The sequence below is a fragment of the Rhineura floridana genome, chromosome 1, assembly GCF_030035675.1.
Source record: "Rhineura floridana isolate rRhiFlo1 chromosome 1, rRhiFlo1.hap2, whole genome shotgun sequence".
NCBI classification, from domain to species: Eukaryota; Metazoa; Chordata; class Lepidosauria; order Squamata; family Rhineuridae; genus Rhineura; species Rhineura floridana.
In genome coordinates, this window is record NC_084480.1 from 22,407,653 (window position 1) to 22,551,831 (window position 144,179).

At 42.0% G+C, this 144,179-nt stretch overlaps 1 protein-coding gene and 1 long non-coding RNA gene across 3 annotated transcripts; one reads left to right on the plus strand and one right to left on the minus strand.

The window, feature by feature from the left end:
- The first annotated feature begins 7,496 nt into the window (after positions 1 to 7,496).
- On the plus strand, positions 7,497 to 44,166 carry LOC133379689 (uncharacterized). Its single transcript, XR_009761241.1, has 6 exons — positions 7,497 to 7,647; positions 15,902 to 16,073; positions 17,650 to 17,785; positions 18,774 to 22,593; positions 39,630 to 39,780; positions 43,762 to 44,166. It is a non-coding gene; the product is annotated as an uncharacterized LOC133379689 (long non-coding RNA).
- ALPK2 (alpha kinase 2) lies at positions 39,574 to 117,568 on the minus strand. Of its 2 annotated transcripts, XM_061615428.1 has the most exons (11): positions 116,919 to 117,114; positions 112,641 to 112,680; positions 74,677 to 77,656; positions 68,482 to 68,629; positions 67,287 to 67,414; positions 66,602 to 66,637; positions 60,564 to 60,838; positions 60,348 to 60,436; positions 58,367 to 58,584; positions 54,797 to 54,845; positions 39,574 to 42,574 (listed from the first exon to the last, which is right to left on the minus strand). In XM_061615428.1, exons 1-11 carry the CDS (start codon positions 117,014 to 117,016, stop codon positions 42,355 to 42,357), a joined length of 4,281 nt encoding a protein of 1,426 aa, XP_061471412.1. In that variant the 5' UTR covers positions 117,017 to 117,114; the 3' UTR covers positions 39,574 to 42,354. The 2 variants fall into 2 exon arrangements, with proteins under 2 accessions (XP_061471412.1, XP_061471402.1); XM_061615418.1 differs by lacking the exon at positions 112,641 to 112,680 and having other exon boundaries at positions 116,919 to 117,568.
- Positions 117,569 to 144,179: the final 26,611 nt, after the last annotated feature.

Sequence of the window (144,179 nt, forward strand, 5' to 3'; positions counted from 1 at the left end):
AAAAGAAGCTTCTGAAGGATTTGTTAACTGTGGTACTACTGTAGTAATATATAAATTGTCCTGCACTGTCCCTCCCAGTGAAACTCTCAGCATGGTTTGTGATTATTATTCATTAAATTTATATCCTGCCTTTCTTCTCAAATATCATTAAAAAACATTGAAAACAAGTTAAGATAGTTGCATTACCAGAAGTGAAATGTGAAGGACAGACTGTCCTGATTTCATATAGCTCTTTTATTTTATTTATCTTTGGTATGGAGGAGCATTTAGTCATGCGAGTCCCCATCTATAGCATAACAACATGATTCATCTCATATCAATTTGGGCAAAGTCCAAGACTTTGGGCCATCCCTAATTTAAAGTTCTACAGCCATAATGCAAAGGCAAGAACAGACAGCGTCCATTCCAAGCCTTTTGGTGTTTGAAATGACAAAATAAATCCCTTCCTGTTGTTGAAAACATAAGGTTAACACATAGTAAATTACTTACTTTATCTAATTAGACAATTAGCCAAAACAAATATGTTTCAAGCAGGCACCAAAAAGAGTTCAGTGAATGTGCCTGCCTAGAGATGTGAAGATGGGGGAAAAAACCCGGGGGGGGGGGGATGGGGAAAAACCAGGGATTTTTTTCTTTTTTCCCCAAAGCCTTTTTTGTTTTTCAAAAAAAGGGGAGGAGAGACAGAGAAAGCACATTTCCCAAATTTTCCCAGTTCTTTCTCTGGGCCTTCACACCTCAGTGCCTGCCTGACATCAAAAGGTGTGGGTGCTGCCAAACTTTCTTACAAGTGCAGAACAAGTATTATGTTGTATCTGTTAACAGTGCCATTTCCACAGATTAAAGTGCTCAAATGAACACATACGGGTTCAGGCAATCCTGCAAGTAAGCTGGTCCCAAGCTGTTAATGGCTTTATATACCAACAGAGAGCCAGTGTGGTGTAATGGTTAAGGTGTTGGACTAGGACCTGGGAGACCAGGGTTCAAATCCCCACACAGCCATGAAGCTCACTGGGTGACCTTGGGCCAGTCAGTGCCTCTCAGCCTCAGAGGAAGGCAATGGTAAACCCCCTCTGAATGCCACTTACCATGAAAACCCTATTCATAGGGTTGCCATAAGTCGGGATCGACTTGAAGGCAGTCCATACCAACAGCAACACCTTGAACTTGGCCAGGTAACAAACCGGCAACCGCTGTAATCCCTGAGCAGAGGTGTTATATGCTGACAGGTCTCACTCCTGTCAGCAGCCATGCTGCAGCATTCTGCACTAACTGCAGCTTCTGGGTCAAGTGCAAGGGAAAACTCACAAAGAGTGCATTGCTATCATCCAGTCTTGAAGTCACCAATACCTGCACTACTGTGGTCAGGCTTTCCTGGTCCAGGGAAAGCTGATAAAAGGCACTTCTAGCCACTGAGGCTACCTAGGCCTTCAGTGACAAAGCTGAATCCAGAAGCGCGGTCAGACTGCTTACTTGCTCCTTCAAGGGGGAGCGCAATCCCATCCAGAGCAGGCAATTGCTCAGTTTCTCAGACACATGAACCACTCACCTACAGTGTCTCTGTCTTGCCAGGATGTAACCTCATTCAAGCTTATCTTCCCTCATTCATCCCACCACTGTGTCCAGCTACTGGTCCAGGGCCTGTATGGCCATTCCTGATTCAGATGTTATGGAGAAGTAGGGCTGAGTGTCATCAGCATACTGATGACACCTTGCCCCAAATCTCCTAAGGGCTGCTCCCAGCAGCTTCATATAGATATTGAATAGCATTGGGGATGAAATAGGGCCCTGTGGCACCCTATAACATAATAGCTAGGGGTCCAAAAAGCACTCTCCCAATGCTACTCTCTGGATTTGGTCCCACAGTTAGGACCAGAACCACTGTAACACAGTGCCCCCAATTCCCATTCTAGGAGGATACCATGGCCAGTGGTATCAAAAGATTCAGAGAGGCTTAGAATCAAGGGTAAGATCAAACTCTCTGCAAAGGTCATCCATCAGTGTGACCAAGGCCAACTCAGTCCTATGGCCAGACTCGAACCCAGATTGTAATGGAACTAGATAATCTGTGTCATCCAAGAATGCTTGTGGCTGCCCCACAACCCTCTCCGTCACTTTCCCTAAGAAAGGGGTATTGTGACTGATGGATAGTTATTCCAATCCAAGGGGTCCAGAGCTGGTTTCTTTTGGAATGGCTGTACCAGGCACCACCCCTTCACCCAATGAAGCATTAACTATGCCCTGGACCCAACCAGACACCCCCCCTCAACTAGATTTAATAAGCCAGGATGGGGTCAAGAGAGCACATGGTCAGATATACAGCACCTAGTCCACATCAGCTGACTGCATAAACTGAAGCTGAGCCCACAGCGCATCACTGACTCTGGCATTGGGTACTTCATTTGGAACTGCAACAACAGCAGAGTCAAGGTCACTCTAAAATCAAGCAACTCAAAGTGGGTAGCCAGCTGGCCACAGCAGTTCCTAAAATGCTTCAAAGGCCCCACCCACACTGTGGGAATCAGTAATCACCAGACCATCTGAAATAAATTTGCTACTAGAGGATGCAATGAAAGCTGCAAAATGAGCCTTCTTCGCAGCCAGCATTGCCACATGGTAGCCATGATTATGTGCACTAACCAGCGTTTGGTCAGCTGTGGAGAACGACTTGCATGACTTGTGCTCTAGTCTTCATCTGGCTTGCTGTATAGCCTAAAGCCCCTGAGAACACCAAGGAGCCACTTGGGCTCCACAATGCTAGAGAGGATGTTTTTCCAACCTTTGGATCCCTAGATGTTGCTGGACTACAACTCCCATCAGCCCCAGCCAGCATGGCCAATGGTCAGGAATTATGGGAACTGTAGTCCAGCAACATCTAGGGACCCAAAGGTTGGGAAAGGCTGCCCATTTCATCTCCTAAGCAAGACCAGGGATTCAACAGGATTGTCAGCTTTCTGCACTGAAAAATCCCACAGAGCTTTTGGGAACACACCCGTTTCCACCAGTCTCTGAGGGCAGGGCATCCAAACGGGCCCACAAACCTGACAGGGGGGAACTGCCTTACTAGTCCAAACTTCACTGGGTAATGATCCTACACTGACAAGGGAGTGCATTACACCCCCCTCACACACACACACACACTACTTTCAGAGACAAAGCTAATTTGTATTGGTGTAACTCAAAAACTTGCTCACTGTATTTCAAAAACCAGTTCATGCAGTGGAAGGCCCTGACTCACCTGCTTTATGTTTGTCGAAGGTAGTTTAAGGATAACCAGCTCTAGCTGTGCGAGGGATAGTGACTAAGCACAACTTTGGAAGATTCCTTTCACCCTTGAAATTCCATGATGAATCCTTATCACTCTGTGCGACCTTTCACTCGTGATTCATTCAATCTCACCAGAAACCCATTCGGCAGAGGTTTCGGCTTGGCTTAGTCACCAAGCTTTTATTTGTGGTGACCATTGATCCTCTCCCTTTCCTGAGCCCTGCATTATGTTTTATGTTATGTTATAACATAACAAAGGACTCCAAAGAGGTGAACAGCATATTAATACCAAAAGCAATACAATAAAAGCACAATACAACAAATCAATCAATGCAATATAAGATAGCAAAATCACAAAATACCCACCATTCATCTTAAACTACAATGCATTAATCATTACCACCCTCTGACATAAAAACTTCAAACTGGCTTCTTCTAGCTCCTAACATTTAGCAGGAAATGTGTTAACATTAAGGACCTTCCTTTTGCAACAATGAGTGCTAGATGCATGCTTTCTTTCCAGCAGAAATGCATGGCACTTGCGGAAGACAAGGTTGCTTGCCTTCTTCCATGGCTTCTACAGTTCCTGCTCTTCTCTCCACAAAGGAAAAGAACAATTATTTCCACCACCGCCACCACCATAAGGTGGGCTTTCCAGCAGTGTGTCCCTGCTTAAACCACTTCCTCCTTTCTTTAGTGGATAAAGCAGAAGAGGAAAGGAGGAGCAGTTTCCCTCCCATGCTAGGCCTTTGCTGCTGGCAGCAACGTCCTGCTGATGCTCCCAGCAAAAGCCCTATGCAAGGGAGAAAAATCTCCCTTCCTTTCCTCCAGTGAAAACTTGAGGGAAAGAGAGGATGCTCTCTAATAATTCTATGTTTCTATGATAATGTGCTGGGCTTGGTCAGCATGCACAGCACAGGGGCATCAACCAAAGGGCAAAGAGGTGGTGACCACTGGCAAGCAAGCAAGTCAATTTATGGAACCCAGGCTACTGTTTCAAAATGGCTTGGCATGTCCTTCCAAAGAAATGGGTCATTGTCACATACATGGCTTTTGCAATCCTAATGTTCTGGTCAGCAGCTGTGTGTGATATGCCCAATCTAAGCTCTTTACAGTTGCACAAGCCTTTGAAAGTCTCATCTGTAGCAACTAGATGGGCAGGCAACCAAATGTGAAATGCCATATCACCGTGAACTTGCACAGGAAAATGATTAATGCAGAAAATAAAGGGGACAGAACGAAAAGCATCACCAATGACAAATCACTCGATAGAAGGTAAAAGAGTTAGGAGTGCACCCATTCCAAATAACCCCTGAGTTCAATTCCACTTCAAAAGCAGCATATTCAGTGCAGATAGGGATGGGGAGAGATTCAATCCACATTTAATGAAAAACCTATCTCATTTGCACTTTCCAAAACAATACATGAATCAAAACACAGCCATCCTTCGAAATTCACGCTTCTCCAAATTTGCAATGTAGTTTTCCAGCCAATTAGTGGCATATATTAAGGAAATGCACATACTAGTGATATATGGGGGAAATTGCTTGGCAAAAATGTGTTTATTGCATTTAAAAATGGTTTAACAGAAGTTTACACTAAGATGCTGATATATCTTCATGAGGTCTTAAAAAGAAAAATTTGCAAACTGATGTGCAAAAATGTGAAAGTGAAATTTGACAGATGTGCCCATCCCTAGATGCAGGTGAACAAGTTACTGAGGGGAGATTGAATTGCTCATTGTCATATAACCATCCCACAAGCAAATCAGGATGAATGCTCAACAGGTCTGGAGGAGCCCTCTCCATCAGCAGCAGGGGAGGGCTCCTGGGAAGCTGCTTTCTATCTCTCTCCCAAGAAGATCATAGCATGGTAAAGGGTGAGCTGGATCCCTTCACTGGCCAGAAAAGGAGCAGCTTGCTCCTCCCCCCACTAGAAAGAATCCATCAGTTCCACGTGTGGTAGGTCTACAGAAGGCAAGGGGAAAGGGCTCTCTGGCCCATTCCATTGATCAGTGTAACATGAGCCACCAATTGCTATTCAGGCAAGAACACCCACAAGGAAAGATCAGTCTGGGCTGAACTGGATACAAATGCTTATAGGTGATCGCTAGGAGAGTGGAGGGAAAAGGCAGAGAAGGGAAATCCAATTCTTCAAGGTCAGAACAATCTCTTCTTCTACTTTTTCCTGTTACTTTCCATCCCTTGTGTGTCTTTGTAAGTCTTTTTTTTTTTACTTGATGTGAGCCACTTTGGAGACAATCATCATCATCATCATCATCATCTGGCTGGACACTGTGGGAAACTTTGTAAGCTTGATGTCAGTTCATGTCTCTTTTTAAAAAAAAATTATGTGAGCCACTTCAGAGACAATAACAGTCTGAAGTGGGATAAAATATAGAAGATCATCATCATCATCTGGTTGGATACTGTGGGACACTATGGCTCTTTGGGCCATAGTGTATTTATTATTATTATTATTATTATTATTATTATTATTACCCTTCACCCTAAGGTCCCAGAGCGGGTTACAACAGTTTAACATCATTAAAAACAGAAACATCTAAGGCCCTCCTCCGGGTGCCTACTCCGAGGGAAGCTCGGAGGGTGGCAACAAGGGAGAGGGCCTTCTCAGTGGTGGCCCCCAAATTATGGAATGATCTCCCTGATGAGGTGCACCTGGCGCCATCACTGTTATCTTTTTGGTGCCAGGTCAAGACTTTCCTCTTCTCCCAGGCATTTTAGCATGTGTTTTTAAAATTGTTTTAAATTTTTTAAATTGTGTTTTAAATTGTTTTTAAAAGATGTGTTTTAAACTTGTATATTTGTTTTTAATGTTTTTAGTTACTGTAAACCGCCCAGAGAGCTTCGGCTATGGGGCGGTATACAAATACAATAAATAAATAAATAATAAACAAGTAAAACCAACTTAAAATCACATCACATCACACACAAAATAAGGTGGGCTCTAAAATTTTACATCTCAGGTGTCAAACGCCAGGTAGAGTATCTTGTATTACTATAAAAATCAAAAACATTTCACAGAGAAAAGTTGTTCTGTGGCTTTGTTCTCCTTCCACTGTTGGAGGGAGCATGCCTCTGGATACAAGCTGCTGAGAATCTCAAGGGAGGAGATGGCTGGTGTGCTCAGGTCCTGCTTGGAGCTTCCCAGAGGCATCTAGTCAGCCACTGTGGGAGACAGGATGCTGGACTAGATGGGCCACTGGCCTGATCCAGTAGGGCTCTTCTGATGCTATGTTCACAAACAGTGAAGAAACAGCAACCTTTATTCAGACATTTGTTGACTTTATCATCTCTGCAAGAAGTTGAGATCTCACAGGGTTGTGTGACATGATTGATCTGTGGTGTTTTATAGGCAGTAGTATGTTTCTGTTTCCACTTGCGCAAGCCACTTGAGTTAAGGTTTTGAGGAGAAACAGTTTCATAGATATCAGCAAATTCTTTTCAATCCCAGTGTGCTTATTCCGCCATACCAACATTTATAGCAGCACATGAAGTCAGGCCAAAGACTTGTTTGCCAGATATAGTAAGAAAAAAGAAATAATAACCCCATTTTGTGTTTTTGCTTCCTACAGAATTGTAATGACAAGGGAGGGTAGAATAAGGAGCTAACAGAAGGGAACTGTTAGATTATCAGAGACCAACTGAAAGACTGCAGGTGAAGATTCACATGAGTGAATGCTCTTCCAGCATGAAGCTCCCTGCACAGAGCAATCCTAGCATGTTGGATAAACTAATCTAGATTACAATAGCCCTTTTCCCTACATACTAGTTTCTGTGGGAAGAGACTTTTTTTTATACGGAGAAGTATCCAGTCGTATTTGCCACTACCCGCAGTCTGACTAGTAACACAGGTTTAATATCTCTACTACGTTACAGAAGACTTCTGAGATTACTGCCATTTATACGATTGCATTGAGATAGTGTAGCCATCCCGTTTCAGTTGGTCTGGCATAATCGAACAATTCCATTCTGTTTATTCCTCATTCTACCCTCCCTCATTGTTAAAACTCTGTCCCAAGCAAAGAAATAAAGTGTGGTGTTTTTTTCTTTTTCTCACTATGTCTAGCAGACAGCCTGAGTCATGGAGTACTGAAAGCCATCCCACATGGATCAATATTTTAATGAGACATCAGATTGGCTTGTTTACTTAAAAACTCCGGATCCCATAAAGGCCAAGGGGGAGTCAGTTTTGGAAACAGATGCTCTGAATGTCTATCCTAGTACTGTAAATGGATAGAGAGAAAAATAAAAAAACTAAAATAACCAGAGACCAAGCCTCAGGTTCAGCATAGGCAACGGAACTTTAAAGCACCTCTAAGAACAAGACAAATATAAGGTCATGCTGCAGTCATGTGGGGTGGTAAGTGATTTCAATGCATATGTTTCATTAAAAAGGAATGAGAGATTACAACTGATTGATAGATAACTTGATCTGCAAGAGAAGTGTGCCATTAGTGGCAACTAATATCATAGCCTCAGATACTTTTCAAAGTTTCTCTGTAGGCCTTCTGTACATTGTGTGATTAGGCTGACTTGGGGGAAAACATGCTCATACCTGTGGTCCGCTTGTGTGAGCATCAGAGCTGTGAACTTACCCAAAATTACAGCTCTTCAGCTACCACCTAGAAAATCTCAAGTTGCGATTTTCCCGTTGACGGAAGAGAAGGCAAGAATGTGCATGAGTTCACTCCTCCTCCTATCTCAATCTGACTGCCAAATTTATCATTGGAACCTTCAATGCTTGGAACATTACTGCGGTTAGTTCCAGTGGATCCTGAGAACAAAACTAATTGCAAATTGACAAAATAATAATGATGATAATCAGCATGATTGGATTTTTATCAGGGAGTCTATTAGATGTATATAAATGACAACAGCTTTTTTCAGATGTTTTCCTCTGTGGAGCATAGTCAGCTATTCAATTGTTCTTCACTGAAATTTTCCTTTGCTGGATTCAGTAATCACTTCCACGTTGCTCCTACGCTATCCTTCAATCAAAACATCCACCCAAGGGAAAGCCAGGGCACAGGGGGCACTCATTGCCATGGGGTTACCCACAGTAATTTGCTGCCTTCCCTTTCCCCCTGCTAGCACGTAACCCTCTTGTCATCTCCACGTCTAATAATCATGCAGTTCTGAAAGAATGCCAAACCCTAAGGTAAAGGTAAAGGTGTCCCCCCACTTGTAGTGCGAGTCGTTTCCAACTCTTAGGGTGACATCTTGCAATGTTTACTAGGCAGACCGTATATATGGGGTGGGATTGCCAGTTCCTTCCCCGGCCTTTCTTTACCCCCCAGCATATGCTGGGTACTCATTTTACCGACCACGGATGGATGGAAGGCTGAGTGGACCTCGACCCCTTTTACCGGAGATTCGACTTCCTCCTTTTGTTGGAATCGAACTCCGGCTGTGAGCAGAGCTTCGGCTGCGTTACTGCTGCTTACTCTAGGAACCAATATTTCTCTGTAGTTCGTTTTTTGTTTCCCACTGAGCAATTACTATACCAAGTCTAATCCTCAACAAAAATGCGGGGGGGGGGGAGAGAGCTGAGCTCTCTCTCCTCCCCGCTAGCCTTGCCACATCGCTGGTCCATTCTGTCTCTCATTCACTTTTTCATTGAGGGCCAAACTAGATATCTGCTTAATATGTAACATGCAGCTATGTGCCTTCTTCCCCCTTCCTTAATTAAAGGCGTGGAGGGATGATTCTTACTATGAAGGTAGTGTGCAGGAAATGGAGACTTATCTATTCATTCCCCTACCATGAATAGAATAGAGATCAGTTCTCTTGCACACACATACAGAAAGAGAGAACACAGTTAGGAACTTGGCATGGGGAGTCTCCATAGGTGGCAATGGGAACTTTTTCTATATGTGCTGGCGAGGGGGGGGGAATTAGGTGGGGGAGTGAAAAATTAGCCTCCATGGCCTGCTTGCTGCATTCGCAGTAAGAATCACATCAGGTCTGTCAGCCACTTTGAGACGTATAGTGAAAAGCAGGGTTTACATTCCTTAAATAAACCAACACAACTAATTAAGGAAAAGCAAGATATGTATCCACATTCTATGTATTAAGTGAATGTTTCGTTTGGCCCTCAGATAGGGATAGCGGAGAAATTAAATTCAGTTTCCATTTGAAGGCGAATCTATCAAATTTGCACTTCCTAAAACAATATGAGAACCAAAACACAGTCATCCTTCGGAATTCACATTTATCTGAATTTTTGCAATGTGGTTCTCCAACCAAACAATGTTTACAGAAATGCACAGATTAGGGGAATGTGTGCATCAAAATGAATATATTAGTGAAAATAACACCAAAAAATGCATCGCATTAGGAGAAACTGCTTGCAAAAATGTATACATGAGTCAAAACTGCATACAAAAATGTGTTTATTAGGAGAAATGATAAAATGCTGAAGAATTTTAATGAGGATTCTTTTAAAAAAAGAAATTGCAAATTGATGCAGAAATGTGGAAAACTGAATTTACGACTGGAAAAATGAGAAACTGAGAGAACCACAACTGACAGATCTTTCCATCCCTGCCCTCAGATAACTGGATGCAATACAGCACTCTTACATACATACCCTCCACTTTAACCAGTTTAAAAGGGACTATATTTCTCACTGTGTGTGCAGATTACCATTTGGACCTGGCAACTTGCATTACCTGCTGTGCTGTGAAATTCTGAACGGTCTCTGTGCAATGGTTGCTCAACTTTCACCTCTTAGTATACAGTCACTTTCCACCTAGATTTGGCTGTCTAGGACTCCCTTCCAGAGAGCCCCCTAGCACTTGCAGAGGATTCTGAAGTACATTTTAGGCCACATAGGATATCTAGCAGACCTCACTGTTCCATATAAATTGAGCGTATAACCTAGTGTGTCTCTTGGGTGTCTTTCACATCTAGAGGGGGAGACCTGTGGCTAAATTCATGGTGCTCTACTTTTGATTCTGCTTCACTATATACCTTTTCCTTTTAGCTTAAATGTAATATTGTTCTTTCCCTTCAACTGTATTTATTTTCTAATCTCAATTTATCTTTCATCTCTGGTCTCACTATATTTCCCTTCTTGGCCTGTGTATTCCTCTAGTTCTTTGTTGCTAGTTAAAACCTTTTCGTCTATTTCATGTCCTTGAAATTTTATCTATTTTTTCTCTTTCTGTAGAACTCTCCATATTCAGTGATATCCAACTAATTATCTTCCACCTTTTTTTAAAAAAAATGCCTTATTTCAGCTTTCTGTGTGTGTGTGTGTGTGTGTGTGATTGTGTGTGTACTGCTTTTTTGGTAAAGAATGAGGCGCCGGTACTCATATCTTGATAAAAATGCCATGGGTGCCAGCACAAAATGGCTACTGTACCAGTAAGTACTATCACAAAAAAGTCCTGTGTGTGTATCTCCTGCTCCTCCAATTCTCAGTTTTTAAATTTTGTTTTTAATTTTATTTCTGTCTAAATTAAATTGTATTGGGCTGGGCCTGTATTTTTATATATTCTGAACAATACCTACTTTGTTTTTTAAAAAGGCATTCCAACAGTTGTTTCTTAATAAAGGTGAAGTTTGATTTACATAACAACAACTGTCCCTTAATAAAACTGAAGATTGATGTATATGAAAGTGTGGGTTGGGTGTGAGTTTAATTGACTAGCTAAACCAGCCTTTCCCAACTAGTGGGCCACCAGATGTTGTTGGACCACAATTCCTATCTTTCCTGACCATTCGCAATGCTGGCTGAGGCTGATGGGAGTTGTGGTCCAACAACATCTGGTGGCCCACTAGTTGGGAAAGGCTGAGCTAGACAAACAGCCAACATATGTTGAGGCCAGAACAGTGGAAAAGACCACACAAGGGCCAGGAACCTCCAGGCTACAACTGAATGGCCAAGAACAAGAGCAGAGGGAAGCGTTTCTTCTTCTGACCAAAAGCGGTCTAAAGAGGATTAGATGTTATATATAAGAACAGCCAATCAATGCATAATAGAAATTAAGACTTAATCAGTTGCTAACAGTTCAACAAAGGGAAAATTAAAGCAGTTGTAAGTAAGGAGACTAGGGGGCAATATAACAAGTAACACAATGCCTAGTTGGGGCAAGCTAATAATAAATAAACAAGTAGTTATTATAATTGTAGTAAAAAATAAACCTGTGCCTGGGTGCCATGATTGGTGCATTTACTTAATGGATTTTACCATGTTTCCACTACCACATCTCTCTCTCCTCCACATGTTAACAGTGTTTGCTCCTGGGACACATATTTAATCTTTTGCTTTAATATATCCAGGGAAAGAGATTTCAAAACTTCTCAAAAGAAGTTGCCCACCCACTGAGGATCTTCACTATGTACAAACCACGGGCAGGAGAATCAAACTTCCCGCCCCTTTGCTCAGCCTTTGGAAATAGATTAAGAACAGTTTCCATGATATAACTGCCCCTATTCCCCACCACCACCCATTTCCAGATGAGTGTGCTCTGCCTCCCCTTCTGCTCATTGGATACCCAGCATCTTCTCAAGTGTTCCGTCAAGGCCCTGTCTTGCGCTTCCCCTTCATCTCCAAACAGCTTATCCAAAAGTAACAAGAAGTGGGGGTGCATCATCCTGATGAAGCAGAGCCAAGTGGCATGGTAGTCACACCCCTTTGAGTGCCATGCTGTGCCTGTAGTGGAGACTAATGGCTCCAATGTCAGTGGGGCAGTGAATCCACTCCAGGTTTTAGTCCAAGCTTTCAGCACCTTGGACAACATCTTGAAAAGTTTGGACTAAAACCCAGAGTGCATTCACTGCCCCACTGACATTGGAGCCACCAGTCTCCACTGTGTGCCTGGCAATAAATCATCCTGCATATCCAAACTGTAGTCTAAACAAGGGCGGCAGAAGAAAACTTCTTGCACTCACAACCGGCAGAAGCTGAGCAACACCTTCTGATATTTTATTTCAGTCTCTGTTCCTTTGTGTGCTCCTTTTCATAGTGGGGCATCCACTTGGGGAAATGAAGGAGCTTTAACGCTAGGGTTGGATTATTATTAATAATAATAATTTTTATTATTAATTATTATTATTATAAATTCTATCCCACCCTTCCTTCCAAAGTATTCCTGGGCAGCAAACAACAATACAATACAATACAATTAATTATTAAAATAAACATAAAATAAATAAAAATTGTAAGCATTAAGAACATCTAAAAACATTTCATACAGTCACATACCCTCACAGCTAATAATTTCAAGGTTTCCAGGAACAATATCTTTTAGCCATCAAATGCCTGGGGAAGCAGGAATGTTTGAAAATTCCTCTTGAATGTTACTGAAGAGGGTGACAGATGCACCTTTTCAGGGTGGCATCCTGCAAATAGGGAACCATCACTGAGAAGACCCTGTCATGGGCAGAGCTTGGAAAAGTTACTTTTTTGAACTACAACTCCCATCAGCCCAATTCAGTGGCCATGCTGGTGGGGCTGCTGGGAGTTGTAGTTCAAAAAGTAACTTTTCCAAGCTCTGGTCATGGGTCAGATACATCCTTCTGACTGAACACCCAGTCTACCTCCCACAGCTATTTCTTACTTTTACCATGCATGATGTTCCAAACTTTCTTTTCTTCAAATTCACTTGCCACCCTTGTTCTTTTAATGATACATAAGTGTGAGAAATCCAGCAGTGTCTAAATGTGCAGCTGATATGCCACATCGATCTCCAAAGATGGAGATTACACAATAAGATATACAAACCCACATTGACAATTGAGTGTAACCTGACATGAAGCAGTCTTAGTTCTGCTGTTTACTTACATAAGTAAGTTTACCATCTGTTGTGTGATTGCTCTCATGGTAAGCTAGTGAAGTCAACAATGAGGCTAAAACTGGACGGCCAGGTTTACTGTTTGGATGACTGCCTCATTCATGTATAAGGCAGGGTCTGAGGGCCTGGCCTTCAAACCAGAAGGTGTTTATGAATGAGGGAGCTTCCCCCTTCCTTGTGCTCCATTACTGCAGCCACTTTCCTCTCAGCCTGGTTCCAATAACTAGGAGCAAGCCGGGCTGTGGGGAAAATGCCTGAAATGAGGTAGATTATGGCAAGGGGAAGCAGGGGAAGGGGTAGGATTCAGCTCCCAGGGCCAGCCCTACCATTAGGCAGAGTGAGGCGGCTGCCTCAGGTGGTAGATGTTGACAGTCTAGGGGAGCAACAGAGAGGTTTTGAAGGATAGAGCTGTGTGTGTGTCACGCAGCCTCCCTTGTGCCCTCTAAGCTAGCCTGCTGCTCTCAGGTGCTGCGGGGGATACTGACCCATCACCAGTGTTGAAGTAAGATTCCACTGCCAGTTTGGTCAGCTTCAGGAAATGGAATGAAGGTACCATCTTGTCCTTCACCTCAGGCATCAAAAAGACAACTCTGTCAGCTCCCCTCAGCTGTGTACACATTTTGTTGTTGTAATTAGACCCCAGCCTCCACTTTATATTTGAATGGGCATCCCCAGTCATGTCTAGTTAAGACCCGAGTCCCCGTTTCGTGTGTGATTCAGTGGCTCCATATCCACATCCACATGTTAGTTACATCCATCGCTATCAGTGTATATTGAGGGAAGATCATAGGAAGCCACCATAGCAGTTCAGATTATTCGTCCATTGAACTCAGTATTACCTTCTCTGACTGGCAGTGATTCTCCAGGGTCTCAGCCAGAGATCTTTAACATTTGCTATCTCAAGTTGCTGCCTTTTTACCTCAAGTTTCCAGGGATTTAACATGGGGCTTGGGTAGGGAGAGAACTTTGATTGAGTTTGCACTTAAAGCCAAACCTATTAAATTAGCACTTTCCAAAACATGAGAATTGAAAACCTTTGAAATTCGCATGCATCTGAGTTTTGCAATGCAGTTCTCCAACCAACCAATGTTTACAAAACTGCCTATGTATGGGGAAAGTATGCATAAAAATGAATATATCCGTGAAAATGTCATACAAAGATGCGTTCAGTTAGGATAAATAGCTTGCAAAAATTGGTACATTACTGTATTCAAAAATGTGTCTATTAGGAAAGATTCACACTAAAATGGTACAGAATTTTCGTGAGGATTTTTTTTACAAGAAATGCAGATTGCTGCAGAGCTATGGAGAACTGAATTTAAGATTCTTCGGTTGGTAGCTCAGCTACGTCCCTATCTGGGCAGCGACGACCTCGCTTCAGTTATCCATGCTCTGGTAACCTCAAGACTGGACTACTGCAATGCGCTCTACGTGGGACTACCTTTGAAGACGGTTCGGAAACTGCAGCTCGTGCAAAACGCTGCGGCCCGATTGTTGACTAGGACCAAACGATCCAAACATATAACACCTGTTCTGGCCCGTTTGCACTGGCTGCCTATATGTTTCCGGGCCAGATTCAAAGTGTTGGTCTTGACCTATAAAGCCTTACACGGCGCGGGTCCGCAATACCTGATGGAACGCCTCTCCCGATATGAACCTACCCGTACACTGCGTGCAACATCGAAGGCCCTCCTCCGGGTCCCGACTCATAGAGAGGCTCGGAGGATGACGACAAGTTCTAGGGCCTTCTCAGTGGTGGCCCCTGAACTATGGAACAGTTTTCCTGATGAGGTGCGCCTGGCGCCAACATTGCTTTCTTTTCGGCGCCGGGTTAAAACGTACCTCTTTTCCCAGGCATTTTAATATATTTTAGTATATTTATAACACTCTGGTATACTAAATTAATTGTGTAATATGTTTTTAGGTTTGAGAATTGTTATTATGTGTGTGGTAATTATTATGTGATTTTATCTTATTGTATTTTTATATTTATGTTGTTCACTGCCCAGAGAGCCGTTGGCTGTGGGAGGTATAGAAATGAATAAATAATAATAAATAATAATAAAATAATAATTTACGAGAACTGAAATTGATAGATCCTTCCATTCCTACATAAGGCCTTCTGCATGCATGTCCTCTACCAATGAGCGATGGACACTCCTCCAGACTTTTGACTCTGACCTTTTGCCAGACTGTGTTGGGTGTGTGTTGGCAAAAGTCACACACATACACACACACACACACAAATCTGTGGTTGTATTGGGACAACCACCATTCGGAGGTGTTTGTAATGCAAAGGTTGTCCAAACAGCATATCTTGATAATTTCATGCATCTGTTCGCAAGAGAAGGCATGTCCAATTACCTTTGTTGCAGCAGTATTCCAATGAAAACCAGAAAAAATACCCTTCTCCTGGCCCATATTGAATTCTGCAGGACAGACTTGCTGTATAAATGAGAAAAAATTGACTTTCACTTCCCCAGCAAGTTTCTCACCTTGACACGTTTTTCTATTTCATTTCTCAAAGGTTGACAAACATCTCTCTTTTTATTGCTTTCCTTCATTAAGGAAGGAATAAAAAGTGGGCACTTAGGAAAATGAAATGCCTGTTCCTACTGAAAACTAATCATTTTACATGGCCTGACACCCACAGTGCCGCTCTGATCAGGCTGGTTAAATCTCTCTCTCTCTCTCTCTCTCTCTCTCTCTCTCTCTTCAAAAGGGCTTTTGAAATTGAAATGAAAAGTGACAGTAGTGGGGGGGTGAAGGGATCTCCAACCTTTTGAATTCATTTCCTTTTCCTGTTTGCAACAGCATGTGCCAAGAAACAAGGCTTGATTTTTCCATGAAGTCATATCAAGAGCAGCCCCACAATGCACCTGCAATTTTACAGATCATACACACTTTGGTATTTGGGCTCAACACTTGACAAGCCAGCAGGTCCTGCTCTACTATCCTCAAGAAAAAAAAAAAGCTTTTCTTTCAGGTAAGTATGAAGCATGAAATTTCCATAAACGATGCCATATTTTGTCGCCCCCCCCCCCTTCTCCTCCCATCTCCAAAATGATGGTATGAGAATTAACAGGGTACTCCATCATGGAGCCAAACCTCATAGGGCTATTGTGAGGATAACACAGAGAGGGGGAGAGCCTTGTACGCCACCTAGAGCCCCTTGGAGGGATATACATTTATTATTTATTTATTTACTAGATTTATATCCTGCCCTTCCTTCCAGTAGGAGCCCAGGACAGCAATAAATAAGCAAATAAATAAATAATCCTAGGAGTTTGCGGCACCAGTTGAGTGGTTACAGTGTGATGCAACATCCAATGCTATATACCAATTCAATGCTACAGTCTATGGCAGAGCTAGCTATGGGTAATCCAGGCTTGAGTGAAAACTGTATTTCTGTCATGTTATCCTGAACTAAGGAAGACTTCAGACCAGACTGATGCCAGGTATATGAGTTTCCAATCAGTCAATAGTTTACTGGTCTGACTAGGTCAGCTGGCCAGTACTGGTGATCCAAATGACTGGTAGGTTCCATTAGGTACAAGTGAATCTGGCCATTTCAGTTTCTCACATTTTCTTTTTTTCCAGTCTTAAATTCAGTTTGCTGCATTTCCACATCAGTTTGTGGGGTTTTTTTTTTACAAAAAAGTCTCATGAAAATTCTTCCACATTTCTCCTAATAGATAGTTATATATACAATTTTCTGTAATATGCATATTTTTGCAAGCAATTTCCCCTAATATACTACACTTTCCCCCTTATACTGTCAGCTCTGCACTGAGACAGCAGTGCCGGTGGGGGCTGGAAATTCCTGGGTAGTTATCAGGGTGGGAAAGTCCTTAGCTGGCAGTCTGGTCGTAAATGTGCCAGGCTAACGAGGATGAAGCATGATAAGGGCAAGGCCCTTCCATAGCTTACGTGCCAAGCCAGAAGTCCAGAAGCGAGGTCAATAGAGGTCCGGGTTCAATTGCCAAGGGGTCAGTCCAAGTCAAGGTTCAAGGGCTAGGAAGACACACAGTGGTCATGCCTGACATTGCAGTCATCAACAAGCTGAACCCAAGGTTTGACTTTTAAGGAGCAGGTTTGTCAGCAGGTGTGAGCCCTCAGCGTTTTGGCCTTAAGTGGACAGGCCTGCCCCTCTTCTGCCTGACCTTCTGTTGTCTACGTTCTGCAGGTGAGGGGGGAGTATCCTGTTCCCTGTCTGCGTCTGGCTGAAGGGCTTCAGCTGTGTCTGGGGTGCTCTGCAGCTGAGGGGGAGAAGGAGCTGGGTTCTCAGGAGTTTCCTCCATTTCTCCTTCTGGGTCTGCTGCTTCTGGGTCTGCTGCTGTTACTCCTGAGTCATCCTCGTCTGATGAGTCCTCTGACGGGGCCATGACATATACTTGCATTTTTGCATACCTTATTTGGCTAGAGATCTGCATCACGCCATCTGGAGAAAGCTACATTCCAAAGGATAGCTGTGCTTCATTTTGCATATTGTTTCAGGAAGTACAAAGTTAGGAAGGTTTGCACTAAAATGTGAACTGACCTAAATTTCTCTCCTGTTGCAGCCCCTGACTCACCAGACGTTTATCCTGCTCAACCCCAGGCCTTCCAGGCTCCATTCTGGATCTGCTCCCATGACCTACCCAGTTGGGACAGTGTTTTGTTTCTTTCAATCAATATTTGGCATGCATACCATGTCAGGTTTGTGGCAAGTCCTAATCTTCCTAATCTTCACTCTGTAACCTACAGCTATTTGGGAGCCAGGAATTTAAGGATATTTTCTCCAAAGTGCTTTTAAGCATCATCAGAAGTAAACAAGATGCAGACAGAGTCACTGGGGTGAACCCACCACATCTCCTGTTAGGGAACAACCCATTAAAGACATGAGATAGGGCAGAGGTGAGTGTTGTATCAACTGGAGAATGAGCAAGATGTCAGATCTAGGTCAGGGAGGTAAGTTCTGGCTAACTACTTTGAGATCTAGAACAAAAGCAAGACACTACTGAACAGGACCACATGAACATAAAAAATGTAAGAAAAGCCTGCTGGATCAGGCCAGTGGCTCATCGAGTCCAGCATCCTCTTCTCATAGTGGCCAACCAATTGCCTCTGGGAAGCCTGTAAGCTCAATAGCACTCTCCCCTCCTGTGGTTTCTAGCAACTAATATTCAGAAGCATATAGTTTCCAACTATACTCCAGCATTTTCTTTCAGGACCCACTTGGCTATCTCCTTTTGTCCAACTGGAAAATTGTCTGTTTTGGTGATATAAAATTTTATAATTGGGTTGATACAACAGGAAATTATTGCACATTTTTTCTTTTCATTGTTCTATTGCTCTGGCTTCAGCAATAGCTGTATTTTAATGAGTAAGCTGTGATTATTCACAACTGGAAATGTTATTTAAAAATATCTGAGCAGAAGGGAATTAGCTAGGAAGCCTGTTAACTAGAGTCTCTTTCTGCTTCCTTCTGCAGGAGCTGCTGGGCTGGAGTCAGTGCAGCCCAAATGGTCCCAGCCAAACCTTATTTATAGGTTGTAGATATTTGGTTTATCAACTGTTGACAGTACTAGATCTTTAGTCTGGTTTGGTAAACAGCTGCTCTTTATAGTCACAACGGATGTCATTTCTACTACTGTAAGTTTCGTGTTTTCTTCTTTAAACTCATCGCATCTCTGTTTAATTGCAGGTATCTGTGGTTGTAATTCCTGAAATCTAGAGCTGTACATCGTTCACTTCCCCAGTGCCTCTTTCCTGCCGGAGCTGTGGAGTGTGACAATGGTGTTTGTATCCAAGCTATCAAACGCCATTATCACACTAAATAGCTACTGTTAGATAAGCCATCAGATTCAGAGAAGGAAGGGGGGAAAGGAAGAGAATTATTGGAGCAGTATATTTTTTTCCAACAAAGCTGAAGGAATACAACAGCAGCATGTCATGACAACTGTTTGCTTTCTGATGCCAAAATCTCGTGCAATAAATAATACACTCCACTTTCTTAAAAGTGCACATTGGGATCCCAGTTGCTTGTGTTGAGATGTGCATGACTCATGTTTGTGTTCATGGACTGCAGAGATATTTTAGTTATCAAGCACAAGTGATTATGCACATTCATTCCTACATTATAACAAACAGCCTACACAACTGTCTTTCTTTTTTACTCTCCAAAGCAACATTATAAGCATTTATTCCACTTATTAACAAGTTAATCATTATAGCTATTTTAGTCTGGAACAGGAGTTCCATTGTTGTATTGACTTTTGACGAATGAGCTTGAGAATGGAGGCATAATTCCATTTTTGGCTCTCAGCTGTGCACAGCTCAGCTGTGTATACATTCATCACTTAGCCAAATGCTGAGCAGAATTACTGCCAACTCGTCATGTTGTCTGGAGGTTTGGCAGAAAAGGAACCGAGATCCATTTCCATAATTGCTGTATAAATATTCCATAGGTGTATATCTCATTGAAATCCATGTGAAGTATGTGAAGCGGGATGCATGCATATACATACATTCTAACTTATGCCAAAAAGGGAGACAGAGGTTAATTATCTTTCCCTGCCATCCTTACTACATGATGACAGTAAAAATAAGTAAGAAAACCAAGATGTTTTACACATTATGCAGCAACAAAACCAGGTTTGCCACTGAGTGTAACCCCAACAGCGCTTTGTAGCCAATCTAGGCTCTCTGATTAATGTACCTGTATGATGAATGTACACATTGATAACATGTTGTCAGCCACACTTTTCATTTTTACATGCTTAAAACAGGGGTGGGGGACATGTGGTTTCCCAGATGTCATTGGACTACAGCTCCCATCAGCCCCAGCCAGCATGGCCAATGATCAGGGATGATAGGAGTTGCAGTGCAACAACATTTGGAGGATCACAGCTTTCCCACCCATGGCTTAAAACATCTTAAGTGTACACCTAGAATATTGTGTAAATTGGTTCTCAAGATAGTTATCTAAATATTTGCACTAATTCATTCTGACATTTTGCCAAAGCAAACATATTTCAACCCTTTATATTATCTTTTAAATTATCTACTATTCTGTCTTTCTTTTTAAGTTCTGAGCTAGGCAGCACATTTTATTTATTTATATTTATTTATTTATTTATTATTTTATTTATACCCCTTCCTTCCTTCCAGCAGGAGCCCAGGGCGGCAAACAGAAACACTAAAAACACTTTAAAACATCATAAAAAGACCTTAAAATACATTAAAAACAAAACAACATTAAAAACATTTTAAAAAACCTTTAAAACATCTTTTAAAAAAGGGTTAAAGATATTAAAAGACATATTAAAAGCAATTCTAACACAGACGCAGACTGGGATAGGCCTCAACTTAAAAAGCTTGTTGGAAGAGGAAAGTCTTCAAAAGGTGCCAAAAAGATAGCAGAGATGGTGCCTGCCTAATATTTAACGGGAGGGAATTCCACAGGGTAGGTGCCACCACACTTAAGGTCTGTTTCCTATATTGTGCAGAACAAACCTCCTGATAAGATGGTATCTGCAGGAGGCCCTCACCTGCAGAGCGCAATGATCAACTGGTATATAAGGGGTAGTAAGACGGTGTTTCAGGTATCCTGGTCCCAAGCTGTATAGGGCTTTGTACACCAGAACTAGAACCTTGAATTTGGCCTGGTAGCAAATGGGCAGCCAGTGCAATTCTTTCAGCAGCGGGTGACATGTTGGCAATACCCTGCCCCAGTGAGCAGTCTCGCAGCTGCATTTTGCACTAGCTGCAGCTTCCACACCAACCTCAAGGGCAGCCCCCCATTGAGCGTATTACAGTAATCCAGCCTAGAGGTTACCAGTGCATGGACAACAGTGGTCAGACTATCCCGGTCCAGAAATGGCCGCAGCTGCCTTACCAGCCAAAGCTGGTAAACAGTACCCCTAGCCACGGAGATCACCTGGAAACAAAACAAACTGGGAGATCAAGTTTCAAAGCAGGAGAAAGAACCAAGAGAAAGATGGAGTGTTTTTTTGGTAAGAAGTGGGATAGTTTGAAGGCCTCCCACTCTAGAAATAAATGAGGTTTCCAGACGTTCTGGACCAGGCTAAGCAGTGCAGTAAGATGGTCCTATACTCCTCTGGAAGATGATCTTTGTTATGAATTTGTGAAGCCCACAGATCATAGAATCATAGAGTTGGAAGGGGCACATAAGGTCATCAAGTCCAACCCCCTGCTCAATGCAGGAATCCAACTTAAAGCATACCCAACAGGTGGCTGTCCAGCTGCCTCTTGAATGCCTCCAGTGTCAGAGAGGCCACCAGCTCCCTAGGTCATTGGTTCCATTGTATCTCTCTAACTGTTAGGTTTTCCTGATGTTCAGCTGAAATCTGGCTTCCTGCAACTTGAGCCCATTATTCCTTGTCCTGTGCTCTGGGATGATAGAGAAGAGATCCTGGCCTTCCTCTGTGTGACAACCTTTTAAGCATTTGAACAGTGCTATCATATCTCCTCTCAGTTTTCTCTTCTCAAGGCTAAACATGCCCAGTTCTTTCAGTTTCTCCCCATTGGGCTTTGTTTCTAGTCCCTTGATTATCCCCATTGCCCTCCTCTGAACTCATTCCAGTTTTTCTGCATCCTTCTTAAAGTGTGGTGTCCACAACTGGACACAGTACTCAAGATGAAGCCTAACCAGTGCCAAATAGAGGGGAACCAATACTTCATGCAATCTGGAAACTATAATTCTGTTAATGCCACCTAGAATAGCATTTGCTTTTTTTGCAGCCACATCACACTATTGGCTCATATTCAGCTTGTGATCAACAACAATCTCAAGATCCTTCTCACATGTAGTATTGCTGAGCCAAATATGCAGTGCTTTCCCAATTGTGGGGAGGGAGGCCCTATTCAGGGATACCTCCTCCCACTGTAAACCCCTGCACTGTTATCTGTTCAAAAATGTTTGAGCGCCTCCAGAGCAGAATCAAGGGCTTGTGGGGATGGCTTCAGGGGGAGAAGCAGGCACCAAAAATTGCTTTCCTCCTTGTTCTGTTAATGCATAACTTCCACCAGTGGCTACCTGTTTCTAGGACCCTGCAGTGAGGGTGCTTGGAAGATACTCAAGGTTTCCTCTGGGTAATGCAAAGGCTGTTAATTGTAGTTTATGATAGCTTATGGTCTTTAATAATGAGCAGCTATAGGGAAATTAGAGGCAGTCATGGTGTGCATGGGGTATCAAGTAGGCTTAATAAAGCTGGAATGAGCTTGCCCTAGAATAAGCCCCAGAATCCTTTGCAATGCAGAGACATTCATGGGGAACTTAAGAGTTATGGGCCATATTCAACTCACTCCCCTAGCAGAAGCCAACACAAGGATTCCTGCTAGTGCAACAGGACTTCCTCCTCTCTTCTTCCACATATGCCCCTGCACCCTCCCCAAATCTGCTCTGGAACCCCCAGAACAGCATGCGGGGAGAAGAGAGGGGAGATCTGCTTAGCACTCTATGTTGAATGCAACCCTACGGCTGTAGCAAAAGTTCTTTAAAGGTAAAACGTTTGAGAACCTTTGAAATAATGCATGTGCCGTTTCTGATTTGTTGCTTTCCTTCACAAACAGCTATGGGGGGAAGGCGGGTAGAACAATCCAAAATCCCCATAGCCAGAAGGAGAAGAGATTCTGGCCTCTTCTGCATCATGTGGTGTTATTGCAAAACCTACCACATGTAATCATTCATTTTGTTTTAGTTGTTGCATCCATCCTGCGTTAATTTGTACTTGAGGCCAGATCCAGCCACCACAAATACCATTAACTAATGGCCAATCATATCATCAGCCCACACCCTCTCTTGCATGCAATTTCAGATGGGGGTTGTTGTTGTTGTTCTATTGGCCTCCCTCGGGTCCTTCCCGAACTGGAGATCCATAGAGCCAATGCTTCTTTCCCCCCCCCTTTAAAAAAAATAGATCTGGCTTTGAACCCGGATGAAAATTCGCACTGCCAGGAATGCCATCTGTCCTGCGCTTGCCTTAGCTACCCTTTGGGAGGCTCTGATCTTCTACCCTGGCACTAGGAGGGACTGTCTTAGAATGGTTTCTGTAAACCGCTCTGAGAGCCTTTGGGGCTAAACGGGCGGGTATAAATGCTGCAGATAAATAAATAAATAAATAAATAGGAGATGCATAATAACAAAGACTGAGAACTAGAATCTCAGAGACGTATTGCTCAAGTGATATAGATGCCCAGAATAGATTAAGGCTGCAATTCAATGCATGTCTACTCAGAAGTAAGCTCTATTGGGTTCAATGGGACTTACTCCCAGGTAAGTGTGTATTGGATTGCAGCCTAAGACACTCAGGAAATAGTGCTTATGGATGCTTATATCTAAAATAAGTGATACTGAAGTTCCAGCCTTCTTATCTTCGATGTGGGGGTGGTACATGCTGTGATTAATCAGTGGTGATTTTTAAAAAAATCCTCAGTCATCATGGTTGCTGGATTTAACACATGAAAGCAAGAAGCTGGTTGTAAATCAAGACATCGATTTAAATCTTGACTTAGTCCTAAGAGAGAATGCCAATTTTAAATCAAGTTTCCAATTTCCTAATTCTCGTATTTCCTAAATAAGCATGCATACTAATTGGTTGCTATAACAACTGAAAGATGTCAATTTGCCATTCAATACAGCCTGTATATATAACCAAGAAAAATAATTCAAAATCCCTGATCAAGGAGTCCACATACCTTTTTACACTACAGGAATAATATTTGCTTAGGGGAGCAGCTGTGAAATGAAGGGTTTCTGTTGGCTACCTATCCTCTCTCCTTCTGTCTCTCTCTCTCTCACACACACACACATACACACACACAAAACCACAAATGCATGCTAAGTGTGATCACTTGCTAGAAGGCTGAGGTGCTCAGACTTTTCCAGAAGCAAAGGTTGGTAGTCACTGGGCGTGACATGAAAAGTAAATAGCCCTGCTGCTTGGTTGACACTCTAAACAGTCATAATTTGCATAATAAATACAACTGCATGACCTATGATGTCATATTTATAATGCTTATCCTCATTTAAATATTTTGGCCCAGGTTCATTCTTGTACATAGAAAAGCAGCCTTTCACTCAGAGGTGGTGGACAAGTTACAGTGGACAGCTCAATGCCTCCTGAAGCTGCCCCAGTCTTCCATCCCATCAAATTTTCTTCCTATTTTTTTCCTTCTTGTGTTTTCTGCATTTTAAAACAATATTTTGCCCCCTTTTATGTAGCGTCAGATCAATTGGGAGGGACAGTATTTCATTTCATAAAAATGAATAGTTTTTATTACTTTTATTTGTCACACAGAGGAAGGCCAGGATCTCTTCTCAATTGTCCCAGAGTGCAGGGCATGGAATAATTGGCTCACGTTACAGGAAGCCAGATTTTGGCTGAACATCAGGGGGAAAAAATCCTAACTATTAGAGCAGTATGACTATGGAACCAATGACCTACGGAGATGGTGGGCTCTCCAACACTGGAGGCATTCAAAAGGCAGCTGGAGAGCCACCTGTCACGTGTGCTTTAACTTGGATTCCTGCATTGAGCAGGGGGTTGGTCTTATGGGCCCCTTCCAGCTCTACTTTGCAATTATTCTTTGATACCTCATTGTATGGCTATGGAAAAAGCAGCTCCCCCACCCCCAGCTGAGAATAAATTGGTAGTCTTCTGCCATGTGTGTGCGCGCACGCAGGAGCAGGGTAGGCGGTGGAAAGATCTGTCAGTTTCAGTTCTCTCAGTTTCTCATTTGTTCTAATATTATATTCAGTTATCTACATTTCTGCAGCAATTTGCATTTTTTTTTATAAAAAAAGAATCATCATGAAAAATCTCCAGAATTTTAGCTCACCTTTCTGCTAATAAGTACATTTTTGTTGACAGTTTTGAGTAATGTACACATTTTTGCCAGCAATGTCTCCTAATATAATGCATTTTGAGCCCATCGCTCAGTGTATACTTTTTTTTTTTGCAAGCAATTTCTTGTCATATAATGCATTTTTGTGTTATTTTCACTCATATATTCAACTTCATGCACCCTTTCCCCTAACATATACATTGTTGTAAACATTGTTTGGTTGGCAAACTGCTTTGCACAATTCAAATCAGTGAGAATTTCAGAGTGGTTGTATTTCAGTTCTCATATTGTTTCAGAAAGTGTGAATTTGAAAGCTTTGACTTGAAATGCGAACTGAATCAAATGACTCGCCCATCCCTAGCGCAGGATCAATCAGCGGGGGAGGGGACAGGAGGGCCGTTTGGTCTGGGCTGCAAGTTCAAAGGGAGCCTCAGATTTAGCCACTTGTTAATTTTTTTTGCACTTGATGAGTTTTGCAATTTGTTTTTATGCGGATTAGACAAATATCTGACATAAGCTCTTGTAGCTCAGAGGTGCACATTTAAGTAAATAATTGTGTCTCACCATTTTTGTTTGGTGCCTTATTTTGTTTTTGTGTGTTGTCACTTTTTATTTTTAGTATGGCTAGCAGCCTCAAAAACTGGAAGAGGCCTGGGCCTCCCTAGACCTCTGAAAGGGCTGGTGTGTGTGTGACAGAAAGGAATTACTTTCATTTGTTTTCCAGGACAGTAGCTGTATGATCTGTTATACTTAAACAAAAAACAAAAACTGCGCACTTATTTGAGAGTAACCCCATCAAACATTTGAGGCCCCTTGTTTAAGGTGTTGACAGTTGTTAGGAGACCCCTATTCCCCTCACAGAGCTATAATTCTCAGAGTTCTCTGAGACGAGGGATTAACAAGCCCACATGGAAAATGGGAAGAGGAGTCTCCTAATAACTCTCAGCAGCCTTAACAAACTACAGTACTGTGAGGAAAGCCTGCAGGGCTGGGGCCAGAGGATGGCCAGGTTGGGCCCTGGCAAAGGGCCCCTGCAGCCCAGAGGGGGCCCTCCTTAGGGTGGAAGAGTGGCACTCCCATTCTGTGATCCATAGCAGAGTTGGATCCTGCAACCCGACCCTATCCCAGGGAGGAAGCTCCCAGGCACTCCACCAATACAGACAGCACAGGCTTCAATAAGCCTGCCCACTTGACTCACCTACCTCTCCTGTCAATGTGAATGCCATGTGCTCTGTGCATGCATGCTTGCCATTACCCAAGATGGTGGGGGGGGCTTTCCTCTGGGACTAATGCCCCACCATCATCTTGGTTGATGGCAGGCATGCAAACTGCATGCGCACATCATTTACATAACACGAGAGGTAGATGGGGCATGTGGGCAGGCTTATTATCCTCATGCCGCCTGTATTGGGGGGGTGTTTCGCTACAGCGCCATGGGTCCATGGCAGGCTAGTGCCCAAGGGCCCAGTCACGCTTGGCACTGGCCTTGGAAGCCGGGACTCTTTAAAGTGGTATGATACTGCTTTGGGGACTGAGTAAACCTGCATAGGACTGAACACTCTAAATATAGGTAGCTGTAGTGATAATTTAAGAACGATACTCTTTCCAGATTAGTTGGGAGATGGCTGGAGAGAAGAGAAAGGTGAACTGTGTGCTTCACAACTGAAGTAATAGTAAACATGGCCATGGAAAGCTCCTTCCCTTTATGACCCTTCTGCCCAGAGTCTAAAATTACCTGGCTGAGTTACCTCCTGATGAGTTGCTAATAGGCCCAATAATAACTAAGTCTGGATTTGTAAAAGACTTGGCCTCGTCAGTGGATATGGAAATGATCATTCATCTCTTAACAGCCGCAGGTGTTACCATTTGGTCTAATTGGGGGGGAAAACTCAAACTCCCACTTTGGAAGAATGCATTCTGAGGATATGGGAGCTAGTAAATATGGTAAAATCAGCTAATATAGTTAGGGTGAAGGGAAGCCACGCAACCTAAAAACTCATTTATCAAAAAAATGGAATGTGTTCATTATCCGCAGTTATAAGACAGAAGAAAATACCCAACGGTAAATTGTAAAATATTGTATTGTAAATATTGTAAAATTGTAAAAAAATATTAGGGTGAGGATTTATAATGAATATCTAGGCACAAAGAGCAGATAAATATTCTCCCTCCTGTTCTTGTCTTCTTTGTGAATTTATTTATTTATGCTCTTTTGCGTATATCAGTGTTAATTCAACATAGCATATCAATGTTTTTTAGACTATATTCTTACTGAATTTTCTTTTCTCATACATATTCCTTCTTTAAACATATCTGTGTGGGTATTCATACATATTTCTTTATATTTTTATTTACACTGTTTTGTGTATCTCAGTGTATCGTATATCAGTGCCAACTACATTATCCTCTTGCTGAATTTCCTTTTGTTATATATATATTCTTTCCTTTTTTCTTTATACATATATGTTCATATGTATTTATGTAAATATATTTCCATTAGCCCTGCCTCACCCCAACTCAATTTTTAAAATTTTGAAATGTATTATTTACATGATAATAAGATGTTTGGATTAAAAAATAAGATAAAAAGTAAAGTTACCTAGCTTCACACTGCTCAGGGATACTCTTTATCATTCCTTTCTGTGTACTGAGGGTACATCCAAATACCAAAAACAGGTTTCATTCAATGATCTGTGGCTGACATTATACTGTGAATGCTTTTTGCTATGTTTTGCACTGGATTATTCAGAACTACCCAGGTTCCAGCTATTGTATACAAACCATTCTTAGTTGATTCACGCTGTAATTACTTTTGCATTCAGTAGCAACAAGCAGGTTGGAAGTGAGATTTGCAGAACCAGTGAATACTCACCTACTATCACCTCTTACGACTTTCCTAACTGCAATAAATTACACACCCACAACATTGTATGTACAAGGGAGAAATATCTAAAAGCTCTAATCACCATAGCTGCAGATAATTTAGGGTGTGTTTTTCAATAGACCCTTTTCACAAAAGCTATTGGGAGGTACATCAAGACTGTGCAACCGCAGCAATCCTTTAAAGCTTGGTGCATGAGCCAAAAGAGGAGAGAGAGGAATGGACTATTATCAGGTGGGTGTGCATTGCTGGATGTGTGGGGTGTAGCCAAACTTAAAAATTTCAATAGCAAAAGCGAAAAGCAAAAACAAAAAACCCTGGACTTTTTAAGTGGAAGTTAACATTGACATTGTAAATTCTCAAAGGGCGCTTCTAAATGTGGACCATTTAGCACTGTTGTTGCTGTTCTGCTCCAAGCTGGGAGGAGAAGAAGAAGAACTCTGCTACCAGACTTCTGCAATCCAATAGCATTCTGGAGCCAGGTAGCACGTCCCTCTTTCCCTAACCCAAAATGTGGGATGATGTTTTTCACTGGGACCTTTGGCTGTGGGGAAAACTGTTAAATGCTCCCTCCCCCACTCAGGGGTGTAGTTGTCCAGGGTCTCGGGGGTTCTTAGACCCCTTACCTTTTTGGGAGCAAGGTCCAGCAGAGTCCCAATGCCTCCAGCATGCTGCGAGCTAATCAGCATGAAAGGCGAGTGTGTTAGCCACCGAGAAGAGTCTTCTAACATGCTGCATTGTCCTTTCCTGCTGATTGGAGCCAATAAGAGTGAAAGGAGACGAGTCAGCCACTGAGAAGACTCTTCTCAGTAGCTAACACACTGTTCTTTGATGCTTATTGGCTCCTAGGGATGTCTGTTGTTGTGGGAGAAGGCATTAACAAGGATCTCATTCTCAACTCAGCAGCAAAAAAGGGGGAGGACTGGCTGTGACTAACATGAAGAGACCCTGCACTTCTGAACTTGCCACCACATCACTGCCACCACAATCATGATCTCCCCCGCCCCCGGCCCCCACTGTGATATAATGTGGGGAAGGGAAGAGAAGAAATAGATACAACAAACTTGGAGGTAATTTTCAGAGGCCCTTCTCTGGGTGCCTGTCCTCTCTAAGGGGAGGTGGACAGCAACTTTCTTGCTGTGCCTTTATTTGGAAGAGGCAGAGAGGCTCATAAATCTTTTCATCACCAGCAAAACTCTTTTCATTCTCCTATGTCTTTTAAATCTTGGATTATTTTGATTTCCAAAACAATCTGCAAGCAGAGGCAAGGGGTCGAGGTGGGGTTACAGCACTGCTGTTTTGTTTTTAATTTCTTGTTGCGATATGATCCTATTGTTTTATCTGAGTTCTGCGAGGAGCAGTGCTCCTGGGAACAGCAATACTGAAGTACATGCTATCTAAAAAGAAACAAAGATTCCTGGCACAGAGATCTCGGCTTCGGGCTCTTATTATAACTCCTCTGGACATTCAGTAGAAAAGCCTCAGCAAGGAAGGGCGGTAGATGAGTGGTGGGCAGGTAGGGGAAGTTCAGTCCCTGACACCTTTAGGAAAGGCTGGGAAAGTCTCCTTCCTAAAACCCTAGGGAGCCACTGCCTATCAGTGTAAACCAGGGATCAGGGATCTGTGGCCCTCCAGGGGCAGGAACACCAGGTGTAGTGGGGCACTGCTGCAGAGCCTTACCCTGGATGGTGCAAGGATGTGGCAAGGTGGCTGGAGTGTAGGGCTGGGCAGACATACCAGCAGAGCCAATCCAGCACTCTCGCTGATACACCAGGGCAGCCCCACCTTGTCGCCACACTCTTCCCAGCTCTGCACACTATTCAGGGAAGTGGCAGTGACACCGCTGTTGCGAGAGGCGCTCTACGATACTGTGCTACCACGCTGGCCGCTCCTGTCCTGACGTGCAGAGGCAAATCCTTGCAGCTTCTTATGGGCCAAAAGAAATGAATTTGCAAAGGTTCAGTGAATAACTGGTGAAGTTCTTTTTCCTGTTCACAGAAGGAAACAAAACATTAAATACAACACAATCTTATGAGTCTCAGCTCCCAAGTACTTAAAAAGATCATTGTCTGTGAGTCCTTTTTTTGGCAAAAATATATATACACTAAAGTTACCAGGTCTCTGGTTTTTGGCTGGAGTCTCTGGTTTTTTGGGGGGGCCTCCGGCTCTCTGGCTAGCACCCCTTAATCTCTGGACTCTCCGCTTCAATTTAAACATTTTTTTTACGTAAAACAGCCGGAACGGCGACTTCCCAGCAAGCCAGACCTTCGAAATTCACCAGTCCTACATGACTACATGGGATGCATGCAATAAGACACAAAACGTCCACAAAAACCACGTTCCGATACCTGTTCCGGGCTATAATACACTTTTACGTAAAACAGCCCGGAACGGTGACTTCCCAATGAGCCAAACCTCCCAAATTCACCAGTCCCACATGACTACATGGGATGCATGCAATAAGACACAAAACTTCCACAAAAGCCATGTTCCATGCAATAATACATCTTTCTGAACAGAGCGCAGAACAACATCTGAACCAGCCAAGTTAATCAAATGCACCAGTCATGCATAACTGTATGAGTCAATGCTCTGGGCCACAAGCTTTCACAGCAACCACTTTCACTTGCATACGCACAAGCAAAGATTTGTGCTATGCACTCCAATTGTTTTCAATGGTATATAGCCAAATATAACTTCAGTTAATTTAACAACAGAGACAAATTTCATTTGATGTCAAATTTAAATTGGTACTACTGAAAATTAAGGGCACACTTCTGTATATTTGTGAATACTTTGATTCTCTTATGTTACTGTAATATATATTAAAGATGACCTTTCATTCCAACGAGCGGTAGTGTTTATTTATAAATTATAGTCATCTACACAAAACATCCTGAATGAAATGCTGATAGTATGCAAATTTAACTGCAAAACAAATTGCTCCAATAAATATTATTACTCAGCCCATTTATTATGTGGTCCATGGAATTACAGGGATACACAACAAGTGTTCATAACTTTGGCACAAACTTGGATGTTGTGATGAAGGACATCTGGCTCATCCCCACCAATGTACACAGTTCTCACTGGGTACTAATGATTGTGTTCTTCCAGTGGAAAATCATTCTGTATCTTGATTCCAAACATGGCATCTCCACCAAGTACACCAACATGCTGCAAACATTTTTAGAGATGCAGTCAGCTTCAGCAATGAATTGGTCAGAGTGGATCATTCATGCACCTCTTGACATACCAGTTCAAAAGGACTCTTCCAACTGTGGGGTGTTTGTCTGTCTGTCTGCACATGTGTTGTGCAGTGGCTCTCCAATCCCCTTCCCAGTAGACAGTGGGATTGCCTGTACGGCAGTGGATTTCTACGGAACTGCTCAGCAAGAATGCATTACTTCCACAACCAAGTGCAACTCAGAGACAGCAGCAGAGAACAAAGAAACAAATAAATCAGAAAGTCATGAACAATTTCAACACTCCTGTCTCAAGAAATGTGCCTAAAGAATCATTGTCTACAATTGCATTCTTATCTTCAGCAGTACAACAGTATTATAATTCATCTTGGTCATTGTGTTTAATGGGTAATCTGTGCAAGAAACCCAAGGAGGACACAATGATTCTCTGCCAGGGAGTCTGTCAGGACTGGTACTATCTGTCCTGCCTTGAGAGAAATCAAGCTCCTCATGGCATATTCAAATGTCCAAAGTGTTGTGACAAATGAAGAATCCATGCCACAGGGAAAAAAGTTTTCCTCTATAACATGATCTTGTCTAATGTTATATCATTATTTTCAGTGTTGATAAATACTGTTCTATACTTGAGATGATCTTGCACGCCTACCTGCACAAAAGAGTACATTTGTGTTCTATTTATTTTGCAAAATGTTTACAAAAATATTGGTTCAGTTGCTGCTATTTATATTATGTTACATTTATATCCTAATGTTGTTTTAGAATATATATATATATATATATATATATATATATATATATATATATATCAGAGCTTGGAAGTAACTAGTTACAAGTAATGAATTACTTGTAATTCATTACTTTTTTTGAGTAACGAGTGGGTAATTCCTTTACATTTTGATTGTAATAGAACTAGGAGTAATTTTACTACTTTTGTGGAGTAATTGTAACGTTTCCAGAATTACTTTTGGGCATTACTTGGGGGGGAGCAGGGGAAGTCTTCTGCTCCTCTGATTTGTGGATGAAAACCATGTGTCTCAAACTGGGCTTCTGTGCAGCATCGCTCTTTCCTCATGCTCTGTGGATGGGTAGCAGGCAACGAGGGAGGAGGCAGAGAGTGAGATGGGGTGGAGTGGAGAAAACAATTATTTAAAAAAATGGATAGTGGTGGTGAAGAATGGAGTGGAGAAGAAAACGATCCAGAGGTCAAGAACATGGATAGAGGAGGAGAAGGAGACAGCAGCAGAATGGAGATAAAGAACTGTGGAGGTGAAAGATGACAATGTGTGTGTGTGTGTGTGTGTGTGTGTGTGTGTGTGTGTGTGTGTGTGTGTGTGTGTGTGTGTGTGTGTGAATACTGTGTTTGCACTTGGCACACAAAGTGGCCTCCACCACCCTCTCTGGCTACTGTGCTGCATTTGCAGTATTATAACTTTTTTGCATCTCAGGGGAAAATGTTTGCTTGAGTGAGTGTCCCTTAGTTGGTGGCAGGGCCGGGCCTGGGAGGTGGTTAAGTGAGAGAGATTATGCTGGCTGGCTGAGGGGGGGGGTTGCACTTGGTTTGACATGCAAAGATCTGAGTAGTGGCCTCTGCCTCCCTCCCCACCTCCCTTACCAGCGGAGAGACCACCATTGCTATCTTATGAATAAAAATAATTATTCTACTACCTCTGTATGTGTTTGTTTATTTTTAATGTTGTTTTAGGCTACTTAGATGTGCAGCAGCCAAGGCCAGCACCTTGTAGGCGTTTTTTTTAAAGTAACTGAAATGTAATTGTAGTGATTACTTTGGAGGAAAAGTAAAGTAATCGGTTACTTTCAGACCAATTGTAATTGTAACAGTAATTACTACTCTTTTGGCCATGTAACTGTAACTGTAATTTATTACTTTTAAAAAGTAATCTTCCAAGCTCTGATATATATACACATATTTGTATACATTGTTTTAGTTCTTGCTATGTGTGTTTATTTTTTACTGGATTCATATTTTTCCAAAGAATATAGCTAATGATGCTATATGTTAAAATATCTTTAGAAGAATGAAAAATCATTACAGTATTTCAGAACTACTCTTTATAGTTATATTTATTTATTTGTGTCATTGTAACCATACATAGAACAGGTGTGCTAAACCTTTTCTGGGTGGAGGAATGGATGCTTGCCCCACCACTTTGTAGACCAGATAATGTCAGAGGGACTGACCTCAACCCTGACATCTGATTGCTTTCTTTTGTGATTTTGTTGATATACACTGGTACAGTGGTGTGGCATTTTTGGCAAAGGAGGTGGTACAATTATTATTATTATTATTGTTGTTGTTGTTGTTGTTGTTATTATTATTCCCCAGTGTTAATAGCAGGTGCAGGGACTAAAGCCCCCATCTCAGGACCCCACTAGGGTTCAGCTGCCCTGCACCTTCAATTTAGTGCTGCAAAGCTCATCGTGCAATTGTTTATTGCATGACTGGTATCTCATCTAGTTTGGCCCTCAGACTGGCAGTGGCTGTCCAAGGTCCTGTTCTCCAGCCTTCTTGCCTGAGAGCCTTTTGACTGGAAAGTTCTTCTGCCTCCACCTCATGCGCTCTGCCCAATGAGTGGGAGTCCCTCCCACAGGTTCCAGACTTTACTAACCTTGATTTTGAAAGTAGTTGTGTCAGAAACTCATTTCACAGAAAGAAAACTGGTGAGGTTTGGCCCAGAACTTGAATACAAGGCAGAGGTGGAGTCTGAGCCCAAGCACACAAGAGCACTTCTTTGAACCCGGTTTTTTCCTGTGATAGCACATCTATTTCACAGAAGGCAAACTCAATTTCTCTCCCCCTTCTGCCAGCCGACTTGCTCCTCCAATCTCTCTTTCTCTCTCTCTCCCCAATTCACCAGCCATCCGCAACCTGGTAGCAGCACCAATAGTGCTGCTTAGTGGACCTACAAACAGCAAGAAAGGGTATTGCTGATCACCCCAGAGGTTCCTGGGTCATCCTGTGTTATCTCCCATTTCCCAACAAAAGGAGAGGCAGCAACATGCGTGGTTGGTGAATTTTGGTAGGTCTGGCTCATTGGGAAGTCGCCGCTCCAGGCTGTTGTACGTAAAAGCGTATTATAGCCCAGAACGGGTATCAGAACGTGGTTTTTGTGGATGTTTTGTGTCTTAATGCATGCATCCCATGTAGTCATGTGGGACTGGTGAATTTCGGAGGTCTGGCTCACTGGGAAGTCGCCCTTCCGGGCTGTTTTACATAAAAGTGTATTATAGCCTGGAACAGGTATCAGAACGTGGTTTTTGTGGATGTTTTGTGTCTTATTGCATGCATCCCATGTAGTCATGTGGGATTGGTGAATTTCAGAGGTCTGGCTCACTGGGAAGTCGCCGTTCCGGGCTGTTTTACATAAAAGTGTATTATAGCCCGGAACGGGTATCGGAACGTGGTTTTTGTGGATGTTTTGTGTCTTATTGCATGAATCCCATGTAGTCATGTGGGACTGGTGAATTTCGGAGGTCTGGCTCACTGGGAAGTCGCCGTTATGGGCTGTTTTACATAAAGAGCGTATTATACCCCAAAACGGGTATCGGAACGTGGTTTCCATGGAAGTTTTGTGTTTTATTGCATGCATACCATGTAGTCATGTGGGACTGGTGAATTTCGGAGGTCTGGCTCGCTGGGAAGTCACCGTTCCGGGCTGTTTCATTCCATTCTGGAGGGCATTTTGGTTGTTAAAGGGTTAATAAAAATCCTATCGGAATGGTTTTTGTTCCTAAATGTTGTTCTCAAGTGTCTCTAACACATTCCAATGTTTTTGGCATCAATTTCTTTTATAAAGGCCCCGTTCCGACCTGTTCCATTCCATTCCGGCTTTTACACCGTCCCTGGCTTAACGTTGTTTTTTCTCTTCTGTCCAAGAGTCAGACCCTGGGCTATGAAATATGAAAGTATTTAATCCAATATCTGCTTTTCTGGGAGTAAAGCAATTCTAATCCCATGTACCTGGAGTAAACCCCATTGAACTCCATTAGGACTTACTTTTGAGTAGACATGGTTAGGATTGTGCTGTAAATTAATGGGACTTTTGAGTAAACATAGCGCAGACTTGTGTTTGTGTTGTAAATCTTTCTCTCCCGCTCCAACCCTATTTTTAAAGAAATTAGGCAGGGTTTATCACAGTTTTTATTATGTAGGAAACTAATACTGATTTTTTTAAAAAATGTTCCTCAATGACCAACTGGTTTGACAATAAACTATTATATGGGGTGTATTTTTACACCTGCATATATATGTGTGTGTGTAGGGTTGGTGATTGGAAACCAAGGCAGCTCACAATAAGAAATAAATCACTTTAAAAACCAATAACCATAAAAAGTATAAACAGTTGCAAAACAGCTTAAAGTGGCATGATTCCAAATTTTGAGTTGGGTGAATGAAGTTTATTTATTTATTTATTTATTTTTATTATTTGATTCATATCCCGCCCTTCCTCCCAGTAGGAGCCCAGGGTGGCAAACAAAAGCACTAAAAACACTGTAAAAATAATAAAAACAGAATTTAAAATATATTAAAACAAAACATCTTTAAAAACATTTTTTAAAGCTTTAAAAACATTTTTTTTAAGGAAAAGGTTTAAAAACATATTAAAAAGCAATTCCAACACAGACTGGGATAAGGTCTCAACTTAAAAGACTTGCTAAAGGAACAAGTTCCTTATCACTTCAGGGTACAGTTTTCCCTGGTCGAGTAAGCCCCATTGAATACATTGGGACTTGCTTCTGAGTAAACAAACATAGGATTGCACTATAAATATCTTTACAGGTTGTATAAATAATAAACATATTTGATAGTCATGCTTATATAAATATTTTCATAGAATCATAGAATAGTAGAGTTGGAAGGGGCCTACAAGGCCATCAAGTCCAACCCCCTGCTCAATGCAGGAATCCAAATCAAAGCATTCCCGAGAGATGGCTGTCCAGCTGCCTCTTGAATGCCCCCAGTGTTGGAGAGCCCACTACCGCTCTAGGTAATTGGTACCATTGTCATATGGCTCTTTCCAGCAGCTGGTATTCAGAAGCATGCTGCCTCCAACAGTTGAGGTAGAACATATCCGTTAGACCTTCTCTAGTGCCATAGAAAGAGCAACTCTTCCCAATTATCTGAGTCAGTCTTCCCACTGCCACCTTCCAGAGATCCTCAGAGCAGTTCAGAGTAGCATGTGGGAATGTGGAGACTAGACAAAATAACCTTGAACAGTTAGGGTACTTTTTTTTTTTTTATGAAATTTCCATTCGCTTTGGAGGTTTGTTTGTCATTTGACTCCCTCCAATGCCAAGGAGTTCCAAAGCAGACTGATGAGCTCTCACAGCCCTTTGTATTGTTATTCTGCCTGAAAAACGGCTACAGTGCTGCCTGTTGTCATAGCAACTGATTGTAGCACTTGTCAATAATGACACTTGCTAAGATTTTGATTAATGAATCAAACTTAGGCCCTCATTCTGCAGTTGACTCTCTCACACACTGAGGCTTTCCTACTTCGAATTCTGTCCCAGGAAAGGGTTCCGAAGGGAACAGGGAACAACTGGAAGGGACAAGCAGTAAGTGGAAAGCCTTATTCATGTATATTTTAGCATATCTGGTAGTGATGTTTGGGGTACTACGGCGAAGCCTGCCTCAGAGCAGAGGGCTGGATTAGCACTGCAATCCTGTATACAGCTACATAAAGTTTTTTTTTAAAAGAAAATGTACAATAGGTCTATGTATAGGGTGCAAGCTCAATGATGCATTTGGAATTGTATGTGGAACAATATTCAGTTCAGCTGTGTCCAGTAGTGTAGTGGCAAATTCCGAAGTCCAGGATCCCTTCATGAAAGTCACACCACACCACACCCCATCACAACCACACACACACACCCTTTCCACTTTCCCTTGGCACCCTTGCTCTCCGTGTCGTCTCCAAGTCCACACTCCACTAAAACAGACGTCCCTAGGAGCCAATCATCATGAAAGGGGAGGCTGCATGTTAGCTACTGAGAAGAGTCTTCTCAGTGGCTGACTCACCTCTTTGACTATGATTGGCTCCAATTCTTCTGTGGCCAACACACTCTCCCCTTTCATGCTGATTGGCCCATAGACAGGGACCTGGCTGGGACCCTTCTCCCCCCAAAATAAGAGGTCTAGCACTCACCGCAACCATGTAGTAGAAAGTGTTTGAGTAAGAATAGACTATAGCCCTCAAGAGGTCAATGGATCCCAGTTCCCATCACCCCCCCCAGCCAAAATGGCCAATCAGGGCTGATGGGAGCTGGAATTCAACAAATCTGGAGGGCTACAGATTCCACACCCCTAAGGATGGTGAGGATTTCCATTCAGTTCGTATTTCAAGCAGAATGTATAAAACTGGCACTTTCTGAAACAAAAAGAGAACTGACATGCAGCCATCCTTCAAAATTCACGTTTCTCCGAATTTTTGCAGTGCAGTTCTCCCACCAAACAATGGTTATAGCAATGCCCACATTAGGGGAAAGTGTGCGTAAAAATGAACATACGAGTGACAATAACATGCAAAAATTCATTACATGACAAAAAATGGTTTACAAAAATGCGTACATCAGTCAAAACTGACTACGAAACTGTGTTTATGAGGAGAAATTTGCACTAAAATGCTGGAGAATTTTGATGAGGAGTTAAAAAAAAAATTCACAAATTGTTGCAGAAATGTAGAAGACTGCTTTTAAGACCAGAAAGATGAGAAACGGAGATCCTTCCTTCCCTACCCCTGGCTTAGAGTAATTTCAGTTAGAAATCTTGAGCAGACTTATATTTAGTAGTTCTATGGAGCTTTTAGTAGTCTATATACCTATGAAGGGGCCCAGTCCCAATAAAATGACTATTTGGGCTGTAACCCATGTGAGGCAAATAGATCTTGTACCGTATTGGTGTAGGAGCTGACTCTCTATCCTTGTCTGAAACACGGTCAGAAAGTATGTCACTCTGCAATTTCTTAGCTCTGTGACACATGCAGCTTTATCGGTGCTACTGATAATGGAAGAATGATTACTCACATGCTGAAGCTTTTCCTTGCCTGACACACTGAGACACCAAGATGGTGATGGTGCTAACAACACTATCTGCCTGCTAGAGCGGATCAATTAGTCTACCTCTGGTCAATGTCAACTTTGCATATACTCATAATGTCTGCTCCATCACGTTTCTGCATTAATCTGTGAATTTTTAAAATCCACATGATTGAGTTGATTTTACTAACTTTATTTCAGTGGGTGTACTCTAAACATGACTATGTCTGGATCCAACCCATAGAAAACTACCATGTCAAGGAACAGACGAGGCCTATAGATCTTTAAATCTAGTTCTCTGGGTGCAGAACCCTGTATATATAGCATTTAACCATGACAAGCCTCACTTGCAATCTGAAGAGGGATATACAGGTTCATCACATAATCCACTTGTTGAGGCGTAGATTGCAGATGCTCTGTTTTAAATATCTGAGTAACAAGGATTATGATCCAGTTAAAGCAAAGCTCCTTTAAATCCAATGGATTTCAAAAGGAAGGTTTAAATATATAAGTTTGCAATCCTAAATACAGCTAGGGAACAAACCCCGTAAGGCATTGGTTCCCAAACCTTTTCCCCCCATGGTCCACTTGAACTTTGCTGAGGGTCTCCCTGTTGTAGCAATTGCAATGCACTGTGCTAGATGCCTTATGATTTTTAATTGTATCTATTGCTGCTTTTATTTCTTTTATTGTATTACAGTGAACTCCATACAATTCTATGGAATTAATATTGTACGTATTCTTCACAGACACACCATGGACCACCTGAATGAAGTTCACAGATCACTTCTGAGTAGGGAATGGAAGGAACTGTCTAAAAGTCTTAAATTCAGTTCTCAACATATTTCTGCAGCAATTTGCCAATTTATTTTTTTAAAAATCCTCATTAAAATTCTTCAGGATTTTAGTGTGCAACCAATTTCTCCTAATATAATGCATTTTGTATATTATTTTCAGTAACATATTCATGCTTATGCACAGTTTTACCTAACTCATGATTTTATGTAAACATTGGTTGGTTGGAGAACTGCATTGCAAAATTCAGACAAGTGGAAACTTCAAAGGATGACTATTTTGTTTCTCAGATTGTTTTGGAAAGTGAAATTTTCTGTGCACATTCAAGGCAACTTGCTACATTACAAGTATGAGCCCTAGTCCTAGACCCTTGCCTGTTTCCAAGAGGGTGAAGAACGAGCAAGGACTCCTAAACTTTATATTAATATAATGTATGCATTCATGACATTTATATCCTTCCCCGCTTCCAAGGAGCTCAAGGTGGCATGCGTGGTTCCCATCTCCTCCCCATTTTATCCTCACAACAACCTTGTGAGGTAGGTTAGTCTGAGAAATAGTGACTGTTACAAGATCTCCCAGTGACCTTCATAGCAGAGTGGGGATTTCAACCCAGGTCTCTCACAATCCTCATCTTTCTCTCAAATCACTACATCACACTGTCTCACAATTGACAATGATTACTAATTCTATTTCATGAATCAATGTTCAAATTTCTTTAATGTATTTTGTATATTATATTTTCTATTTATTTTAGTACGTATGAAGATCCTCCATGGTGCAGAGTGGTAAGCGGCGGTAATACAGTCGAAGTTCTGCTCACGGCCGGAGTTCGATTCCAACGGAAGGAGGAAGTCGAATCTCCGGTAAAAGGGGTCGAGGTTCACTCTGCCTTCCATCCATCCGTGGTCAGTAAAATACGGCATATGCTGGGGGGTAAAGAAAGGCCGGGGAAGGAACTGGCAATCCCACCCCATATATACGGTCTGCCTAGTAAACGTCGCAAGACGTCACCCTAAGAGTCGGAAACGACTCACACTATAAGTGCGGGACACCTTTACCTTTATAGTAGGTATGAATGAATGCATTTATAACAGTTTTTTAAATGGAAGTATGCCAGCACTGGGATGGGATCCCATAGAAACAGATTGCACATACTGCTTACTTGCTATCTCATGAAGATGAGCTATTATTTCTCTTTTAAAGTGCCGCAACTTGCAGTGAGGCAGACAGCAGTTATTTCACAGAACTGAAGACCGTACAAAATAGAGTCGGTTCCCCATGGGGTACATCTCTAATTGTAAGTTCGCCAAAACTTAAAACCCGTTTGGGACAAAAGAGGTGAGAGTGTACTGCATGGGTAACAAAAATTGCCTCTGTGGGATGACCACTTTCAACTCCCTTAATACTACTGTCTGTCTCCAGACTTGTTTGGCATATATTCAGTAGTATGATATAATCACTGCTTTCAAGGGCTTTTAAAGCAGGGATGGGGAACTTTTTTGGCTTTGCAGGGCAGATCTTTATCAGATCCTAGCCTCACAGGCTAAATTTGATGGGTGGGTGGGGCTGTCTACCTGTCAATCACCAGGCGTCACAATGATGCTAGGTGAATGGGTGCTTTGAAATCTCAAAGTCAAGCCTTCAAGCACCACACAGGGCTTGCAAAGACCCCACATGGAGCTTTAAAGCGCCCGAGCCTTCAGCTTTCTGCAGTCATCAGCTGCACAAATGAGTTCCAGCTTACTTGTGCAGCTATGGGCGGTAGAGTCGAAGCCTGCTTTCCCTTGCAATGCACAATTGGGAATGCCCTTTAAGGCTCCATTTGGATCACAGATGACATCAGGTATGGGGCAAGTGGGTGTAGTTTGGGAAAAACAGCCTCACAGGCCAAATATGAACCCATGGTGGGCCAAGTTTGGCCCTTGGGCTAGAAGTTTTCCACTCCTAGACTTTAAAGTTTCCTATTAACAGAAGCCAGGCCTTCAAGAGAAAGAAACTGCAAAACATTTGAAAACAAATGAGGCTGCTGAATTGATTTTCATTGGGGCAGAGTGGTGGGGGGAGAACTAGAAATGGTTGGTACCCTCCTCAGCATCAGGGGTATTATTGACATACTCACAATGCTAAATCTTGTTTCAGTTGGAATTTAATTGGGGAAAAATGTATGGAGTATAATAAGGATTATTGTTAGTGTGCAAATAATTAGGAAACAAACCCATTATTCTAGTACAGTGGTATTGACCTGAAAACTGTCAGTGGGTGAGTGAAATATGGGAGATATCTTAATAAGGCTGCAGGTATAATGAAATGACTTCCTCCTGCAGATCAGTGTGCTTTGAAATGCAATGAAAGAACATGACGTCAGATTCCTAACACCCACATATTCTAACAGCTGCACACACACAAACACCAAGCCCTGTCTTGCAGGAAATCCCCACCCCTTTCTGCAAGATCCAAATGGAACTCCCATCATGTTTAGAGGTAATATGCCACAGAGTACAATTTGTTGAGGGTGGGGAACACTTAGGGAAAGCATTTCTTCTGTAATATGTCTCACAAATACAGTAGTCGCCCTCAATCCTGCCTAGCCAAAGCATCCTTTACCACTGAAGTCACACACCCACACTCATGCGCAACAACTCCTATACCCATCTCTTTGTCTCTCTCTCACACACACTTTTCCATACCAGCTACAGATCCGACAGAGAGCATTATCTAGGACCATGCAGGTCTCCTGACCTGAATTAGGGGTAAGGTTAGAGGGTAGTGGGTCACAAATAAAGGCACTGTGAGTTCCATGCAGTCCCCTGGGTCATCTGGTGAATACAACTGTATTGTTTTTTAAAAGCTATCATATCATATCCATAACTTTCAATATTGAAAACCAGTGCAGAAAAACCCCTCCCCTAAGGCCAGGTCCACAGGTGAATCCCTCATAAACTTGTTGCATCTGCCATCTGTTACGCAGTCTGAGAAGCCAACTTTCAGAAACATCTAGAAAAATGCACTGGATATAATTCTCCATTTGAGTAAAAAGATGCAAGTGGAGAAGACTCTGGCATGTATGCCTTTCACCTCATGTGGGTTGAAAACATCCTACATTTACTTATATACAATACTTATTTAGCAGCTGAATTACACTGAAGAAATCTACTAGATGCAAATTCCCCAAAGGCCTAAGTGCTGCACAGCCTCCAGAAACAAGAGGTTGTGCAAATAACCTTCAGCCCATTTATGCAATCTACACATATATGGCTAAGCTTATTTGGGGCACTGATCTTTTCAAACATTTGAGTGTCCTAATCCATCCACTCTTCCGCTTTCTTTGTGGCAGTTATAACTACTTGCACAATGCTGAATGCTCAGAGGGAGCCACGTTGCTGGAGTGTTTAGTTCCAGAAGATACAGTCTATATTTCTAGAGAGGTCCTATTGCAAAGATGAGGATGACAAATATTTATTTTGGAAGAAAACAAGTTCCTATGTTTTCTTGGTAGTCTGTGCACTGTTGACCACAGTTTTCTTTACAGTACTTGAGCTTGGCTGGGTCTTGATTTTTGAGACTGCTGCCTTCCTCTGTTTCTGATAGATGGGTTGAAGGGGTTTCAGTCCCAGCATCTCACAGTATTTATTACACTGGTGGAGGGCCTTAAATTGGTCAATAGATGAGATGGAGCAGTTGCCTTTGAAACCTTTGTACCTGCAGAAGAACAAAAAATACAGGACTGAAACCTTTTGTTTTCTAACACACACAATGTACATTTTATTTGTGGAAAAACACACACTGCTAAATAGATCCCCCACCCCACCCAAATAACTTGTGGATTAACTGCAGGAAATCTGAATGTCACAGAGAAACTGACCAGCTTAAGATCTAGGCTCAGAAAAATGTCATGGCGTGTAATAAAGGAGATTACAGTTGGCATCATTCTCTATAGCAGGGGTGGCTAACCTTTTTGGGGGGCAACGGCTAATGTCAGCGGGGCAGCGAATCCACTAAAACCCAGAGTGGATTCTGACATCGGAGCCTCAAGAATCCACTGCCAAGAGCCACACTGACCCATGGTCAACCGTACAGGGACTGCATGTCAAAGTGGATGTGGCTGAAGTAAATATTATTATTTTTTGAATTTTGGGAAGGGTCTTGAGAAGTATCACAAAAAACATGTTGGGGGGGTTGCATGTGGCCTGTAGGCCTTGGGTTTGTGTCCCCTGCTGTATAGGATATGTGTGCCACATAAGAAAATTATGGCAATCATATTAACAGAAATGTCAAGCGGGTAACCAGTGGCAGTATTACTAACCATTTTTTTCCATGTTATCTACATCTGTGGTTCAGGCTGATGTGATTTAAAAAAAAACTAGTTACAGAATAAGGAACTTCCTTGCAGAGGAGAGATGAGGTGCATTGATCAAATTAAAATGGCTGGTAAAAGATGTAAATTAAATTAGAAGGTTTTTTTTAAAAAAAAAATCCTGCGTTTCTATTCAATAGTTGCAAAAGTTTGCTGTTGATCAAACGATACTTCAAAGGGGTTAGAAACTGGGGGGGCAGAATATTGCCGAATGAAAAACACTTTAAAACTCCAACTGAAATCAGTGGGAGAGATTTAAACATGATCTTAATCTTTCCATTGAAATTCACAGGTTAAATGTGCTTACATTGCTTTGTCCTTGGTTTTTGAAATAAAGAAAAGAAGAGAAAGAATCTCAGGATTCCCCTCCCCCATACTTGTGCAAGATTGCACAGATAGCATAAGGGATTGTTGCTCACATAACCATAGAAAATAATCTGCCTTTCATTTAAAGAAGCACATATTTATTTATACTTATTAGCATTCATCCTTCACTTTAAATAACTAACTCCACAAGCATTTTTTTCAACAGCTATGAAATTACTCCAGGGTTTGGGATGTGAAAATATATTGGTGATGTCCCCAGTTCAAACTGAATCAGTGCTGAAAACCCGCAGTATCGCCGCCCCTCCATTTCCAGAGCTGACCCCAGGACAGAAAAATCTACATTTGTTGGAGATGAGACAAACCACTCTGCTATTCTTAATATGTCATGATTGTCTTCACCCTTAGTATCTCCTCCCTGCCCCCCCATACCTTTTTTTTGTGTGAAATACATTCACCATTTCCCCACAAATCAGCAGAAGCAGTACAAGAATATGAGGGGATCTGTACAAAAGACTATCCATTATCAGGAGTGAAGGTGCCATAGAACCATTACAAATTCTGTATGGTGTTAACAACTGCAAGGAATTCTCATCTCTATTCAACCTGCCTGCCTGCCTGCCTGCCTTGTTTTAATAAAAAATGCTGACAGCTTTTTTCCTAAAGACAAGTCTTATTTCCTTATGTAAGATAGGCCTGTCATTTTGAACAGTCTTTACTAAATGCAGTTCTCCCCAGGAGATGTCAGTGACATGGCATCTGAAAACACACATGTGTGCCCACGCATCCCCCACCCTCAGCCCCAATGATGATAACCAATCTTTTAAACTTGAAGTTTTAAAAGCAGTTTAATTATGGATTTATTCCACTCTCTTTGTGCTGAAAGGAGACAAACTGGAAAGGCTGCTATATCAAATGCAGCCAGTAACCCTGAATGATGAAAGGCCTCTTAGAAACATCCAATATGCCAGACCATGATGGAACATGTAATTCCACCTGGAATTGAAAGCAGCTCTTTGATGGATCACACAGAGCTTCATGTTTTTCAAACATACCTTTGATGCAATACATTTTGTAGGCTCTGCTGCTTTCTTCCACTCCCACACACTTTTGTGATTATATAGTGATAACGTTCATGCTGCTGTTGCTGATGCTGATGCTGATTGCAAACCTAGACCGTTTTGTGATGTTTCCAAACGGCACAGCCACAATCCTCAAAATGGGTATTGTAGAGATGGAAAGAGGCCAGGAAAGGGCAACCAAAATTATCAAGGAGCTTGAGCAACTCCTCTGTGAAAAATGGTTCCAGAGTTTGGGCATTTTAGCTTAGAGAAAGGGTGAGTGATAGGCGATATGATAGATGTGTATGAAATTATGCATGGTGTGGAGAAAGTGGATAGACAGATGTTCTCGTCTCTCTCACAATACTAGAACCCATCCAATGAATAATTATTCATCCGATGAATAATTGTATAATAATACTAGAGTCATCCAATGAATCTGAATGTTGGGAGATTCAGGACAGACCAAAGAAAGTATTTCTTCAAGCAACGCATAGTTAAACTATGGAATTTTCTCCCACAAGATCATAGAATAGCAGAGTTGGAAGGGGCCTATAAGGCCATTGAGGCTCAATGCAGGAATCCAAATCAAAGCATTCCCAACAGATGGCTGTCCAGCTGCCTCTTGAAGGCCTCCAGTGTCGGACAGCCCATTACCGCTCTAGGTAATTGGTTCCATTGTCGTATGGCTCTAACACTTAAGAGGTTTTTTCTGGTGTCCAGTCGAAATCTAGCTTCCTGCAACTTGAGCCCATTATTCCATGTCCTGCACTCTGGGACAATCGAGAAGAGATCCCGGCCCTCCTCTATGTGACAACCTTTCACGTACTGGAAGAGTGCTATCATATCTCCCCTCAGTCTTCTCGTCTCCAGGCTAAACATGCCCAGTTCTTTCAGTCTCTCCTCACAGGACTTTGTTTCCAGTCCCCTGATCATCCTTGTTGCCCTCCTCTGAACCTGTTCCAGTTTGTCTGCATCCTTCTTGAAGTGCGGAGACCAGAACTGGACACAGTATTCAAGATGAGGCCTAACCAGTGCTGAATAGAGGGGAACTAGTACTTCACGCAATTTGGAAACTATACGTCTGTTAATGCAGCCTAATATAGCATTTGCCTTTTTTGCAGCCACATCACACTGTTGGCTCATATTCAGCTTGTGATCAACAACAATTCCAAGATCCTTCTCACATGTCATATTGCTGAGCCAAGTATCCCCCATCTCATAACTGTGCATTTGGTTTCTTTTTCCTAAGTGTAGAACTTTGCATTTATCCCTGTTGAATTTCATTCTGTTGTTTTCAGCCCAATGCTCCTGCCTATCAAGGTCCCTTTGAATTTTGTTTCTGTCTTCCACGGTATGAGCTATGCTCCCCAACTTTGTATCATCTGCAAATTTGATAAGCATTTGTGATGGCTACCAACTTGGATGGCTTTAAAAGGGGATTACACAAATTCATAGAGGATAAGGCGATCAGTCATTCATCATGATGGTTGTGTATTATGTCCAGTATTGGAGGCAGCGTATGCCTCTTAGGGACAGAGGAGGAATCTGCAGAACTCAGACTCAGACCTGTGCAGATCATGACCAGAATCAGGTCACACAATTCAACTTCAGCCCACTTTAGAATCTGCAATCCTGCAGGTTCCATTATGGGGCAATCCAAGGGCTCCAGTACTGCTCTGTTCATTTTGAAAGTGGTTTCTCCCCCCCCCCTTTAAAAAGCTCCAGAAATCATCCAGCTGCTCACAGCTGATGTGGCTGGTATGAAGGTCTTCTTGCCATTGCATGCTTTGAATAGAATAAAACAAGTCCCCCTAGGAGGGATGGAACTTAATACTGTTCCATCCCTCTGAGAGGGAATTGTACAGGAAATAAACATGGCTTGCTACTAAATGTTTACATAGGGACAGCCATGTTTTGTCCCTTATAATAAATAATAGAAATATGATTTTTAAAAAAATAAACCCAAGTTTTTGCTAACGAGTTTGCTCAAACTGTTGCCAAGAGACCATTTCTCCTGACCCACTCTTCTCAGATGCAATGCTTGTTGTCCCCTCTTCTGCATGACTATTAAAAGTACTGGAGCCTTGCTTATGGTCACTCCATTTCTATCACTAATCAGTAGCCAGAACTTGACCCAACCCAAGCATGCACTTCCTCACATTCATATACATTTATAGCCCCAACTCCTATGACATCACAGCATGGAAGCCACGTGGTATCTTCCCACATGATGAAGCCAATCCCAGACCACGTGGGAGGAACCTCTTGCTGGTGTTAAACTAGTTTCCCAAAGGGGCAACATGGGTATAAAGAGAAGCTGCACAGATGGTTGCCCCATGTATCCCAGACTTCTGCCACTGACTTTCAGAGCAAGCCCTACCATTGAGAAACGGTTGTAGAGTTTGGGGCTTTTTAGAAATAATTGGGTGTTAGAACAAATTAAACCAGAACTGTCACTAGAAGCTAAAATGATGAAACTGAGGCTATCATACTTTAGACACATAATGAGAAGACACGATTCACCAGAAAAGACAATAATGCTGGGAAAAACAGAAGGGAGTAGAAAAAGAGGAAGTCCAAACAAGAGATGGATTGATTCCATAAAGGAAGCCACAGACCTGAACTTGCAAGATCTGAACAGGGTGGTTCACGACAGATGCTCTTGGAGGTTGCTGATTCATAGGGTCACCATAAGTCATAATTGACTTGAAGGCATATAACAACAACAGTTTAGAGAAAAGGCGAGTAAGAAGTGACATGATAGACTTGTATAAAATTATGCATGGAGAAAGTGGATAGAGAAAGGTTTTTCTCCCTCACTCATAACACTAGAAGTTGTGGACACCCAATGGAGCTGAATATTGGAGGATTCAGGACAGACAAAAGAAGAGTCGTTCTTCACACAGCACATAGTTAAACTACGGAATTTGCTCCCACAAGAGGCAGTGATGGCCACCAACTTGGAGGGCTTTAAAAGAGGATTAGACAAATTCATAGAGGACAAGGCTATCAGTGGCTAGTAGCCACGATGGCTATGCTCTGCCTCCACAGTCAAAGGCAGTATGTTTCAGAATACCAGTTGCTGGAAACCACAGGAGGGGAGAGTGCTCTTGTGCTCATGTCCTGGACGAAAGCTACCATGAGGCATCTGGTTGGCCACTGTGAGGACAGGATGCGGGCCTAGATGGGCCACTGACCTCATCCAGCAGGTTGTAATGTTCTTATTAGGAGGAGTGAGGCAGCTACCATAGATGGCAGATGCTGGGAGGCAGGAAGTGGTGCGAGATGTCGGAGGACAGGGTTGCGTGTGCACCCCTAAGCTAGCCTCAAATGCAGAAGAAAATGTTGGCCTGTTGCCAGAGTTGAAGAAAAAATCAGTTGCCGGTCCAATGAACGTGGTGTGGTGGAGGCAGTCTTGTCCTTTGTCTCAGGCAGAAAAACGTCCTGAGCTGGGCCCTATTGACTTTGTGTCATGAGATGGAGCCATTCTGTAATTGCTCTCACAATGTGACTGCAATGTGAGGAGAAGGGAGGCTTTTAAAGCCTTATCTGAAACTAACAGATCCACGTATTGATTTAGTCGCCAAGCCATTGTGATCATCTTAAAAAGTGGTGGCAAGCGTGTGCCTTTTGTTTTTGTTTCTCACAAAGAAAATGTTATTCAGTTCCGGTCTCCTTTCACGCTAGGCCAGTTGTAGTTTAGCACTTTGCAAAGCTGTCCATTGGCCCTGCTCTACCTTTCTGTTTAGGCCTTCCAGAGCAGGCTTGATTAAATATTTGATCAACAAAGGTTAATTTCCTGGCTTTGATTCTCACTTTCTCCAGAGGACTGACTATGACTTAAAAAAGAAGTAAAGTGTGCCCTCTACTGTGTGAAAGTATATTGCAGCCCTTTCTGTAAAGCTAGCTGTTGATGTTTTCCTGTTGTGTAGAGTAACGGACACTTTTTTCATTCTACTGTGAAAGCTAAAGGTAGGTTATAAGAGAAATATAAAAGCTCCAGACATTCACATAAGCGATACCAATTCCCAGAGGAACCAAGGGAGGCAACCATAGTGAAAGGATTAAAAGAGCAATCTTATACTCAAATTATGCTTTGGGCGGGGGGACAGATGCTGCTACCATATGGTCAGCAGGGCCGACCCAGGAAATGTCGCTGCCTGAGGCGAAGGACAAGATAGTGTCTCCTTTTCATTCCATGCGCAGAATCCAACTGGGCTTGCAGCTGAATCTTATGTCAACGCAAGCATTCTCCACCCCAGCTAGTTTAGGGGGCCAGGACATATGCAGGCAGCCCTCCAACAGAGGGAGGGCGCTTAGAAGCAACAGCTTGGGGGCAACCACTGCTGCCTTCCAGCATCTGGTGCTTGAGACAGTCATCTCGCTCTGCCTAACGGTAGGGCTAGGGTTGCCAGATTCAGGGCCTGAGACTAATCCTGTATCTTTAGGAGAAGAGAAAGTCAGGCAAGTGCAGGTGTTCTTGCAACCCTGTAATGAGAAAAACCACAAGGTAGAATTCTTTCTTCCCCCTGCACAACTTTTAAAGATACAGAAGACCTCATGGAGGCCGGGCCTGGCAACCAAGAGGTCTTCTGTATCTTTAAAAGTTGTGCAGGGGGAAGGGAGAATTCCACCTTGTGGTTTTTCCCATTACAGAGTTGCAAGAACACCTGCACTTGGCTGACTTTCTCTTCTCCTAAAGACACAGGATCAGTCTCAGGCTCTGAACCTGGCAACCCTAGGTAGGGCCAGCCCTGGCCAGTGGAATGGCCGCCATATCTCATATATGCTCAACCCAGGAGATGAGAGGAAAACCCACAACATAGAAAATGTGTTAAAAACAACAAAACTTCCATAATGACCGTGGAAACATTGATAGTCCCCACCAGTTCTGTGGAGGTTTGACAGGCACAGACTAACTGTACTTTCTGGACACAACTGAAGACATTTTTCATTTTCCAGCTAGATGAAAAGGTCCCTGCCTTAGCTGTTCATTTTGTCTTGGTTTTGAACGGGTGGTTTTTGGTACTGTTTTAAATTATTATTATTATTATTATTATTATTATTAGATTTATATCCCACCCTTCCTCCCAGCAGGAGCCCATAATTAAATAAAATAAACAAATAGAAATATACTTTTAGTTGTTTTATGGTATGGGTGTAAATTGCATGAAACATATGTAAAAGGCTATTCATTAATTAAACAACCACAATCAACTCTGCTGGCAACGATCCCCTCATGCTGCCCGCACAAGGAGGGAGCAAATAAGCTCAAGATGATGGGGGCAGACCCCAGCACATATCCACACACACATAGGGATAAGGTCTGAGGCCCAACCTCAGCTCAGAGTGGAACAGTTTGTATTTCTGGGATTGTGCCATAAACACACCGCATAATTGGGCTGTGAACCAACAGCATTCTTTCCTAGTCAGGTTCTGTCTTCCCAGAATTCTCTTCACTATCTTACGAAAAGATTAATGGGATTTGGCCACTGGAGGAAATACTGTGCAGAATATTAACCAGCATGATCTTCTGCGACACATATTGCATGCTCATTAAAAAGATATAACACCAGGAGGAAGAAAACAAATGGTCATGAATTATGCAAATAGTGTTGCCTCAGTGGCTTTTTGTAAGCCAGCGACTTACAGTAAGACATTAGAGCATCTTTTTTCCTCACTCAGATATACCAAGGTACAAAGTAAATATTATCATTAGGTTCATAGTGGTTTAGGCTACTGGCTAATTAGGTAGTGGCTACGAGGTTTATAAATATTCAATATCAAAAATATAGATTGCAACAGCAAATTAAGGTTTTAGAGAACTTTTAATGTTGCATACTGATTTGTATTTCTTTGTATATGTACTAATTAATTTTTTTAAATGTGTATCCTTCCCAATTTTCATAAGAAAGTCAAGATGGCTAACAAATTGAAATATCACAACAGTATTAAAATATATCGCAATCCCCAATTTGAACACCATCATACAGTCTGAATATTAACATTAAAAAACACCAAACCTCAATGATCACCGAAATGAAAACATAAGAATCAACTAGAAGAAGAAAAGAATCACAAAAATCACCTTTTTAAGCAGATCCGTCTTTACCAGCAGCCTAAAATAGTAGGAGCCAGACACACCTGTGTAATCGTTTAGGTGACTAGTAAAGATGTGGCTGTTTAAAAAGGCCTTTGGGTGATTATTAACAGCCAGCACATGCTTCATACGGTAAACAAAGGGTGCAAAGACTGTGATAATTGGAACCCAGCACAACAGCAACTCAAATAGTGCTCAAATGCTAGGAGCCAACCAGAACATAAGAAATGCCGTGATGGATCAGCCAATGGCTCCTCTGGTCCAACATCCTGCTCTCACAGTAACCAACCAGATGCCTGTGGGAAGAACAATAACCATCACTCCTGTGACGTTATCATTTTTTCAAAATCCTTGGTTGTAGAGATGTGTTACAGATGGCAGATTCTTTTTTCCAAAAAGCGGGCCGGGTGGAGGAGAGAGAGATTGACTCCTGAACAGTCTTCAAGCAAGTCCGGCTCTCAACTAATAGTATGAGAGGGTAGAATAGTGGTAGTAGGTACTGAAATGCTATGCAGGGCAAAGCTGTGTATGCCATTTGCTTAGTGGAAAAGCTGCCTGCTCATTTATGCATCAGTAAAGCAGAAGAATAGGGTTGGCTTTACTGGATGGACTGCATCCTTCAAGGCAGCTTTTAAGCATTTGGGCCGGGGATAGCTTAGTGGCAGTACCTCTCATCAGGGAGAGGTAACACTGGTGTCATAAGGGACCTCTTTACTCAGGCCTTTGGTTGTGTGGGTGGCTTCTGTTCTCCACTGCTGTGCACTGAAGTTCTGTGCTACTGTTGCTACTCTGATACAGCTTGTTTTTGTGGTTTTTATTTTATGATTTTAATTTGACATTGTTCTTATTTTAGTTGTTGTATTTTTGCACGCAAAGAAGTTTAGCTAATGCAGAATCAGAACACAAGGATAGACATAGGGATGGGGTAGAATTTCTATTCAGTTCACATTTCAAGGCAAATCTATCAAATTCGTACTTTCCAAAACAATATGAGAACTAAAACACAGCCACCCTCTGAAATTCAAATGTATCCAAATTTTGCAATGCAATTCTCCAACCTACCAATGTTTACCAAAATGCATATGTTAGGGGAAAGTGTGTATAAAAATATATGAGTGAAAATAACATACACAAATGCATTATGTGATGAGAGATGGCTTGCAAAAATGTGTACATTTACTCAAAACTGACTACAAAACTGTTTGTTAGGAGAAATTCACATTAAAATACTGAAGAATTTTGTTTATTCGTTTATTTTTTAAGTTTATATCCCGCCCTTCCTCAGAAGGAGCCTAGAGGATTTTCTTTTTTTTTAAAAAAATTGCAAATTGCTGCAGAAATGTGGAGAACTGGATTTAAGACTGGAACAATGAGAAACTGAGAGAACTGAAACTGAGACAGACCACAGGTGAAAGAGGGCCGTACCTACAGGCAAAATCAAGCTCTTGAGTCTGGTATTCCTGGGGATCTCTCAAAAAAGGGGTGAGACAGTTCAACAGATTAAACTTCATTCATGTATATTAACATACTTTGCAGGTAGAGGGGGAGTGAGAAGGAATGTCACTGCCATTCCCTTCCCCTGGACTGGCCAATGCTCTCTACCACTGCGGGGGAAATTGGCTGGTGCTATGGCCACTTCCCCCAAATGCCCCGCCTAGAAATGTTGCTGCTCCACCTAACAAGGAAGGCTGGCTACAGGGCTGCCCTGGGACCATTTGGCAATGGCCAGGGTTCCGTAAATAAGGAATCATGTTAGTCCTCCATTGCTCATTTGTTTTAGAGGCAGAAATACAAGCTGAAGGTAAGGAAACAGCATGATCCCCCTGTGGAATCATGTTATTTCACAGTTCAGGCTGCTCCAGTTTCTGAGTACTTGATGCAGCCTGTTGAATTTTTCTCATCCATCCACCTCCGCTTCCACTTGCAAATTGGCACCATAATTCTCACTGATTTGCATAATAGGATACTCTGGGCAATTTGTATTTACAGACAACAGGGGCCATTGTGAATAGGCTCCATTTATATCATTGTTTCAGTTTCCTTCCAACAATGTAAACATTTCTTACTCTCTCCCAGTACATTTTTTTACTCTTCCCTCCCTGCCAGCTTGTCTGAAAGAAAATACTCATCTGATCCCTTTAAAATGGCCTTCCTATCTCTTTCCTGCCCCAGAAGAATTTTTGTCTTCCTCCATCTTGCACCGTTTTCTTTTCTTTCATTCATTCCTTTTTATAGCTTGTATGAAAGTTGCTGAACCTAAACAGCCCCTCTCTGCAGTGTACAGAAAATGCCTAACCTTAGATGAAATCTTTTGTTTGTTGTTATGTGCCTTCAAGTCGATTACGACTTACGGTGACCCTATGAATCAGCGACCTCCAAGAGCATCTGTCATGAACCACTCTGTTCAGATCTTGTAAGTTCAGGTCTGTGGCTTCCTTGATGGAATCAATCCATCTCTTGTTTGGCCTTCCTCTTTTTCTACTCCCTTCTGTTTTTCCCAGCATTATTATCTTTTCTAATGAATCATGACTTCTCATGATGTGTCCAAAGTATGATAACTTCAGTTTCATCATTTTAGCTTCTAGTGATAGTTCTGGTTTAATTTGTTCTAACACCCAATTATTTGTCTTTTTCACAGTCCATGGTATGCGCAAAGCTCTCCTCCTGAAATCTTTTAGGGGTACCCAAAGCAATCTTAAAATCAGGGAAAGGATCAAATTAGTTTTCCTGTGAAACTGGAGCCCTGGATCTTGAGCATAACATACTAAGGAGTTTAAATTCATAAAAACGCAAAATAAAAAACCCCACATAATTTGCTTTCTTAGAATTCCAACGGATCATTTGTTGTAATATTTTGTTACCTTTGCCCATTGCTTCCCTCTTAATGCTTACCTTTTATCAGGGAAGCTTTTGCTTCACCCTATGCTGGCGAACCAGAAAGAAGGCAGCTAGGCTGACAATGACATCTTACAGGCAATGCTATACTTTTTTTAAAAAGCTATCTAAAGTGTATGTGTATTCTGTAAAGTAAAAAAAGGTAAAGGTGTCCCCGCACTTGTAGTGCGAGTTGTTTCCGACTCTTAGGGTGACGTCTTGCGACGTTTACTAGGCAGACCGTATATATGGGGTGGGGTTGCCAGTTCCTTCCCCGGCCTTTCTTTACCCCCCAGCGTATGCCGGGTACTCATTTTACCGACCAGGGATGGATGAAAGGCTGAGTGGACCTCGACCCCTTTTACCGGAGATTCAACTTCCTCCTTCCGTTGGAATCGAACTCTGGCCGTGAGCAGAACTTTGGCAGCGTTACTGCTGCTTACCACTCTGCGCCACGGAGGATCTTTTCTGTAAAGTAGCTGGGGTTAAATACGGTTCAGAGCGCCCCGGGTACTCAAGCACTTCTTTCCATCTTGCACTTGAATTCAATTCCATTTTCAGAACTAACCATGGTGCAGAGTTATGTCTGCATGGATATTAATGCTGTTCATGGTTACCTCGAAACTGGTTAGCTCTGAAAATGGAAGGTAGCCATGATTAGGTGATCAAAAACATAGTGTTTGCATCAGGCATCAGAGTATATGCCGACTATCTGTGTTTTAGCATACTTATCATTACATAGTTTTTTTACCCACTTTTCATGATGAGGTCCCTGGGTGGGTTGCAACAACTTAAAAATACAATATTAAAATCAGTTAAACCCAAAGATCAGTCCATGGGTTAGGATTTGAGCAAAATAATAATATGCATTTTGGGACTGCTTATCCCCACACCCCATCCTTTAGACAGAATTCCAATTTGTTTGTAAATAGGTTATGTGGAAGATAATTCTGTATGGCAGATACACAAGAGTGAGTGTCTGTAATGTGTTTATCACTCCCCTTCCAAAGAAACAAGCTAATGCTAACATTTTATCAACCAGAAGAAGAAAATATGAAAGCCCCATTGAAACTTGTTTTGCTTTTATGAGCTGTAGTAGAAAATAGATTTTGTGTGCTGCAACCTTCTCTATTAAGTTTGCACCATCCCAAGACTGATACACAATGCAAGAAACAGGTCATTGAGAAATGTGTTTCTTCACTCACCCTTTGGCCTGTGTTGCTATGCCAACGTCTGTTAGTTTCATTCCTACACCTACAAAACAAAACAGCAAGCCATCATTACACTGGGGGGGTATTTCAGGGAGTATAGAAAAAGGTTTATATATTAATGCAGTTTTTATTGGCTCACTGCTGATTGCAGATGCTACCCATCACATGCTCCGTATATGCTGTCACAATTATTTAATTCCTCTAAGGCAAGTTATTCATTCATCAGTGTTATTAAGGGCTTGTCTACCCTGGAGCATTCCTTGCTCTTAGTATGGTGCAAAAACAAAGAGGAAGAAAGCAGTACTTGGGGATGTGAGGTACCAGGAACCATATGTCTGAAGATTTCTTCATGCCCCGTGGACGGCCATGGGTCATGTAAGGGTGCCACATGATTGGTGATGACTGGATACCTTGAATGGTTACATGCATCAGTTTTTATCGTTCTAAAAGTTATCCCATGCATGGGATAGGCAAGATATCAGAAGGCTAGTGCTTAGATCTTGATTATTCTGTATCACCTCTCCTTGTGCCTACAGCTCCAAGGAACTGCTGAGTGCAGCGCCCACTCAGTTCGTGTGCTTTGTCCTTTGGGATCAAACCAATGTCTTTATGAGATCTAGGCAGGAGCTCTGCTCAACCAGCTACCTCTTCTGCCACAGCTTTTTTTGCATCTTAAGCCACTGAAGCCTCAACAGACACTTACTGTGTTCAGTTTTCCTCTATGCAGTTACAGCTGGTGGCTCTATGTCACTGGGTCAGAGTAATCCACTCTGGGTTTTAGTCTGAATTTTCAAGGACACCTTGGACAGGTCCCTGAAAGTTCAGACTAAAACCTGGAGCGGATTACATTGCCTCCCTGACATGGAACTACCAACCACCACTGCTTCTATGTGATTGGCCATACTACAACCTTGTCTCTGTACATCTTGCTTCCAGACTTTGCTCCGCCTTGCACACCTGTTACCAAACTTTCCTCTCCCATCTAGGGATGGAAGAGAAATTTGATTCAGTTCACATTTAAAACTTGTTGTTGTTATGTGCCTTCAAGTCAATTACGACTTATGGCAACCCTATGAATCAGCGACCTCCAATAGCATCTGTCATGAACCACCCTGTTCAGATCTTGTAAGTTCAGGTCTGTAGCTTCCTTTATGGAATCAATCCATCTCTTGTTTGGCCTTCCTCTTTTTCTACTCCCTTCTGTTTTTCCCAGCATTATTGTCTTTTCTAGTGAATCATGTCTTCTCATGCTGTGTCCAAAGTATGATAACCTCAGTTTCATCATTTTAGCTTCTAATGATAGCTCTGGTTTAATTTATTGTAACACCCAATTATTTGTCTTTTTCATGGTCCATGGTATCCTCAAAGCTCTCCTCCAACACCACATCATTTATAGCTAATCCTATTAAATTCACACTTTCTGAATAAATTTGGGAACTGAAACACAGCCTTCCTTTGAAATTCACACTTACCCGAATTTTGCAACACAGTTCTCCAACAAAACAGTGTTTACAAAAAAGTGATTAGGGAAAATGTACATTAAAATGAATATTTGAAAATAACATACACAAATGCATTATATTAGGATAAATTTCTTTCAAAAATCTGTACAAAAACTACATACAAAATTGTGTTTATCAGGAGAAATTTGCTGTTATATGCTCAAGAATTTTCATGACAACTTTTTAAAAACAAAACCTGCAAATTGTTGCAGAAATGTGGAGAACTGAATTTAAGGTTGGAAAAATGAGAAACTGAGAAATCCTTCCATCCCTAGCTCGGTGTGGTCCAAAACTGAATTGAATTTATTGTGTCCCAAAGTTTGGCCTTAACACCACCATTGCTTAGTGACCTTATGAGAAGCAGGAGCTGAAACAAACATTGCACTTTTTAAAAAAGGCATAATGGGATAATGCAGAAATGTCTTGCATTTGTTACATCAATCGAATATAGCACCCTTGTGGGAGCTGAATTCTTGCCACAGCAGGTAACTAATTCATTTCTTTCCTTTGACAGCAGGTTTAATACATTCTGAATGAATAGAGCTACAGGCTTGAGTGGGCTGGAGAAAAGGAAATATCCAGAAATCTTGCTGCAGGATTTCCATTTTAGACAGGGGTTTTCTGCACCTGCAGGCATCAAGGATGTAGTGATCTGATTGCTGGTTAGTCAGATTTTCAGCTTGCAAGACACCACCCAATTTGGGCCAAGGGACAGAGCCACAGAGAAACCAGCTGAGGAACCCTCTTTGCACCAAAAGGCTACAGCTGGTCACAGCATCTTTGACACCTGCAGGAGCTTCCAGGTTAAGCTTGGTTGCTGGTCTAAGTGCCAACATGCCCTCTTTTCTGCTACCTTGCATTGAGGGGGCTCTTCCCAATGCAGAATAGTAGAAATCAAATGGAACATGCTTTGCTTCTGTACTGTCCACAGTAACCATATGTGTAACCAGCACAGACATGTATCAGGCTGAGAGTAAAAGAATGCAGTGCTCCATCCCTTCGCTGTCATCCTGCTTGGATTTCTGGGGTTTGAGCAATATGCTGAAAGTAGAAAAGAATTTGTTTGCAAGGGTGGGATGCTTGTGTGTCCCTAGTGTTCTGTATTGTTTGCAATGTTACCTCATTAATCCTTACAACAGTCTTGCAAAGTAGGTCAGTGTATTCATTACATCACACAGCAGCAGCCTGTGTGGTGGGTAAGGATGGGGGAGAAATTCGATTCAATTTGTATTTAAAGCTGAATCTATCAAACTCTCATTTTCCAAAACAATATCAGAACCGAAACACAGCCATCCTTGGACATTTGCACTTAGCTGAATTTTGCAATACATTTCTCAAACCAATGTTGACAAAAATGCATATGTTAGGGGAAAGTGTGCACAAAAATGAATACATGATTGAAAATAACATATAGAAATCCATTATTTTAGGAGAAATTGCTTGCAAAAATGTGTATATCAGTCAAAACTGTCTACAAAAATGTGTTTATTAGGAGAAATCGGCACTATAATGCTGAAGAGTTTTCATGAAGTTTTTTTAAAAAGAAATGGGGAGAAACGAATTTAAGATTGGAAAAATGAGAAACTGAGAGAACTGAAATTGACAGATCCTTCCATCCCTACTTGGATGAAGCTGGGGCAAGGCAGGAGTGAGGTCTGGGCTGTGTGAGTGGCAGAGCAAGTCTATCATTGCTACCAGTGTGCCTGTGCTTCCTCCTTGGTGCCATACTGCAATGGGTTCAGCACCTCGGACAGCTTCTTGAGAGTTCAGGCCACAACCCGGAGCAGATCCCACTGCCCCACTGACATGGAGCCACCAACTGCCACTGCCACCCAGGGTCGCTAGAGTCAGGAGGGCATCTCTGCCCCACCACAAAGGCCACTACTGATATTACAGGTATGGGGATGGGGAGTAGCCTGTGTAATGAATGGCATGCCTAAGGTCACCCAGTGAGCTTCCGGCTGAAGCGAGGCTTGAACCAGGGAATTCATGGCTCACACGTCAGCTGCTATTCTTCATCTGCTTTACATAAGGCATTGCCATCTAGCCATCAGATGCTCACCTTGCATGTCTGTTACAAGTAAGCTGCCACTGGTCCTTTCATATACCCAGTGCTGAAAGGTGCAGCATTTCTGGCCAGCTTCAGAGTCTCTTCTTGTGAAGTTTATTTCTTTCCCATCCCTAATGGAGTATTTCACGAATTCACCGATTAGCTCCTCTTCCACTGTTGCATAAGGGATATTGTTCTTGGGCCGATGAATGAGGAAAATAGGAATGATTCTGAAATCAAGACCAATAAATGAGCCAAATGAAACCTTAGGATCCTAGGAGGCATTTAGGCATTTACTCTGAGTAGTCCGTGGCAGCAACCATGTTTTTTCGTACAGTCTCCCTGAGAGTGATGGCAAGTTATTAAATCCCATGACTCCCTTCCCATGGGGGGGCCGCTGCGGTAAGGTTTTCAGCTTGTGTATTGGGAGCACCACAGGCTAGCTGCTCACGGCAGCCATCATTTGTTTAAAAAAAGCAAGACAGAAAAAAGAAGGGTGACGGCCCTCGAACTGCCTCAGAAATGCTTAAACCTAAGTTTAGTTAAAACAAGCTACATTTGTGTGGGTTTTCCCTAAAAAATATCTGCACAGAGATGGGACAGAATGGAAGTACCCATTCAGTGCATGAAAAACAGGAAAATGACAGTTCTTTTTTCTCTGTAATATATAGTTCCAACCTCAAAAAAGAGAGTGAATTATGGCAGAGTATTTGGAGGGGACGAGGGGTATACTGTTTTAGAAATTGCTTGAACAGAATTCTTTAATAAATTTCCACAGTGATTGTGTGTTGGGTAGCTGTTTGAAAAAATCTTCATAGATATAAATACAGCTGCTGTGACTTGTAAATAAGACTCTTAAGGCTATTCCTTCATCACCTCCAGAGCTCAGACCCAGCACAGTGTACTCAGATGTGCTGTTTACACCTTCCCTTTACATTTTGCAGGGGTGAATTCTGCTTTTAGCTTTGCCCTTTCACCTTGTCTGAGTCAATATTTTTACTGCAGAACTACAAATAAATTAGCAACCCTGCTGAACAAAGAGTTGATGCACAGAAGTGCTATCCTAATCATAGCATCATAGCTGTGGAATGGATGCCACAGCAACAATGGCAGGTAACTATAAAAATTGTTTGGGGTTAACCAACATGGTGGGTTATGTGTATAAAGTAGGACTCCTCCACTCAAATACTTTAAATGATTCAGATTCAGCTGGAGCAAGTATCTTATATCATGTTGAAAGAGATGACAAGTTAGGCATCTCAGGGACATGTAAGACTTATTCTCGACATCATGCATGAGTAAGGAGGAATTTTCCGTGATTGTTTGAGGAGAAGCTGGCTATATATGGCTATCCTACACTAGAACACAAATCCTTTGAAAAAGATCTGAGGTCCTGCTGGTGCAGCCATCCATTACAACATTTGTACAGTGTTTCCTTACCAATGTGAAGTGTTCAAAATGAGCTGCTGCCCCACAACAAATAATAGTTATTATAGTTAGCACTAACTCAGCAATTTTGAGTCCTCAAAGCGCTTCAAATATATGTTTGTTTTTTTCACCATCTGTGTGTATGGTGAGAAAAGGGGAAAAGGATAGCCCCTGCCCTAATGAACTTACACAATCTAAAATTCAAGACACGGGAAACAACAGAGGAAAGAGAGGCTGATTCGTGCCCATAGAAAACACAGGAAGCTGCCTTTTACCAAGTTAGACCATTGGTCCATCTAGCTCAGTACTGTGTACACTGACTGGTGGTGGCTCTCCAGGTTTCAGGTAGGAAATCCCTCCCAGCCCTACCTGGAGATGCTGGGGATCGAACCAAGGGGTCTTCTGTATGCAAGGCAGATAGATGCTCTACCACTGAACCAAGGCGTCGTCTTCACCGTTTCCCTTCTTGGTCAATAGCATGGATGGGGCTAATTGTGGATGTCACCCACCACATTGTCCTTATAGCTGCAGCATAGAATTTTTTTTTTTTAAAAAAACTACTCACTCAGGCACCTCTCCAAAGCCTTCTAGAGGTTTTGTTTCAACGGCATATATCTTGGCATACTCTCTCGCTGTGTTCTGAACATAACATTCCTACATAAAAGATAGCCCAGTGGCATGGCGAGAAAGGAAACAATCAGCACGGTTACCATGTGCCCCCCTTTGAAAGCCCCGTCATCCCCTTGGGCCTTGATTACAGAGGGGTGCCGCAAGCATTTACCTGCAGTGCCAATTTGTAGTTCTTTTTCACAAGTTCATCTTTGTTCTTGGTCCTATAGGCAATGGCACTGTGCACTTTCAGAACGCAGGGGTGGCCAGGGCTGAACACAGGCACTAAGCCTTGCATGACTTTGCTTCGGAAAGCCTTTCGGTGCACCCCTTCTCCAAAATGTAACTCTTCTGTTGTAATCCTCCCATGCAGGCTGTTACTGAAATAACTATCGCAGATGAAATCTTCTCTGAACATCAGCTGCAAGAATTCAATTTCTTCCAAGCCTATACAAATATATACATATATAAATATATACATATAAAATCTCAAAAAAGAAACTTAGTTTTGCTGAGTAAAAAAAGTTTATGTATATGTGTCTTCAACTGCAAAGGGAAAGCAGCTGCGGGGTTTTTTTTTTAAAAAAGAAGCAATAAAACCAATTTGATAAATAAAACCAAAGAAGCAATAAAAAGAGGAGGAAAAAGAAAAGGCAGATGTTCTGGGCTTCTGGGATTTTTCATGTCTTTCTTCCTACTGCATCTTCTGATACTTTTTGAAAAGCATTTCTGGAGGTGATGGTTTCTGATGCGCCACAAGGTACTGCCAAAAGTTAATACTAATTCTAAGGCTGATTCACATGACTAGCTGATTCTTGCCTGCCACTTTTAGTCTTAATCCTGATGCAGCACCTTGCTCAAGGCCAGTGGGTGGAAACTGGATTTCTGCAAGAAGAAGAGGCCAACTGAGCACACCAGCCCAAATCCACATTGGGGTAGTGTGTAGCAGTGTATGAAACTGGCAGATTGTGTTCATGGTGAATCAGTCATAGGATCCACCCGAATCTATTTCAGAATTTTTATGGAGTAACCTGATTAACCAGCCAGATGTCTGTGGACTAGGCCTCTAGGCTCTGCTGAGCAATGTTGACATCATCAGTCCCTATATGGCAAGGCCCAGAGACTATAGTCCTTGCTGTGTGTTCCTGCAGCAAATGGGCTCTCTTCCATGTCTCCAACTTCATACTTGAGCAGAAGAGTAATACACACTATGATGTAGGCTGAAACAGAGCGTAAAACATTTGTGATGATGCATAGAAGCATCCAAGGCTTCAGGCTGTTTTGTGACCTGAAAATGGAAATGGACTGCCTTCAAGTTAATCCCAATTTATGGCTACCCTATGAATAGGGTGTTCATGGTAAGCGGTATTCAGAGGGAGTTTACCATTGCCTTCCTCTGAGGTTAGTCCTCCCCAGCTGGCTAGGGCTTGCTCAGCTTGCCACAGCTGCACAAGCCAGCCCCTTCCTTGTCCGCAACTGCCAGCCGGGGGGCAACAGGGCTCCTTGGGACTATGCAGCTTGCCCATGGCTGCACAGGTGGCAGGGCATGTAACCCCTGAACCACTCACTGTGGGGGTGATCTTTAGCTGGCCCTTGACGTCCAGGAGACACGAGCGGGGATTTGAACTCACAGACTCTGGACTCTCAACCAGGCTCTCCTCCCCACTGTGCTATACCAGCCATTTTGTGACCTTCATTGATGTAAATATAGCATTAAGCAGTGGGAAAGGTTGATGCCTCCAAAATCTGCCAATTTGGTGATGTACCTGCTGTGCATTAAGGGTTTAGAATAGGGATAGGAACCCATTGGTCTATAAGAGGTGTGAAGAACCTTTGGCCCTCCAGATGTTGCTGGTCTACTACTCCCATCAGCACCAGGAAGCAGGCTAGGGATGATAAGAGTTGGAGTCCAATAACATTTGGAGGGCCATAGGTTAACATAAGAACATAAGAAGAGCCTGCTGGATCAGGCCAGTGGCCCATCAAGTCCAGCATCCTGTTCTCACAGTGGCCAACCAGGTGCCTGGGGGAAGTCCGCAAGCAGGACCCGAGTGCAAGAACACTCTCCCCTCCTGAGGCTTCCGGCAACTGGTTTTCAGAAGCATGCTACCTCTGACTAGGGTGGCAGAGCACAGCCATCATGGCTAGTAGCCATTGATAGCCCTGTCCTTCATGAATTTGTCTAATCTTCTTTTAAAGCCATCCAAGCTGGTGGCCATTACTGCATCTTGTGGGAGCAAATTCCATAGTTTAACTATGCGCTGAGTAAAGAAGTACTTCCTTTTGTCTGTCCTGAATCTTCCAACATTCAGCTTCTTTCAACGTCCATGACTTCTAGTATTATGAGAGAGGGAGAAGAACTTTTCTCTATCCACTTCCTCAATGCCATGCATAATTTTATACCCTTCTATCATGTCTCCTCTGACCCGCCTTTTCTCTAAACTAAAAAGCCCCAAATGCTGCAACCTTTCCTCGTAAGGGAGTCGCTCCATCCCCTTGATCATTCTGGTTGCCCTCTTCTGAACCTTTTCCAACTCTATAATATCCTTTTTGAGATGAGGCGACCAGAACTGTGCACAGTATTCCAAATGCGGCCGCACCATAGATTTATACAACGGCATTATGATATCGGCTGTTTTATTTTCAATACCTTTCCTAATTATCGCTAGCATGGAATTTGCCTTTTTCACAGCTGCCGCACACTGGGTCGACATTTTCATTGTGCTGTCCACTACAACCCCGAGGTCTCTCTCCTGGTCGGTCACCGCCAGTTCAGTCCCCATGAGCGTATATGTGAAATTCAGATTTTTTGCTCCAATATGCATAATTTTACACTTGTTTATATTGAATTGCATTTGCCATTTTTCTGCCCATTCACTCAGTTTGGAGAGGTCTTTTTGGAGCTCTTCGCAATCCCTTTTTGTTTTAACAACCCTGAACAATTTAGTGTCGTCAGCAAACTTGGCCACTTCACTGCTCACTCCTAATTCTAGGTCATTAATGAACAAGTTGAAAAGTACAGGTCCCAATACCGATCCCTGAGGGACTCCACTTTCTACAGCCCTCCATTGGGAGAACTGTCCGTTGATTCCTACTCTCTGCTTTCTGCTTCTTAACCAATTTCTTATCCACAAGAGGACCTCTCCTCTTATTCCATGACTGCTAAGCTTCCTCAGAGGTCTTTGGTGAGGTACCTTGTCAAATGCTTTTTGAAAGTCTAAGTACACTATGTCCACTGGATCACCTCTATCTATATGCTTGTTGACACTCTCAAAGAATTCTAATAGGTTACTGAGACAGGACTTTCCCTTGCAGAAGCCATGCTGGCTCTGCTTCAGCAAGGCTTGTTCTTCTATGTGCTTAGTTAATCTAGCTTTAATCATACTTTCTACCAGTTTTCCAGGGACAGAAGTTACGCTAACTGGCCTGTAATTTCCGGGATCCCCTCTGGATCCCTTTTTGAATATTGGCGTTACATTTGCCACTTTCCAGTCCTCAGGCACGGAGGAGGACCCGAGGGACAAGTTACATATTTTAGTTAGCAGATCAGCAATTTCACATTTGAGTTCTTGGAGAACTCTCAGGTGGATGCCATCCGGGCCTGGTGATTTGTCAGTTTTTATATTATCCATTAAGCTTAGAACTTCCTCTCTCGTTACCACTATTTGTCTTAGTTCCTCAGAATCCCTTCCTGCAAATGTTAGTTCAGGTTCAGGGATCTGCCCTATATCTTCCACTGTGAAGACAGATGCAAAGAATTCCCTATCCCTGGTCTAGGAGCATTAAAAGACCTAACTTAGATATATTTGAGACTGTACCGAAACCATAGGCAATTTGAGTTTCTGATCTGAGATGGATCTGTGGGGGCAGACAGCTAAATTCCAGTATCCAAACCCCTTGGTTATGAAATTTGATGCTATATCAAGAACCTGTTGTTTTAATGTCAGCAGGCTCTTGGTCAGAGATGGAGTTACAAAATCCATCAAACATATTACAACAATTTTGGGTGGGGTTTTACATGGGCAGGAGGGCAGATTGGCTGATAAAAATGAAGAGCTCAATTACTCTTGGATACACAATTGTTTGTTATGATTATTTGAAGATGCCAAACACGTTTCATAAACAGAAGAGGAATAATGAGAGCTCCAATATTCAAGTAGGGAGTTTTAAGTAAGTCTTACAGATACTATGCAAAATAGAATTCAAGGAGAGTTTTTATTTGAAATGCTGGTTTTTTTGATCCATGAATTTTTTTATAGGTTGGCCTCAGTCTACCATGGAGGCCCCTACGTTTTAGCACCTCTTCTTTCCCTCTCTGTTTATTTTATGCTGCTAGATTACAATAGAACAGCCATCCAGCAAATTTTACAATTATTACAAACCATCTGTTAAAAGACACATCGAGCCCTTATCTCTTATTCCAGTAATTTAAAGCAGTAACAATAGCAGAAATATTTCCTCTCTTTCCTTTCCCTGTTTCTAACTATACATTTTGCCCCAAATAATGAATTCCATGGTCTCCTGATCCAGTTTTCACAGTGGGAGGCCTGTGGCCCTCCAGATGTTGTGGGACTACAGCTCCCGACAGTTCTGACTTTGGATCATGCTGGCTGGAGCTGATGGGAGCTATAGTCCAACAACATCAGGTAAACCACAGTTCCCACTTGCACTAGATGATGTTAGATTTCCACTCACATGCAGAGATAAACACAGTGGCCAACACCTCTTGATCTTGCTTCTAAACCACATCCTTCATGAGCTCTAAAAGTACAACTGAAAGATTCAGTGAAAGGTCACACACCTGCCATATCTTTTTCAATGCCCGTTACTTCTTCCTCTAAATCTGTAACATTGTTATATCCCCACTGTAAGTGAAAATCATCTGCCTGAGGGTCATCACATTTCCTAAAATTGCCTTGCTGTGACTGACAAAATGCATTTCTTCCGTTCTACCTGTGGCCTTTGCCATTCCTAAGACTAAATTTTATTTATTTATTATTATTATTATTATTATTATTATTATTTACATTTGTATACTGCACCATAGCTGAAGCTCTCTGGGAGGTTTACAACAGTTAAAAACATTAAAAACAAATATACAAATATTATATCCCACTTTTCCTCCAAGGAGCTCAAAATGGCATGCATGGTTCTTCCCCTCCTAATTTAATCCCCACAACAACCCTGTAGGGTAGTTTAGGCTGAGAAGTAGCTACTGGCCCAAGGTCACCCAGTGTGCTTCATGGCTGAATGGAGATTTGAACCCCGGCCTCCCATGTCCTAGTCCAACACTCTAATCACTACACCACGCTAGCTTCCTCTTTACAATACCATCCATACATCAAATCCAAACAGCAAAGGCATATAAAGAGGCATTCACAGAAAATAAATGAAAAGCCATGCAATTATTTCTAAAGGGAATGAAAATGATTAATCCTGCTTTTTGAGAAGTGAAACAAATAACTGAATGAGTTAAAGTTGACTAGCACAGTATGTCCTGCAAGGATAAAACCTGTTGGCAAAAGTGTTATCTATGTTTAGCATGGGCATAGCAAAACACATGCTGGCGTGATTAGAGAAATAGCAACATACGGGGAAAGTATTTCATATCTTAATGCCTTGCCTTTCTCCTGGGGTAGTGTTACATTGCACAAGACTTTGCAAAGGCCACATGCTCAAACACTAGGAACACTCCTATCAAAACAGCTCATTGTTATGGTTCCTTTCTTTCAGCAGAGTCCCTATGGGGCCACTTCAGCTGCTTCAGTGTAAATGGAACTTTTTGACCCCGCAAGCTAAAGCAGCAATTTGTGCCAAGTGAGTGAGGCAAAGCCATTTTATTGTATTACAATGTAATACAAAGCCACTGTGGGAAATCCTAGGTACATTGTTTCTCTTCACAGAAGATGTCAAGAACAGAATGTGGGCTAGGCTCAAGGAGTGGCTGATATAGTCAAAGTTTTGCGGCTCCCTCAGGTTATTCAGTGGTGATAGGAAGATACTTCACACATGCTCAGATAGACTTTCTGCGTCATGACTACTTCACATGTTCCAGGGAGGATATAACAATAAGTTCTGGAGCCAAGTCATGACAAGTCCTTGGGCAAATTGGTAGTAGGTATGCAAAATATACACAAATGCAAGTGTGACTTGGCACAATTTTCCAAAGGTATGTGCGCATACATATGGAAGAATTCCATATTACCTTACCTTCAACTTCCTGAAAACTGGAAAGATGTTCCAATACTGAAAAAGATTAAAAGCAGTGCAGTCAGGATTTAGACTGCAAAATGGTATGTGCAGTTGTGCTTTGTATTTAAGAGACAATATTGTTGCGTGCCTCCCCCAATCTCCGAGCGGTGAGATTTCGGGGGTCCCTGTGCTCATCCATGGTTTGGTTTCGTTTGGGAAGAAGGTCAGCGGAGACTGCGGTGTCTTTATGAAATATGGTTTATTTATTTACACACATTCCAACCTGAGCTCAAGGAGGGAGGGGTTCAATGCATCAGCAGTCCAATATCCAGCTTTTCCATCTGGGTTGCAGGAGGCACCCCAAATGCCATGATGCAGAGAGCCAGTCTCTCTCCTGCCTTCCAGTTCCCAGCAATTCTCTAGACACAGCAAAAACTACAAGCCTTCAGGAGGGGGGGATGCTCTCCTGAAGAGTTTCAATGACAAAAGGGTCTCCCTGGCCCATTCACTGTTGCTAGGCAACTGATAGGCCCATTATCTTACCTGGCCACTCTATTTGGTTAACAAAGGGAATTCATCTGGCCAGCAGAGCCGGCCCCAAGGCATGGGATTCCAAATCAGAGGCTGGGAAGGGGACCCACAGGAATCATCCATCCCAACTCCCATGCTCATAACATGCTCATAACAATATGTTAGAATTTACCTTCAGAGGTCAAGTTAAACTCTGCAGTTGCTTTTCCATACATATTCTTCAAGCAGCAGTGATACAGTCCTTGGTCTTTTTTACCAGCTTGTACTATTGCCAGAGATACTGGAAAGCCATCTCCTGCACTAGAAGAGATGTTAACATTTGAAGGTCTGGGTTTTCAATACTTTTTCTGATTAGGTTTTGAGGCTTGTGTCCATTGACTTTTAGATAGCGTAGTCCCTCTCTCTGTTCGTCCCCATCCCATGCCTATCACTGGAATTCAGGAAATACTGCGGCTGTTGTCATCATTGCTGCTGGGACAGTAACCAAGTAAGTGGCTGGGAGGGAGGAGTTCTTATCTGGCTCAGATTTAAATCCAAGCTGGGGAACAACAAGGGGGTCATATTACTTATATTGATTATAAGGCAAGCATTATGAGTTGCTGAGGCTTGTATTCTGAACCAAGGAGTTGTCCTCTTGGTGACATCTCTAGACATATAAACCAATGCAAATGAATGCTCCAATTCTATGGACATGTTTGAAGTGACTAGACTACTCCACCCACTCTGCCAGCATAAAGCATTTTTCATAAGAGCTGCAATCCATAGACTTTTATTTCAGAGATATTTACAGGATGCAGTAGTTATTGAATTTGATAATTCTGTGGTCATTGTTCTCATGTGCCCTGGCAATGCTTACAACTTGCCCTGGAATACAGGAGCCATTAAAAGTTCATTGAAGCCCTCCTTTCCCATTGTTTCTATTGACTAGCTGCTCTAAGATACAATAATATATTTTATCAACATATTTTGGGGACAATCGATTCCCCCAGTCCTCATCCTCCCCTTCTTATGGGTGTAGGAGCTCCCTACCAATAACTTCACATTCCTATGGGGAGGGGGTGAGCTCTTCGTCCTGATATGAATTTCTACTATGTAGACAATCTGAGGGTGGTTAAAGTCATCCATTATTACCATATTTTCTTCACTAGGTGCATCCTTTTTTCCCTCCAACCCAGGATACCACCAGAGCTTTGATCATCAGAATATATACTCTCTCCTGCTGTCCTCCAAAAGGTATTGCAAAGCACAAGGGCATGTTGTGTAGGTCTCCTTACCTTCTGTGCACCTGGGCAAGAATATATACTCTATCCTGCTGTCCTCCAAAAGGTATTGCAAAGCACAAGGGCATGTTGTGTAGGTCTCCTTACCTTCTGTGCACCTGGGCAAGGAGCCTAGAATCTTTAGTCCATGTAATGGTGGAGTCTTCATGAATTTCACCAAACTGGCAGCATAATTTGATATTTCCAGAGAAATCAGGGAACAGTTCAGCTTGGATTTTCTTCACCAGTTTGGGGGCTTGAAATAAAACACAATTCAGTAAGAGGGTTAATCACACAGTAGAACCTCAGGACCAATTTAGGTATTACATGTTTATTGCCCAGTGAGTCATTCTTGTTGGTTGATTATAAACATTAGATTTTTTAAAAAAGATAAATTATGCATATTCCTTGTCACTATCTTGAAGCATGTAGGGGGAGTGTTTAGAGCTGTGGGTTTTTTCTGATTTAAAAATCAATAAATCAATCAACCTTTTCACTTCATTCTGGTGGTCTGCAGTGTGTCTGTGGATGTGTGGTTGAAGACGGGTAACAGCACATCCATGTTATTAAATATTCATATTGATTTTAATTGCATCTTAATTGCAATAAATTAATTGCAATATTTCTTATATTGTATTTTGATATATTACAAGCTGAATTCTATGCAATTCACATTGTAATACAATAAAATGCAATATGCAAGAGCAATAGAAATATAATTAAAAACTATAGAGCATCTAGCACACTGCACTGCAATTGCTACAACGGGCAAAAAAGTCATTAAGTGGCCCACCAAGGCCTTCAGCAATTGTCAAGTGGTCTGTGAGCAAACAGAAAAAGAAAAAGCAGGGGAAGCACTGTCCTAGAGTGAAGAGACTGCTGTTCATCATATTCATATAGTTTATTTATATTTATTTTAGATTTATTATTTCTTTTATTTTTATTTTTATATTCATTTACATGTTCTAGATCAGTGGTAGGTAGAGATGGAAAGATCTGTCAATTTCAGTTCTCTCTGTTTCCCCTTTTTCCAATCTTAAGTGTAGTTCTCCACATTTCTGCAGCAATTTGCATTTTATTTAAAAAAAAATAATTTTCATGAACATTTTCCAGCATTGTAGTGTGAATTTCTCCTAATAAACAATTTTTTGTAGGCAGTTTTGACAAATGCACACATTTTTGCAAACAATTTCTTGCCACATTTCTCACACCAAAAGTGTGTGCATTTTTGTATGTTATTTTCACTCATATATTCATTTTTATGCCCACTTTCCCCTAATATATTTATTTATTTATTTATTATTTGATTTATATCCCACCCTTCCTCCCAGCAGGAGCCCAGGGCAGCAAACAAAAACACTAAAAACACTTTAAAACATCATAAAAAGAGACCTTAAAATACATTAACACAAAACAACTTTAAAAACTTTTTAAAAAAAGCTTAAAAAAATCTTTTTAAAAAGGGTTAATAAATATTGTTTAAAAAAACATATTAAAAAGCAATTCCAACACAGACGCAGACTGGGATAGGTCTCAACTTAAAAGGCTTGTTGCAATAATAATAATAATAATATGCATTTTTGTAAACATGTTTGGTTGGCAAACTGCATTGTAAAATTCAAATAAGTGCAAATTTTAAAGGATGGCTGTGTTTAGGTTCTCATATTGTTTCAGAAAGTGTGGATTTGATAGGATTGGCTTGAAATGCAAACTGAATAGAATTTCTTGCTCATCCTCAGAAGTGTGGAACCTCTGGTGCTCCAGATGTTTATTTATTTTTAAATAAAGGGCAGTCTAGGGATTCTGCTGGTGTACCGCCCACCCCGCTGCACGGCAAACTCCCTGACCAAGGTGCTCGAGATTGTCTCGGGCGTGTGGGTCCTTTCCCCCAGCCTATTGGTTTTGGGGGATTTTAACCTGCACGCCGAGGCAGCTCCCATAGGAGCTCCTCGGGATTTCATGGAAACCATGACTTCCTGGGAACTGCGCCTTAGTAATACTGAGCCCACCCATGTAGCCGGTCATGCTCTTGACCTTGTGTTCGTCTCGGAGGGGGGAGGAAGTGCTCTGAAAATGGGGGCTGTTTTTTCTAACCCCGTGTCATGGTCAGATCACTATCTGGTAAATATAGGCCTCTCAATGCCGCACACCCTCCGCAGGGGACAGGAACCTGTTAAGATGGTCCGTCCCAGGCGCCTGATGGAGCCTAAGGGATTCCTGAATGCGCTGGGAGATATGGAGCTGTCTGAAGGTCGCCCGGTCGAAACCCTGGTGATGGAGTGGAACAGGGAGATCACTGGGGCAATAGACCGGGTGGCTCTGAAACGTCCTCTCCCCCTGAATAGAACTCAGATTGCACCCTGGTATACACCACAGTTGCGGGGTCTGAGACAGGAGGTGAGACAACTAGAGTGCCGGTGGCGGAAATCTCGCTCTGATGATGATCGGACACTGATGAGAGCAGCAATAGCTGCCTACCAAATGGCAACAAGGGCAACAAAGAGGGATTTCTTTGCTGCCTCTATTGCATCCGCAGAGTGTTGTCCCAGGAGGTTGTTCCAAGTGGTCCGTAGCCTGGTCGGTCCAGTTGCACAGGAACCCTTGGAACAGTCTAAGGCCTCCTGCGACATATTTGCTAAACACTTTGCTGATAAAATTGAGCATCTGAAGAGCACGATTCCGTACACCGTGGATACAGGAAGTGGGCTAGAGTCAGCCAGTTGCATTCCGGTCCGGTGGGATCGGTTTCAGCCTCTTCCCTCTGAGGAAGTGGACAAGGTGCTCTTGACTGTGAAGCCGACCACTTATCTGCATGATCCTTGCCCCACGTGGCTCATTATGAGCTGCAAAGAGAGACTGGGAGAAGGGATCAAGGTAGTGGTGAATGCCTCCTTGGGAGAAGGTGTAATGCCTTCAGCTCTCAAGGAGGCGGTCATAAAGCCCATTCTGAAAAAGCCTTCCTTGGATCCCCAAGAATTGAACAACTTTCACCCAGTCTCTAATTTACCATTCTTGGGCAAGGTGATTGAGAGAGTTGTGGCCAAACAATTACAGACACACTTGGATGAAGCAGATTATCTAGATCCATTCCAATCGGGCTTCAGGACTGGACATGGAACTGAAGCAGCCTTGGTCGCTCTGGTGGATGATTTGAGGAGGACGTTGGATAGGGGAGAACATGCATTCCTCGTCCTCCTGGATCTCTCAGCGGCTTTCGATACCATCGACCACGGTATCTTGTTAGATCGCCTAGAGGGAATGGGAATAGGGGGGACAGTTTTACGGTGGTTCCGTTCCTATCTCTCAGACAGGCATCAACGGGTAGCATTGGGAGATGAGGTTTCAGACCCTTGGCCTCTCAATTGTGGTGTGCCACAGGGTTCTATCCTCTCCCCCATGCTATTTAACATCTATGTAAAGCCGCTGGGTGCCATCATCAGGAGATTTGGGCTGCAGTGTCACCAATATGTGGATGACACTCAGCTCTATCTCTCGTTTAAATCCTCACCAGAGTTGGCTGTGGATACCATTTCCAAGTGCCTGGAGTCCGTAAGTGAATGGATGGGAGGTAATAGGCTGAAACTAAACCCTGACAAGACCGAGGTGCTGCTCGCGGGAGACAAGAGAAGGTTAGGAGATATAGACCTGGTGTTTAATGGGGTAAGACTGCCCCTGAAGGACCAGGTCCGCAGCCTCGGGGTCATTCTTGACTCCCAGCTGTCCATGGAGGCTCAGATTTTGGCAGTGAGCCGGGCAGCTTGGTATCAATTACATCTAATACAGAGGCTGCGACCCTACCTTCCTGTCCATCTGCTCCCCCAGGTGGTACATGCCCTGGTCTCCTCTCGCTTAGACTACTGTAATGCGCTTCTACGTTGGGTTACCCTTGAAAACGGTCCGGAAATTACAGCTGGTACAGAACGCGGCGGCATGTTTGATTAAGAACAGCCGTCGCCGTGATCACATCACTCTGGTGTTAGAAGACCTACACTGGTTACCAGTTGTTTACCGGGCCCAATTCAAGGTGTTGGTATTAACCTTTAAAGCCCTTTACAGTTTCGGCCCAGTTTATCTGAAGGAGCGCCTCCAGCATCACCAAATATGCCGCCCGACGAGATCAGCCTCACAAGACCTTCTCTCGGTCCCACCAGTTAAAACAGCTAGGCTGGTGCGGACCAGAGAGAGGGCGTTTTCGATTGTGGCCCCCACCCTCTGGAACTCTTTGCCCTATGATCTTCGCCATGCCCCCTCCCTGCCAAGTTTCCGCCAAGCCTTGAAAACCTGGTTATTCAGATGGGCTTACAAGATTCTTGGGGCGGACTAGTTTTTATCTTGTTGCAGTTGTGGGTGGTTTTTAGATTAATTACAGTTGATGTTTTGCTTATATGTTGTATTTAATATTGTATTTATCCTATCCTTTTATGTACGCCGCCTAGAGTGGCCGTTAATTCGGCCAGATAGGTGGCTTAGAAATAAAATTTTATTGTTATTATTATTATTATTTATAAAATCTCATAAAATATCAGGGCAGTGTCCAACAATATGTATACCATGACCATTGGTCAAGGATGATGGCAGTCACAGTCCGGCAATATCTGGACAGTCACTGGTCCCCAACCCCTGTTCTAAGGGTAAACCCTGGCCCCGAACATGGGAGCCACAGCTTCACGGATGTGGTCCCAGAGCTTGGAAGTAACTAGTTACAAGCAACGAATTACTTGTAATTCATTACTTTTTTGAGTAACGAGTGGGTAATTCCTTTACATTTTGATTGTAATAGAACTAGGAGTAATTTTACTACTTTTGTGGAGTAATTGTAACATTTCCAGAATTACTTTTGGGCATTACTTGGGGGGTGGGAGCAGGAGAAGTCTTCTGCTCCTCTGATTTGTGGATGAAAATCATGTGCCTCAAACTGGGCTTCTGTGCAGCGTTGCTCTTTCCTCATGCACTGTGAATGGGGAGGAGGTGACGAGGGAGGAGGCGGAGAGTGAGACGGGGTGGAGTGGAGAAAACAATTATTTTAAAAAATGGATAGTGGTGGTGAAGAATGGAGTGGAGGGGAAAAGGATCCGGAGGTCAAGAACATGGATAAAGGAGAAGGAGGCAGCAGCAGAATGGAGATAAAGAACTGTGGAGGTGAAAGATGACAACGTGTGTGTGTGTGTGTGTGTGTGTGTGTGTGTGAGAGAGAGAGAGAGAGAGAGAGAGAGAGAGAGAGAGAGAGAGAGAATACTGTGTTTGCACTTGGCACACAAAGTGGCCTCCACCACCCTCTCTGGCTACTGTGCTGCATTTGCAGTATTTTAACGTTTTTTGCATCTCGGGGGAAAATGTTTGCTTGAGTGAGTGTCCCTTAGTTGGTGGCAGGGCAGGGTCTGGGAGGTGGTTAAGTGAGAGAGATTATGCTGGCTGGCTGAGTGGGGGGGTTGCACTTGGTTTGACATGCAAAGATCTGAGCTGTGGCCTCTGCCTTCCTCCCCACCACCCTTACCAGCAGAGACCACCATTGCTATCTTATGAATAAAAATAATTATTCTACTACCTCTGTATGTGTTTGTTTATTTTTTAATGTTGTTTTAGGCTACTTAGATGGGCAGCAGCCAAGGCCAGCACCTTGTAGGTGGTTTTTTTAAAAGAAACTGAAATGTAATTGTAGCGATTACTTGGAGGAAAAGTAAAGTAATCAGTTACTTTCAGAGCAATTGTAATTGTAACGGTAATTACTTTTTTAGGCCATGCAACTGTAACTGTAATTTATTACTTTTTAAAAGTAATCTTCCAAGCTCTGCGTGGTCCTGTGCCAAACTATCATCAGCCCTGACTCCAATTAAGCCTCACTATTCACAAACTAGTTAAGCCACAGTTTTAAAACAATCTATGTATCATTTAACTCTAAACCACATTGTGTATATTTTCTTTCATTTTTAAAAAAGGGCAAATGAGGCCATGTGACCAAATGAGATGGTAGTTACTAACCAATCAGCTGAGGATCCACTGTTTTGTGGAGATAACTAAGCCATGGAGATAACTAAGTAGCTAATCTGATGTAATGGCCCTTTTATAGAACTAAGAGATTGCATGATCACAGTAGTTATATTTTAATAAGCAATATTGAATTGGGGAGAGCCCATACTTCAATGTTTTACGTGCCTTAGATCCCAGATTCAATCCCTGGCATCTCCAAGTAGAAAGGACCTCAGAAAGCAAAATTAGGAAAGACCTTGGCCTGGAGCCTGGGAGAACTTCTGCCAAAGGACTGCTGATGTATAAGGACAATTGAAAATCAGTTTCTAAGCGTACCTTTGCTGTCTTTTTTGCAAGGCAGTTTCTGTTGTTCCCTCTTGTCTTCCTTGTGAGTTAGACTCCCCTCTGCTCTTGAGACTGTTTTAACACAGCTGGCGTTGTTCCAAACATTCTCCTTTGCTTCAAGGCGCGGTTTCTTACTTTGCACCTTTGGCACCATCTTCTTCTTTACTGCTTCTTGCTTACGCTTCACATCCTCAGTACCATTGTGATGTGAGGGTGCCATGCAGAGTTTTGAAGCCTCCTGCGACTTTGTCTTCTCTTCGTCTGCAGTTGCTCCTAAAGTGTGTGGCTGAGTTTTGACCTGCAGCAGCTGTTCCCCAGAGTGATGGCTGTTCTCAGCGGCACAAGGCAAGATGCTGACTAATGTCCCCATTGCATGCTCTGATGAATTTAGGCTTTGCCTCTCACCATCTGTGAATGCCCTGGCTTGACTTGTAGATGTAACTATACATCCTTCCACTAATCCCCCTACAGACATACCAGATTGTTCACTGGAAGGGTCCGTGGATGGATGCACATAGCCCATAATATCATGCCACGAATACATCTGTTCTGAATTAATGAGTGCCCTCATGTAAGGCTCTACCTCTTCTAGGTTACATTCAATGGGCTTTTGATTTTCTCTGGCACCGCTCTCACATGGGATTATTTTGGTCTGACTTTCTCTGTCTACATTTGGGTACTCATCCTGTTGTACTTCAGTGTTATCATGCCAAGTATGCATTTGTTCTGAATCAATGAGGGCCCTCATATAAGGTTCTACTTCAGCTTCTTCAAAATCATGTGAAATAGACAATTGCCTTTCATCCTTACACTGGACTATTTGGGTCTTATTTTTTCCATCCACCTTTTGACACTGATGCTGCCAGTGTCCATGAGTATTTGTATCCATATCTTTCTTAACTTTAATCTGCATGGACTCAGTTTGCATTATGCTTTCGACTGCATTTGTACCAGAGTTTCCTGGCACTAATGCATTTGTACTGCAACCTATGCATGCGTTTTCTTGTTGGATCCTATCCTGAGTACCAACTATTACATTGCCTACCATATTGCTAGCATTATGATTATCCTGACCTGCACTGTCACATTCATTTCTGGAAATACTTGATGGCTGAACAGTTTTTAAAGCTGATGACCTGGAAGGTGCCGATGGAATATTTATGGAATCCAATCCTAACCCTTTAGCACTTTCACAAAAATGGGTACCAGTGCTAGAATTCTTTTCTGATATTGTTTGTTGAGAATCTGATGGTGGTGGCATCTCTAAGACATGTTTGGGTTCTAGGGCGGTCTGTCCTATGCTTGTTCCAAAATCTTTACGTTCTTCACTCATACTATTTTCATCATTCTTGTTTATTTCTAACAATACTTCCGTGTAGAATCTAAAGGTGTATGATGCTGTGAACACTGGCTTCTCTTTGAGCCCCTCTGTTCTTTTATTGCCTTGGTCAGCTTTAGACTCAGTAGCTAGAACTGAATTATGTTCTTGCATGTGGTAGCTGTAATTATGTGCATCAGAAACAGCTTGAACATCTTTACTATTATTACCTCTCAAAACATGATAAATAACATAGTTACTGTCAATTTGTGTTTTCAGTTCTGACTCAGTTCCTTTCTTCTGAAATTTCTCTGCAGTTTCTTTATCGATTGCTGTAATTGAAGACTGTTCTTCAGTTGCAAACTGATCAGTATTTTTGCCAGAGAAATTACTGGATGAATCCTCTTTCAGTGAAAGTTCAGCAAGATTTGGACACTCTTTTATTCTTGAGTGACATGGTGTACCATGAGCATCTTTAGTAGGCATCTTGTCAGCCTGCTTTGGGTTGGGACTCTCTGTACAATGAACATCCTGTTCAATATAAGACAGTGGGCCAGGATAATTAGCCGGTAGATCTGATAAAATTTCTTGGCCACGTTCTAAAGGATTGTCTAGAGCTTCTGTAAGTTTGAATGGAGATTCTAGTCCGCAAGACTGGAAAGAGTTATCGGTCATAATAGCTTCTTCCTGACAAGTAGACATCTGAACACATCCATTATCTTCAGGCTTTTCCTTTTGGATATTGCTTCTTAAATTATGGACAGATGACTTTTCTGTTTCATGTCCAGAGGCAGAGCACAGACAAATGGCATCTACTCCTACAGGTAGCTTAAGGGAACAGTTGCCTCTGGTTGTATGGCTGCATGCTTCATCTGTTTTTAGCAGGCTGTAATAATCAGTGTGGACTTTCATTACCATTGCCAATTCTGTGACAAGCTGATTATCTTCTGTTAAATTTCCTGGCACATGCTGTGCGGCACTTATATCCCCAGTAATGTTCAGCCTTTCAACCTCCTTGGCAGAGTCAGTCCCAGCTGCTAAACTCTCGACCTCACTGCTTGCACAAGTGAAGTCATAGCCCCCGCCTTCTTCCTCATAAAGAGGTTTCTGTAACTGCTCATGCATTAATGATAAATCAGAGTCTCTAACCTCAGGTTCTGCAGATGCCAAGGCTCTCTGGAAATTTGCTTCAGATAGATATCCGGTGCATGGAGTGTCATGGGCTGTTTTTACCTCGTTGACTTCATGACGCTTTTCTCCACATGTCTTTGTTCTTTCCGTCTGTGTATCAGGCCCAGCCACAGTAGTCAGAGGGTCACATAAGCCTTCTTGCTTAGATGTGGCATTGGGGTGATGTCGTGCACCTGATAGTATATTGTGACTTGCCATTTTGTCCATGGTTGTGAGACAAAGGGTTTGATCCCAGCATTGCTCCTGCTCATTATTATTAGGTATGTAAAGGCCAGCAGAGTTTTCCAGCATTGCATTGCCTGTCTGATATCCATTTTTGCCAATGAGATTTTCCAAAGCTGACTTTTCAGCAGAAGTGCTTTTTACAGGAAAAGACATGCAAAAAATTCTCTCCGTTGTAAAATGTTTCAGGCCACTGCTGATATGTGCTGTGTTTTCAACGTCAGTTTTGTGGTGTTTTACCTAGTAAGAAATTGGGTGAGGGAAGAAATAAAGAAATAAGACATGTTAAGGAATTAAGAATTAGGCTAATCAGTTAGAAAGCTCAGGTGCTGGAGAAGACAAGAGTGCCGGGGGCCCAAATGATAATGCCCTAAAATACTGTGTGGGACTAAACCTGTGATGGTCTGTCACCAGCACCCAGATGATACCCAATATCCGTACAATTGCAAGTCAAAGCACTGAGGTCTGGTGTCTATGAACTCATTTAGGTTTAATAGGTTTTGCATGAGCACAGTACAATGCACAGGGCTGCAACAATAAGGCATTATCAAGCCAACATTTAGCCCTTTTAAATCCCATTGATTTCAATGGGAGAAATTCAAACACACATTTAACCTTTCCACTGAAATCAATGGGACCTAAACAGGCATAACTTTGGCTGGACCATGCTCCTTGCTTAATTTATTTTAGTCCAAGCTAATCAGGACTCAGAAGTCAACTACTGCTAGTAACCAGGGATGGATTAAGTAGTAATCTTCCCGTGCTTTGAAATGATGACCACATCTCATACAGTAACTCTTGGACAAGTCAATGAAGTCCTGATCTAGTGACGTCATCTGGGTACTGGGACTCTCCTACACAGAAGGAGAGGGGTCTAAGGGGTCTGCATCAGATGTGGGAAACCTTTGGCCCTACAGATGTTGCTGAACTACAACTCCCACCAGATCCAGCAAGCATGGCCAATGGCCAGGGATGATGGGAGTTGTAGTTCAGCAACATCTGCAGGTCAAAGATTCCCCACACCTGGTCTACATGCACAAAGTGAGGCTTGTGGAAGACAGTTTTGTCTATTGCAGTGACAGGGGAAGTCCTCTCACATGAAGCTACATTTCTGCAAATCCGAATCAACACAAGGCTGTGGATCAGAGGAATACTTAGGTATTTGTGTGAATTTATGAACCAAAGCATAGCACCTCCAACTCGTCTGCTCCTTTCCAATGTTGTGGAAGGTAAATGGCCTTGGGATTGCCAGAGATTTTTTTTTTAAGATCAAAGTAACATCCACAGAGCAGAGGTGGGGAACCTGTAGCCCTCTAGAGGTGGTTGTATTTCAACATAAAAAGACTATAATGTGATCAAAAATAAAGAGGATTTTGGAAACTTGTGAACTAGACTCTGATTTACTGCAGCAAGAGATGACCATATTCCTCTGGTTGCAAAGGACATCCCAAACCTCAGGGTTTGGGTCCAAGTTATCCATTCAAATATGTTTCACAAAATTACATCAGTTCCATTCCATGAATATAGGTTTATTTGAAAGTCTTTTAATTCAATGCAGTTTAACCCTAAGCACTCTTACCCAGGCTTACTTTCGAGCAGACATGCATTGCACTGTAAATCAGATGTTCCTCCAACACCATCTGTGTGTACAGTCATCATTTCCATTTTTAAATTAGCCCTCTGCAAAATGTCAGCTTCATTTCTTGTTGCTTGCTATAACCTCTGCCTAAATTTTGCCTAACCTTTTACTAAATACTTATTAGGATTTTACTAACATCATAGGATCAGTTCACTCATAGCACATGAGGTGGAAGTGTGAAAAATGAAAAGGGACAGCTATCTCCAAGTTAGCAGAACTGCTAAATTAAAAAGTGGGTTACTTATATGTTCTCTACTATATGCTGAGTTGTATGTTTCTGGTAATACGGTATCTATCTATATTATTTTTTCTGAATGCTAATTATCATGGTTTCAGTTAGCAAAGTTGCAAAATGGAGCCAATGTCTTCAGACGGCTGAGGCTTTGATGTCGTCATGCCTCAGCTGAAGCAAGAAGAGCAGTTCCTCATTAAGTAGAAAGGATGTGGTCAGCAGAAACCACCCATGCTAATCCTCCTGCCTGCTTCCTGTGGCACCAGAAACATGCTACTCTCTTGCCCTCAGTGCAGACAGCAGTCAGGTAGGTGCACAACAGTCAGCACTGGAATGTGGGCAGCTGGGAATGTAGCATGCTGGAAATACAAGTCAGGAGCTGCTGGGTCTACAGCGAGAAGACCCAAGCTTTGTGCACAGATTCCCCATGTTGTGATCCAACAGGGCTCCAGGTTGGAGCATCTCTATAGAGACAGTAAATGGTTCCTAAGCACTGGGCTCTCTCTGTACACCCAGGCTGGCCACTGGCTCTTCTAGAAAGAAAGGGCTGCAAGATTTATTTATTTTTTTTGCTGGTTGAAACTGTTTGGGCAATAGCAGTTGCCTTGGCTTTGGTGTGTTCTGACTTTTGGATTGTTTGGTGGCTATAACCCCAGCTTGAATCCTCTCTGTAAGGTATGGGGTAACTTTGGCTCTTCAGATGTTGCTGAACTACAACTCCCATTACCTGCTCTCTGACAACAGGGCCCAGGTGCTGAGAGGCCTGGGGGCAAAATGTATAAAACAACCAATCAAGGAAACAAGATCAGCAATTGAAACCAAATATAGAAACATAATCTGCCACATATCACAAAAACCTGCTAGAATAAAGCGGTTTTTAATAACTCGTGACAAGTAATGAAGGAGGAGACCAACTGAATATCGTGGGGCAAGGTGTTCCGTAATCTCAGTGCAGCCACTTGGAAGACCATCTCTCTTGTCCCACTCAAACTTCCACCCTAGGTGAGAAGGGTCTTGGTCCCAGGCTATGTCTGAAGGCACATGAGGCCAGCTCCCTGCTGAAGCTAAGCAGGGTCAGGTCTGGTCAGTGCCTGGATGGGAGGCTGCCTGGGAACCATACGTAAGCTGCCTTGGGTTTCAATCATGAAAAGAAAGGCTGGGTATAAATGTAATATATAAAAGAAATAATAAATGATCTTAGGAAGCAGGCAGGATGATATGGAAGAATGTGCTCCCTAAGGTAACCTGGACCTAAGCCATTTAGGGCTTTAAAGGTAATCACCAACACTCTGAATTGTGCCTGGAAATATACAAATGCTCCTTTAAATATACATATATCAAACATAGATATATTCATAATAAAAATGGTTGATGTTAAGATTTTGTTTCTCAAATTCAAAAACAACCATTATGCTGATACACTTGCAATGTGTTTTTTTCTTTGTAGCCTATTTATTTATTTATTACATTTCAAGAACTTAATATATAGTATAAAAGAAGAACAGTTAATTTGTTGGCTGCAGCAAGATTATTATATGCCAGCAAGTGGAGAACACAAATAATACCAAGAACAAATGAACGGATTGACAAATGGTGGGATTTTGCTTTAATCGTGAATTTCATTCACTTTATAAGGACAAAACAAAGAAGACAGACAGTTTTGGAGGGGTGGCATGGAAATCATTTATTGATTATTGCAAGGTAGACTCATTAATTCCATGATGTAATCTATTTTGTTATTTTAATTCATTCTCCATCTCTCAGCAAACTTGTTCCCTATTCCTTAGTTATCATTGTGGTCCTTTGTGATAATTCAACACATATAAGGATTGTCAGCAATGAAACTGACCTACATTAAACGCACGCACACAAACACAGAGCCAATTTGTATACCAGACACCTGCAGCAGCTCTCACCCAAGAGAGGCTGCATAAGAAGGATCAAGAGCATGAACAGTCTCCTGCTTTCCAAGGCAACTCAAGACTGTCAGTCACATTCCAAATGCACGTCAAGGACAGAGTATTTCTGCAATGTGATAAGAGTGAGGAGGCTGAGATAATGGTTTTGAATGAATAAAAGACACTATGGAGCCAGCTCCATGCTGTAACAGGTGTGCTGCATTTTATTTATTTATTTATTAAATTTATGAGCCGCCTATCTGGCTGGTTGTCCAGCCACTCTGGGCGACGCACAACATAAAAACATACAATTCACATTAGAACCTTAAAATTCCAACAATAATACTAACATCTAACCCACCCCAAAGGCCTGCCTGAAGAGCCAGGTTTTCAGGGTCCGGCGGAAGCTCCTCATGCAGGGGGCATGGCGGATGTCATTTGGGAGGGAATTCCATAGAGTGGGTGCCACGACTGAAAAAGCCCTCTCCCTAGTTCTCACCAGTCTAGCTGTTTTAACTGGTGGGACGGAGAGAAGGTCTTTTGAGGCTGATCTTGTTGGGCAGCAACATTGATGATGCTGGAGGCGCTGTTTCAGATAGACTGGGCCGAAACCATACAGAGTTTTAAAGGTCAAAACCAACACCTTGAATTGGGCTCGGAAAGCAACTGGTAACCAGCGCAACTCCTTCAGCACTGGAGTAATGTGGTCTCGACGGCGGCTACCCGTAATCAATCATTGCCAGCCAGAACATAATTGCTGTGAATGGGAATGTCCTGAGACAGTGGTAGGCAATGTTTTGGGTAGGCCATATCCAGTCAATCTGAGATTTACTGAAGTGTCCTTTAAGAGTCTCTTTCAAAAAATACTACAGGAATATGCAACCCTGAACTTCTGTTTTCAATTGAAAGCCTTCATTTGCATAGCAGGAGCATAATATTGTATGGATATGGAAGTCTATCCCTGTATTCTAAAGTGTTCTGCCGTATTTGATTGGCAATGGGTATCTCATACATTATGATGTTCAGTTTGTGACCACCCTAGAGAACAGGACTGATGTGTGTATTTGTTATCCATTTATCTCTATGAGGCAAATAGAGATACAAGATATAGTAGATCAGCTAGGCATAAAACTCTTCAGGGCAAATATGACTCACACTGCTTGAACACTCATAAATGGCTATATAATTCCAACTGTCATAATTATCAATCAATGTTATTGTCAAGACTGTATAAATAAGTAGTAAAATATTAAACCCTGTATTAGTGAATGCAGGTGGTGAATGCTGATAGGTGCCACTGAGAATCAAGAGGAAGGCTTCAGCATGCTTAAGGAAACCCCAAGGTTTGTAGAAGTGCCAAAAATGTTTAGGAAAAAGAGGAAAACACCACCACCCCAAATCAGGACTGAGCATGCTTAGCAGGCACAGAATATTTATTCTCATTTGGAAAAGAAAACTGGAAAACAGAGGGGGTGGAATGCATTGCTTGAACTCCTGGCTGGCAGTATCCCTGAACAAGAGCACGACGCACAGGGAGGTGAGGATACACTGCAACATTTTTTTTACAAGTCTCACTTTAATTAAATTTTTAAAAGGTAAGGGGGGGAGCCTTACAAAATAGCAGCATTTTTGGTCACCTGTATTATTTTCACATTTTCCTTCATGTCGTCTAGCTGCAGTATTTGCAAAAGTAAGCTGCTTTTACAGTTAGTTTCCACCATCTAACATAGGTGTGGAGAACCCTTGGCCATCCAGATGTTGCTAAACTGCAGCACTCATCATCCCTGGACATTGGTCATGCTTTCTGGTGCTGATGGGAGTTGTAGTTCAGCAACATCTGGAGGGCCAAAAGTTCCCCACCCAAATTTATACTAAATTGGCAAGAGTCTAAAGACTGAGGGTTAAATATTTAGCTCTGGTATATCTCTAATTGGGGCAGTCAAATAGTGGGGAAGATATTCCACCAGTTTATCACCACAAATACACTGTCTTAACTCATAAGTTTATTTTTTCTAAATTGGACACTGAAGGCATTTGTTGAATAACTGGAGACCTCATCTGATAAAAAAAAACATGGAAACTTCTGTTGAGAAGTTCTCAAACCTGTGATTTGGCCTAATCTTGAGATTAGGGGTAGAATTCTGCACAGTGACAGTTGTCTGAATAAAATGTTTCTAATTTTTTTTTGGAAATGCTATTATTGCTATTTGTATCTAGGATTGTAGGAACAAATAAGACTTCTGCCTAGTAAAGGAAAGATCTCCAAGGAAGATAAAATGGATCTTGTTATAGTGAGACTTTCTAGTTCAGATGAAACCAGAATTACAAAAATTCCATGTTTCTTGGCACAAAATTTGATTTGCCTTGGAGCAGAACTTCTTACAGTGGAGTGCCAGTTAGCATGTCAGACGGCGATCTGGGAGACCAGCATTCACACTCCTGCTTGGTCATGAAGCTCAGTGAGTGATCTTTAGGCTAGTCACTGTCTCTCAGCCTAAACTACCTCACAGAGTTGTTGTGAGGATAAAATTGGGACGGGAAGCATGTTTTTACCACACCTTTTCTTGGAGGAGAAGTGGAATATAAATGTAATAATAAATATGGGATTTACACATCCCTGCTTTTGGATAAAGCATGGATCTCTTCCACATATGGAAGTGGGGGCTCTGGATTGCTGCTAATGCATTTTGAGTTCCTAAAGTGCTAAATGAAGTTGATTTCAAAAGCAACTAACTACAACTTACACGGTGTGGGCCCGCAATATCTGATGGAACGCCTCTCCCGCTATGAACCTACCCGTACACTTCGTTCGACATCTAAGGCCCTCCTCCGAGTACCGTCTCACCGAGAGGCTTGGAGGGTAATGACAAGATCTAGGGCCTTTTCGGTGGTGGCCCCCGAATTGTGGAACAGTCTCCCCGAGGAGGTACGCCTGGCGCCTACTCTGCTATCCTTTCGGCGCCAGGCTAAAACCTTCCTATTCTCCCAGGCATTTTAATATATTTCTATGTATTTTACTGTTTTAATGTTTTAGCTATGCTAATATCATTTAGTGTTATTATGAATTTGTATTTTTATCTGTGATTTTGTTCATTTATTGTATTATTGTATGTTGTACACCGCCCAGGGAGCCATTGGCTATGGGCGGTTTATAAATGAAATTAAATAAATAAATAAATAAACTTGCTTCAAATTTCTCCTTGTCTTTTTCCCCATCAGAATGTCCATACTGCGGCATCTTCACATTCAGTAACTTAATAACCGTGTCAGTGTTACTCTTCCTAGACAGTTATATCACTAACCAATATCCTATGCTGAGAATGATTCGACAGCGATTTGTGCTTTTGCTCAGCCTATCCTGTTACACCTTAATTACACTGGAAATGTGCCCTCTGAATTGAACATGTTTGCAGTATGACTGTTTCCAACATTGCAGACAGCTTGTTGAGAAAACACTCTGATCCAGAGTTAATCTTAGAGACTGATTTATTGGGAAACTGAATTACTCATTCTAATAATGTCTTCATCTCAACAGAATAAGAAAAGGGGCATAAGAAGAGATGAAAGAATATTATGCCATGACTGTGAAATACAGCTCTCTAATGTTCAGGGTATGTGAACTAGCCTGTTTTCCTGCCCTTTAATTGCACTATGCTTTTGTCAATGATGTCACAATTTATCTCACAGATGTCCACAAAGGAAATCATGAGCCAAGAATAGTGAGGAGGTAAAGAACAAATTGGTGCCAAAAAGCTAAAGCCAGTGGCAAAAACTAAAAACAGTGCCAGACACCATTGAAAGAACATGAGGCGTCAGCAAGATCTTTTTTTTTTTAGTAATTAAAAAAAAATTTTTTTTTAGTAATATGACAAATGTGTTAATTTCAAAATAAATGTATGAGTTAGCAAACTATTACTGGTACTTTCTTTCTATGTTAGTTCCATAACTATAAAATGGAAATCTCACAGACCGGTTATTAAAATACTATATAAATGATTAATAACAAACAGCCTGGTAGGTAGGCTAGGATATGAAATCGGAGCTAGTCCAAACTCATTCGTCGAGGTGCATGTCTGAGAAGGCATTTGCACTTGGGTTTTCTCTATCCAAACACAAAACTCACATTTCCCCCCAAGGTGGATTAATTTAAATGGTGCAAATCTAGCCATTAAGAAAGCCCTGCTCAGAGTAGACCAATTGAAATGAATAAACCTAAGTTAGCAATGTCTATTAACTTCAGTTGGTCTACTGATGTAGGGCAAGGACTAAATACCACACTAAGCAATGCTAATTTATATCTAAACAATTGTGCCTACTTTGCAAAACTTTTAGATAACTTGATTTTTAATGAATTTTAGTACATAACACATTGCTTAATAGCTGTTGATTATTATTATTTATTTAATGGAAGAATTTCTTTACATTATTCTCATATAGGGTTTTTCTTATGACCAGTAGCTGTGACAGTTTGTGGAATATAGAAACCTGCACGCACCCTGGAACATTTTCCCTGACTGAAGGTGGATTTTTCATGATCACACTCACCCTATAATTACTTAAGTGATCCTGAAAAAAACATGTAATATTTCCCATAAAGAGTTAAAAATTAGAACTTTGTAGTATGGGTTAGAGTTAGACTCTGCCCTTCAGGGCTGTAGTTGTCCAGAGTCTCAGGGGGGTGTCTTAGTCCCCTTACTTGTTTGGGAGCCAGGTCCCAGCAGGGTCCTTATGTCTCCAGCATCCTATGAGCCAATCAGCATGAAAGGAAGGATGTTAGGCACTGAGAAGAGCCTTCTAAAGCAGTATTCAAGCTTGACCAGATTATTCTGTATTCTTAGAAGGTTGTATAATATCAGAAGGGAGGATGGCTGTGAGGGGGCATGGTTGTGACTATTATGAAAGGACCCTACATTTCTGAATTTGCCCCTACACCATTGCTGCCCCTTGGGTTTTCCTTTGCTCTGTTTTTCGGTTTTAGTTGTATTCTCTACCCAGCAAGCAATAAAGGGTGTTTGTTTGCCTGCAGTAATAAATAAAAGTTTGTTAATTCTGCAGTTATTATAATAAATAATATAATTCATTTATATAATGAATAGGGCAGGACTGGGTAATCTCATATAATGGGGTGAAATATAGAGATAACGTAACTTGATCGGAAAAATGGCTACCCTAAGTTACCCTTTATTCTTTTCAAGCACTCACAATCATAGTGAGTGTTTTTTCTTCTTTTATTTGAGTGATTGATAGCAAAAAATGAAAATAGCCCTAGAGAAACAGAAATATTGCTCATGTGTACACTACAGTTAGATGGCTGGCTACCTAGTCTGTAACTCAGGCCTAATTTCTGATTTTCCCAAAATGACCAGCTCAGCATGAGTACTATTCAGGGTTTCTGAACAGGGGGGGAAAATCAATCCAGCAACCACTAAAAATTCCAGTTGCTTTCCACAGATTCCAATTGTTTAGTTAGTCCTTTATATAGCAGCCAGTTAAAAAGTTTTCTCTTGATTGTCCAAAAGGAAGGAAAATATAAAGGTCAGAAACAAGACTAGAAGAAGGGACTCTCAAGAAGCAGTTAAAAACACACCCTAAAGTATTTACTTATAAAATTAATTTTATATCTTTATTTTCTATTGACAAGGGGTTTTTTCTGGGGGGGGTAGAATCTAAAACTGAGATACCTAATGCAGATCAAAGCCGAGCTCAGGAGCTCATTGTCATTCCCAAAGTAGTTCAGGAAGACGCAGAACAGGGAGAAACCACAGGTGAAAGAGCACTTTAGGTATACACCATGCTTTTGAGTTTGGTATTCCTGGGGAGCTCTCAAAAAAGTGTGAGACAATTCAACAGATTAAACTTCACTCTCTGGATGGAGGAGTGAGGGGGAAGGTCACTGCCTTCCCTTCCCCTAAACTGGCCCTCACATTTTATCCACCAGAGGAGCGGGGATTGGCTGGTGCTATGCACCTCTGCCCGCAATTGCCCCACCTAGCACTGTGGCTACCTCACCTAAAAAGGAAGACTGGCTACAGGGCTGGCATGGAAAGGTCAGCTCCATTGCTTTTCTAGCTGCCCAACACTGTGGGTCGCTGCTGCTGATTGACAGGGGAGGTGTGACGTGCAGAGAACTCAGTGCTGTGTGGCATGTGGTGGCAAGATTGGCTCCTCCGCCACACGCCACAGTGCACCAAGTTCCCCGCATCTCCCCCTCTCAATCTGTGGCAGTAACCTGCACTCAATCTGGACTGCCCCCCCCAGCCGTAGTGTTGGGAAGCTGGCAGAGCAACAGAGCCCCACCCGCACTGCCCCCCCAGCCGTTACTGGTAGCAAACAAAAATTAGATCAAAACAGGGTGTGAGAGTAACTGGGCAGAATACAATGGTTTATTGTCATCCGATGTTGGTAGGAAGAGTGCAATTATTCACATCTGAGGAATTATCAAATTGGCCGTTCATTTACAAAGAAGAGTCTCCTTTGTTTGCTGGTTTGTTTCCAGGCACAATGAAAAGTGCTTACATTGGTGTTTGGACATAGGCCCCAAATATCTGAAAGACTGGCAAGAGCTTTCTTGGTAGCCCTGCTACCCTCAGAAATACAGAGAATGGTAGCCCAAGAGAGAGATTTTTCTGTAGCAGCCCCTAAATTGTGGAATTCCCTCCCCACAGAAGTATGTCTATCATCATCATTATTCAGCTTTCCACCATATGCTGAAGACACACCTCTTTACTCTGGTCTTTGACACTTCACTTGCTGTTTTGGAATAGTTTTACTCAGTTTTATAAATGCAAAGAAATTGTTTCACTACTATTTTTTACTCATATGATTGTATTGCTGAAACCTACCCTCTTTACAAAAAAAGGCAAGTAAAGAAATCTTACACTTACATTAAATTTATTCATCTAGTAGAGGGTTTTGATTCAGTTTAGAGATCAGTCTAGTTTACATGTATTGTGAAACCACAGTTTAGCATAAACCATCAGCCTTGGGCTCAAGTGCTCCTCCCTTTGGCATGCTTTGATGAGAAGATCAACATCATTTGCTTCTGTTTTCAACTAATCACAGTCCATTGTTATGTCTGAACTGGGAACTACAGTTATGTTAAGTATGATTCATTCTAGACGTGGGGAAGCTTTTTAATCCTGAGGGTTGCATTCCCTTGTGGCCAGTGGTGGGCAAGGCTAAAACAAGAGTGGATAAAGCCAAACCTGAAGTGGGTGGGGCCACAGCTGGCAGTCAACAGGGCCACCCCTCAGTCTCTCTCTCTCTCACTCAAACACACATACATCTGCCACAAACACAGCACACATCATACACACAGTCATATGTAGACATGCACAGCTGGCACCAAAGGGCAGTCAGATGGGGCCCTGGCTAAGGGCCCCACAGCCCCCAGAGGCCCCTGAAGGGCCCCTCATTAGGATGGGAGAGTAGCACTCCCCTTCTGCGATCCCTAAGGACCTGATGCGTCTGCCACCATCTTGGTTGATGACAGGCATGGATGCATGTGCACATAGCACGCGTGCGTGCCATCAACCAAGATAGTGGCAGAGGCATCAGGTCCTTAGGGAAACCTCAGCTGCCATCTTGGTTGATGGCAGGCTTGCAACTGTAGCACAACAGGCCCCTGCATGCCTGGCGCTGGCCCCAGCATTTACCTCAAGGGAAGGGTAGGCAGAGCATGTTGCGGGCAGCAGTGGAGGGGTGCCTGGGAGCTCCCTCCCATTATCCGCACTGCGCATCATGAATGGGAGTGCTACCTACCTACCCTAAGGAGGGGCCCTTCAGGGAGAGGTAGGGGGTGCATGCTTGTACGTGTGGTGGGGTCCTGGGCAGGCTGGTGTCCAAGGGCCCCGGCATGCTTGGTGCTGGCCCTGCAGACATGTATACTTAAAATACAGAGCACTCACATACACACATCAAACACAAACATTTCACACATTTCGGTCATTTGCTTCCTTTTATGAGACAGAGCTATCTCCCCACAGTATTCAGGGAATTGGTTGGCTCACCTATTCACTCTTGACTGAATTTTCAGTGACCCACATTATTTTCTGCCAAAAGAACTACTTATTTAAAATCTGTAAGATTTATTTGAGGAAGGAACTCAGTCTTGCTAGGTTCTTATTAATGCCTTCTATGGTTCTTAATGGTAGATTAGCCTTCAAGATATCATACAACATACACCTCTGCTACTGTGGATTAGATGAGGTCAAGGATCTACTCATTATCAGTTTAATTGTTGACACATGATATTATAGATATTGCCAGCATGTTTTAAAAATGATACCAATTGTCAGTGTATCAAAAGATAGATTTTTTTTTGCTTTTTAATAAAGATATTCAGATAATGAGAAGAGGTGGTGCCTTCTGAATGGCACTAGCCAAGGAACAAGCCAAATTTCACAAGGCAAATGTCAAACACACACTGCTGGAGAAACTTGATTATTTGTTTCTAATTTTGTAGATTTTATCATGGTTAATACTTACAAAAGCTAAAATCGGAAATGTGATAGAATTTTAAATCTATCATCCTTACCACCTGGGCACCCTTCACCTTGAGGTCCCATGGTGCATGACAACAGTTTGAAATGCATAGTGGAATACATACATACATAGTTTGAAATACATAATGAAATAAAAGCTCCAGTGGAGCTTTTCCGTATTGTCAGGGGTCTGTTGACACCAACTCCAGGAAATGGAGTTTTAGACCCTTCAGAGGCCCACTGTGAACTGTTTGCAAGGCATTTTGAGCACAGAATTGCTCGCCTCCATAGCAATCTTGATGCCCCATCCACATCTACTGTAGTCCCTAATGAGGTGTCCAGTGCAACGTCTGCTGCAACTTCTTGGGAACAATTTCAGTTGATGTGGCCTGATGACGTGGACAAGGTGCTTGCGATGATGCAGCCAGCAATGTGTCCCCTCGACCCTTGCCCTTCTTGGTTTATTAAAGCTTGCCAAGGGGGTTTGACCAAGTGGATCCAGGGTGTGGTCAATGCATCATTGCAGGAAGGAGTGGTTCTAGCAACCCTGAAAGAGGCAGTGATCTGACCGCTCCTGAAAAAGGCCACCCTGGACCCATTGGCTTGCGACAATTACTGAGAGGTCGCAAATACTCCCTTCTTAGGGAAGGTGATTGAGAGGGTTGTGGCACAGCAATTGCAAGTACTCTTGGATTAAACAGATTATCTTGACCCATTCCATATTTGGGTTCAGGCCTGGTTATGGGCCTGAATCGGCCTTTGTTGCCCTGATGGATGACCTTTATCGGGAGAAGGACAGGGGGAGTGCAACCCTGTTACTCTTACTTGATCTCTCAGCAGCTTTTGATACTATTGACCATGGTATCTTTCTGGGCCGGCTTGGTGAGATGGGTATTGGAGGCACTGTTTTAAGTGGTTCCGATCCTATCTCCAAGGTTGATTTCAGAGAATAGCATTGGGTGATTGTCTTTTGGCCCCCTGGCAGTTGTGCTGTGGGATGCCGCAGGGTACCATCTTGTCCCCCATCCTGTTTAACATCTATATGAAGCCCTTGGGAATGGTCATCAGGAAATTTGGGGTGAGGTGTCAGCAGTACACTGACGATACCCAGCTCTATTTCTCTGTAACATCTGAATCAGGAGAGGCCGTGCAAGCCCTGGGCCACTGCCTAGACTCGGTGGTGGACTGGAAGAGGGTCAATAAACTGAGTCTGAATACTAGTAAGATGGAGGCGCTGTGGATTGGTAGTTCCCAAGTTCAGATAATTGGTCAGTTGCCTACTTTGGATGGGATTGTACTCCCTCTGAAACAGCAAGTCTGTAGTCTGGGGGTGCTCCTGGATCCATCTTTGTCGCTAGAGGACCAGGTGACCTCAGTGGCTAGGAGTGCTGTTTACCAGCTTTGGCTGGTAAGACAACTGTGGCCATTTCTGGACCAGGATAGCCTGACCACTGTTGTCCATGCACTGGTAACCTCCAGGCTGGATTACTGTAATGCGCTCTATGTGGGGCTGCCCTTGAGGTTGGTCCGGAAGCTGCAGCTAGTGCAAAATGTGGCGATGAGACTGCTCACTGGGGCAGGGTATCACCAACATGTCACCCCGCTGCTGAAAGAAATGCACTGGCTGCTCATTAGCTACCGGGCCAAGTTCAAGGTTCTAGTTTTGGTGTACAAAGCCCTATATAGCTTGGGCCAAGGTACCTGAAAGACGGTCTTATCCCTTATATACCCAGTTGATCACTGCACTCTGCAGGTGAGGGCCTCTTGCAGATACCATCTTATCAGGAAGTCCGTTCTACACAACATAGGAAATGGACTTTTAGTGTAAATAGTGGAATTCCCTCCCCTTAAATATTAGACAGGTGCCATCTCTGTTATCTTTTTGGTGCTTACTGAAGACCTTCCTCTTTCAACAAGCCTTTTAAGTTGAGACCTTATCCCAGTCTGCGTCTGTGCTGGAACCGCTTTTTAATATGTTTTTAAACCTTTTTTATTATTATTTAAATCTTTTTTTAAAAAAAGGATGTTTTTAAAGCTTTTTAAAAATGTTTTTAAAGATGTTTTGTTTTAATATATTTTAAAGTCTGTTTTTATGATTTTTAAAAGTGTTTTTAGTGCTTTTGTTTGCCGCCCTGATCTTCTACTGGGAGGAAGGGCGGGATATAAATCAAATCAAATAAATAAATAAATAAAAGACAGCCTAACATCAGAAACATCACCAAAAAAAAAAGGGTGGGTCCTTTAAATATACACCTCAGGTGTCAAAGGCTTCAGCATTCACTGAAAACCGTACAGTGAAATTGCCAGATGCGCATCTGTGGTTATCTAGCTACATAACTAGTTGAGCTGGACTTACTAATTATTCTTTTCGTTGGGGCAACTGTCAGGTGTTAATTAGCTTGCTTTTTATTGATTTATATTGATTCTGTTTCATTTCTCATCATATTTGTTCTGTCATGTCCATCTCCCCTGTGATGATGACCTATGGTTATAAGAAGTATCTTGTATAAGCAGTGAATGTGAACTGACTGGCATTATTTTCCTACAGTAGTTTGAAACATCATATGTAATATCCAAATATAAACAAGCACGTTGCACGACGGCCCAAATTCGGGAGTGACGTGAATAGCAGTATGTGATGCATGCTAGTAAGTTGATGTAAGTTGGTATAACTTACATATCAAGTGTGTGGAAGGACAGCAGGTTGCAGAAGGTGCATGAGCCCATGGGGCAAAAAGGTAAACAGAATGAACTTCTTATGACATAGACATATGGAAATTCTTGCTTCCATAGGTGGAAGGAGTTTGCCCTGGAGAGAACAGCAGGCTTTCCAGCTGCCCGAGAAAAAAGTCATGCAGAGGGGGGTGGGGAAACGAAGCAGGATTCATGGTTCATTAAACAGCACAGATAAAAATGAGAATTAAAATGCCTTGGAAAATAAATAAGGCTTCACCCAGCATGAAAAAGACATCAGAATGAGCATCAGATGAGTCTTTCTGGAGAGACTGTTCCAAACATAAGGCACCATCGCCAAGAAGACCCTTCCCTCATCACCATCTGACATAGGGTTGCCAGGTTCATGGCCTGAGACTGATCCTGTATCTTTAGGAGAAGAGAAAGTCAGCCAAGTGCAGGTGCTTGCAACCCTGTAATGGGAAAAACCAGAAGGTGGAATTCTCCCTTCCCCCTGCACAACTTTGAAAGATACAGAAGACCTCTTGGTTGCCAGGCCCGGCCTCCAAGGGGTCTTTTGTATCTTTAAAAGTTGTGCAGAGGGAAGGCTGAATTCCACCTTGTGGTTTTTCCCATTACAATGTTGCAAGAACAACTGCACTTGGCTGACTTTCTCTTCTCCTAAAGATACAGGATCAGTCTCAGGCCAAGAACCTGGCAACCCTAATCTGACATGATGAGGGCACCCAAACAAAGGTCTCTGGAGATTATTGTAGTGTACAGGCAGGCTGATGTTGGAGAAATACCTCAAATACCCAGGCCTCAAGCCACTGAAAGGTAAGCACTGCCACTCTGAGTTGAGCCTGGAAATGAAATGAGAGCTTTCACAGTTATTTAAGCACTGGAAAGATATGTTTCCATCACCCAGTCCCAGTTAGCAACTTAGGCTGCAATCCAATACACACTCACCTGTGAGTAAGTCCCATTGAACCCAATGGAGCTTACTTCTGAGTAGACATGTAGTGGTTTGCAGCCTTAGTAGCTGCATCTTGAACTAACTGCAATTTCCAAACAGTGTTTAAAGGCAGCCCCACACACTTTACAGTAGTCTAATCTGAAGGTTTCCAGAATATGGATGGCAGGCTATCCCTGGAATAGATGGATCAACTATCTGATGAAGTATAAGGTAGCTTCCCATGATCATATACTAGTCCTATATTTCTCTCCCCTGTGTTTTGGATCCCACAGTGGCGACTGCATAGTCATCGTATATGAGCATAAAAGCAATCCACATCTTACTCAACTGGGAATTTATGTTAGTATGATACACTTTTAAATTCAACATGTACTTAAGTTCACCATGAGCTTTAAGGTGTGACAGACCAGCTTGCGTTTTCTGTTGGGTAGGTTGTGCATTGCTTTTATGCTTATGCATGACTGATGCATGGAGATTAAAAGGCAGAAGACAGTGCTATTGTCTAGCAGAGTTTTGATCAAAGTTTGGAATAAAGCATCATGCCCTCCAACATGACCAAGGAGGAACATGGCAGCTAAATATAAAATTCTGAATGTAGTACAGAGTACATAAAGGAACTTTTAAAAATCCTTCTCTTATAACTCTGGAACTTGCAATAACCCAATAAAATTGATAGGCAGCAGTATGTTCAGGACAGAAAAAAGAAGTAGCATTTTACCCAATCCACAATTAACTGGTGGAATTCAGTAATCATAAGATGTGGTGATGGACGCAAGCTTAGATGGCCTTTAAAAAATGATTACATAACAGTCATAGTGGGTAGATCTATAAAAGATGATTGGCCGTATACATTAGTGGAACCCACAATGCCCAGAAGCATTATACATGTGATTCCCAAATGCTGGGGTCAAACAATTGTTTCTTTCATGCCCTTTCCGGGAACATCAGGACAGAGCTTGGAAAAGTTACTTTTTTGAACTACAACTCCCATCAGCCCAATCCAGTGGCCATGCTGGCTGGGGCTGATGGGAGTTATAGTTTAAAAAAGTAACTTTTCCAAGCTCTGCATCAGGATGGCCACTGCTGGAAACAGAATGCTGAACAAGACAGACTTTTAGCCCACCCCACCCCCAAGGGCCCTTTTTACATTTAGAAAACCATTTCATATAAATCATGCCCTAATCCCTCCTACTGCTTTATGCTGCGTTACAGCAGGGGATTCAGAGGTAGCCTTGTCAGGGGGCCAAGCCAACAGGTGAAAGCAGAACAATCACAGGGGACAGTTCTGGGTGCTACCATTTTAAGAAGGACGTCGACAAATGAGTGTGTGTCCAGAGGAGGTTGACCAGGATGGTTCAGGGTCTGGAAACCAAGTCCCATGGGGAAGAGTTGAAAGAGTTTGAGGTTTGTTTAGCCTGCAGAAGAAAAGATTAAAGGGAGACACAGAGCTTGGAAAAGTTACTTTTTTTGAACTACAACTCCCATCAGCCCCAGCCAGCATGGCCACTGGATTGGGCTGATGGGAGTAGTAGTTCAAAAAAGTAACTTTTCCAAGCTCTGTCTTCAAATATCTGGAAGGCTGCCACAGTGAAGAAGGAGCGGTTTGTTCTCTATTGCTCCAAAGAGCAGTATACTTGAACTAATTTGTGGGAACTGCAAGGAAGCAGATTTCAGTTAAACGTCTCCGAGATGATGCAGTTGCATCCTGCACCGCATATTACGCCTTAAGCAAAGTGATGTCTCCCAAGCTTCCTCCCAAGACCTAGATTCTATGGCTAAAGCTGTTTGATTAGGCAAGACAAGAAAAACGGAGAGCAAGCCGGCAAGAAAAAAGCAATGGGGTGACTAAGCAGGATGCAGGTGCAATAACAAACTTGCCCAACTTTTAAAGATACAGAAGACCTCTTGGTTGCCAGGCCCGGCCTCTAAGAGGTCTTCTGTATCTTTCAAAGTTGTGCAGGGGGAAAGGAGAATTCCACCTTGTGGTTTTTCCCATTACAGGGTTGCAAGCACCTGCACTTGGCTGACTTTCTCTTCTCCTAAAGATACAGGATCAGTCTCAGGCCATGAACCTGGCAACCCTAGTTGGAATGGTGTGCTTAACCCTTTCCTGCCTGTTGTTTCTCTGCTCCAAACACCCCCCCCCCAAGTTAAGCATGACTGGTATTATTTTAAAGTCTGGGTTGCTTCCATTTAAAAAAGTGCTCCAAACCTACACATTGAGAGATGGAGACTACCTGGTGTGCTTTTAGTTTGAAATGCGATTGGAACTCAAGTCTCCTTAGTCCAGGTCTATCCGCTCTTGTTCCAACTGGGTTGAATAATGTCGGATAGATTGATGCAAAGCACAAATAAACACCATCACAATATGGCTATTCATCCAGATCAGAGAAAGTCTAGTAACTCAGGCCTCGGGGGTGAGAGGGTCAGAGGGAAGCTTTGCTCCAGTAATTGGCATCTGAGTAAAGGCCCACCGTTGCAGCTTTCACCCCCATCCCTGGCTTCCACCCTTGTTCAGTGTCAGCCAAACCCCTGTAGCTTAAATGCCCCTTAAAATAAAACTCTGCTTCTAATGGGACACCTGTTTTGGATTAGCTACAATCAATCAATATCTGTATTTATTTCAGTTCCTGTAGAGAGATGAAGTATTTTTTTAAAAATAATTCAAAAGCTTGTTAGAGTAGTATGAAGTGTGAAAAGAACCTGAAGGGGGGAGAAACTAGAGGAAACTTGAGTCCATAAACTTTGCAGACCCTTGAGAAGTTGAAATTTGGTGTGGTCTTGATCTCACACCTTTGTAAGTGTCAAACATTCAGTGATAGCACCTGAATATATGGTGGGACATAGAGATGGCTGCAGGAAGGGGCAAAGTACATTTTGGGGGCAAGCTTTGCACCAATGACTATATTCCTGGAAAAAAAATAAAGGTATATTCCATGTTAATCCTCCCATCATAAGCATATTTGGTGACAACTAAGGAGAAATTTCATTTATATTTTTGCTTAAGAAATTAGATGTATGGGTTTTATTTTTAAACCATCTTAAAGGTATTAGCCTCAAAGTGACAAAAACTAAATGGAGTATTATTATTTAGTTCAAGAATACAGGTAACATTTTAATTTGGGATGCTTACAAAATTCTCCTCCCTAATTTTATCCCCAAATTTGGTACTCCAAATATCTGGTCTTTTTTGTGGACCAGCATACTAACAATCTCCTATTTGTCTGTCTTTGTTTCCATTTCCAGACTCTAAGTCTATTGATTTATTTCTTCTTCTTTACCCATCCCAAGTGTGCTTGAACACTTGTGCATTGATGAAAAAAATGTAAATGTACTGCCTTCAAGTCGATTCCAACTTATGGTGACCCTATAAATAGGGTTTTCATGAGGCTGAGAGGCAGTGACTGGCCCAAGGTCACCCAGTGAGCTTCATGGCTATGTGGGGATTCGAACCCTGGTCTCCCAGGTCACAGTCCAACACCTTAACCACTACACCACACTGGATGAAAGACAGTGCAAAAAAGAAATCTTGATGCAATGGTATTTCATCAGTGTATGAGTACACATCAGTAAAGTGGATAGAAAAAGAAGATCCAAATGATCAGAGGGAATTAAAAACCTATGCCAAACTCTGCATGCACAAATGCCATAATGAATGATATAAATTCTTAGGAATCAGCTCAAGAATTTGTCATGCTGATAAACTGGTTTATCTAGCTCAGTATTGTCTGCACTGACTGGCAGTGGCTCACCAGGGTTGCAGATAGGAATCTTTTCCAGTCCTACCTAGAGATGTCAGGGACTGAACCTATGACCTCCTTCATGTGCTCTATCACTGAGCTACAGTCCTCTCCCACCTACCTTCTTTATGTTATTCAAGGGAGGTAAAATGTAAATGGCCTGCCTTCAAGTCGATTCCAACTTATGGGTGACCCTTTGAATAGGGTTTTCATGGTAAGCAGTATTCAGAGGTGGTTTACCATTGCCTCCCTCTGAGGCTGAGAGGCAGTGACTGGCCCAAGGTCACCCAGTGAGCTGCATGGCTGTGTGGGGATTCAAACCCTGGTCTCCCAGGTCATAGCCCAACACCTTAACCACTACACCACACTGCCCCCACAAGAGAGGGGGCAGGCTAAATACAGAGCAAAGAGAATCTACAGAACAGTAATAGAATGAAAAGGGGACAATGTGGTCAACACCAATTTAAATAAAGTTAACATTTGAGCTGAGATTTGTACACTGAATAGCTCTATCTGATATCAAAATGTTTCAGGATCATGGAACTTGTTTTGGAACCACAGAAAATGGTTGCTGGAGTCGTTTTCTAATCATCGTACAGTAAGCACCTACAGTATTCACACACAACCTTTGTTCTCAAAATATATTCATGGTGAAACCTTCCCACCTGTGTTCACATCTGATCACACACATAACCAGTTCACTACGAAGGCATTTTTCACGGTTGCAGTGGGAAAACACGGTCCTAAATGTAAGACAACGGGCTAGTTCACACCACTCAGCTGATCAAGGATAATCATTCTGTGAAGAAGGAAGCACTCTTCTCAACTGTGTGTAATAGGATTGTGCAGATTGGGCCTCCATGCAAATGGGCCTATGCATGGAACACCCAACTCTTGCCATGCATTATTTTATTTATTTAAAATATTTATATCCCACCCTTCTACTCTATAAAAGAGAGCACTCAGGGCAGCACATACATAATAAATTGTACACATACATAATAAAATAGTACACAATAAAGAACACAAAAACATTAAACATATATATATATATATATATATATATAAGGGACTAAAAAGGTAAAAATTAAAATAAAAAGTGTAAAAACAGTCTCAGGCTCTCCCATCAGTCCCTCCCAAAGGCTCTCTGGAACAAGATGGTTTTCAAAAGTCTCCGGAAAACCATCAGGGAGGGAGCAGAGTGGGCTTCTTGAGGTAGGGTATTCCAAAGCTTGGGGGCCACAGCTGAAAAGGCTCTCTCCTGCATGCCTGTCAGTCTAACATCTTTCATTCTAGGCACACAGAGGAAACCAGAGGCAGATGATCTTAAATCCCAGGCAGGTACATATGGGCGTAAGTGGTTCCTCATTATACATGCAAGGGGAGGAAAGCATTACCAGGAAGGCCACTTTACACATACTCAAAGAAGAGGAAATGCATCACCAAAAAAGGGAGGACACAAGAGGACACATATTTGCATATGCTGAGTTGTATGTATATTGTATAGATGCAAATTTAGAAATAATTACTGTCAATTAAATAGAAATTCAGAACAAGTTACCATAGTGGGAGAAGACTGACGAAGTGAACTGTGCACTTGCTCAGTCTGCTGTCCAAGTCCGAGCTAACTGTTGATGAGCAACTTTAAGGCCCCTGCTCTCCATTCTTATGACTCTTTATCTTTCATTGGATTGGAGCAGGCAGCCCTTCAAATACAGTAGATGAGTCTTTCGATAGAGAATTGTTCTCTATAAGGTAGGGCACACATCCTTCCACCACAGAACAACCATTCCTGACTGGGTGAGCATATGAAATAGCCTTGTTCCACTCATAATTTCATTTCCTTGAAAGAGCCATTCTTGTTACCTATTTCTGGCACAACTTTGCAAGCTTGACATATGCCCAACAAGAGACTCTCTTGAAGGAATACCATCTGGACTCATTTTAACTGAAGCAGAGTAGAAGAGTGGGATGCACATCCTTTTCAATGAGAAAGAAAAGGTGTATGGGCTCATCCTTTTTTGCTTTCTTGCAACTGCCTTACATTGTGACCGGCTGCGGCTAGTTGGCTCCAGACTGCAATGCCACTTTCAAAGGATGTCTGAAAACACCCTAAATGAGCATGTAACAAGGTTCAGGAATGCAGCATGAATAGCCTAATAAAAATAAATGCTACGTTTTCTGAAAATCTGGGTGGAAATAACTGTCCATGCAGGATAAGCCTTGCATAGTAATATTCTCGATCAAAGATTTTTGGATTCATAAAGCAGTAACTAAACGCTTTATGAGTTTTCCATCTGACAGCTGTTTGTTCAGTTGCTCAGAATGATTAATTAGATGCATTTTATTCCCTGTGGACAGGTGTCCTGGCTTCCGTCTTAACAGCCATCCCACTTTCTTTCAAAATTAAAGTTCTTCTTCCTCTCTTGTCCTCATCTAACCCTTTTCCCACTTCATTCTTCACAGGATCCCATGAAATGGATAAGCTACTTAAATTAATGAAGGTTGCTTTGTTTGATTGGTTATCTTGGAGACATCCTGCAAGGCCTTAACTTGGTTCTGTCTCCATTTTTTCTTCCAAAGGGTTAATCAGACACCGAAGCAAGTGAAAATGTAGGGAAAGACCCACTTGATAATTAGCACAGGTCAGCCAAATTAATCTAGATATTTTTCTGAGAAAAAAAATCGTAGGTTTTCCTTTTTCTCATCCCCTAAAAAATAAGGCTTAAATTCTCCACTTTTTAAAAAAAATGATGGCCATCATTCCCCCCTCCCCCATTTCCCGGAATGATGCTGTATCTGAGGCATTGTGGAGGATGCAAAATGGTGTCCAGGCTGCTGACACAACTTATTTTATTTATTTATTACATGTGGTGGTGCATGGCTGTTCTTAGATGGTGGAGAGATTTGTCTGGTTAACTCCAATAACAAACAAGACTCTGGCATGCTAACTAGTTATGCGACCCCCGAGCAGTCAGTGTCCAACTTCTTAGAGGGACAAGTGGTGTTGAGTCACCCGAGAGCGAGCAATAACAAGCCTGTGATTCCATTTAGTTGCTGCTGCTGCTGCTGCTTCTAGTAACAGCAGCAAAAGAACAGACAAAAACAAAATTTGGAAAAAAGTAAGACACAATGCTATTGGCCCAGTTAATGGCGAGTCTTACTCCCAATAAACCGTTGGAGAATTGCTCCCCTCCAGGCCTGGGAGAAATCAGTGAAATGGTCCACCCAAGTTTTCTGACTGCAAAGGGGATGGGACAATTCCAAGAGGCCACTTGCACACAGCTCTAATAATTTGCACCATTTCTCCCCCCCTCCCCCATTTCATAAATGATTATGTAAAACTTCAGTTATGATTTTATCTCAAATATGTAGAGGGGAGGAAAGATGAGTGAAAGCATAGTTGCACCTATCCAGTGAAGTGAAATCCATGTGCAGAGAAACATGTTCCCACAGGTCGCCATGCCGTGCAAGCAGGAGGCTTTTTCTCAGGGGGAGGGGGATTTCTCTGCACGCTACATGCATTTCTGAGATTCGTGATTTATGAGCACAGCAGCCGGTTGCACATTACCCTCCTTCACCTCGTCCCTTGTTTGGGAGGCAATTTCCATGTAGCCACTCGCTCCCCTTCCCCCTTCCTAGTAATCATCTGTTGGGGGGGGGGAGTGGGGCTCTGTGAGCACTATTGCTCTTGAGGATTCCAATTGAAACCACTAACAGCCCTGTAGCAAACATTTGTCTTGAAGAGAAGATTCATCTAAAGGGAAATGTTGGTCATAGTGCTCCCTTGCCTCATCTGTAATATAAACATGTTACATTTTTCATGCATCTTAAGGTGTATGTGCAGCTGCTGAGACTGCACCTGACCCTTTTGAAAGTAATGAGAACAGGCACCCTTGAGTTACTTGATTTAGGGCCTGATCAGATGCTGGTATAATGTGGATCTGATGCTTTTTGCAGATCCTTTTAATTTGGACTGTTTACATCATGTTTTTGCCAACACAAGTGCATTCAGCTGCTTTTGCCTTTAAATCCAGATTAAATCAATGCGACAAAAACCCGAAATTGCTTTTAAAATCCGCACCCACATCGGTGCGCTGCTACCGTGTATTATCTTTTAAGCGCCTTTTTTTGGCTGTGCAGTTTCTTCACCATTAGATCCCCCCTTTTCTCCACACCTTTAACTGTCTCTGGCCATCATTTTGTTTCCTGCCATTGACAAACCAACTTCCGGTCGCTCTTGCCTTCCTTTCTCCTGCTTACTCCCTTCCCCCCTCAATACATTTCCTCCCCCGCTCCTTTAAACAAAATCACATTCATCCAAATTATTCACCCTAAAACAAAGTCAACAAGGATATGCAGAGGAGGGGAAGGAAGATGATGGATCAAAAGGAGCACCAGGCACATTTTAAAATACATGCTTAATGATGGATTACAAATACCTAACTTGGAATATAAATGGAGCTAACACGGCACAAAAGAGAAAGAAAGTGTTTCATTACTTGAAAAAATTAAAATTGGATATAATTTGTTTACAGGAAACTCATATTCAGAAGAAAGACTCCAAATATTTGATTTGTAAAAATTTGGGTGAAGAATTTATTTCAGCTGGACCAAAAAAAAAAAATGGAGTTGTTCTTTATATTAATCCACAATTGCTTCCTAAATTGGTATTACTGGATGATAGTGGTAGATTTGTGGGGGTTGAAATTACTTTACAAGGTACAAACATTTTGATAGTGGGTATTTATGCCCCCAATGAAGATAAAACAAGGTTTTATACAAGACTTATGGAAAAATTGTCAGAGCTTTCATATGAGCATTGGTGTGTCATGGGTGACTGGAATGGGGTAATCTCACCAAAAATTGATAGGCTTTCTGAAAAAAATATCAAAGAGACACAAGGTAAATTACCGAAGATTTGTTTTGAACTCATGGAACATTTAGAATTGGTGGATACCTGGAGATACATAAATGATAACGCAAAGGAATTTACTTATTTTTCAGAAAGACATAAAACATTTTCGAGGATTGATATGATTTGGATGTCTAAAATTTTAGCGAAGGATATCTTTAAAATGGATATATTACCAAAAACTTTTTCGGATCACAATCCCGTGATATTAACTTTAAAAAAAAAAAATCTTGGATTTAGATGGAGACTAAATGAATCTTTATTACAGAATGATAAAGTAGTACAAGAATGTAAGAAGAAATTAAAAGAGTTCTTTGAATATAATTTATATAAAGGAACAAGTGAAAATATTGTTTGGGATACAAGTAAGGCATTTATGAGGGGATACTTTATTAAATGTAACTCTGAATTAAAAAAAAAGAAACAACAGAAAATGCAATTAATTTTGGAAGAAATAAAACAAAAAGAGGAAGAATTGAAAAAGAATCCAGCTAAAGTTTCTATTGTAAATCAAATTAAAATGTTACAGAAGCAAGTATCAATGTTGACAGTCAGAGAAATTGAAAGGAAATTAAATTTTGCTAAACAAAGGACTTTTGAATTTGCAAATAAACCTGGGAAATGGTTAGCATACAAGTTAAGAAAAGAACGTCAAAAAAACATTATTTTAAAGATACAAGAAGGAGACGAGATGCTCACAGATAATGTAAAAATTAAAAAGATTTTCCATCAATATTACTCAACATTATACAAGTGTCAAGAAATTCCATCTGAAAAAATAGAAGAGTACTTATCCAAACAGAATTTGCCTAAAATTACAGATTTTCAGAGACAAGTTATTAATGGCCCTATTACGTCAAGAGAGATATCTGAAGCTATAAATAAAATTAAATTAGGAAAGGCACCAGGACCAGATGGGTTATCTGCAATGTATTATAAATGTTTGGAGGAAGAACTCTTGTTACCCCTACAGTCTACAATGAATTCTATTTTGCAAGAGGGAAAGATACCCGATAGTTGGAAAAATGCTAATATAACATTAATACCTAAAGAGGACCAAGATTTAACTAAAACAAAAAATTATCGGCCAATATCTCTATTGAACAATGACTATAAAATTTTTACAATGATCTTGGCTGAAAGATTGAAAATAATATTGCAACAATTTATTCAGGAAGATCAATCAGGGTTTCTACCTAAAAGACAATTACGTGACAACGTCAGGAATGTTTTGAATGTGTTGGAATATTTAGAACAACGAAATGATAAACAAGCAGCTTTGATTTTTTTAGATGCTGAAAAAGCGTTTGATAATTTGAATTGGAAATTTATGTTCCAGGTTTTGGAGCAAATGGATTTTGGAGACAACTTTATAAAATGGATTAGATCGATTTATACATCACAGAAGGCCCAGATAATTGTTAATGGAGACTTAACGGATTCATGTGAAATACAAAAGGGTACAAGACAGGGATGTCCATTATCTCCCCTTTTATTTATTTTGGTTTTAGAAGTGCTGCTTAGAGATATAAGGCAAGATAAAAGGATTTCGGGTTTGAAAATAAAAAAAAGAAGAATATAAATTGAGAGCATTTGCTGATGATTTGATAATTGTATTAGAAAACCCTTTGGAAGGAATTCATATATTGATGGATAAATTAAAAGAATTTGGACCGTTAGCAGGATTTAAGATCAACAATCAAAAAACAAAGATGTTGGTGAAAAATTTAACTTTAAGTGAACAGAAAGAGTTAATGGACAAGACAGATTTTACAATAGAAAAAAAGTTGAAGTATCTAGGTATTATTATGACAAATAAAAACTCAAAGTTGTTCCATAACAACTATGAAAAATTATGGACAGAGATTAAGAAAGACTTGCTAAGATGGGATAAATTACAACTGTCATTAATGGGTAGAATATCTGTGATAAAAATGAATGTATTACCGAGAATGATGTTTTTGTTCCAAACAATACCTGTAATATCCTCTGATTTACCTTTTAAACAATGGCAAAAAGATATTTCTAAATTTGTATGGCAAGGAAAAAAACCAAGAGTTAAATTTAAATTACTTCAAGATGCTAAAGAAAGAGGAGGACTGGGATTACCAAATTTGAGACTTTATTTTGCTGCCTGCTGTTTAGTCTGGATAAAGGAATGGATTTTATTGAGGAATAAAAGACTATTGGATTTGGAAGGCCATAACTTGAAGTGGGGATGGCACGGATATCTATGGTATGACAAAGTAAAAGTAAACGTAGACTTTAACAATCATTTTATAAGACGTCCTCTGTTGAAAATATGGAATAGATATAAACCAAGGTTTTTTTCGAAAATACCATTATGTGTCTCAAGTCAAGAAGCGTTTTATAGAAGAGAAATGACTGGAAAAGAGAAATGGTTAACTTATCAAGATCTATTAGAAAATGTACATGGAGAATACACAATGAAAGAGAGAGAACAACTGATAAAGGAAGGATATAGTTTTCATTGGTTTGCTTATTTACAATTGTTAGAAAGATATAAAATGGATAAGAAAATGTATGGGTTTGAAATAAGTAAATCTGATTTTGAAATAGGTTTGTGTACAAATGATGAAAACATAATTGCGAAAATGTATAAACTTTTACTGAAAATGGATATGGAGGAAGAACAAGTAAAAGAGTGCATGGTAAAGTGGGCAAAAAATTTTGGTTATAACATACAAATGGATCAATGGGAAAATATGTGGAAAAAAGGCTTGAAATTTACATTATGTTATAATCTTAAAGAAAATTTTTATAAAATGATGTACCGTTGGTACATGACTCCAGAAAAGCTGTCAAAAATGTATAGTAATGTCTCTAATGTTTGTTGGAAATGTAATCAACAAGAAGGATCTTTTTATCATATGTGGTGGTCATGTAAAAAGGCAAAATTATTCTGGGCACAGATAGGCAGGAAGATGCAAAAAATTTTAAAAATAAATATTCAGTCAAAACCAGAATTTTTTTTATTGGGCTTTATGGATAAACAAATAGAAAAGAAATATGGAAGAATAATATTATATATGATTACGGCAGCAAGATTATTATATGCACAAAAGTGGAAAATGGAATCAATACCAACAATGGAAGAATGGCTATTGAAATTAATGGACTTAGTAGAAATGGATAAATTGACGTGTTTACTTAGAGAAAAATCGACAGATACATTCCTTAAGGATTGGAAGCCTCTCTTAGACTTTTTGTCAAAAGATCAAAATAAAATGATGATACTGGGATTTGATGATTAATTAAGACAGCTTATGGAGAAAAGGGACTATGTATGTATATATATTAAGGGACAGGTTTGATGTATATTATATACTTATAGCTGATTTGTGACAAATCGGAAGTCAACCATTTTATTTTCATTTTTTGTTGTAATATTGTTATGTTTTTTCTTACTTTGTTTTGTTTGTTTTTGGAAAAATTTGAATAAAAATTATACAAATTATTCACCCTACAATATCTAATTCTGTGAAAGCTCTCTGCATGTGATGTGAGCGGTTTTTTCCCCCACCCCTTCATTCTCTCTTTTCTGCAGTGACACCAACAACTCCCCGAGGGTAGCAGGGAAGAGCTGGAGCTTGGGAAATTCCTTCCTGGGGAAATCCTGCTTGCCCCACCACCAGAGAGGGAGATTCCCCTTCAGCCTTGGCCGGCTCTCTCGCTTGAGCTGCGGGGGGGGGGGTCCGCAAGCCGCTATGCGCCGCTCGCTGGAGCTACACCCAGGCTTGGAGTGCTTGCAGCCACGGCGAGAGGAGGCTGGCGAAGGCACTGCTGGGGTGATTTAAAAGCGCCCAAAAGCGCAGGGGAAAGGGGAGCTGCCTTGGCGTCTCATCCCAGCATCTGTTCCACTCATCCCACTCACGGAGAGCGATAATATTAAATGGTAGATGCTTCCATTAGTAGCTGCTTTTAATCTCTCTCTAAAGATAATTGTTTGGGGTTTTTTAATGGTTCCCAGAATGCATGCTGAGGCTTGTCCCGGGGTGCCAAAGGCACACCGATCTCACGCAGGGATAGCCTAACAGCCATGGGTGGGATCAGGGGGGACGGGAGAAAGCCTGTACTGCAGGGAAGGGGGGCGGCTGTAGACAATTCCCCTTCTTTCAAGCACCCACTCCTCCTTTTGTTTAGAGAAACACCGCCCCTTCCCCTCCTCCGCAGTTAACATTCTAATGTGTGGGCAAGGCAACAAGGAAATGCTGACAGCAACAAACGCACACGCGCGTGAATGCTAAAAAGAAAAACAGCCAATTTATTTGTAGCGAGGGCGGAGGTATGTGAACTGTCAAAATCAATCACAATGGAAAAAGCAGCATTTTTAATGCGGATCTTGGTTCATATGTGAACCAGCCCATAGTGAGCAAGTGTATGTTGAGTGTTACTGGCAAACTACCCCCTTGCCAGTGAATGCATAGGGTCAAGGGTTCTTGCTTTCTCCCTACCCCCATATCTACACAGAGTCCTTATATGTCAAAAATTTGGTCACCTAAGCTCACAGGTTATCAACAGCAGCCGTCTAGTGTAGACAGAGAAAGGAATAGAGGAGACCCCACTTAAGAATTCTGGAGTCTTGGGAGGTACCAGAAATTTTCTATTTGGGAGTCAGACTTCAGGCAGCAGAACAGTCTTTATAATATATGCTATTTATTCATATCTTGCACACTACAACTAATAAAATGCATTCTAGGTGGCGTGAGCCATCATTGCAGAAACAGAAAAATAGAAATATATATATATATCAGCATAAAAGAAATGGCTGGATATCCATTTAGCATCAAAGTATAAAACTCTGAAGGCACATCATAATTAAACAAGTTACAATAGTTGAACGACTGAATTAAACAGAGCCAAAGTACAAAGGACATAGGAATGCATGCCATGATACATCACCCATCGGATGTTATGGCTGGTATAGGTGGATGGTTCTCCTGCTTTCTTCTGCCCCCCACTCTAGCAGCACTGAGGGGCCCTGAGTGCTATAAGACCTGGCTTTTTATACCCTTTCTTTTCTATGGGAGGGCACGTTCCCGTGGTCTTATCTGCTTTTTGCTACTTCTGATCAGGCTCTCATCAGAAGCTCCAAAAGCATCTTTCCTAACTTGTCAACTTCACCATATAAGGATTTCCTCTTCCTTCACTTTGACTGTTGACTGTGTCAACACTGGCCCTCTGCCCAGACCCGTTATCTTGTACTGTACTCAACTTCACGAGAAAACCATGCTTTGTCTAGTCCAGTTGTTTCTCGGGAAAATTACAACTTTAGTCAGGAGATGGAGGGGAAAAGGGGGGCAGTTTCAAACTACTCCTGTTTTACTGTTTGGCTCTTATGTACACAGCAAACTTTATAGACTATTTCATTAATTCTTAAGCATCTTCTAAGCAAATTTAAGCACATGTAAATGATTTCAGCACTTTATATGCATATTTGAAACTATTATATGGATTTACCCATTACATGGGGAATTGACAAATCTGTCAGTTTTGGTTTCTCTTGGTTTCTCATTTTTCCAATCCTAAATCCAGTTTTCCCCATTTTTGCACCAGGTTTTTTTTAAAAGTCTGCATGAAAATTTGCAAGCATTTTTATGCTTATATGTGGGTCCTGGTGGTCTGCCACTCAGTGGTCTGGACAAAGCTAATAGGTTTGGGCAATGATTTAGGTCAAGAGTAGTCAATGTGTTACCCTCTAGGTATTGTTAGGGTATAACTTTCATCAATCCCAGCCAGCATGGGCAATGGTCAGACAGAGTTGATGGGAATTGTAGTCAAACAATATCTGGAGTGTACTATGTTGGCCATTCCTGATTTAGGTACTTGGACAGCATCACCAAAGTGACTGAAGAATGGTTCAGGGTTCTGCAAGCCAAATTCACACAATATGTGTCCACTGTATACATGACAAAATGGTAATCCATGATCAGATTTCTTTGAGATACATGTGGAGTTACACCATAATTGCCACCTTGGTAACTGATAATTGCAAACACGAGAAAGCAACTGGGGTCGACTAGAGTAGAGAAGCAACTCAAGCCATTGCTTGAGAGCAGTGATATTTTTAGCAGTACACAGCAGCACCTGACCCAAGAGGTGAACCTTAAAATCCTTTGCAAGTCACATAGGATCCCAATGTACAGATCTCCCATTGTGCACAGCCAAATGCAATCCAAGAATTGTGCTCTAGTATATTTTGCAACATTATAAAGAATCCTAAGCATGGTCCTGGATCATGTGGTGTACATAACTGGGGTGACAAAGTTGTTAGATCTGGCTCTGAAAATAACAAATGCCAAACAGTGACCCATTTTTAAATAACTTGGTACACTAAATCCCTAGTCAGGCATTTGTAACTGGTACATTTGGTACGCTAAAGTCCTATTCAGGAATTTTTAAAAAATGTGTAAGTTACAATGGGTGGGGCAATGGGGACAAGATCTCAAACCAAAACATGCAGGAAGCCTCTATGGATATAAGAGACTGCAGTTTAGGGATGGAACAATCTGTCAATTCTTTCAGTTCTTTCAGTTTCTCATTTTCTAATCTTAAATTCGGTTTTCCACATTTCTGCAGCAATTTGGTGTTTTTTTTAATCCTCAAGAAAATTCTTCAGCATTTTATTATTATTTCTTAAATTTATATCCTGCCCTTCCTCCCAGTAGGAGCTCAGGGCAGCATTTTAATGCAAACATAAATATATTTTTGTATTTAGTTTTGACTAATGTATACATTTTTGCAAGCAATTTATCCTTATATAATGTATTTTTGTGTGATATCTAAACCAACATATTCAATTTGTGCACACTTTCCCCTAATATATGCCTTTTTGTAAACATTGGTTGACTGGAAAACTGCATTTCAAAATGCAGATAAGTGCAAATTTCAAAGGATGGCTGTGTTTTGGTTCTCATATTGTTTTCCAAGAGAGCCAGTGTGGCGTAGTGGTTGTAGTGTTGGACTACAACCTGGGAGAGCAGGGTTTGAATCCCCATGCAGCCATGAAGCTCACTGGTGACCTTGGGCCTCTCAGCTTCAGACGGAGGCAATGGTAAACCCCCTCTGAATACCGCTTACCATTAAAACCCTAATCGTAGGGTCTCCATAAGTCGGAATCGACTTGAAGGCAGTACATTTACATTTTATTGTTTTCGAAGGTGCAAATTTGATAAATTTAGCTTTAAATGTGAACTGAATCTAATTTCTCCCCCATCCTTACTGCAGATTCATGGAAGGCAACAAAAATGGGCACAGAAGGTGCTGCTGCTGGTGTGTTCATCCCCACTGTCCCCCCCTTCACATGGGCTGAATAGGGCTTAAATTAAATTATCAGAGGACAATTGGAAACAAATCCGATTCAGCCAAAGAGTTCACTTCTCTAATCAGAGGTATATAACAAGGAGATGAGCCTGCTGTGAAAATGCACTCATACCATGGTTTACTCAGATGTACAAACCTTCTCCGCATCAAGCTCAGGGGGGGGGAAACCCCTGTTCTTCCTGTTTGTAGCCAAAGGTACTGTGCACAGTACTGATTGGCTGACCCTTGTGATATCCTCAAAGCCACTTCCCTTCCTTCCTTCCTTTAAGCAGTCTTTCAAATAAAAATGACAATGGTTGCTTTTTAAACAAAGCACAAAACATTGCATTTTTAAAAAAGGCAGACAGCTTGCCTGAAGCACCTGGGCTGGGGGTCGGGAGAGAATAAGCATTTGGTTTAGAGCTTGTGTACATGTAATTTGTGAGACATAGCCAAACAAAAGCTAAGATCCCACCGCTGCAGAAAAATCGACAGAGATCCTTATTTGTAAGTACGTCTGTACACACCATTACTTTAGGAGTGAGTCTTGGAGAATACTTCCAAAAAGTTCTTCAGTTAAATTGCTCTGATGTTATGTCTTTGAAGACAAAAGCGTACACCTGCACACAAATGCATTCTCAGCGGAACCTCAATGAACTAACAAGTATCTATTGTACAAAGTTAAGGTACACAAATAGTCTGTGTGGTTGTTTTGTTGTGTCCCAGACCATGACCATTGGCCAGTTCCACCACCATTTCACTGACACCAATGACCTTTTAGAAAGTTAGAGAAATGGCACTTTGTCATGTTAGACCTGTCACTAACATTACTCTGAACTGGTGACACTGAGAGGGTATATGGTTGATATTCTCCTAGCAATGCAAATATGTTATGATTCTGAAGCATGCTAGTTTCAAAAGTGCTATCCAATGACTTACAGCTAGCACAATTGGCTTTTAGGATCTGTGAGTGAGTGATGTGCTTTTAAACATTCAAAATCATTTCTGCTTTTAGTTGCGGTTTTGTGGATTTATGTTTTAGACTGTGTATTATTAGTGCTTAGAGTTGTATCTTTTGATTTTAACAAAGGATTGGAAGCAAGAAAAAACTAAAATCACTGATTTTTTAAAAATATGTGATTTGTATCTGTGCAGTGCATAGATGGAGATATAAAAATAGCTATACTTTGTGGCCTGATAAAAGCTCTATGAAAGGTGAAGGTTTGCTCTTGCCTAACTGACAAAAGTTAGCTTAATTTTGACCTCTTTTTTGTTGTTGTTGCTGTGGCCAATATGGTAATGATGTTCCAAACAACAGCCTGATTTGCACATCACAGTAAACCATTGTTTAAAACAAGCTTTTGTACACTGCTCAAAAGTTCCAGGAATGTTCCTTCTCTGCTGCTTCTGTAGACAACATGAGCCAGAATCTGGCTAGTTGTGTCATCCAAATATTAAGCTTCCTCCAAACAAACCACAAGCTAAGGTTTGTTCTTGGCTTACCACTCATGGTTTGTCTGGGGGACACAAACCACAAGCCTGGGTTGAGATGACCCAACAATCCAGACTCTGGCTTGTTTCATCAGACACACAGAAGGAGCAGGGGGAAAGTACCACAGGAACTTTTGAGCAGCATGGACATTCACATTAAACCATAGCTTGTTTTAAACAATGGTAAATTTTAATGTTATGTTCAGACTAAGCCATTATGGGAGGGAATAAAAAGACCCCAGTCATTGCTGATTACACTAGACCCACAATAGTCATGTTCACATTTCACAGTAAACCAGGGTTGGTGGCTTATCGTGGTTTATCAGGAACAAGCAATGTGCTACTGCATGATGCCCATCACTTCACTCCTCTCCTGGCATGAGCAGGATAAACAAACCATGAAATCAGAATTAAGCTTGGTTTCCCATGATGTCCAAATCCAGGATCATAGTTTGTTTCTCCATAAACAGATCATTAGCTAGTCTTAACCATGGCTTGTTATTGGCTTAGTAATCCTGGTTTGTTAGGAAGAAGTAAACCATTATCCCAGGTTCAGACATCATTGGGAGTCAAGTTTAATTGTGGCTCCTTTGTTTGTTTCTCTTGCTCAAGATCAGATAGTGTGTACAAGCACACTGCTCATTCATGCTAAGCCATGATCATCTTATCTTTTTATTTATTTATTTATTTATTAAATGTATTAAATTAAATCCCGCCTTTCCTTCCAAAGGAGCCCAGGGCGGCAAATAGGAAAAAGGTAAAGCAGTACAAGTTAAAATAAAATAAGAATATATTTAAAACAATTAATAACTGTCTAAAAACTTTCAGAACATCTAAAGACATTTAAAAGCAATCACCTGTCTTCAGTTATTAATGTTATGGTTGCCATGGCTACTGTCTCCTAGCTATCAAATGCCTGAGTAAACAGGAATGTTTTTAAGTTTCTCCTGAAAATTATTAATGAGGGAAATAGGCACACCCCTCCAGGGACAGCATTCCACAAATGGGGAACACCACCAAGAAGGCCCTGTCATTGGTCAATGCCAACCAGACAGCACCCAGAGGCAGCACCACCAAGGCCTCCCCTGCCAATTGTAGGGCCCGAGACAACCCTGTAGCCGGTGGGGGGGGAATGGGGGCACCTCCACCCAAAAGCTCTGCTTTACCCCCACACACACACCTGATTTTTTGGGACATTTTCTTTCTTCAGTCCCCATCATCTCCAGGTAGAACTGGGAGAGATCTGTATTGGAAAGCCTGGAGGGCCACTGCCAGTCAGTGTAGAAGATATTGAGTTAGAAGGACCAATGGTCTGACTCGCCCAATCTCATCTGATCTCGGAAGCTAAGCAGGGTCAGGCCTGGTTAGTACTTGGATGGGAGACCGCCTGGGAATACCGGGTGCTGTAGGCTTAGAGGAAAATGGAAATGGCCTGCCTTCAAGTCGATTCCGACATATGGTGAGCCTATGAATCTTTTTTTGGATATGTTCATAGGGTTTTCATGGTAAGCGGTATTCAGAGGTGATTTACCATTGCCTTCCTCTAAGCCTCTAAATCTACGACACCCAGTATTCATTCATCATTAATTCATCATTTTATTTGTATGCCACCTTTCCACAAAAAAGTTGTGCTCAAAGTGGCTTACAACGAGGTGAACAGAAGTACATCTCAAAAACAACAATTGCAAAAACAATTCCCATGCATGAATGTTCAGGGTAGTTTGGCCATAGGTGGTGGTTTTATGTGAACAGTTATTTAAGCCAAAGCAATTTCATTTATAATAAAACTTCTTAGTTATCATCAACATGTTTAGAGGCCCCTCTCATCATGTGAGGCCCTAAACCATGGCTTACTTGGCTTGTTCCTGAATCCGGCACAGATAATATCCAACAACTGGGAATAGAGAGGAAAGAGATGGGAGGGAAGCTGTTATCAGAGGAAGGAGCAGGGAGAAGGCAGATTGGGGGGATGAGGTATAAATTAAGTGTGAAAGGAGACGGGAAGAAGAAATTACAAGAGAGGAGTTAAAATCTTTTCCAAGACATGTAAGTGGAAGGGAAAATATAAAACACAAAACATTATACACTTAAAGCCTTTGGCCAACAAATTCTGCCTAAAATGAAGAGACTAAGGCTGCAATCCAATACATGTCTACTCAGAAGTAAGCTCGAGTGGGTTCAGTGGGACTTACTCCAAGGTAAGTGTCTATTGGATTGTAGCCTAAGTCATGATACTTCCACAGCCAATGTCTGCATTTAGCTGGAGGAGAGCTGAACTATAGAACTCCTTGCTACAAGGGCATTGCCATAGAAAATGATTATAAATTTCCAAAGAGGGATTATTTTATTTATTATTTATTTATTACAGTTATATCCCACCTTTCCTCCAAGGAGCTCAAGGTGGCATGCATGGTTCTCCTCCACATTTTATCCTCACAACAACCCTGTGTGGTAGGTTAGGCTATGAAACTATGACTGGCCCAAGGTCACCCAGCAAGCTTCATGGCCGAGTGGAGATTTGAACCTTGGTTTCCCATGTCCTAGTCCAGCACTTTAACCACTATGCCACACTGGGTCTAGGTATGAATAGAAAAGGATGTCAATTACTGCCAGTTGATTATGTCAAACTACCCCCAGTGTTGTGATTTGCTCTGTCCCTGCACCATTAATTTGTGACTGGCAGGCCTCAGTAATTTTCAGCCCTCTCAAGTAGACTTTTGGGGTAAAATGTTTTGACCTTCCCCGGATTTAATTTTTTTTTTAATTTACTTATTAGGATTCACGTATTAGGATTGCCTTTGAGCCAGCTGCATAGGTGACTCATTCATATAAACAAAACAATATCTGTATCCATAGAAATAATTCCAAAATTTAGTCTGCTGCTGCAACAACAGATTGTTATAGAACTGCTCTTTTGTGTTCCAATTCAGATTGCAGGTCAGAGCTGTGAGTCAGTAGTTCTAAGGTTATATAATCTTGACAGATTATTTTGACCCATTCCAGTCTGGGTTCAGGCCTGGTTATGGGAGTGAATTGGCCTTGTTCGCCCTGATGGATGACCTTTATTGGGAGGAGGACAGGGGGAGTGCAACCCTGTTATCCTTACTTGATCTCTCAGTGACTTTTGATACCATTGACCATATTATCCTTCTGGGCCGACTTGGTGAGATAGGTATTGGAGGCATTGTTTTAAGTGGTTCCGATCCTATCTCCAGGGTCATTTTCAGAGAATAGCATTGGGTGATTGTCTTTCGGCCCCCTGGCAGTTCTGCTGTGGGGTGCCGCAGGGTACCATCTAGTCCCCCAAGCTGTTTAACATCTATATGAAGCTCTTTGGAGCAGATATCAGGACATGTGGGGTGAGGTGTCAGCAGTATGCTGATGATATCCAGCTCTATTTCTCTGTAACAGCTGAACTGGGAGAGGCCGTGCAAGCCCAGGACCGCTGCCTGGACTCGGTGGTGGACTGGATGAGGGCCAGTAAACTGAGTCTGAATCCTAGCAAGACGGAGGCACTGTGGGTTGGCGGTTCCCGAATTTAGATAACTGGTTTGGATGGGGTTGTACTCCCTCTGAAACAGCAGGTCCGTAGTCTGGGGGTGCTCCTGGATCCATCTTTGTCACTAGAGGCCCAGGTGACCTCAGTAGCTAGGAGTGCCTTTTACCAGCTTTGACTGGTAAGACAGCTGTGGCCATTTCTGGACCAGGATAGCCTGACCACTGTTGTCCACGCACTGGTAACCTCCAGGCTGGATTACTGTAATGTGCTCTATGTGGGGCTGCCCTTGAGGTTGGTTCAGAAGCTCCAGCTGATGCAACCTGCAGCAGTGAGACTGCTCACTGGGGCAGGGTATCGCCAACATGTCACCCCGCTGCTGAAAGAATTGCACTGGCTGCCCATTTGCTACCAGGCCAAGTTCAAGATTCTAGTTTTGGTGTACAAAGTCCTATACAGCTTGGGACCAGGTTACCTGAAAGACTGTCTTATCCCTTATATACCCAGTTGATCACTGCGCAGTGCAGGAAACGGACGTTTAGTGTGGAGGCACCTACCCTGTGGAACTCCCTACCCTTAAATATTAGACAGGTGCCATCTCTGTTATTTTTTCGGTGCCTATTGAAGACCTTCCCCTTTCAACAAGCCTTTTAACTTGAGACCTTATCCCAGTCTGCTTCTGTGTTGGAATTGCTTTTTAATATGTTTTTAACCTTTTTTAAAAATGTTTTTAACCTTTTTTTTAAAGATGTCTCGAAAGCTTAAAACATTTTTTTAAGTTGTTTTGTTTTACTGTATTTTAAAACCTGTTCTTATGATGTTTTAAAGTGTTTTTAGTGCTTTTGTTTGCCACCCTGGGCTCCTGCTGGGGGGAAGGTCGGGATATAAATCAAATAATAAATACATAAATAAATATTAGACTGGTATGCAGAGGTATGAGTGAATTTTGTATGTAAGTCCTGTATGTGCTGTACCTGACCAGTAGTCCAAAGTTTTTCCAGCTGTTGTGCTATGGTGGATGACTAGCATACTGAATCTGTGTGCCGATCACTCACAAACTACACATTCAGATGCAGAAAAAGGTTGTCCTTCTATTTGCTGCTAGTCAGCATGGTGTAGCAAGACTGGGATGGGTAAGGAAGGAGGAGAGCTAGTGTTGCCCCTAACAGCAAAGGTAGTTTAAATCCCTTAAACATGAAGCACCTCCTTAACAAGTTGCATAGGACTGTAGTCAACGTAACACTAAGGAGAACATTCCATTAGTGCAACCATTTCTGCTTGCCTGACAGAACAATCTCCCCTCTTCTCCCCCTGCACACTGTTCTGGGGATTCTCCTGATGCTCTGGAGCAGATTATTTTTTTGGGGGGAGGGATGCCTGGGGGAAGGAGAGGGGAAAGTCCCTTTGCACTAGTGGGAAACTTTATGCTGGCTTCTGCTGGTGCAACAAGGACTGTTTTCCTACTACTGTTGCTCCTAACAATGATGTCAAGTGATACCCTGAATCATCCCTTTATCTTTTAGGGGATCAAACATAAAAATGCAAAGAGCATTTTGTGCATGTCTATGTGTGCGCATGCGCTCGTTTGTGTAAATGTAAAGTGGGTGAGATAAAAACTGAATGCTGAGGATTGCAGGGACATTGGAGAAGGATGCAGGTAGAAGCTTGTAAAAGGTAGTGTATGGGCCCAAAAATTGGTTTCAGGCACCTGAACATATAACAGTGGTGCACTAAAGTGGCCTATAGACAACATTGGCACCCTGGAAGCCCATGTAAGCCGTGGTGAGCTGTTTAGAGGGCTAGTGGGATATATGTGTAATAAACAGCTAATAAGGAATAAACAGCTAATGTAATAATGTAATAATGTAAAGTAATAAACAGCTAATGGAGGACAGGGCTATCAATGGCTACTAGCCATGATGGCTGTGCTCTGCCACCCTAGTCAGAGGCAGCATGCTTCTGAAAACCAGTTGCCGGAAGCCTCAGGAGGGGAGAGTGTTCTTGCACTCGGGTCCTGCTTGCGGGCTTCCCCCAGGCACCTGGTTGGCCACTGTGAGAACAGGATGCTGGACTAGATGGGCCACTGGCCTGATCCAGCAGGCTCTTCTTATGTTCTTATGTTCTTAAGGCAGTTTTGAGGAGATCAGTGCAACACTTTAGGGAAGTAGCAGATTTTAGAGTTAAGATAATTTCCAGAATTGTAGACAGCTTCCGTCCTGAAATTGTTCCTAACTCCAAAATTCTTTTGAGTTCCACCTGTCCATTTGCTCCTCCACACAGGATTGAGACTTTGGCTAGCGGCAGGGAGAAAGACACTGCTTGAATAAGACACATGGGACATACTCAATATCAGATTTCCCTTCCCAGCTGTCTACAAGTCCCATTAGTGCTACTCACTATTATCAGGACCTTCCCACACCTGCCCTCTCTCTATAATTAGGATGGCTTATGGTTTATCTGTGCCTTTTTCAAAACTAGATTCCTCTTTACAGCAGTAGTTGTCAATCACATAGCCTTGGATGGTGATGTTTTTCATGATCCGTATTCTGTTAAGATAAGTAGTACTGAAGTATATCAAAGTCACTGGATAGGTTTCTTTGCAAAATGAGGAGGGAAAACAAAGTAATTTTCCTTACCAGAACTGTGGAATTTTCATTTGGCATTTGAGCTTCCTCCGCCAGGTTGCTAATCCACTTGCATCCCCATGGGCTACTGCTATCTTTTTCTTCACCATTAAATAAACTGATCTTGTTTGAAGTATTCACTATATCCTGCTTTCCACAGTTTGAAATACTTTCTCCTTGTTGGTGAAGCACCGCAGCAGAATCCAAATAACTTATTTCCATTTGAAGTGTGTGACTTCCAGCAGTGTGAAGCTCTTTAGGATGCAACAGATTTAAAGTGTCTTTTGATGTCTTTGTCCGGCTGGCTATACTAACTTTGGCTTTCCCTTCAGGCAGTTTCTTTCTTACCTTTGTTCACTGTTGTAAGTTTTTCCATGAGTAGCCTTTGTCTACACCTTGTCTGTTTCCTGTCTCCAAAGAGCCATCCAAGTCACAAGACGAGCATTTCATCTCCAAAATCCCATTTTCTATGCCTTGTGAACTGACAACAGAAACATCCGAGGCTGAGTGATTGTTGCTACTGGTTTTGTCCTCAATTCCAGGATAATCATTTTCAATTGCCATGAAAGTTGCAGGCAGCTTGTACTTCTCTTTGTCATTCGTAGTGGAGGTTTTACTTTGCTGTTGCCCAACAGAGAGAGTCGTTCCTGTTTGCAAGGTTGATGGACTGTATGCCCTGAGGTAGCTCCTGACAGCTTGTTTGGATTTTGACTGATGACCACAGAAGCCAATGGTGGCATCCATAGGCACAGTGTTATCTGACACTTGAAACAGGCAAAGCATTTCACTAAGGAAGTAAGAACACCCATCACAATCACTCCCCAGCATTACCTCATCTTCCTCACTTTCCAACAGGAATTTCAGCTTGCTTTTCCAATACTGATACCCCTCCTCCGTCATAATGACGGATCAGTCAGAGTTTTCCAGGTGATCATCATCAAAAGATTTGTCAGCAGTAACAAAGGTTCTGCCCAGGTGGAGTTCAACATTATTGCCAACATTTTTAGAGAAATCTTCTAGAAAGCAAGTCTGGTTTTCTAGAGGAACCGTTGTTTGGTTCCTGGACAGTTTGCTCTTTTTCAGAAGTTTACTAAAGCTACCCTCTTCATGTGTCTTGGCATATTCAGTTATCTGACAAGCAGCTATGACTTCAGCATTAAAGCAACAGCTGCCTGTGTGATCAGTAATTTGACTTGCTGGTTAGGAATCCACATCATTTATCTTGCCTTCAGGGGATTCCTTAGATGCTTCAGCACTATCATAAATGAAAAGATCACGCACATTATTGGACATCCCCAAAATGCTTCCTTTAGACTGGATATATTTTTTACTTCCATTTTGTCTCCTGAACAATGGTTATTTTTGTGCTGATTTTCCAATGAAGAGCAAGTTTTGCATTCTACTGTATGGAAAATCTTTGGCCCTATTTGCTCTGTAGATAAATAATTGAATTCAGGTGCTAGAGGTTCTGATGAACCTAAAGAGAAGAGACATTCTTGGAGTGAATGTTTTCTTCTGCCAAAGCTTCGTTTTCCATATTTTCATTTGAATTTGTCTTCTGACATAATATAACTTCATTTTCACTGCATGTTTCTATATTAACTTCCATACTACGGAGTATATTTTGATATTTGTCACCAGAAGTCATTTTAAGAAAAGCTGAAGACCAAGTAGTTGCAAAACAGTTTCTAGCCACAATTTGATAAACTCCAGCTTGTTGCTTTGTGCACCTGTGAATTTTAAAATTACAGTTGATATGTTCTAAATAGCATTATTTATTTATTTATTACAATTATATCCTACCCTTTCTCCCAAAAGGAGCCAATGGCAGTATTCTTTAACTCAAAATGACCAAAATTCAGTTACTTAACAGAATAGAAGACTACAATATTCAAGATAACTGGAATCAAATGTATGTTGTTGTGACAGATGCCTTATCAATATGGATTGTCACTTATCAATTGGAGGTCACTGATTCATAGGGTTGCCATAAGTCATAGTTGACATGAAGGCACATAACAACAACAATTCCCCTACATGGGTGGTGGGTCCATTCAGATGGTCTGCCCAAAACTTTAGTTTAGTCTGATGGATTCCTCAGAGTTCTGGTGGGCAAAGCTGACCATCATGTCAAAGCCCCGGTCTCGCTGTGCAACAGCAAGATGAGATAGCTGGTTGACACCAATCATTTCCAAGAGTTCTCTCTAGTGTTGTGAAGTTCAGGTGGCTCCCTGGTATTCTGGGGAGTTATGGGCTATGAAGCAAGCTGGGCATAGAGTACAAGTGGCTCTGTGGTCGAAGGATCACTGTTCAGTGTGCATAATAATGGCTACCATGTAGCAGTGTGAGCAGTGAAGAAAGGACACTTTGCAGCCTGCACTGCAGCCTCAAGAAGCCAGCCTCTTTTGAGTTGTCTGGAGGTTACTGTCTCTCACTGTGAGGGAGAAACCCTGGAGCCCTTGAAGACGCACTGTGACGAACTGACTGCACATGTTGAGGGGTAAAGTTGCACAGCTTCAGAGAGACCTTGACTCCACAGTTGTTGCCGTTTCAAAGTGGTCAGTGCCACAGCTTGTCATGGGTTGTGGAATCACTTTCCGTTTATGCAGTCTGGTGGGGGACAAGGTGCCCAACCACGTGCTCTCTTGATCCCTGACCCACTTGACTTATCAAATCCAGCAAAGGGGGTTTAACTGGTTGGGTCCAGGACATGGTTAATGCTTCATTGTGTGAGAAGGTGGTCCCTGCTACTTTGCAAGAGGTGATGGTATGGCCACTCCCAAAGAAGCCAGGCCCGGACCCATTGGTTTGGACTAACTACCAACCAGTTACAAATACCTCCTTTTTAGGGACAGTGGTGGGACAATTACAGACATTGGGAGAGTGCTCTTCAGCCTCTTGTCAGGTATGCTATGGGGTGCTGCAGGGCATTCTTTCCCCAATGCTGTTGAGTATCTATATGAAGCCATCTGGAGTGGGCACTGAGCTTAATCCTAGCAAGACAGGGGCTCTGTGGGTGAGTGGTTCCCAAGTCTGAAAAATAGGTCAATTAGTTCGTCCTTTATATAGCAGCCATTTAAAAAGCTTTCCCTTGATCATCCAACAGAAAGGAAAATCTAAAAGTCAGAAAGAAGACCAGAACCCAGAGGGACTTCCAGGGATGATTTAACAAACACACCCTAAAGTATTTATTTTCTCTCTGCCCTTCCCTAAACTAGTAGTATGGACAAGTTTGTTTTTCAGGTGGAATCTAAAACTTAAAATACCTAATAAAGCATCAAAGCCAAGGTCAGGAGCTCTCTGCCTTTACCAAAGTAGTTCTGTTCTGGGGCGTGAGTGTGGATTGGCTAACGCTATGCTCTCCCGCGCCCCAGTGTCCCACCTAGAAATGTGGCTGCCCCGCCTAATAAGGAAGGCCGGCTACAGGGCTGGGTTGTAGTTAAGACGACAGTGTGCAGTTAATTCACTGTGACTGAATAAAACACAATCACAACCCTATGTAAAAAGCTCTCCAACTTGTTTGAAACCTGATTACTGAGCGATTTCCTAAGTCCATTTTTGGATCCATGAATATGTGATACTTCTGAAAAGAGGCCACTTCTTGTAATCATATAGAACTCTCCTGGATTACAAAATGTACTAAAATATGCACTTGAACATTATTCATTGGTACTTTATCAAACATCTTGCAGGAGAGCATGGCATCTCCATTTTCTGGCACAGACACAGATGATAAAATCGATAAAAATCAAGGAGCGCTCTTGATGACAGATTATCCTGAGCATGAGTTCATCCTACGCGACACTGATCTGAAAGAAAAATAAAAGCCTTAGAAGCTCTATGCCTCTCTTTTAAAGTGCCAGCTACTCCAATGAAGCTTTTCATTTTCTGTGTCAGGTCATGAAACAAAGTGAAAGTGTCAAGCAATTTAGGACTAAAATCTTGTTTGGTTTCATCTGTCTTGGCTGCTTTGTGAGTATCTTGGGAGCAATGACTCACTGCTAAGTGATGTATATTTTTTAGACCCCATTTTTCAGTTGTGACAAGTAATAACATAAAAGCCAACGTTAAAAATGCTTGTTCCACAGACTTCTCCCCCCTTACCATCTACCAGATCTAATAAAAATTAATTTGGCCACCACTTTCTGTGGGGTTCAATGGTAAGCATTCATGCCATCCAAACATTTCAATTAGTGAAAAGATACCGTAACTTTCAATTTTCTGATTTATTAAGGGTTTGGAATAGATGTAAACAGTTATTATGCCCTGGCCTCTCAAGACTGGAGTCTGTATTGGATAAAATAAAGGAGGACACATCATCAGCATTTCAGCTATGGGAGTACATAATTTCCTATGCAGGCATAAAAAGGGAATTACGAGGTAGAAACCCATCCTGGTTTGAATATCTCCAAATCAGATCTTGTATGCAAAGGGTATCTCAGATTAAATGAGCATGTGCTGGAATTAACAGCATTTTAAAAGCTAATTAGGAAAAATAAAAGACATATTCTAGCAAAATATACTACCTTTTCAATAAATATGATTCTGAGTCAGAGCAAGTAAAAGACTACATGATCAAACAGGCTCAAAATATTGGAGAAAATATGCCAATAGAAGTACGGGAACATCTTTGGGGAAAAAGCACACAGATTCTCCCTGAATACAAAAATTAAATAAAAAACGTTATCAATTAATGAGTAGATGGTATATTACACCAGAGAAAATACAGACAATGAACAAAAGAGTATCTGGCAACAGGCTGGAAATGCCAAAAAGAGACAGGAGAATCTTTTTCCACATGTGGTGGGAATGTGAGTGGGTGAAAAAGTTTTGGAAAATTACTTCTGAATACACAAACAGGCTTTGAGCTTGTGTGTTGAACAGGCATGTATGTGTTCGTACCCACACACAAGCCGTTTGGGAAAGTAACATTGAGTTTAAAAGCAGTCTGTAATATATGGCAGCTATTCAAACAAAATAAATCCCTCTGGGTGTGCAAGACTTTGGGTAACCTTCAAGTAGCTCTGTGGGTCCTGGCAAGAGAACTGCACTAGAAGAAATGGATTGCAGCTTCAGACACATTCATATCCTTGTTTTTGTGTCAAACTTTCAAATCTCTCGGCATGATCCTGTCCTCTCTGCATGCAGATGGGAACTCTATAGGACTAGTTAGAATGTTCCCTGACCCTCCAAGGACAACCCTGTGTGTGCACCACAACAGTGCTAAGTGTGTTTGTCTATTCATTTCTTTTTCAAATTTTGTCCTAGGACCTCAGAGTGAGTTAAAACAATGAATACACAAAACAATCAGTAATAAATATTAAAACCAACAATATAGTAAATAGATCTGTCAATTTTCTACAATCCAGGCACCTCCCTACATTAAAAAAACAAAACCCAGAAGAGATAGGTTTTTAGCTAGTTCCTAAAATGAAACAATGTTGGGACCAGTTGAACTTCCAGCAGAAGTGTCTTCCACAACCACACCACTATTACTGAGAAGGCCCTTTGGCTTCCCTTAAAGCTGGAATTACCCTGAGGTTCTCCCCATGTGCAAATTGCTTTGGGGAGAAGCAATCCCTCAGATAACCATTTGGGGCTTCATACATCAAGACTAAAACCTTGAACTGGACACAGCAGTTTAATCCAGAAGAGCCAGTGCAGATCTTTAAAGGCCAGCATTATGTGGTTCTCAGCAAACTCAACATGACTCTGGTGGTTGTAATTCACATGGATATTTACAGGGAGTGAAGTCCCTCTGAGCTTCACTTAGCTGCATCCCATAGCCTGCTTCTCTTCAGCATCACCCATCCTTGTAGCTACTTGCAACAGGAGCATAAATGGCCTGTGTGCCTAGGGCCTTGATAAGTGGGCCACTCAGTGTGGCAAGGTAGTGTGCCAAACAGTCTCCATTCCATATGAGTGGCAGAACTCATTGCTCTCTTGGCCCATCAGAGCATCAGCACACGCACACAGAAGTGCCCTGGAAAAGGGAGATATAGTTCCAGTGGGGCTCCTTGTGAGCACTCCTTTCTGTGCATGTAGAAGGGAGGATGACACTCAATTTTGAAAAAAAAATATTTAAAGCACTTTTTTTATCCCACACTTCAGCTGGAAAGGCTTGTCGAGTGGCTTATGATACTATGCCTTTTTTTTCTTTTGCAAAACCTTGATTTAAGCGTTGTGGAAAGTGCCTGGGAAAAAGAGGAAAATCTCAGCCAGGGTGAATGAGTATCTCCTGTTTGTGTTCAGATGCTGATTAGTCCATTTTATTGGAGAGACCTATAATAAAATGGATTATGCAAATTAACAGTAACACTGGCAATGATAAAACCTCTATTATTTTTAGCCAAGTGATAACTCTTTTTAAATAATTTAACATTTGCTCCAGGATAATTTTCCTAGACAGGAAAGAACAAACAGGTAAATTAAGTTTTTACATGTAATCTACTTTGCATGAAGAAGCATTTATACTTGATTGCAAAAGACTAAGAGCGGTTTCCCTCGCCTTTTTCCTCTGCAGCAAACAAAAGGCAATCAAAGCAGCTACTTGCATTTAAATTGCTCCTTGTTAATTTCTTTTTAGAAGCATTTTAGTTATTATCTGATCTTTTAAAATATCATGTAACCTCTCAAAATACTAAGGACCAGGTTAGGGTTGTGGGAAAGTTGTACCTGCTTACATGTAATGCCTGTCATGGCTACTCACCACAATGGCTATGTTCTACCACCACTGTTGGAGGTGGTAGTCCTATGAATACCAGTTGCTGGGAACAACAAGTGGAGAGAATGCCACTGCACTCAGTTTCTGCATGCTTCCAATAGGCATCCGGCTGGTCATTGTGAGACCAGGGTCTTGGATGAGATGGGCCTTTGGCCAGATCCAGCAAGGCTCTTCTTATATTCTTATGTCTCCCTACTGTTGCTGGTTAGGTGTGTCTACTCGATAAACGCATATGGTTTTTTAACCACTTTAACTCAAGCTACCCCCCCAAAGAACACTGGGAATTTTAGTTTGATGGAGTGCAAGACATTCTGTTTTAAAGATTAAACTAGATGTGGCTGGCCCACAAGGAACTAAGGTTGAGTGTGCATGGACACTGTGATGTCCTTCCCTGGCACCACCTGTGTAGCTGTCACTCGTGGCTACCAGCAGTCAGGATCGTCGTGTTTATTTTTACCTCTCTTCGCTCTAGCACAGACCTCAAAAGATCCCCCTGCTAGGCCACACTACCCAACACTCTGTGTATCCAATATAACCTCTAGACTGTGCCTTAGTCTCTTCCTGGTTATGTTGATACCTTGTGTCTGTGTGTATAGGTAATTCCCAACCCCCCTGAAGCCTCTTGCCTATGAAGCTCACAGCTCTGGGTTGCTCTGTGGTACTGGATGTTGATACAATATCTCTTCCTTCACCGCTGCCACCATTCGATACTATTTCTTCTTCAGCCTTGGTTACTCTGCCTCCCCCCTGGTCTGTGCCCCCCCAGCTGAAGAATCAGGCTATAAGTAAACCAAGAAAATATTTATTGATAACGCTAAGAATAACAAGATTACTTATAGATTTCATTGACAAGCATATGGTTTCATATATGTTTCTCTTTTGTTCCTAATTCCTACTATTTGCCTCAGAACTCCCAATCCAATATCTCAACAGCCACCTCTTACTCTCCACATCAATCTCCCTGTTCACAACCACCCTGTCCAACCCCCACCACGACTCAACTGTCATCCTCTCATTTATACCTTCAGCCATTCAAACACACAGCCAATCATCATCCAGCATTCTACAGCCCATGTACTCCCCCTTCTCACTTACTCCACTTACCATATTTCCTATAATAAACTTGCACTTACCATATTTACATTACGTTCACATACAGGAACATCACAGACACAGCAGCAGGAGAGTTGGATTGCTTTCACGGGTGTGCCCTCACAGCCACTACCTCACCAATGCCTGTGCCACATCATCCTGGTAAGTAGCAGTGACAACACCATAGGAGGAGGGCAGGGCTGCATTATCCATTAGGTTTAGTAGGCTGAAGCCTAGGGGCCTGGAGCTCTTGGGGGCCCATGCATAAGCTAAAAAAATTATCATGGGACAAGAGCTTCTGAACCGCCCACCATCCCCCCGCTTCATTTACCTTTTACACGCGCGCATTGCTGCCATCAGCCAAGATGGTGGCAGAGGCTTCAGCCCCTTAGGGAAACCTCAGCCGCCATCTTGATTGATGGCAAACCTGCGTGAAAAAAGCAGAAAGGTAGGGAGAAGGAGCCCCCAAACACCAATCAGCCTAGGGGCCCTCCTCAGCTTAATCCGGCCCTGGAGGAGGGTGGATGTGTGGCAGTGTGCCAGCCTCTCTTGATTAACCCCTACAAGCCTACAAGTCCAGGTTTCCTGGATGGAATGATTATAGCTCGTTGTCAGTTTACCCCAAAGGTGGCTAACCTTTTTAGGCCTGAGAGCCACATTCACCCTTGGCTGACTATTCAGAGAGGGTGGGGTCACATACCAGTAGTGGATGTGGTCAAATGTGGGTGCGGCCACCCCACTGTTTCACACATACTGCCACTCACACATACACAGAGAACACAGCTGCCCTTCCTCAGCTGATCTGTGCCTCTCCGCTTATCAAATGACTGATCTACCAATGGGTCACCAGGGAGCAATTTGCCCAAACTTTTGCAAGGTACAGAACATTAAGTCACTATAAGCTTCCTTGAGCCACTTCCATCTGCAAAGGGAGGAACTGAAACCTAGCAAATGGCAAAATATTTGAAAGAGAAGTAGTTTCTGATTTGACCAGGGAACTGGTTTGCCAATTCAAGCTGCTAGACTAATGTTTCTTTAGAATTAGCATTGACTGCCTATGTGCTTTCTATCGATTTTTCTAAGCATGCTTTTGAGTCTGCAAGTAATGTCTGCATGCAGACTTGGGGGGCAGAAAATTGGGAGGTTCTACAGGTTCAGCCTACAGAAGAAGACACCAAAAGAAAGACTCTAGAACAGGGATAGCCAACATGATGCCCTCCAGATGTTGTTGGACTCCAGCTCCCATCATTCCCAGCCAGCATGGCTAATGGTCAAGAATGATGGGAACTGTAGTCCAACAACACCTGGAGGGTAGCACATTGGATACCTCTGCTCGACAGAGGCTGTCTGCACATCCCAAGAGTTCCTGGGTCAATTGGTTTATATCGGGATGATTTACGGTAATTATTTAAATCATTATTTGAATTGCCAAGAAATAAGGCCAATTTAAATACTTGTTTAAGTCAACATTTTCCATTTATTATTTAGATATTTGTAAATAAAAGTGCATACTAATTTTATACCCATAAAAACATATTGATTTAATGAATCAATATGAATAACACTATAAAGCCACAATTCCAAACACATATACTATAGAACAAAACACAATGCAACTTATTTCAGAGTAAACATACACAGAATTACAGCGCATATTTCTTAAATATTTAATGCTTTAACTATTTTAGAAAATGATACATTGCTTATTTTTAGATAACTTGCCCATAATGCCCAAGATTATGTGAAAACTGCATTAGAATCACACTCACAGCACAGATACAGAACTCTTGTTATTATTAAACCAATTCCAAGAAAACTGTGAGGTCACCCAGCGACATCAGTAAACGACACCTGTGATTTCCAGCACATGTCAACTACTGCTCTGTATGATGTCTGACCAAATGGTTTGCCCACAGTTCTTTGTTTTGAAATAAAAATTGCTTTTCAAATGAGGTGGTTTAGTTTTAAAAGATCATGGCTTGGCTCTTGAGCTTAATACAAATGCTTGAACTTTACAAACATCTGAACTTAATACAATCCTGTGGATGTGAAGGGGCTGCAGGCAGTGGTGGCTGGTGCTCATTTGGGACTGGCAGGTCTGAAGGCAGGAAGACCAACCGTAGGAGGAGCCGGAGTGGGCCAACTCATTCTAGTATTGTCCTCCCTGCTGAGTTCTACACGGGCCACACTGAGACTAAGGAGGGAGCTGAGATAGGCAGTGCCACCCCAAGGTATAGTTATAAGTAGAAGGCAGCTGGTGAGGGCTGGCTGAGGGCACAGTGAAGTTGGTGGAGCAGTGTCCCATTCTCCCAGATGAGCCAGCCTTCACTGGCTGCAGGAGAAGAGGGCAATTTGTGAAAATCATTCCCCTTCTCCTTTTATTCACAGTTGTCTCTGCTGAATCAAAGAGCCTTCCATTAACAGCAGAACACAGTTGGATATAAGCCATGATGCTCTTATAAGCAAGGATTGCTGCACCAGCATACCCTAACAATCTGTGGCATTCTACTAGCTGGTCATTAGCCACTGAAGGCTTTCCACTCAGTGGCAGCTAGTAGCTCCATCAGTGGGTGGGGCAGTGGAATCTGCTTCGGGTTTTAGTCTGAATTTTCAAGGAGCCATCCAAGGTGCGAAAGTTGAAAGTTCAGACTAAAACCCAGAGCAGATTCACTGCCCCACTAACATGGAACCACCAGCTGCAGTTGTTTGCCCCTGCACATTAGTATAAGGCTGCGGCTTTGAATCAGTAGTAGCCGTTATCAGCAGATCTGGTGTGACGGCAGCAAGACGTAGGCAAAGAAATAAGTGGCACACAAATGAAGACAAAACAGAACATGGTTGAGGTGATCTGATGTCAGGAGCTGTGGCGTTGTCCCGACACCCAGCCAAGATCTCCTGTAACATAACTACTGTGATCACAGCAGGGGGAAAGACATTGTTGAAAACAATGTGAGATAAATAGCCACCTTTGAAAATATATTTTAATTTATTAATGCTTAGAAAAATCAGCTCCTTTGAAATGTAGTGCTGGAGGAGAGCTTTGTGCATACCATGAATCGCGAAAAAGACAAATAATTGCGTGTTAGAAGTAATTAAACCAGAACCATCTCTAGAAGCTAAAATAATGAAACTGAGGTCATCATACTTTGGGCACATAATGAGAAGACCTGATACACTAGTAAAGACAATAACGCTGGGAAAAACAAAAGGGAGTAGAAAAAGAGGAAGACCAAACAAGAGATGGATTGATTCCATAAAGAAAGCCACAGACCTGAACTTACAAGATCTGAACAGGGTGGTTCACGACAGATGCTCTTGGAGGTCGCTGATTCATAGGGTTGCCATAAGTCGCAATCGACTTGAAGGCACATAACAACAACAAAGGTTTATAATGAATCTCACTAAAGGAAGTACTTTCCGGAAGGTAAGAAAATGCAAGAGTAGGATGAAAATTATCAACAATCGAGATTAAGTGGAGAGGGGAGCTAATGCAGAGTAAGGATATCATAAAGGAGCAAACTATACACATGCATGTGTAATGAAACCCCAACTGTTTTTTTAAAAAATGAAAAGAGCCATGGTAGCTGCAATTTTGAGTAGAGGGACAGCAAAGCACAGAGGAGAGGAAGGGACAAAATGAATCATACCAAAAAAAAGGACAAAAGAGAGTACAAGTTTGCATAAAATCTGCATATGCAAGTTTAGAACTAGTTACTATAATTATTTCTAAATTACTAATAATTCTAAATATGATTGTTTTCTAAATTACTAATTGCTCTAGTTTTTAACAGAAATATGGTACATCTCCATCTTTTGCAGAAGGCTGTGTACACACCATACATTTAAAGCACATCCCCTGTCCCCCTGAAATCTCAGAAGTGTAGTTTACCCTCACAGAGCTACAGTTTCCAGCACCTGTAACATTTTTATGGTGTTTTTCTTTAAACTGCATTTGGCCTGGACAGCCCATCAAAAAGAGGAGTGTCCTCTGACAGACCTTGGGAAGAGAACCCTGTTGGGTAGCAATTTGAGCAAAAGAGGCAGCAGGGAAAGTTAACCATACACAAACATAGGCTCTTCTGCTCAACATAGTAGCTTATCAAGACTGCTTTCCGTAAAAAAAAAAGTCTTTTAAAAACTTTTTTTTAGTTTCTATATAATGTGTAGTTCACTTAACAGCTAACTCAGGCCCACAGTTATGCAGTTTTTCAGAATGGAGATAGGTGATATTTAAGAAAGCCATAGAGATGAAATTGTATGGTTAGTGCAAATTCATGCACTCCAATAAGAATACCCACATCTGAGACTGAAGAAAATTTTCAAATCAGGGAAAGTTTCTTTCTGGGATTATTGCCCTGGCACATGCAGCTGCAAATAGAATAGCAATTTCTTCTCTCTGCGACGTTTTGTGCAACAGGAGAATGGCTAACACCATATTTTAGAAGGGGAATAACAACAGTAACCCAGGCAACCACAGCCCTTAGCAGAAGGACACCGGGTCTGCAGTGACACAGCTATGGAGCAGCTTTAATCCATGCAGGTGGTGTAGAAGAAAGACAGCTCACATGAATTTTGGAACCTGGGAAAAACGAAGAGAAAAGACACCATACACATTCCTCCTGGTTTGTACCACCTGCTGCTTTAATCAAGCTCTGGCAGCTGCACCCAATCATTCAAACTTCCTTTACATACTCTTTAATGCTGGAAGGGTAGTTTGCTGGAGGAAGCAGATTATTTAGATCCTTTCCAGTCGGGCTTCAGGACTGGACACGGAACTGAAACAGCCTTGGTCGCTCTGGTGGATGATATGAGGGCGTTGGATAGGGGAGAACATACCTTCCTCGTCCTCCTGGACCTCTCAGCGGCTTTCGATACCGTCGACCACGGTATCATGTTGAGTCGCCTGGAGGGACTGGGAATTGGAGGCACTGTTTTACAGTGGTTCCGTTCCTATCTCTCCGGTAGATATCAATGGGTAGTGTTGGGGGATGAGGTTTCAGACCCTTGGCCCCTCAACTGTGGTGTGCCACAGGGTTCTATCCTCTCCCCCATGCTATTTAACATTTATATGAAACCGCTGGGAGCCATCATCAGGAGTTTTGGGCTGCAGTGTCGCCAATATGCGGATGACACGCAGCTCTATCTCTCATTTAAATCTTCACCAGAGTTGGCTGTGGATACCTTGTCCAAGTGCCTGGAGTCCGTAAGTGGATGGATGGGAGAGAACAGGCTGAAGCTGAACCCCGATAAGACTGAGGTATTACTAGTGGGGGACAAGGGAAGGTTGGGTGATTTTGACCTGATACTTAATGGGGTGAGTTTGCCCCTGAAGGACCAGGTCCGCAGTCTCGGGGTCATTTTGGACTCCCAGCTGTCTATGGAGGCTCAGGTTTCTGCAGTGAGCCGGGCAGCTTGGTACCAACTTCATCTAGTATAGAGGCTGCAACCCTATCTTCCCATACATCTGCTCCCATGAGTGATACATGCCCTGATCTCCTCTCGATTAGACTACTGTAATGCGCTCTACGTGGGGTTACCCTTGAAGACGGTCCGGAAACTCCAGCTGGTACAAAACGCGGCGGCACGCTTAATAAAGCAGACCCGCCGCCGCGATCACATCACCCCAGTGTTGATTGAATTACACCGGTTGCCGGTTGTATACCGGGCCCAATTCAAGGTGTTGGTTTTAACCTTTAAAACTCTATACGGTTCCGGCCCAGTTTATCTGAAGGAGCGCCTCCAGTATCACCAAATATGCCGCCAAACAAGATCAGCCTCACAGGACCTTCTCTCGGTCCCACCGACTAAGACAGCTAGGTTGGTGCGGACCAGGGAGAGGGCCTTTTCGATCGTGGCCCCCACCCTCTGGAACTTACTTCCCTTTGACCTTCGGCATGCCCCTTGAAGACCTGGCTCTTCAGGCAGGCCTATGGGATCTCTGGGGCGGGTTAGGTTTTACACTGTATTAATGTAAGATGGTCTTCAGATGAGATGTTATGATATTAATAATGTGATGATTATGTATATGAGCAGATTGTATTTTATATTGTACGTCGCCCAGAGTGTCCGTTCAGTCGGACAGATGGGCGTCTGCTAAATAAAATGTTATGATTATTATTTTATTGTTGTACATATTCTTGTTTCTCTTGAGGTAAGCTTAGAAGAGAGCAGCCGGACCCAAAGGCTGAGAAAACTATGTATGTGCTGCTTTTTCTTTTTGAGTGTACAGACCTTTGAGTGTACAGATGCAGCAATTCATAACTTTAGTATTTATGGATTGCTTTAAGTTCTCAGAGTAGGGTGGCCAGGTGTCCTATTTTACAGATGACAGTCCTTTATTTGAAGGGCTATCAGAGGATAGTCCTTCCTATTTGAAAGGCTGGTCCACATCTAGTTTAAAAATAAAGAACCATATGGAAAGAGCACGGAAGGGGACTTGAAGTTGTACCTGGACGGCAAATGGTTGTTGTTGTTGTTAATAATAATAATAATAATAATAATACCATTTATATCCCACTGTTTCTCCAAGGAGCTCAAGGGGGCTTACAAACATGGTTCTCCCCCTCCTCATTTAATCCCCACAAGAACCCTGTGAGGTAGGTTAGGCAGAGAGGCAGTGACTGGCCCAAGGTCACCCAGTGAGCTTCATGACTGTGTGGGGATTCAAATCCCCACTATACATTTCCCCACTATGGGGAGATGTATTGTATTTCTGTTTCAATTATATGAATTATTTCTATATTTGCATCTATAACTATAAATTAGCATATGCAAATTTTATATAAATCTGCACCCTTGTTTTTGGCAATGTGTAAGTTGCCATTCTCACTCAAGCACATCTCATGCAGAATCTCAGTAATTCTTTCAATAACCTGTAAGGTAAGCGTGTTATTACCCCCATTTTACAGAAGGGGAAGGGCTGGAAAACAGTAGCTTGCCCGAGGTTAGCTAGTGAATCCACGATTGAGGTAAGATTTGAACAAGTATTTGCTCTTAGTTCAATATGTTAATCATCACTGTACATTGGCACTCAGCAGAATAATGCTGGCCTGCAATTTCACCTTTTCTCCCAAATACTTTAATTTGGATTTTGAAAGCAACTATTTTGTGTGTGTGTGAGTGAAAATGTATTGAATACTCTCCAGAGATAGCTGGAGAACTATCACATAGTCAGAGGATTTAACTTATGTATTTATTTGTACAGAAATGTAATACAGTAATACCTCCGTTAACAAAGTAGATGTGTTCCTAGACATCACTTCTTAAACAGAAACGTTTATACCAGAAGTAGGAATAACATGGAAATAATAGGAATAGGTTCCTACATCCGCTCATAGGTGGTGGGGGCAGCTTCAACAGGAGCGTTAAAGGGTGCCTGCCTGGCACCCACACACTCCACCTCTCTCTCTCCCCTCCTTCTCCTCTGAACCATATTGGATCCTTTCCTCCCCAGCCCTGGGAGAAAGAAAGAGATCTGTTCTAATGCAAAGCAAATACACAGGCTTGTCAGTTTCACCCTAGCAAAGAAAAGGCATAGGCCCCCCAGTTCATCCATAGCAAAGCAAAGACAGAGCCTAGTCAGTTTCATCTTAAAGCAAAGGCACAGGCTTGAAAGTTTATCCATAGCAAAGCAAAGCTGGTCAGTTTCACCTTTTAAAAAGCTTTTGTTAAAAGGTGCTTCCTTCTTGGAGGATTCATTAACGGAGGTATTACTGTATGATGATTTGTTTAAAACACAAACTGCATAGTTCTATGTTCAAGTCAGTGGTTTGGGTATGCCAGGAAAGTTTAAACCCAGTGGAGCTCTAAGAATGGCTTGTAAAGGAAAGTGAGATTAAGACTGTAGAAATCAGCTAGGTAGTAACATTAAGTGGACTGGTTTGATTAGACCAGAAGCTGCTTACAGAAGGGAGGGAGGAAATCTTGAATGGTAAAGCATTACTGAGAGGGAGAGAGCGCATTTTATATCACCACTCCCCCTCTCTTTCAAGTGATTACTTGTAGTCTCAATAGAGTGAGAGCCTGGACCTTGGTAGAGCATCTGCTCTGAATGCAGAAGGTTTCAGGTTCAATCTCTGGGATCTCCAGATGAGAGAGGTCTCTTTCTGAAACCCTGGTGAGCTGCTGCCAGTCAGTGTATACAATAGTGAGCTAGATGGATCAATGGTCTGACTCAATATAAGGCAGCTTCCTATGTTCTCTGAGTGGGAATCACAACAAGGAAAGATCCTGATTATACTTAAGGTGGGGCTTGAAATATTAATCAGAGTGCCTCCCCCAGTATCAGCCATCTTGACCTTATGCTTGGCAGTTAAGGCCTTGTTGATGGGGCCACCACTGGCAGCTGGCTGGTTGGCATTGACCTGTGACAGGGCCTTTTCAGTGGTGGCTCCTTAGTGAGGTGCATCTATTTCCAACATTGACTTTTAGCCGGTTTACCCAGGCATTTGATGGCTAAAGGAGACTGTTCGTGGCAAGCAGGGTATCACTGAACAGAACATTTTTGTTTACAGCTCTTTTTAGAATGTTTCTACTTGTAGCTGTTGTTAGAATGTTTTAACTACAACTATTTTTTTAGAATGTTTTGAACTGTTTTTGGAATTGTTTTTTATAATTGTCATTAAATTGTTTTGTTTGCCACCCCCGGCTGCTTTGTGAGGAAGGTTGGGATATAAATTTAATAAATAATAATGAGTAGCGTCCACTGATAAATCCTTAATTTGAGTTTTGGTGATTATTCACATATATCAGAAGGGAACAAAAGGACATTCAAGACTGTAAACAGATTTTTAAGAGGAGCAATGGAATGACTTGCTTGCCACCTTGACTGGGACAATAATGAAAGGTTCCATGTAAATTATAGGACTTTGTTTTTACTTGAAATTTGTAGAGCCTTAGGAATAACACAGCCTGAGAACTTTAGCACTATGATAATACAAACTAAACTTTTTTTTTTAAAGGAAGTTCAGTATAACATTAGAAGAGCCTGGCTGCTGGATCAGACCAAAGGCCTATCTAGTCCAGCATTCTCTTCTCACAGTAGCCAACTAGATGCCTACTAGAAGCCCTCAAGCAGGACGTGAACACAACAGCACCCTCCCAGCCACATTCCTAAGTAACTGCATTTGATGCTGGAAGTCATATGAAAACAACAGAGTCTTGTGGCTCCTTAAAGACCAACAAATTTGTAATGGCGTATGATTCATAGACCACCTCACCTCATGCATGTAGCCATCATGACTGGTTGCCATGGATAGCCTTTTCTTCCATGGTTTTGTCTAATCCCCCTTTAAAGCCACCCAACGTTGGCCATCACTGCACCTTGTTCTAGTGAGTTCCATAGTTTAACTATGCACTGTGTGAAGAAGTCCTGCCTGTGTGTACTGTGTGAAGAAGTGTTGTCTATCCTGAATCTCCCAGAATTAAGCCTCATTGCAGTGGCAGATGGCTAGTTGAGGTGGTGGTGCTCACCTGACCCCACCATTGCACAATCTCTGCTGCATACCAGGATGGAGAGGGGGAGAAGGGAAGTAGTGGCAAGGTGAATTCAGCCCAAACCAGCTGAGTCAATCTGCTGCTTCCGCCAGGCTGTTTGAACTGCTCCAACTTCACAGCCACCTCACCCTCTCCATCCTGGTATGCAGCATGCAGAAGAGTGGAGGTTAGGTGAGTGCTCCCCCCACTGTGCCATTTGCTACTGCTTCATTGGATGACCCCAGTTTCTAGCATTATCGGAGAGGGAGAAAAACCTCTCTCTCTCCACACCATGCGTATTGTTATACACTCTATCATGTTCTCCTTACTTGCTTTTTTTAAAAAAAAATAAACTGAAAAGCTACAAATGTTGTATACCTTCATCATATAGGATTTGTTCCAGGCCCTTGATAATTTGGTCTGTACCTTTTCCAGATCTACAGTATCCTTTAGGGGGATTGTGGCCTTTTCTGCCTAAAATGGTTTAGGCCATTTTGTGACTGAGATCTATAAATTCAGCTTCAAAATTTCAGCCAGAATGCCAGTTGATGTCATGATGAGAATATCGGACTTGGATCAGCAAGGCCTGGGTGCAAATATTTGCTTAGTCATGACGTTCACTGGGCTGTTCTCTCAGCCTGCCTTACTTCACGGGGTTGTTGTAAGGATGAAATGGGAGAAACTCATAAATGCCACTTTAGGGAAAGAGATAATAATAATAATAACCAGACACATGTATCTAAGTATAACAATATGCAGGACAGAAACTACACAATGATTATGCTTGTCACCCAGAATCATTAAATTATATACCCTGGGAAATACATTTCCAATGAGCAATTTTTTCTCCGATCTAATATTAATTCTAGAAACACTTTGAGATAAGCTAGGTAAGCCCCAGGAGCAATTCCATTTCTTCAATCAAAATTACTACCAGTAGCTTTTCTCTGTGCAGGGAAAAAAATACAAGGAGCACCCTGCAGCCAAATTCCAGTAAATAAATAAATAAGTCGGGAAACTGCTCCCACTTTCTCAAGGTAAGGAAATAGAAATGGATAGAAATGGAACATACTAAGGACTGGAATCTTACTTAATCAAATCTATCATATTTTTTCAGCAACCTCTTACAAAAAGTCTGTTGTTGTTCTATTGTGCCTTCAACTCGATTATGACTTATGGTGACCCTATGAATCAGCAATCTCCAATAGCATCTGTCATGAACCACCCTGTTCAGATCTTGTAAGTTCAGGCCTGTGGCTTCCTTTATGGAATCAATCCATCTCTTGTTTGGCTTTCTTTTTCTACTTCCTTCTGTTTTTCCAAGCATTGTTGTCTTTTCTCGTGAATCATGTCTTCTCATTATGTGTCCAAAGGATAACCCCAGTTTCATCATTTTAGCTTCTAGTAATAGTTCTGGTTTAATTTGTTGTAACACCCAATTATTGGTCTTTTTCGCAGTCCATGGTATGCGCAAAGCTCTCCTCCCACACCACATTTCAAATGAGTTGATTTTTCTCTTATCCACTTTTTTCACTGTCCAACATTCACATCCATACATAGAGATAGGGAATACCATGGTCTGAATGATCCTGACTTTGGTTTTCAGTTATACATCTTTGCATTTGAGGACCTTTTCTAGTTCTGTCATAGCTGCCTGTCAGGACCCCTCCCATGTGGTCTCCACCCTGTCACAGTCCCACCTCAGGGTCCTGGTCTCTTAACGGTTCTCTCACCGGCCCTAGCACAGATCTCTCAAGATCCCACTGCTAGGCACCACCACCTGACACTCTCTGTAAACAATATTGCCTTGAGACTGTGCCTTCGTCTCCTCCTGGCCTATTGCCACATTGTGTCTGGGTGCACTTACAGGCCTCAACCCCCCTGTATCTTTGTGCCTATAATGATTACAGCCCTGGGTTGTTTTGGATACCTGCTGATATTACACTATCTCTTCACCGCTGCCACCATTTATACTGTTTCCCAACCTTGGTACATGCCCTGCCCACCCTTCTGGTCTGTTAAACCCAGCCAAAGATCAGGCATTTTGGTAAACCAAGAACTATTTATTTATTTACACAGGGAATAACAAGATTACTTAAAGGGTCAGTCAACATGCATGTGGTTTCATAACATGTGTTACTCTTTATATTTCTTAGTCATACTACCCACCTAAATCCAATCCACCCCTCCAAACCCCAAAACCAACCACCACCCTCTCCAAAAACCCCTCTCAGTACTTGAACCCCCTCACAACTGTCATCCTCTCATTTATACCTTCAGACACCCAGATGCTCAGCCAATCATCATACCACTCTTTAACATTCCAACCCATGTACTCTCCCCTTTCACTCAGTCTACTTACCATATATGCTTTAATAAACCCGCATTTACCATATTTACAGTATTATATTTACAGGGGCATCACACTGCCTTCCCCAGTCCTAGTCTGCTTCTGATTTCTTGTCTCCATTTTGGTTAATGACTGTGCCAAGGTACTGATAATCCTTGACAAGTTCAATGTCCTCATTGTTGACTTTAAAGTTACATAAATCTTCTGTTGTTATTACTTTAGTCTTCCTGACGTTCCACTGTAGTCCTGCTTTTGTGCTTTTCTCTTTAACTTTCAACAGCATTAGTTTCAAAGCATTACTGGTTTCTGCTAATGTAAATGTACTGCCTTCAAGTTGATTCCGACTTATGGCAACCCTATGAATAGGGTTTTCATGAGGCTGAGAGGCAGTGACTGGCCCAAGTCACCCAGTGAGCTTCATGGCTATGTGGGGATTCGAACCCTGGTCTCCCAGATCGTAGTCCAACACCTTAACCACTAGTAGAATAGTATCATCTGCATATCTTATTGATATTTCTCCCTCCAATTTGAGAGCCAGTGTGGTGTAGTGGTTAAGGTGTTGGACTATGCCCTGGGAGACCAGGGTTCAAATCCCCACATAGCCATGAAGCTCACTGGGTGACCTTGGGCCAGTCACTGCCTCTCAGCCTCATGAAAACCCTATTCACAGGGTCGCCATAAGTCAGAATTGACTTGAAGGCAGTACATTGACATTGATTGACCCTCCAATTTTCACACCTACTTCATCTTGGTCCAATCCCACTTTCCTTATGATAAATTCTGCATATAGATTAAACAAATAGGGTGATAAAATACACCCCTGTCTCACACCCTTTCTGATTGGGAACCAATTGGTTTCTCCATATTCTGTCCTTACATTAGCCTATTGTGCAGAGAATAGGTTACACATTAGGACAATCAGATGCTGTGGCACCCCCATTTCTTTTAAAGCATTCCATAGTTTTTCATGGTCTACAGAATCAAAGGGTTTGTTGTAATCTATAAAGCACAGGGTGATTTTCTTCTGAAATTCCTTGCTCCGTTCCATTATCCAATGTATATTTGTGATATGATCTCTGGTACCTCTTCCTTTTCTAAATCTAACTTGGACATCTGGCATTTCTTGCTCCACATATGGTAAGAGCCTTTGTTGTAGAATCTTGGGTATTACTTTACTTGCATGGGATATTAAGGCAATAGTTCGATAATTACTGCATTCCCTGGGATCCCCTTTCTTTGAAATTGGGATATATGTTGAATGCTTCCAGTCTGTGGGCCATTGTTTAGTTTTCCATATTTCTTGACAAATTTTTGTCAAACTTTGGACAGATTCAGTCTCAGTAGTTTATAGCAACTCTATTGGTATGACATCTGTTCCTGGTGATTTGTTTCTTCCAAGTATTTTAAGAGCAGTTTTCACCTCACATTCTAAAATTTCTGGTTCTTCATCCATGAATGAATCTGACATCCTGGCATCTCTTTTATAGAGTTCTTCAGTGTATTGCTTCCATCTTCCTTTTATTTCATCTAGGTCAGTCAGTGTGTTCCCCTGTTGATTATTCAACATCTCTACTCTTGGTTTAAATTTTCCTTTACTTTCTCTAATCTTTTAGAATGGGGCTCTTGTTCTACCCTTTTTGTTGCCCTCTTCTATTTCTATACAGTAACTATTGTAATAGTTCTCTTTGTCCCTACGTACTAGGCTCTGTATTGTTGCATTTAGGGTTCTGACTGTGTTTCTTTCTCCTTTTCCTTTTGCTTCCCCCCCATCTTTAACCATTTTAAGAGTTTCTTCAGTCATCCATTGAGGTCTTTCTCTCTTTTTAACTAGAGGTATTGTCTTTCTGCATTCTTCTCTGATCATGTCTCTGACTTCACTCCATAGTTCTTCTGGTTCTCTGTCAACTAAGTTTAAAGCCTCAAACCTGTTCCTTATTTGATCTTTATATTCTTCTGGCATGTTATTTAAATTGTATTTTGGCATTATGATTGCTTTGTTGTTGTTCTTTAGCTTTACTTTGATTTTCGATATTACCAGTTCATGATCTGTACCAGAGCCTGCTCATGGTCTTATTTTCACAGAAAGTATGGAACTTCTCCATCTTCTGCTACCAATTACATAACCAATTTGATTCCTATATCGACCAATTGGTGATCTCCATGTGTAAAGTCATCTTTTCAGTTGATCAAAAAATGTGTTTGCAAGAAACAATTACTGGCTTCACAGAATTAAGTAAGTCTTTCTCCTACTTCATTTCTATCTCCTAAGCCCCATTTCCCCAAAATTCCTAGTTCTTCTGTTCCCTACTTTTGCATTCTAGTCCTTCATGATTATCAGAACATCTTGCTTTGGTATGTGATGAATTTCTTCCTGTACTTCTGCGTAAAATTTCTCTAATTCCTTTTCTTCTGTGTTTGCCATTGGAGAGTAGACTTGGATGATGGTTATATTAATAGGTTTCTTGTTTAATCGCATTGATATCACATTCAGGCCTTGCATTATACCTCCTAATTGCTTTTGCTACATCACTTCTTACTATTAAAGCAACCCCGATTCTTCTTAATTTCTCATTTCCTACATAAAATATTTAGTGGCTGCCTGATTGAAAATGTCCCATTCCTGTCCATTTTAATTCACTCACTATTGTAATGTTGATGCATTCCATTTCTTGCTTGACAATTTCTTTCCCTGGTTCGTGCTTCTCACATTCTATGTTCCTATTGTGTACGTCGTACAACTCCGGATTCTCCTTTCCAGGGCCGGCACCAAGCATGCCAGGGCCCTTGGGCACTAGCCTGCCCTGGGACCTGGCACACACACAGACATGCATGCCCCACCTACCTAACTTGCCTGCCCTCAACCAATGTGGGAGAGTAAGGATCTGTGGCAGGGTAGCTGCTGCGGATCGCAGGGAGGGAGCTTGCAAGCCATCCACCTGTTCACTCGCTCCACCTACCTGTCTCTCCTGTCTTTTGCAGATGCACTCACAGGGCTCCCATTAACCAACATGGCAGCTGAGGTATCCCTAAGCGGCTGAAGCCTCTGCCGCCATCTTGGTTGATGGCACGCATGTGTGCTACATGTGTGCATCCCTGCCATCAACCAAGATGGCAGCAGGGGCATCAGCACCTTAGCGAAACCTCAGCTGCCATCTTGGTTAACAGCAGCGGACGCAGCTGCAAAAGACAGAAGAGACAGGTAGGTGGAGCGAGCGAACAGGTGGGCAGCTTGCAAGCTCCCTCCCCATGATCTGCGGTAGCTACCCTGCCGCAGATCACAGAAGGGGAGCGCTACTCTCCTACCTTATCAAGGGGCCCTTCAGGGGCCCCTCGGCCAGGACCCAACCTGGCCGCCCTTTGGTGCCAGCCCTGCTCCTTTCACATCGGTGCGCATCAGCCTCTGGGCTTCCTTTTGGTTTTGACTGAGTGGTGTCATTAGTCACAGCGCTACTCGTACTTGTCCATTGTTCTTCTCCAGTAGCTTGTTGAGTGACATCTGACCTGTCGGTGTCAACATGACCTGGGGGTCTCATTTTCCAGCACTATCTCGTGTTGCATTTTGGATACTCTGTTCATAGGGTTTTTATGGTAAGAGGTATTCAGAGGTGGTTTACCATTGCCTTCCTCTGAGTCTGGATGCATTGTAGTCTGGTGTCTCAGCTTTGACAATTCCACCTTGGGTGACCCTACTAGGAATCTAGCCTCTTGGTCTAGACTACTGACGGCATTGCTCTCAGCTTCTTCAACACTCTTGTTCAGTGGTAATAATTGCAGATCATTCTAGACAGAGGAAGTAGTGCATATGCATATTGTAATTTAAAGAGGAGCTAATGATATCTAGTAAATCACAGGCATATGCTGATACTGTCTCCCATCTATTTTTAAATGTCCATCACATAACTGTATCCAATGTATTCCAACATGTGCAGTTTCTTTGCTCTACCTTTTGGGTATGTAGTGTACACATTCTGCATATTAGACATGAACACGCATTTACATGTTAACAAATATCTATGTTAATTCATCAAATATTTCATATAATGAGAGACAAAATATGCTTCAATGTCGTGATTAATATCTATAGCAATGGAGACTGTAGGCATGCTTTATGCATAGACCAGGTCTGCTGATGATTCTTTCCAAGAAGATCTTGGTGGGCAACTGTGGACTTGGCCCTTCAGATCATATCTTCCCAGTCAGGATATTTTTTTTTTAAAAAAGACTCCCTGTGTTTATTTAATGTAAAGATAGCCAGGCATTAAGATTACTAAGTTTTTGAGTCTAGTAACCTAGTTTTAGTTCACAGGCATGTTCTTAAATTACACATCTGCTTTCTTGAGTACAAATTAAAAGCCATTAATCCCCTTAGCGTCTCTAGTTGCCTGTGAGAGGTTCAACAGAGGCCTTTGTAAAAAAAAAAAAAAAAAAAGTGGGACAGGTGGGAATGGGAAATGCTATTAACTCAGGAAATTAAAGAGACTTAACTGTTACTAGGAGAAGAAAGTACACTTGTAAGCATTTACATAGGACATGGAAATCAATGCAAGATCTAGAGAATAAAACAGGCATTGAAGACAACATTATATAGTTCAGCAGAATTTAGGCGAAAGAAGAATAAGCATATAATACCTAAAATGAGACCAGAAATATTTTGAATTCTGTGACACGCTTGGGACCAAATGCATAGTTTTTATTTTGCTAAGTAGCAGCTGCACAGGACTACTTGTGGATTGGGACCTGGTTAAGTAACAGGTAGCAGAGAGTAGGAATAAATGGACAGTTCCCCAAGTGGAGGAATGTAGAAAATGGAGTCCCCCAGGGATCAGTGTTTGGATCTGTGCTTTTTAACTTGTTCATAAATGATCCAGAGTTAGGGGTGAATAGGAGGTAACCAAGTTTGCTGGTGATACTAAATTGTTCAGGGTGGTTAAAACAAAAAGGGATTATGAAGAACTCCAAAAGGACCTCTCCAAACTTAGTAAATGAACTGTAAAATGGAAAATGCAATTCATTGTAAACAAGTGTTAAGTGATGTACAAGTGACTATATATATATATATATATATATATATATATATCTTAACTTCACATATACAGTCTTGGGATCCAAACTGGCAGTGACTACAAGAAATGAGACCTTGGGGTTGTAGTGGACAGCTTGATGAAGATCTTGACCCAGTGCTGCAATTCCATGTGAGGGATCATTAGGAAATAAAAAATAAAACTGCCAATATAATGCCATTATACAAATATATGGTATGACAGCATTTGGAATACTGTGTACAGTGAGGAGGGGAATAGCTCAATGAAGATGTTGACCCAGTGTGCGGCAGCTGTGGAAAAAGGCAAATTCCATGCTAGGGATCATTATGAAAGGTACTGAAAATAAAACTGCCAATATCATAATTATGTTATACAAATCTATGCTAAGGCTGCATTTGGAATACTATGTACAGTTCTGGTTGCCTCACCTCAAAAAGGATATTGTAGAGTTGGAAAAGGTTCAGAAAGGGCAACCAAAATTATCAAGAGGATGGAGCAACTCCCCTATGAGGAAAGGCTGCAACATTTGAGGATTTTTGGTTTAGAGAAAAGCTGACATAATAGAGGTGTAAACGTTTATGCATGGAGGGTGAATAGAGAAAAGTTTTTCTCCCTCTCAGTTGAACTCGTCAACATCCAACAAAGCTGAATGTTGGAAGATTCAGGACAGACAAAAGAAAGTGCTTCTTCACACAGTGTATAGTTAAACTATGAAATTCACTCCCACAAGAGGGAGTTGAATGGCTTTAAAAGAAGATTAGACAAATTCATGGAGGATAAGGCTATCAGTGGCTGCTAATCATGATGGATATCTTCCATCTCCACTGTCAGAAACAGTATATTTCTGAATAACAGTTGCTGAAAACTGCAGGGGGGGAGAGTCCTGTTGCACTCACGTCTTGCTTGCAGGCTTCCCATAGGCATCTGGCTGGGCACTGTGAGGACCCTGGACTAGATGGGCCACTGGCCGGATCCAGCAGGTCTCTTCTTATATACTTAGACTATAGAACAGCCTTTCCCAACCAGTGTGCCTCCAGATGTTGTTAGACCACAACTCCCATCAGCCTCAGCCAGCATTGCCAATGGTCAGAAAAGATGGGAATTGTGGTCCAAGAACATCTGGAGGCACACTGGTTGGGAAAGGCTGCTATAGAATGTGGGGAAGCTGTGTTTTCTGGTAAAGGGTGTTTAACGTTTTCCTTCTATGACCATTCTCTGAAGACACCATTAGCTCTGTTGTTAGTGGGGATGAGGGGAGAGAGGGGGGCATAAAAAGCATCTGTAGCTGCTTCTCTACAGTGCTCCTAGAATATTCTGGGATGGGACATATGTTGGAGAAGGGGTTAAACCCTGTTTACCCAATCTTCAAAACAGTCTTATGGGGCTAAGCAGCAAAACAAAAATAGTGAGAGATCCTAATTGTCATGACTTCCAAACCCAGTCCCAGGAAGACACAGATGAGGAGGAAATAAAGGCAGCTCCTTCATCACTTCCCCCTGAGTCCTCCCAGTTCTTCCACCTTCCTTAGAGCACAAGCCTCCCATAACATCCATTGCAGTGTAGAAGCCTGTGTCTGTAGAATCAAACAAGGGCCCCTAAGTCAGCACAGCCACCTCCTCGAGCAGTACAACTCCTGCAGCATAGACCTTGTTAGCCTACATAATGCCTCAGATGTTCCCAGCTCTTGGCTGAGACAACACCTTCTAAATCTCATCCAGCAGAGCCCATTGGGAGCTACTCAAAGTGCTGACCTGTTTAGCTAGACCTGCCTTGACTTTACTTGACCTGCTTTCTATTATGGTTGCTTCCATTTCCCCTGTGAGCCCTAAGCCCCAGTAGAATAGGATACTAATCACCTAGGGTCTGGTTTGACCCTTAGTTGTAAACAGTGGTGTAGTGGTATATAGGTCCACAATTAGGGAGTCCAGAGTCTGTGAGTTCAGATCCTTGCTCGTGTCTCCTGGGTGTCAAGGGCCAGCTAAAGATCACCCCCACAGTGAGTGGCTCAGGGGTTATGTGCCCCGCCACCTGTGCAGCCGTGGGCAAGCTGCATAGTCCCAAGGAGCCCAGTTGCCCCCCAGCAGGCAGTTGCGGACAAGGAAGGGGCTGACTTGTGCAGCTGTGGCAAGCTGAGCAGGGCCTAGCCATCTGGGGAAGACTAGCCTCAGGAGGAGGCAATGGTAAACCCCCTCTGAATACCACTTACCATGAAAACCCTATTCATAAGGTAGCCATAAGTTGGGATCGACTTGAAGGCAGTCTGTTATATATTTACACACATACCCCCCCAAGAACAGCAGTACATACAGTACATAGTGTAATGGTAGGGTGGTCCCCCATTTCAGCACCATCCCTGCAGAGTAGGCTAATAACCCTAAGGAACCCATTCTAGTCCTTTATCTCTGCTGCCAACACCCCCTTATGCATCACCTAGAGCAAGTGAGTGAGATTCCCTCTACCTTACAGTGGTCTCTTCAAGTAGTCTTGAGGAGCCAGCTGAATTCAAAGTCTCTGGCAACTTCTGCCCATCTCCCTTCTGCTTTCTCAGGCACTTTGACAACCAAAAGTGTAGAGCCAAGCAGCCTAAGCCA

Bases quoted from the DNA above. Each gene is read 5' to 3' on its own strand.
- ALPK2 (XM_061615418.1), bottom strand. From the start codon at position 117,128: ATGGAAATAAGTTATTTGGATTCTGCTGCGGTGCTTCACCAACAAGGA. The intron at 67,415-68,481 runs GTAAGGAGACCT...CATCTCTTCTAG, and splicing joins CTTGCCCAGGTGCACAGAAG to TGCAGGAGATGGCTTTCCAG. The intron at 60,839-66,601 runs GTAAGGTAATAT...ATATTTGTATAG, and splicing joins CAGTTTTCAGGAAGTTGAAG to GCTTGGAAGAAATTGAATTC.